Raw genomic sequence first — 129,391 nt, forward strand, 5'->3', positions numbered from 1 at the left:
GAAATTCTTATAATACAAAGCAGGATAGGACGATTTTGCTGAACACCTCATTCTTTTTTTCTTTCCCCTTGCTGTAATTTATATACATTATGTTTTCAGAATGAAAAGGTTCAAACTTCACTATACCGTGCTCTCTTAGTGACAGTTTATCTGTCTTATTCCCAGGTGAAAAGGTTATCACATGGATAATGGCTAAGAAGCCTTGACCTGCAAGGAAGGTCTTTCCTAGGATCCCTGACACTCTTTCTAACTGTGGCATAGAAGACACATTACGCAGTTAAATGACTTCATAGATTGTGCAATTTCTAGGGCTACTAAGTTATTGTTGTTTCCTTCCCCAGATAAGGAAGCTGTAAAATATATACTGAATAGTTATCCACTTGCTTCTAGCAATAACCCATTTTGAAGCTAGTTTTGATTTCTGAATATGAATTTATTAGGTTAGTCAAGTAACCTATGGATATTCAGTAATAACTTGTAGATGGTGATTTTCTATACAAGCAAGATACTTATGATTTCTATGTTAGCTTCCCCAGAGGAAGTGGATGTAGTTCTCTAAATACATACAAGAGGTGTCATCCAAACCAGCTAACAACAATCAGATATGTGGGTTATAGGGTTGTTTAAGGTTAATTCCAATAGCTCACAAAATGGTAAGCATAAGCTTGATGATTCTCCTCAGGATACTGTAGTTGCTCTCCAAGCTCTTGCCAAATATGCCACGACTGCCTATGTGCCATCTGAGGAAGTCAACCTGGCTGTAAAATCCACTGAGAATTTCCAGCGCACCTTCAACGTACAGTCCGCCAACAGACTGGTACTGCAGCAGGAGGCTCTGCCCAGCATCCCTGGAACGTACACCCTGGAGGCCTCAGGCCAGGGCTGTGTCTATGCGCAGGTAAGCAGAGATCCGGGAGAAGATGTGTACACTGGGAAGGAGAGCCTGAGGGCATCTTCCCCTCAAGTGGAGCCTTTTCTCTTTATCTTATTTGTAAGAAAAGTAGTTTGAACTGTACAATCTTTAAAGATTTTTCCAACTCTGATTTGGTTACCTATTCCTTCCTACTAGACGGTGTTGAGGTATAATATCCTCCCTCCTAAAATTACGGAGACCTTTAGTCTTAGTGTGGAAACGGGAAGAGCTAGATGTGAGCAACCTACTCTACCTCGATCCTTGCCGCTCACCATCCACACCAGGTGAGGAATGCCTGAGTGGCGGTGGGGGTGTGTACCTGGGCCACAGGAGTTGAGCTGGGATGTGTGCGCACTTGTGTGTGTGCTGGGGACACAGAGTGCACTGAAATAATAGGCTCACACGGTTGCTTCTTTTTGCCCTCAGTTACGTGGGGAGTCGCAACTCTTCCAATATGGCTATTGTGGAGGTGAAGATGCTATCTGGGTTCAGTCCCGTGGAAGGCACCAATCAGTTAGTAAGTTGCTTCTGTTCTCCACATTTATCTAGCTGAAAAAGACCTACCATTATCATCAAAAACTAGTGAAATGGGCATCATGGCATACACACACACACACACACACACCCACACAGGCACGCGGGCACGCACACACCTCATGATTGGATTATCTAAGTGGGCTACAAAGATGCATGGATATATGAAATGGAACCTGTGATGGTCTCCGTTCCTTTTTCCTACCTTGTTCACAGTATGTACATTGTCGCCTTGGTCGTGACAGAGCTTTGGAAGATTACCGTAGGGGTAGGGAGGCTATGGCTCTTAGTCTCCTTTCGTTTTTTCCTTTTTCTCATTCAGCTTCTCCAGCAACCACTGGTGAAGAAGGTTGAATCTGGAACTGACACGCTTAACATTTACCTGGATGAGGTAGGTATTCAGGAACTAGACCAAAGAGCTTGATTGCTTATATATTTTTGTGACTTCCTTTCGATCTGTATATACTAGTCTCACACACACAGGGATGAGGGACCTGAGAGCGAGTCCACAATTATGACACAAGTTCTACCTCCATGCTGGTATGTCACACAACACCCTGTTGCACCTCTAGAGGAGCACTGTCCAACAGGTCTATAATGTGCCATTTATGCCATTTAAAAATTTCTAGGCCGGGCGCGGTGGCTCATGCCTGTAATCCTAGCACTCTGGGAGGCCGAGGTGGGCGGATCGTTTGAGCTCAGGAGTTCGAGACCAGCCTGAGCAAGAGCGAGACCCCATCTCTACTAAAAAAAATAGAAAGAAATTATATGGACAGCTAAATATATATATAGAAAAAATTAGCCGGGCATGGTGGTACATGCCTGTAGTCCCAACTACTCGGGAGGCTGAGACAGCAGGATCCCTTGAGCTCAGGAGTTTGAGGTTGCTGTGAGCTAGGCTGATGCCACGGCACTCACTCTAGCCTGGGCAACAAAGTGAGACTCTGTATCAAAAAAAAAAAAAAAATTTCTAGTAGCCATTTTTTTTTTTTTTTTTTTTTTTGAGAGACAGTCTCACTCTGTTGCCTGGGCTAGAGTGCCATGGCATCAGCCTAGCTCACAGCAACCTCAAACTCCTGGGCTCAAGCAATCCTTCTGCCTCAGCCTCCCGAGTAGCTGGGTCTACAGGCATGTGTCATCATGCCCGGCTAATTTTTTCTATATATTTTTAGCTGTCCAGATCATTTCTTTCTATTTTTAGTAGAGACTGGGTCTCGCTCTTGCTCAGGCTGGTCTTGAACTCCTGTCCTGGAGCGATCCTCCCGCCTCGGCCTCCCAGAGTGCTAGGATTACAGGCGTGAGCCACTGCGCCTGGCCTAGTAGCCATATTTTTAACAGTAGAGAAACAGAGGAAATTAATTTTGGTAATATATTTTATACAACCTTATATACCCACAGTATTTCCATTTTATCATATAATTAATATACAAAAGTATTAATGAGGTATCTACATTATTTTTTTTCTGTACTACATCCTTGAAATCCAGTATATTTTACATTGTCAGCACATCTCGGTTCTGACTGGCCATATTTTGGGTGCTCAGTAGTTGCAAGCAACATTGCGGCTGTAGAATATAATACAGTGGTTAATGGCAGAAGCTTTGAAGCCAAACTGCCAGGGCTAACATCTTGGTTCTACCCTGGGCTGTGTAACTGGACAAGTGTTGAATGTCAGCTGTAAAATGAATGTGGGAATGGTAAAAATAGTTATCTATCTCATAGAGCTACGGAAAGAACAAAGTGATTTAAGATGCTTAAAAATATTTAGAACTGTGCCTGGTATAAAGTAAGCCTCAATAAACATTAGCTGTTGATGTTATTTTAATGTAATGTTAATGTTCATTAATATTCATTAGACATTGTATATAACCTTTCATTTCAACAAAACAGGTTCTAGAGGACTAGTAATGCTCTGAAATTTGTTACAATGCTTCTTTTCATGATATTCTGTAACACACAAGGAAGGAAATTCTCCTTACCCGCCACATTTGTCAATCAGCTTCTAGATTGAACCATCAATTCTAATGACCTAAAAGCCAAAGTTCATGTGATTATTTTCCCTTTTCTGTGTATCTTCTCCACTTTTTTCTTGGTCACTTTCACCACAGGACGATCTTATTCACATTTCTAGTCTTCCTTATTTTTTAATGAATTTAAACTAAAAGTTTCCCTCTAAGTGCATTCCATCTCTGTCACAATTTTAGACAAGCAGTGTTTTAGCATTTAGTTCTATTTCTTAATTTTATGGGAAACGCATGGAATTTTTCAAAGCCATCCTTTTATCATTAATTTCTAATTTTGTTGTATTATGGTCTGAGAACATAGGCTTCTTGATTATGGTCTTCGGGAATGTACTGAAGTTTCTTTTATGATCTCATCTGTCACCTGTTTTTGTAAATGTTCGGTGTATGAGCCAAAAGCATGTCTATTGCTTTTCTCTTGGGTATGGATTCTGTTCTAGATGAAAATTATGAGATCATTATTTCTATTGTTTATGTGTTTGATAACTCTGCTTATTTTTCTGCTTAAGTTTCTAAAAAGGGTGGTTAAAATATCTAATTATAATATTTGATTTATCCATTTATTTATATATTTCCATCAGTTGTTCCTTTATATGTTTCAAGCATATAGAATTAGATGTACATGTTTTTACGAATATATCTCCTTATTCAGTTTTCCTTTTATTAGTATATACTGTTCTTTCCCCATGATCTGTGTATATACACATTGTATGTTTTTGCCTTAGATTCCAACACACACACACTGTTTTGGACCTTAGATTTCATTTCGTCAGATATTAATTAAGACTGCTATCCCAGCTTTCTTTTGGTTCATATTAGTCTCTTACTTTAAATCCTTATGGGGACCAAATGATGGACAAGAATAGTGGTTCTAAAATTTTTTGGTTTCAGGATCCCTTTATGTTCTTAATGTACTGAGGACCTCAAAGAGTTTTTGGTGATGCTGGTTATAGCTGTTGATATTTATCACATTAGAAATGAAAACTGAGACAACCTTAAAACATTTATTAATTTAACAACAACAATACTGAACTCACTACATTTTAACATAAATAATGTATTTTTATAAAAATAACTATTTCCAAAACAAAAAAATAATGAGAATAGTGGCATTGTTTTAGATATTTTGCTTTACTATCTGGCTTAATCAAAGAGCATGACGTTTTTCCTATCTACATATGTATTCAATTTGTTGTGATATCACACATCAAGTACTCTGATGACTCCCCTGTGTACTTGGAAGAGAATGAGAGTAAAAAAGGAAATAACATCTTAGTAGTATTCTGAAAATAATTCTGATCTCTCAGACTCCCAGAGACAATCTCAGGGATCCCTGGGAGTTCCCTGGACCACACTTTGAGAATCACTGTACCTGAAGAACTTTGGAAATCTCTTCTAATTAGGTGCTTATATAGCTCCATATCTAAATTTATAACATAGTATTTTCTTGTTAAATTAATTTATACAATTATCTTAGATTCTCCATTAATTTATTCAAAAATGTTTATTGATCAACCAATATATGCCAGACACTCTACCGAGTGGTAGAGATATAGCGAAGAAAACAATAGACATGGCCAGGCGCAGTGGCTCACACCTGTAATACTAGTACTTTGGGAAGCTGAGGTGGGAGGATCGCTTGCTGCCAGGAGTTCCAGACTAGCTTGAGAAAGAGCAAGACCCTGTCTCACCAAAAAAATAGAAAAATTGGCTGGGCATGGTGGCATGTACCTGTAGTCCCAGCTACTTGGGAGGCTGAGGCAAGAGGATGGCTTGAGCCCAGGAGTTTGAGGTTGCATTGAGCTATGATGGCACCATGGCACTCTAGCCCAGGCAACAGAGCAAGACCCTGTATTAAAAAAACAACCAACCAAACAAACAAACAAAAAAACCCAACAACAACAAAAACCCCACAAACAACAACAACAAAAAATAATAGACATGATCCCTGCCTTCACAGAGCTGATATTCTAGTAGAGAGACAAACAATGTTCAAGTTTTTAAAAATTGCATGTGTAGGTGTACACATACACACATTTTTTCAGTTGTAATTTCAGTAGTAATAAATACTATACAAAACAAGGGTATAAACAGTGCTTGTGGGGTAGGCCAGGTATGTGACTGTTTCATTTATTTACTTAGTTTTTAGAGACAGGGTCTCACTCTGTTGTCCAGGCACATATGGTATCTGCCTCATATCTTCATGGAGTGCAGTGGCACAATCATAGCTCACTGTAAGCTTGAACTCCTGGCCTCAAGCCATCCTGGGGAGCTGGGACTACAGACCATGCCACCACATCCAGCTAATTTTTTAATTTTTTTGTGTAGATTGGGTCTTGCTGTGTTGCTCAGGCTAGTTTCAAAGAAACTGGCCTCAAGAAATCCTCCTGCCTTGGCCTCCCAAAGCACTGGGCTTACAGGTGTGAGCCATCACACCTGGCCGATGTGACTATTTTATTTTATTTTTATTTATTTATTTTTTTTGAGACAGAGGCTGACTCTGTTGCCCAGGCTAGAGTGCCGTGGCGTCAGCCTAGCTCATAGCAACCTCAAACTCCTGGGCTCAAGCAATCCTTCTGCCTCAGCCTCTCGAATAGCTGGGACTGCAGGCATGTGCCACCATGCCGGCTAATTTTTTTTCTATATATATTTTTAGCTGTCCATATAATTTCTTTCTATTTTTAGTAGAGATGGGGTCTCGCTCTTGCTCAGGCTGGTTTTGAACTCCTGAGCTCAAACAATCCGCCCGCCTCGGCCTCCCAGGTGCTAGGATTATACCAATGTGCCTATTTTTTTTTTTTTATTTCATCTTATTGTTATGGGGGATACAGAATTGCAGGTTACATACGTTGCCCATGTACCGCCTTTTCCCCCAAATCAGAGCTCCAGGCGTGTCTGTTCCCCAGGTAGTGCGCGTTGCACCCATCATGTAGGTATATATCCCTCCCTTCCCCACCCCTCCCTTCCCGAGTCAGCACCTTCAAGCATTACCATTCCCCAAACAGTGCGCAATGCACTCATTGTGTAGGCATACCCCCATCCCCTCCCCCACCCCCCACCTCAGTCTGATATCCAATTGGTGTCATTCCCAGATGTGTATTTAGGTGATGTTCAGGGAAACCAATTTTCTGGTGAGTACATGTGATGCTTGTTTTTCCATTCTTGGCATACTTCACTTAATATAATGGGTTCCAACTCTCTCCAGGAGAACCATAGAGATGTCATATCTTCATTATTCCTTATAGCTGAGTAATATTCCATGGTATACATATACCACAGCTTACTAATCCAATCATGTATTGATGGGCATTTGGGTTGTTTCCACATCTTTGCTATTGTGAATTGTGCTGCTATAAACATTCGGGTACGTGTGTCTTTGTTGCAGAATGACCTTTTTTCCTTTGGGTATATGCCCAATAATGGGATTGCTGGGTCAAATGGCAGGTCTACTTGAATCTGTTTAAGATACCTCCATAATGCTTTCCACAGGGGTTGCACTAGTTTGCAGTCCCACCAGCAGTGTATTAGTGTTCCTGTCTCTCCACACCCACGCCAACATGTGTTGTTTTGGGTTTTTTTGATAAAGGCCATTCTCACTGGGGTTAAGTGATATCTCATTGTGGTTTTGATTTGCATTTCTCTGATGATTAGGGATGTTGAGCATTTTTTCATATGTTTGTTAGCCATTCTTATATCTTCTTTTGAGAAGTTTCTATTCAAGTCATTTCCCCACTTTTTGATAGGGTTGCTTGATTTTTTCTTGCTGACTTTCCTGAGTTCTAAATAGATTCTTGTTATCAGTCCTTTATCTGATGTGTAGTATCCAAAAATTTTTTCCCATTCTGTAGGTGGTCTGTTTATTCTCGTGACTGTTTCTTTGGCTGTGCAGAAGCTTTTTAGTGGGCCAGCTTAAGCAGCTGAGTAGCTGTTTGGCGGTCCAAGGCCTGGGTGAACTGGTTAATGGCAGGAGGCACTTTCAGCCTTTTATAGAGGATAGCCCTTTGCCTCTGCAAACGGATGTAGCAGGGCCATTTAACAAAGTGGGTGAGGTCCCTTTTGGGCTGGATGTCCTGTCCAATGCCAAAGTTCTTCGGCCTCTTCTCGAACAGGGAGTTCACCACCTTCTTGGCCTCCTGCTTCTTCACCACGGCGGGGCCGGAGCCACCTTTTTGCCCTTGGCCTTCTTTCCCTTCGGCATGTTGCACAGCTGGAGCAGCCCAATGTGCCTATTTTAAAATAAGGTGATCAAGAAAGGTCTCTTTGAGGAGGCATCATTTGATTAGAGACCTAATCGAAGAGGAAAAGCCAACGGGGAACATAGAACTTTTGGAGTGAAATGGAAATCTCTGTTTCTTTGACCACTTGGGTTAATTTAGTGGAAGAAACATGGGTCGGGGGGACCCTGAACAGAAGGAACCAATTCACAAGAGGACCAGGGAGCTGCAAGGTCCTGAGAAGAAAGAGACAGGAAGTCAGCAGGAAGCAATATTTTAAAGATGGTCATAGGGGAAAAGGGATAGGTAGAGTGTTTCAGGAAACCTGCATGAAGACAGCAAGGGTCTTTTAACCCCACATTACGTAGAGGGTTATTTTCATTTTAGTTTTAATGTGTTGTTTCGTCTGTCTTCCCCACAGCTCAGGAAGGAGACTCAGACCTATACCTTCACCATCAGCCAAAGTGTGCTGGTCACCAACCTGAAACCAGCAACCATCAGAGTCTATGACTATTACCTACTAGGTAAAGGCTGAGATCTTACCTGCATCTCCCAACTTACTTCTGCCTCATTCTTCATGGTGTCTAATTTTACAAATGCTCCTTCCCAAGCCAAGTAGCACATAATTACATGGCCTGATCTCCTAAAACACTTGATTTCAATTGTATGCCATTTTAAAAGTGTCTTTCACACGAGAGACATTTTATATAATGTGATTCTTAGACCAAGAGAACAATGTGGACCATTGTTCTCAAAGGGCTATTTCTAATATTTTTGCTATGATTAAAAATTTGTCACAACATGTAAATATTAGTGATGAAAACCTTCTTGTAATCCTGGATATGCTCATAACCTGTATGGATCTTCTGAAAAGGGCTAACGCAGTAGATTTTAGGAAGCATTTTGTCTTTCTGAATGTATGAAGCCCTTAAAGTATAATAATAATGATAATAATAATGTGTGTCGTTTTATTTTACAGACGAACAGGCCACAATTCAGTATTCTGATCCCTGTGAAGGAAGTAAGTCCAGCAGAGAAAAGGATGGAGTTTTTGGGTAGGGTGGTAGTATTCAGAAGTTAAGGGGACTCTCCTTTGAGTTACTATTATTATCTTTTGGAAGCTCATTTTTGATACAAAGTGGGTTTTCCTTTTTTGTCCTAAACTCTTGAAGAGAACGTAATAATCTCCATTAGTTCACATCAGAAAAGCCTAGTGGTGGCATTTGTATGAGGGTTTCTATGTAATTTTTAAACACAATGTTTTTTCCCTATCAGATTGAAAATAGATTAATTTTTTAAAAAATTATTTTTACATAATATGCTATATCTTCATTGTATTAAAACACTAAATTAAAGGTCACCTGATTTCACACCTGTGAGATAACAGTATTAATCATCTCATTGTGCATTTGTGAGATTATTTTTTCTATATAAAGATGTCAGGTACTCTGATGTCTGTCATAGAAAAAACTCCTACATAGATGTAAAGACCTTCTGAATATCATGATGTCTTCTATTTTTTGCTTGTTTATTTGCTTTTCAGGATAGATGCTGGAAAGAGACTAATCCTCCATGGCATTGCTGGAGGGGAGAACATTCTTCTGTCTCTAGAAGCAGAACTCATTCAATCAAAAAATTTGATTTCTCTGAGTAGTAGATGGGTAGCAGATGCGCAAGCCTGAACCTGGGCTGCTTTCTACTGTCACAAGGAGATGGAGCAGGAGCAGTCACACAAAGGAGGCATTCGTTATGTATGAACGGTCGGGGGGAAGAGATGTGGGTTAGCCGTTCTGTTCAGAGAAGATGGTGGTAGGGGTGAGCCAGGGAAGACAAGATTGTCTTCTTGGAGTTGAAATCTAAGGGAAGATGTGATTTAGAGCTTTGGGATTAGGCTTAAAAAAATAAAGTTTGAAAAGAAAATCTATGCATTTGGTTCTGTGCATATTTCTTTGGATACCAAAAGTTGTTTTTAAGATGATGATCATTGTTTAACAAAAACTCACAATTTAGACCAGGTGCAGTGGCTCACGCCTGCAATCCTAGCACTCTGGGAGGCCGAGGTGGGAGGACCCCTTGAGGCCAGGAGTTCAAGACCAATGTGAGCAAGAGTGAGACCCTGTCTCAAAGTCAAGATAAATATCAAGCCCTTTGTCCTTTCATGACTGTCTGAGGCCATTTGCCTCTTTACTAACTTAAATCCTGACACCAAAGGAGGACAATCCATCTTAACAGTACACTTCATCTCCCAGTTAGCCCCTGATATTTGGCAAAAACTCCAAAAACTTAAAAAGAGGCTTCAAACTCCACAAACAAAACTTTTAAACCTGGCCTTCAAGGTCTTTAACAACCAAAATTTAAAAAAATAAAAGAAACAAAACAAAACAAAACTGACAACAGGCCCCAAAACAAACAAACAAAAAAGGTTTCCAAATGGTGACTGCCACTATAGGAAAAACTTTTCAGAGACAGAGTTACCCAAGAGACTCAGACAAAGACACCAGGACCACATCCTTCTCTGGAAACTAAGCCCTACTTCAACTACAACCAGCTGGGTCACTGGAATAAAAAATGCTCTAGGAAGCAGGCTCCACTGGGACCATGCCCTCTCTGTAAAAGAAAGGGACACTAAAAGCTAGAGTGCCCTCTCCCTGAGACAGGAGACCACACTCACCTTCCAAAACTGGTGGGCCTCCTTAAACCGGCCCCATCCATACCCACAGATCTTCTGGTATTGCTTCAGTCTGACTGACAAATCCCGACTTCAAAACTGACTCCACTTCAAAACATCAAAGTGACTGAACTTAGGATAATTCTCTCTGTCACAGATAAATATGTCAATTTTCTGATCGACACTGGAGCCACGTACTCTACTGTTCCTAAATTTTCAAAGCTCTACTTCCCTCCTTTATCTCCATGGTCACAGTAAAAGATGAAATACAAAACTCCCTGTATACTCCACAACTCCTCTGCTCCCTGGAAAATCAGGTCTTTACTCAATCTTTTCTAGTACTTCCCAATTCCCTACCCCTTATTAAAAAAAAAAAAATCTTATGATTAAATGAGACACTCAACTCCTTTTAACACCACAGGTTTCTTTCTCAGACTCTTAAAAAAGGTCTAACTGGTCGGGCACGGTGGCTCACACCTGTAATCCTAGCATCCTGGGAGGCCGAGGCGGGTGGATGGTTTGAGCTCAGGAGTTCGAGACCAGCCTGAGCAAGAGCAAAAAATAGAAAGAAATTATATGGACAACTAAAAATATATACAGAAAAAGTTAGCCGGGCATGGTGGCGCATGCCTGTGGTCCCAGCTACTCGGGAGGCTGAGACAGGAGGATCGCTTGAGCCCAGGAGTTTGAGGTTGCTGTGAGCTAGGCTGATGCCACGGTACTCTAGCCTGGGCAACAGAGTGAGACTTTGTCTCAAAAAAAAAAAAATAAATAAATAAATATAAAAATGACTAGTAACCCAGGTAAAAAGTATGTTGACAATTTGAAACATTTTTATTCTTATTTTATTAATACTTTAAAAATAATTTAGTTATTAAAAATTTATTAAATTTACATGAATTTGAAAAACATTTATACTTATTTATTGAATTTATGAGTGTGTCTTTATAAGTCAATTTGGTATTATGTATAAACAACGTATATGTCTATATATAGACATATTTAAACATATGCACACAAGGGTCTTAATAATTTTTATTTTTAAATTCTAGTCATGAGATAATAATAAATTTACTAGTTTGTAAAAGATGATTGGATTTAAATTGTTTTGAGACAGTTGGAGTTTGTTTACATGGCCAAACTTTAGTTGTCCCAATAGGTAATGTAATGAAAATTATGGACCAGAGATTTGGGTAACGTGGTTTTCATGGCAGTTTAAATTTTTTTTTAAAGTCTCTTTTATTTTATTTTTTTAGTGCTAAATGAGTTTTTAATGTGTACATTGTTGTTAGAACTGGCTTTTTTAAGTAACCTTGAATGAGTGATATCATAGACAGTGGGTTTTATCTCAATATTAGTAACTTAGTAACTATGGTTTTAAAAAAGGAAGAAAAGAAAATAGGGAGTTTAATACACTTTATATTTTAATTCCATAGTGGCAGACTGACCATTTGAGTTTGGAACTTTTTTGATGTAATCTGTCCATCAGTTTAACCAGTTTTAAACACATGTACAAGAACAGAATATAATATATGGAGACCAGTTGGAGTCTTAGAAAACTTGGCATGTCATTGACCTTTTTTACAGACAGTATATCTATATGGCATTTTATATATGTATACACACACATACACACATGCATACACACATGTATATAGATACCAAATGGCATTTGAGTTTTCTTTATATTTTGATAAAGTATTTAAGTGTTTTTAAGTCAATTAATTAGAGTTTTTTAGTTTTTATATATTTATACATATAAAATATATAAGATTTTTTATGTCATATAATTTTTTAATTAAAAAATTAATTTTGGTAGTGCAATATTAATATACACATGACATATAGATATACAAATATATAGACATATAGACAGAAGTAGATCTTTTTTAAGTGAAACATAGTGGAAGTTATATTTTGAAAGTGTAGAGTTACGACTTTAGGCCTAAATATTGTATTATTGTTTGTTTATATTACGGGAGGATAAAAAGACTCTATGTAAAGTCTCAGTTAAACCTTTTTTTTTTTTGAGACAGAATCTCACTCTGTTACCCAGGCTAGAGTGCCGTGGTGTCAGCCTAGCTCACAGCAACCTCAAACTCCTGGGCTCAAGCGATCCTCCTGCTGTAGCCTCCCGAGTAGCTGGGACTACAGGCATGCACCACCATGCCCGGCTAATGTTTTTTATATATATATTTTTAGTTGTCCAGCTAATTTCTTTCTATTTTTTTAGTAGAGATGCGGTCTTGCTCTTGCTCAGGCTGGTCTCGAACTCCTGAGCTCAAACGATCCGCCCACCTCGGCCTCCCAGAGAGCTAGGATTATAGGCGTGAGCCACCAGCATTTTTATATTTTACAATGTCAAAGTTTAACACAAACGTTATAAAACTATAAATCAACTAAAAATAAAATAATCTATATTTATATAATTCTTGATAAGTAAAACTAATATTATTGGTTTAATAAAACAGTTAAATCTTCTAAATTACCAAAAATACTCATGTATTTAACTTTAATGTTCTTACTAAGGTAAATATCTAATATTCACAGACTATAACAAAAAATAACAAAATAATCTTAAAATGATATGTATGTAATGATTTAAAATTTCTTTTCAGTAACTTAAAACCTTAAAGTCATGTTATGTTAAGTTAAAGAGAATAATCAGAAAATATCTGAGTCATTTATAAGATAAAATACTAAAACATTGTTAAATATAAGTTTAACTTTATATACATTGACATCTTATTTTTGTATAAAATAAAAACTAAATATATTTTAAATACTAATAAAACTTAGAGACTGACAATAGTTCAAAATTACTTTAACTTCCTAGGTTTTTCTAAAAATTGACATTGTGATTAATATATAATTAAAACTATTAGATAAAAATTAGTTCTATATAAAAATAAAAATTTTTAATAAAAATTATATAAAATGTATTTTTAATAAAAAATTAGACAAAAATATTATATTGCATAAAAATCTTATATGATAAACTTTTGTCCTAAAATAAACTAAACTAGTTATTTTAAAAAAATTTAAGAAAAATCAAAAAGTTACATATGTTGTAGATGGTTTATACAAGTCAAAATCAAATTCATAAAAAATTCATTAAAAATTTTGTATATATCTAGTTGACTATAATTTTTAAGAATTTTAGTTAAAACAAGGTCCTCTTAAAGTATTAATTTACTCTTAATAAAATTACAAAATTTTATTCAGATATAATTCTAATTCCATATCTACTTCTTTTAAAACTTCTCAGATTTATATCCCAAAAGCTCAATTTTTGTTACGTCTTACTACTTTTAGTTTTTTTCTCCCCTTAAAAGACTGGGATAATAACTCTCTCCTTCAACCTTTTTCATCAATCCCTATAACTTCCTCCCACTCCAATTCTAAGTCTGTTTTTATACCCTAATGTTAAAATATTTTACTTTAAAAATTAAAAAAAAATGTTTTCCTTCAGTATAACTTAATTCTATACTCAACTTTTCTTGATATGTCTAAATTATTGAAGGTGGTGAAAAAATTTTCATACTAAGAGTCATTTACTCCCCTACTCAAAAATGCTAATTTTTCCTATCCACATTTCTCTATAACATAGTATATACTCATGACCTTGGACACTCTTCCTTGTGTCTAATTCAAATGTCCTTTTCCTCAAAATTGACTTCCAAGTTGTCTAAACAAATTTCCCATAAAAAATGATACTACAAAAGGTTTTTCTTTACCTTTTTGGTAACTGGCCTCCCCAAAACTAAAAATTTTATACTTTATCCAAATAATCCCTGTGTTGTCTTTATCAGGTTTTTAATTAACTAAAAAACCTAGACTTTAAAAAGATTAATATTTTCTTTTTGTTTAAAACATTACTAATGCTTTTTATGTTTTGTTTTCCAAATGTCAAAAAACCTTTTACCTTCTTTTAAACTATTTATAGCTTACAATAAAATATATATTTATAAACAAATTTAAAATGCTTATTTTTCTCTCTACTTAATTTCTCCAAAATTTAAAAGCTATTTGTACTATAAATACTCTTTTTTTTTTTTGAGACAGAGTCTCACTCTGTCACCCTGGGTAGAGTGCAGTGGTGTCATTGTGGCTCACTGCAACCTTGAGCTCAGACTTGGGCTCAAGCAATCCTCTTGCCCCAGCCTCCTGATTAGCTGGGATTACAGGTACACACCATTATGCTCAGCTAATTTTTCTATTTTTAGTAGAGATGGGGTCTTGCTCTTGCTCAGGGTGGTCTCAAACTTCTGAGCTCAAGTGATCCTCCCTCCTCAGCTTCCTAGAGTGCTAGGATTACAGGCTTGAGCCACTGTGCCCGACCTTATACATATTTTTAATTTATGACAATATTATTATTTATATAAGTTCAATAAAAATCTGTTTTTTCTATGATAAGACACAATAAAAGATACTGGTTATTTTACAAAGTCTTTGACTAAAATGACATATTTTCAAAGGTGCCCAGACTGCATTAAAAAATTAAAATTGACTTTAAAACATTAATTAAAAAAAAGCCCTTAAAAAAACTGGCCAGATACCTCATCAATAACATTTCCTAATCTATAGTAAATAAAAAAAAGTCTCTTCCTAAAAAGTCTAAAAACCCCAAATTACTTTGAGACTTCTAAAAAAATTTTACCTGATTCCTACAGCTATCTAACGACACAGAAAATCCTTGACTTGACTGAAGAGACTTTCAAGTCTAAACTAAAATTCGTTATGAAAAAATTCCAACACAGCCAATTTAACAAATAAAAAAAACCAATTCCCTTTACTAACAAGATAATTCTAATAGATTTAATTAGCAAAATTCCAACCTTCATGTGTGGCCATGGTTCTCTTGGTTAACATCTCTCTTAAAACTCCTGACAGCTCTGTTTTAACACTCATTTTCAGACACTACATTTTCCACTATTTAATAACATTCATACGAAACCAAATTCAAGCCTCTACTGTTTCCCTCCAACAAAATCTCTATCCCATCTCTACTTGAACTTTTAAGATGGTCTGGTTTCATCCTCTCCCTCTTACCAACCCTAAATTGGACTCTCAGACAGGGACAACTCCATAACCCTAAGTCAACAAAAAAGTTACAAAAAAACTGACCATTGTCCAAACACCCCAGTCTCTGAGTCTATTGATAAAAATATCAATTCTAACCAAAGGAAGGGGGAACTGAAAGAACGACATTGCTAGTAAACCATCTAATAGAGAAAAAAAATCACTACACACAACTGTCCTTTTGTTTGCTTAACCACTTGTGGCTTGAGCTTTTTTTTGAGCTTGTTTTAGAGAACTGGAACAATACTGAACAGACTCCTCCACATCAGCCCGGCTACATTCTGAGAAGTCAGATAAAGCCAGTCTAGCAGAGAAGGAAAAAAAAAAACAAAAAAAAAAACACTACCTCCTGTTATCATTCTGCAACAATAAAAGCTCAAGCCACTCATCCTTGGTGCCAGCACTTCTTTCTTTTGTGCCATGACCTTTTTTCTCTTGGAAGGTAAAATAAACTTCTTGCTCCAAACCTATCCCAATCTTTGAGTTGAGAATTCTTTTTCAGCCCATGATGTGAGTTCCCACCTAACACCTCCCACCTCCCCCAACAGAATGTAAGATCCTTGAGAGCTTGTACCCTGCGCTGAGCACTTCTAATGTGCCCCCCACAACCCACCCCCGACTATTATCTATTATTTCTTCATCACAGTGACATGCCCAACTAAAATTGTCACCTTCTCAGAATCACTTGCCGTTAGGGGTGGCCATGTGGCAGAAGTCTAGCCTACAGAAAGTAACTGGAAGTCTCTGGAAAGTATTTCCCTTCCTGAATAAAATAAAATGATAAAGACTCACAAAGGAAAAGCTTTTGGTCCGCCTCCCTTCTTCCTGACTGGAACAAGGACACTATAGCCCGTGTGACCTTGCAGGAAGAGTAGTCATTTTGCAACTATGCAGAGAAAAGCTGTACACTGAAGATGAGGGGCAGAGACATAAACAGAGCCCAGCTGCTCCATGACCTCATGGATCCAGCTGGGATGTGTATCCCTGGGTATCTTAGATAGCCAATGAGAACAATAAATGATTTACTTTTTTATTTTTTAAACTTTTTATTGAAGTATATAAAGAGAAAGTATATATAAATGTATATAGTTCAGTGAATTTTCACAAACTGAAAATACCCATGTAACCAGCACCCAGAACATTATCAGCATTCTTGAAGACCGCTCCCCAATGCTGGTCATAAATCCCCAGGAGCAGCGACTATGCTGACTTCTGAAAGAATAGATTAGATTTGCCTATATCTTTTGCCTATAAAAACAAGAATATATAAGAATATGTACTGTTGTTTCTGGTTTATTTCCCTCAACAACATGTTTGCGTTATTCATCGTTATTATGTGTAATTGTAGATTATTCGTTCTCATTGCTACAAAGTATTTCATTGTATGAATAGACTTCAACTTATTTATCCATTATATAAGTGATGGGAAGTTGAGTAGTTTCAGGGTTTTCCTACTACAATAACACTGCTATGAATATTCTAATACACACCTTTTGGTGAACATATTTTATGCATTTATATTAAGTACATTCCTAGGACTGTAATTGCTGGGTCATAGAACACATATATGTGTTCTGCTTTAGTAGCTACTACAAAACCATTTTCCAAAGTGAACTGAGTTACACTCTCTGTTGTTGAAGTTTTCTGCTGTGTTTTGAAATTCCCTAAATGACACTTTAATTGCTTTAAGTTCTGTTATATCCTTTCTTATGTTGTCTAGCTCTTTGGCAATGTTTTCATTTTTTTCACTGATTTCCTGAAATATTTTTTTGGTTTCTTTTTGTTGATTTTCAACTTTCTCTTCAACTCCATTCATCTTATTTACCATCCATATTTTGAATTCCATTTCTGTCATTTGGACAATCTCCTTTCTGTTGGAGTCCACTACTGTAGCTCCATTGTGATTGGTGGGAGTGTCAAACTGTTTTGTTTTTTCTTGTTGCCAGGGATCTTGTGCTGGTTTCTTCTCATCTGAATCCTTTTCTCTTGGCTGAGGGCTAATAGATATGCAAGACATCTGTTCTCTTCTGGGAACTCTCCTTTTAATTAGAAGAAGAGAAGGTCCCTAGATGGCACTATTGTGTCCTACTCTGGAATGTTGGCCCAGCAGGGGAGGGGAGCACCACAGTGAGAGCCTGTAGTGCAACCCTTCTGTTTTGTCCCATTCCCCTGTGATTGTCACAGTTCAGGTCGGTGCTGGATGATCTTCATGTAAGGTGGTGGGTTGTTCCCCAGATAGTTGTTGGAAGCTTGAGTTGGGGGCTGGGTAGGACCCTCTCCACAGAGGCTGGTGCTGTGGAGGATTGTTCTGCCCAAAGTCTCCCTGCCAAGGTGACAGTGGCAGTTTGGTGAGGCTATCTAGGCAGTAATGGTAGGTATCTGGGCTGTGGGTGTTTGCTCAACCCAGGTTCAGGTGTAATGGCAACTTGAGGCTGGGGAGTGCCTGGTGGAGTGTTGGACCTCAGAGCAGTTTGGCAGGTCCAGTGACAGTGGTGGAGACTCGGGGGTGAGGGGTCTTGGGATCCTGGTGCAAGGATGGAATCCTGGGGCAAAGCTATAGATCCAGCAGAAGCTCTGGAGGCCTGGGCACAGTGAGAGCCTCAGAGTCAGAACTGGGGATCCGGGGACTGCAAGGGCAGAGCTGCATGGGTGGGTGGGGTTGGAGGTGAGAGGGGCACTAGGCTCCCAGTCACAGGGCATGGCATGGGGGGAGCGTCCACTCTGCCCACTCCCTCCCCAGCCCAGCAGGGGTAATGTGAAGGCTGCTGCAACAAAGCCGAGTCCTGTGCAGACCTGGCACTGTCCACCCGAGAGCTCAGATGGCTCCAGCTGCAGAAACCCAGGATTGGCAACCAGAATATCCTGCTGTGTCTGCTCTCTGGTGCAATGTCTCTGCACAGACTCTAAGCAACTTTCCAAATTTGTCCAGAGGTCTGCAGGGCTGGAGGGAGCTGTGTCACAGCTCTGGCCACAGTGCCTGTGGAGCCCCAGGGCTCTGTCCCCCTGTCCTTCCCCACATGTAGGTTCCTCCCCACAGATCCCTTTGATCTTGCTGAATGCATCACCCCATCACCTTCTCCTTCACTCTGAATATCTGCCCTCACTTCTCTGGAGTTTTACAATGTTCTTTGCAGGAAGAGCCACCATAGGTAGGCATGCGCCTACAACTTCAGATTCATTCCTTGAGAGCAGGTGCGGGCTGATTCTAGTCTTCCATCTTTACCTCGTGAATTACACTCTTGACAGGAATGTATGAGGAAATCCCAGTTATTACATATCTTTGCCAACACTTTGGTGTTTCCTGACTTGCTTATTTTAGCAATTATGTTAAGTGTGCACTGGTTAACATAATACTGGTTTTAATTTGTATTTTCCTGGTAGCTAATAAAGATGGGCACTTAAACAAAAGTTTGTTGGTTATTTGGATATCTTCTTTTTTAAAAAAACAGCTCCGTTGAGATACAATTTACATACTACACAATTCATCCACTTAAAGCATACAATTCAATGGTTTTTAGCATACTCACAGATACATGCAACCATCACCATGGTCAATTTTAGAACATTTTTATCCACTCAAAAGGAAACCCCCTACCCCTTAGCTATTGTTCTTTACCCCCCACTACTCTTGCCCAGCCCTAAACAACCACTAACCTACTGTCTGTCTCTAAACATTTTTTCATTCTGAACTTTCACGTGAATGTAGTCATATAATATGTGGACTTTTTCACTTACTTTTTAAGGTTCTTTGGAGTTGTAATATCAGTATTTAATTCTTTTTTGTGGTCAGATAATATTCAATTCTATGGATATGCCACAATTTTTTATCAATTGGTCTGTCGATGGACATTTGGGTTGTTTCTACCTTTTTACTGTCATAATACTACTGCTATAAACATCCATGTAGAAGTTTTTGGGTGGACATATGTTTTCATTTCTTTTAGGTATATATCTAGAGTAGAATTGCTGGGTCATATGGTAACTGTGTTTAATCATTGGAAGAATTAATAGACTGTTTTCCAAAGTGGCTACACCATTTTACATTTTCACCCACAGTGTGTGAGAGTTCTGGTATCTCCACATCCTCGACAACACTTGTTATTATCTGACTTCTTCATTCTAGCCATCCTAGTGGGTGTAAAGTGGTATCTTATGGTGGTTGGATATCTGCTTATAAAAAAAGAGTCTGTTCAAGTCTTTTGTCTATTTTTCTGTTAGGTTGACTTTCTTTTGAAATTATATAGTCTAGGTAAGAGGCCTTTGTCAGATTTTCAGACTTTCAGCAAGTTCAGAGTAAAGTTCAGTATTGCAAATGTCTTCTTTCAGTCTATGGGCTGTCTTCTCACTCTTTTAATAGTGTCTTTTGATGAACAAAAGTTCTTATTTTGACATTGTTCAAGTGAGTGCTTTTTATGTTCTGTTTAAGAGGTCATTGTCTACTCCAGGGTTACAAAACTGTTTTTCTCCTAAAAGCTTTTTTAAATTTTCATATTTATATATACAATGCATCTGAAATTGCTTTTTGCATATGGTGTGAGGTAGGGATCAAGATACGTTGTTTTCCTGTGGAGTTATCCAACTGAGTCAGCACCACCTATTGAAAGACCATCCTTTCTCTGCCACATTCCAGTGTTGCCTTTGTCGTAAATAAGGTAACCATACATGTGAGAGTTTATTATGGATCTTGTTTTGTGACATTGTTTGCCTGTCTTTACAATAATACCACACAAAAAACTATAGTTTTATTATAGTTCTTGACATTGAATAGTGTAGTCCCCTAGTTTTGTGATTGTTCTTCAAGATAACCATGACTATTCCTGACATTTTGAATTTCCATATTAATTTAAATCAGTTTGTTAATTTCATCAAAAAACCTGCTGGGAATATGGGAGGATTGCTTTAAAGCTATAGAGTTGAAGATGACTGACATCTTTATAATATTAAGTCTTCTAATTGATGAACATGCTCTATCCCTCAAGTATTAAGGTCATCCTCAATTTCTGTCAGCAATGTTTTGTAGTTTTCAGTGTAGTGATGTTGCACATCTTACATTAAATTTATTCCTGGGTAGTTGATTCTTTTGTTGTTATTGTAAATGATATCAGTAATTACACTTAATTTTCTATCAGTATTGTATTTGGGCCTCAAATCCAGCAATGTTGCTAAATTTGCTTATTTTCCTGATTTTTTTATTAGATTATTTTAAATTCTCTAGGTACACGATCTTGTAGTCTATGAGTAACGACAGCATCGCGGACTCCATGGCACACAACCCAGTACCACTCCCTTCAAGTCAGAAGCAACTATTCCTTCAGTTGCTGGGAGTCTTTGCAGCTGACAACTGGCAGTTGTGCCCCCTCTGGACCTTTGCCCTCGACTATTGTCCCCCACTTGCCAGGGACAGCCCATAATAAATACCTGGATAATATGGAGGATAAAGGCTCCACCCTGTTCCTCAATTCATGACCACTCTGCATGACCATCTCAGCTCTGAAGCTTCTTACAAGATTTGTTGTGACTAAATTGTAGCCTAACTCCTCCCTCTGCCCAAACCTATTTCCTTCACGTCCCCACAGGTGTTGGTCTCGAGAGCATTCCCTAAGAAATTTGTGCACTCCAATCTATATCTCAAAGGCTTCTTCCTGAGCAACAGTGGTGCCAGAATTGGTCTAGGAAAGCAAACTCTAACCTGTGCTTTTGAAGCTGACACATCAACTGACCAGCTGCTGAAGAGAACCCTGTCACTACAGGCAGGTGGAGCACTGATAGCCCCTGGCATTGTCAAGGTGAAATTACTGAAATTTCCACCCGTATTGGACTGAAATATTAATAGCATATCCGTGGAAGCAAATGCAGAGGGCTGGGCATTGTATCAGGTGTTTGTAATGTAGAGGGGAAATGAAATTTATAAAGATGATGGAATTGGATGGCTTTTGATGAAGGGCAATATATGCTTTGGAGAATGATTACTACCAGTTGAAGGTGATTAATAAGAAATTAAATGCTAAGTACGAAAGTCAGACGCCTCCTGGCAGGATATAAAAATTTTCAACTTCTGCAGCCAGAGGGCAGGAAAAGCTGAAAACTCGATCCATGGTTTCATCATAAGAGGAACAGCTCCAGAGAAGGTTAAATTTTCAGTATTGCGAATCTGGCATGCCAAGGTCAAGACGCCGTTTGGGAACCACTGGGGCTCTGAGATATGGCATGAGACCATCACGACTGATGCACTCCAAATTTTTGAATTTCCAGATCCCCCTGAATCCTTAGCACCTGAAAAAAGTGGACCATTCCTCCCTGTAAAATGCTAGCATTTCGACCTTATTTGATGATGAGTTAAAGGCTTCTTCTACCTTGCAAGACAGCACATGGTCCCCTAAGAATACAGCCTCTATTTCTCTACCAATAACTAGAGCTAAGTCCCATAACAATCTCACTGGGAAAGTGTTGGGCCTGCTAAGAGAGAAAATAGACTATGCCAAGGAGAAGGTGCAGGACACATCCAACATACACCAGCAGGAGCCAAGAGAGTGTGCATAAGTTCTGAGGTGCTGAACCAAGGGATCTAGAACATAAAGTTATGTAATGGGGAGTTTATTGATATGGGATCACTTTCCTAAGATACAGAATTTTATACCCAGGCAAGGATCCCAGGAGATGGCACTATTACTAAAATGCTACCAGGATGTGTCTTAGGAAGCTTGAATAAAGTGATGCTCACAAAAAGAGAAGCAGAAATGATAGAACTGCTATGGTAATAGTTGAAGAAGGAATGAAATGGCTCTGGGAAGTGGTCATACTACAGTGCTCAATAGGAGGACCCAGAGGACAGAATGCTTTGAGGGAAGCACCAGCATCACTGAGCAGCTCAGTGGCGGCTGAACTCTGCAAGAATAGCTCCTTCCTTGGTAGTGTTGAAAGATTCCTCAACTCCATGAACTCCCCTCTCCTCAGCAATACTGAAGGGCTCCTTCTCAGTTCCACTGTGCTGTGACTGTGTAAACCAACAATTTTCTAACCTGATTCAAAACTGAGTTTTAAGGCAGAAAATTCAAGATAATTGTAAAAGGAATTTGTGTTTTGCAAATAGGAAAATGGACCATGAGATTATATGCAAATGTGTGCCTCTTTGCATATTTTTAAATAAATAAATTTAAATTTTTATTAAATTTGTTTTTATTAAAATTTAAATGTAAAAAGTTAAAAAACATGTATTACATATTTTAATAAATAAATATTAGATATAAAAAGTAAAATAAAATTGGAAATACATCTTCTAGTGAGATGACTGTGGTTACGATTTTTTTCAATTACTGCATATATCCATAGATGATTATTACTTATTTGTAGAATGAGACAGAAATCAAAATTAATTGTAATACTACTTTTAATTTCCACTGATGCATCCTTTCAGAAATCTCACTCATGTAAATAAATAGGAATGGAAGGCATTTAGCTTTAGCAATGCCACTGAATTTTCCGAACTCTTTCAAGTTATATGACAAACCATATAATAATCTTTCATGGAAAATTGATCTATCAGCGCTCAAGTTGATCAGGTTCTCCTTCAATTTGGTTGAAAGAACTGTGCATCGAGACTTGAAAAAGAATTTTGCTTTAAAGTACTTTACCTACACAAAATGACAATATTTCAAATTATCTTTGGTAGTCAAGAGGTTTTGTGTGTGTGCGTGTGTTTGTGTGTGCCCGGGACAATGTACGATGGAATAAGTGAGAGTTACAGTACACCTTTTGTAAAGTGACATGGGAGAGAGGGAAGAGGAATAAACATAAAGCGTGGACTCACCCAGCCCATTCTCAATGAAGAGTCGAAATGGAGACTGCACGTGGAAATCGAAGATCTGGAAATTTAAGCTCTTGTGCATTTTGGAAAGTCTTTGTACATCCCCAGAGATACATGTACTCCAGTTTGAAAATTGATAATTTACTGTATATCTGGTGTCAATTTGCCTGTGTTCAAAGAATAGCTGTACAACAGTCTTCTGAATGATTGTGGGCAAGTTATTTAACCAGCTAGACCTCAGTTTCCTCCTTGGTCAAATGCCAGCGATGGTACTTTCCTCAGAGAGTGGTGGTGAGGATACCATGAGATTATCCAAGCACAGTCCTCCCTTGGTATACGCGGGGGATGGGTTCCAGGACCCCGGCGTATGCCCAAATCTGCACATAAGCTTGCGTCCCACGCTCAGCCTTGCAGAACCCGCGTGTCGGAAAAGTCCTGCCTCTGTGTTCGCGGGTTTCTGGTTTCTGGTTTCTGGTTTCACATCCCTGGTTTGGTTGGAGCAGCAAGCCGCGTTAAAAAAAAAAAAAAAAAAGCGGACCCGCGCAGATCGAACTCGTGCTGTTCAAGGGCCAACTGCACATAAAAATTTAGAGGGAAGAGAGGAGGAATTACAAATTAGCAGGAGGAAGCTTTTGAGCATGGTGAATATGTTCATTCTCTCTATTGCGAGGATAGTTTTGTGGTTGCATGCATATCTCAAAATTCATCAAACTGTACACTTTCAGTATGTGTAGTTAGTTGTACACCAATTTTACCTTAAGAAAGCTGTTCAGAAAATCTTATTTGGCATTTAGTATGTATTCAATAAATATTAGCTATTATTGTTAGGTGAGATCCTGGACCCTTCTTGAATTTCCATCTCATTTCACGCCGCCTCCTTGTGTCCCTAAGGCCCTTCTTTCATCTCTGCGGCTCCTCTTTCGCCAGCCCCAGCGAGGCTGCAGGTAGCTTATACCTAGGTAAGAAAGCGACACCTTCTGGCCACAGAGGAGATTACATGATGGTGTCTTCTGCATTAATTTTTGTTTTTTTAGCCAAGCTCTTTGGCACGTGAGCCCAGGAGTTTAAGTTCAGCCTGGCAACCTAGCTACACCCCATCTTTAAAAAAATGCTAAGAAGAATAAGTAAATAAAAGTATGGAGTTTTAACGGAGGTTTTTGTTTTGTTTTGTTTTAGTATTTATTTTGGAATGGATAAGACATGCCCATGTAAAAAGTCAAGGGCCCAAAAAGGCACCTTCCACATCTCCTCTCTCAGTTCCTTTCTCAGAGGTAACCAATACTATTAATTTTGTCAAATGTTTAGCTCCTTGAAAATACCACCCCAGATCCCTCTGATGAGGCAAAGCTGAATTTATTCAGACCATAGTGAGGAATTGCACTACCTTGATCAAACCTTAGCAGCATCTAGGAGGGGAGGGCATACTGAGGACATTTATGAGGTTTTAGGGTGTGGTTTAAGGTGGGTCTCTCAGTGTAGGGCTTTGATTAAGTTTGGGTAAGGATCATGATTTAGGATTGTACATGCAACAAGGTGGGCTTTCAACAAGTCTTAGAGAATAAGTATTCATTTAATAACTGTAGGAAAGCTAAACAGTATAAAATGGGCTGTCTGAATGTTCTTAAAATCAACAATAAAATTATTTGCAACTTTTATTTCTGGGGCAAGATTTTCCTGGGATACTAAAGTCATGTTGATGAAAACAGTAGAATAATAAAGGCAACTTAATGTAGACAGTAAACTGCATGGGTTTGGATGGTTTGCAGTTTCTGGTATACCTTTCCAGAAACAGTCTGTGTTTATTCAATTATATATGTATAAATTTAAGAAATGTGATCTTTTACATTTTTTTTCCTCCCCCCGCCCCCCAGTGATCTTTTACCTTTTAACAGTTGTTACAGAAATCCAGAAACTGAATATAATCACTCCTTGGCCTTTTTCAAATGCAGAAACTGAATATGAGATATTCCTTAAGTAATGGCTATCCAATAGCATTTGCCCTGTGGTTATAGGTGATGTACTTTCCCACAGTATGTATATTTTAATCTTTTGTGTTGAATGGAACTACTCTTTGAAGTTTTCTACTAGTATTTCCCCCCTCAGCAATTTATCTAACAGATTATGGTTTTGACAAAACCTGTGGGGTACATTTTCTCTTATTCCTGGTTTCCTCTTTTCCATCACAAAGCAGGGTTACAGGACTGAGTGGCAGGGGACAGAAATAATCATTCCCTAAGCACTGAAATCTGAAGGCAACTGGAGGGGCCTTCGTTAAATACATATCTGTTGGGCACCTACTGAGTGCTGGTACCGTGCTCAGCACAGGGTGAACGTGATAACCACACTCTGCCCTTACTGGGATTAGCGCTTAGTGACAAAAGGAAACACTGAACGCATAATTATGAGTGGGATGAATATAACAAAAGACAGTTAGAACCTAACCTAATCTTGGGGCTGAAGTAAGAGTTCCCAGAAGTGATGTTTGAGTTTTACGATGAAGAATAAGCAGGAATGATACAGCTAGAGGGGTGACATGAGGGAGGAATGTCCTAGTCAGAGAAAATAGCTTATGATTTTTTCTGGAACTGAGGTTATTTTTTTTCTCCATTTTCCTGGTTTATAGGTCCAGCTATTTCTTCTATACACCTTGTGGTCTCAGGTACACATAGAACTTCTGAGTTAGAAAGTCACCATCCTGAATATATTATATAAAAATCTACCCTGTGATTAAATTCCCTCATCCGTGGAAGTTCCTCATATTGGTGGTCCTAGGGAGAGACATCCCTGTCCTTATTTTAGTTCTCAGAAGATGAAGACCATTTTCTGAGTCCTGGATAAAGTTCCAGAACAGCCCACTATTGGCATAAAACAGAATTATACTTTTTTAGAATTGGAAATGTCTTTAGAAATCATGTAGTCTGGTTTTTTTCAACTGAAAAATGAGGAAACTGAGAACCAAAGTACAGAATTCTTTGTGATATCCAAAACAAGTAGCATAGGAGAACTGAGGGCTACAGAAACTGAACGGGTTGTAATCTCCCAGAAAATCTGATGAGTTTTTTCGGGGTTTCTTACAAGGGCTCTTTCTCCTGGGCTTCTCTCAGTGAGTGAAGCAGAGCTTTGACATTGTATCATTGCTTGCTCGCAGTGAAACACATCGTGCACGCACATACCATCGTCATGTGCCCTCATACAACCCATGTTATGTTATGATGCTACAATTTTCACTATGCAGGGATTTTAGTATTACAGTTAGCTAAAGGGCAGGCACGACAGGACTGTTAAAGCAGTCCTAAAGCAGTCAGGGCAGGTCTGTGTCTGTCGCTTCAAAGCAAAAAAGTGCTGAGTTACCCAAGAAAGTGCTGGGCACTTTTCCTGGGCTCAGTGGTTATCTCGTGTCTTGCTTAATCTACTTTGTAACAATTCTGCTGAGCACTCCAGGCTGGCATTGTGTTTCTGTTATGTGGGGGAGAACCTGCACTTTTCCCTCAGTGAGAGAGAGAGATGATTTAAAATAAAGGGTAAGGCAGCCTAGGATCCTTTTTTTTTTTAAGCCAGAAAAATGGTTACTGTAGAGACAGAACAGTGGGTTCCACATTGTCTGTATTAACAGATATGTCTACCCTTGGAAGTACAAAAAGACTTCCCAAAAGATACCTGGGTGTATTAGTTTCCTATTGCTGCTGTCACACATTAACACAAACTTAGTAGCTTCAAACAACACAAATTTATTATCTTATAGTTCTGGAGGTCAGAAGTCTGAGATGGGTTTCACTGAGCCACAACCCAGGAGTGGGCAGGGCCACGAGCCCTCGGGAGGCTTTAGGGAAGAATCCTGTTCCTGTCTTTTCTGGTTTGGAGAGCTGCATTGCCTGCCCTCCTCAGCTCATGGTCTCTGCTTCCCTCTTCAAAGGCAGCGGCAAACCATCCACAAATTTCTCTCTGTCTCCATCTTCACGTCACATTCTGTCCCTCTGAACTCCTGCTTCCCTCTTATAAAGGCTCTGTGATTACACCGAGCCCACTTGGATAATCCCAGATAATCTCTCCATTTTAAGATCCTTAATTTAATCACCTTTGCAAAGTTTCTTCTGCCACATAAAGAAATATTAACAAGTTCTGGGGATTAGGATGTTGACAGTTTTTGTAGCTGGGTGTGGTGGCTCACGCCTATAATCACAGCACTATGGGAGGCGGAGGTGGGAGGATTGCTTGAGCTCAGGAGATCGAGACCAGCCTGAGCAAGAGCGAGACCCCATCTCTACTAAAAATAGAAATTATTTGGACAACTATATATATAGAAAAAAATATATAGAATATATATAGAAAAAATTAGCCGGGCATGGTGGTGCATGCCTGTAGTCCCAGCTACTCAGGAGGCTGAGACAGGAGGATCGCTTGAGCCCAGGAGTTTGAGGTTGCTGTGAGCTGTGATGAAGCCACTGCACTTTTGCCAGGGTAACAGAGACCCTGTTGTTAAAAAAAAAAAAAAAAAAAAAAGGCCTTCAAGGATGTAGACAGCTTGGGGACCATTATTCATCCTACCATAACATGAATAATCGTAAGGAAAATAATTCATAAGCTCAACTTCCAAACATATGTTTCCAAAACTGCCTATGGGTGAAGAGACTGAAGCAGTAAGGTTGTTCCTTCTTTCTCACCTCCTCTTTCACAATTGCCTCTTCCAGCTTTTCAAAAGTAAGGCTTATCTCTCGTACACCTCCCAATCTTACTATGAGTACATTACCCCAGGGTGTAGACACCTCCTCCATTAAAAAAGGCCCCAAAATAAAAATATTGGTGTCAATATGAGAAAACAAATGACTTTAATGACTAGATAATAAACCTTTAGTAAATCACGTGGTTTCAATTCTTTGCTTTAATTGAAATTTGACCTAATTGAGTTAGATGACAGATCATTACAAATAATCTTTAATGGTAGATGATTACATAACTTTTGGCCTATAACATGGAAGGAGTTTAAAAAAATTCAGTGACATTACTATAACAAGACATTTTCTATTTCTGTCTATTTATGTGAGCCACTTAAATCTATCAAACAAATAATGAGAATATAATTGATGTGAACATCCATTCTAGCAAGAAATACTAACTACTCACTCTTGCATATATGAACTAATTATAAAAAGAAAACAAAAGAAATGACAGCCCCATCCATTTAATTAAGAGATGTATTTTCTTTTTTATTTAAAAGTGATTTATTGGCCGGGCGCGGTGGCTCGCGCCTGTAATCCTAGCACTCTGGGAGGCCGAGGTGGGCGGATCGTTTGAGCTCAGGAGTTCGAGATCAGCCTGAGCAAGAGCGAGACCCCATCTCTACTAAAAATAGAAAGAAATTATATGGACAGCTAAAAATATATATAGAAAAAAAAAAATTAGCCGGGCATGGTGGTGCATGCCTGTAGTCCCAGCTACTCGGGAGGCTGAGACAGGAGGATCGCTTGAGCTCAGGAGTTTGAGGTTGCTGTGAGCTAGGCTGACGCCACGGCACTCACACTAGCCTGGGCAACAGAGTGAGACTCTGTCTCAAAAAAAAAAAAAAAGTGATTTATCAAAATTTGCATTATTGTTGTTTTCATCTATTATGTACCACTAATAATTGTAATAATAACTCAATCTGGAATGTATTGTCAAGACACTTAGACCTTTATGATGGCAAGTAATGTTTTTTTAAAAAAGATTTTACATATAGATTTTTAGTTTAGTTTATAGTTCTGTAAGTCAGAGTCTGAAATGGGTTTCATTGGACTGAAACCAAATCGTTGGCAGGGCCAGCTCCCTCCAGAGGCTCTAGGGAGTGTAGCAGAGGGAATGGCCTGGAAAAATGGCAAAAATATTTTCTGTTCTTTAAAACATTCTCCATTCCTTTTTGAGAACTAAAATCTGCATCCCTACCTCCAGCCAGGGAGGGACAGGGTAATGTCTTTTGTTCTTTGTGCTATAGGAGATGGCTCAGCCTGGACCTGGTGGAGCGAGGTCCTGGGTGGAGGTCACAGGATTGTCTTCAGAGGAGATAGGACAGAGATGGGATGGTCAGGACCATCAACTGTAGTTGAACAGCAATTACCTAAAGCTGAGAACCCACCCTTTAAGAGCTCTGTATTTCTGCCTGTTATTAGGATGATGGCGTTTTTCAGACAGAAGTCTCCATCCTCCTCCTTTGCTGGCAAAGTAATAAACTTCTCTTTCCTTCTCCTCAAATCATTTGTCCTCATTCTTCTGATGCAGCCTCAAGGACAAATGAGCTTTCAGTAACAGGAAAAGTCGATCAATACAAGCATAAAATATATTATGATCAAATTGGTGAGGGAGATAGAATGTAAATACTAGATCAAGGAGGGAAAAATAACATAAAACTCTAATGTTAAAACCATTTTTATGGCCAGGTGCAGTGGCTCATGCCTGTAATCCTAGCACTCTGGGAGGCCGAGGCGGGAGGATCACTTGAGGTTGGGAGTACATGACCTGCCTCAGCAAGAGTGAGACCACATCTCTACTAAAAATAGAAAGAAATTAGCTGGACAACTGAAAATATATATTAAAAAAAATTAGCCGGGCACAGTGGTGCATGCCTGTAGTCCCAGCTAGTAGGGAGGCTGAGGCAGAAGGATCACTTAAGCCCAGGAGTTTGAGGTTGCTGTGAGCTAGGCTGATGCCACAGTACTCTAGCCCAGGCCTCAGAGTGAGACTCTGTCTCAAAAAAAAAAAAAAAAGTTAATTTTGCATATGGTGATCCTCTGAATTCTCAAGTTATCTCTTTAAAATTTTACTTCCTTTAGGGGAAATAATATTACAAACCACGAAACTTCATCTTAAAACACAGAGATGCTACAGAAATGGATGATATTTACTTAGCTCCCTCTTTCCCTTTTCCACTGTGACCACAAAAATGTCACCAGACAAGAAACCTATACCACAAATGCCTATGATAAGCAGCAGACTTATCGCTCACGACCATAGTTTCTAACTCTGACTTTTCTTGCTGGGAAGCTTTTTGTTTTCATTTTTTTAAATTACTCTTAAAAAACCTTTTATTAAAAGAAGAGTACCTAAACATTAAGTTACTATAAAGAGAACATATGCATAACCACTCTATAGCTCTGGAAATAGGTTGCCAACAACCTAGAACCCTTATGTGCCTCTTTGCAGTCAAAATCCCTTCCCGGCCCCCTGAGGTTATCATGATCTTGACATTGCCAGTAATCATTTCCTTTCTTTACTTTCTAGTTGTAATACCCATATATGCATTTCTAAACATTGAAATGTTTTGAACATTTGTCTGGTTGTGAACATTCTACCTGGTTTTGAACTTGAGTATTTCAGACAGTATGTATTCTTTTGTTTGGGCTTCTTTTACTTTTCTAAGATTCATCCATATTGTTGCATGTAGCTATACTTCATTAATTGCCCTTGTATTTATTCAATTGTATGAACAGATCACGACTTATTTCTCCATTTTATTGTTGATGAACTCTTGCTTCTGTGAACATCCCTGTACATGACTCCAGGCGAACATGTGCACATATGCGTAAGAGTGAGATGACAATGCCCGAAATTTTAATTTTACTAGATAATGCCAAACTCTTTTTCAAAATGTTTAACACTTTATACCACCACCATCAGAGGTGGAGAGTCATGTTCCTCTCCACGAGAAGACTTGACACTATCAGATTTTAAAATTTCAGCTAATTTGGAAGATGTGTAATGGTATCTCATTAAGTCTTAACTTGTATTTATAATTTGATTACTAATGAGCTTGAGCAACTTTTTCTATATTTTTGGCTATTTGGATATATTGTTTTGTTATATGCCTATTTGAATCCTTTGTCCATTTTTCTTTTGGGGTCTCTGGTTTGTTTTTTTTTTATTTCTAGGAGTTCATATATTCTGGATATGAGTACCTTTGAGTTATATGTACATATATAAATACCTTTTCCCACTTTGTGGCTTGGCTTTTAAAAAAATTGTTCAATTTTTTTGGGTGTATAATTCAGTGGATTTTAGTATACTCACAAACTTCTGCAATCATCACTACTCTCTGATTCCAGAACATTTCATCCCCACCTCCCCCAAAGAAATCCTGTACAGTCAGCAGTCATTCCCCAAGCTCTCCTTCCCCTGGCAATCACCAATCTACTTTCTGCCTCTGTGGATTTGCCTATTCTGGACATTTCATATCAATGGAATCACAATATGTAGCTTTTTGTGTCTGACTTCTTTTACTTAGCATGTTTCAAGTTTAATCCATGTTGTAGCACGTATCAGTACTTCATTCCATTTTATGGCTGAACAATATTCTACTGTATGGATATGTCACATTTTGTTTATTCATCAGTTGATGGACATTTGGGTTATTTCTACTTTTTGGCTATTATGAATGATGCTGCTATGAACATCCGTGTACAAATTTTCAGGTGGGTATATGTTTTCATTTCTCTCGGGAATATACTTGGAAGTGGAATTGCTGGTTTATAATATGGTAACTCGATTTTCCACAGTGGCTGTACCATTTTACATTTCTACCAGCAGTCTATGAGAGTTCTGATTTCTCCATATCTTGGCCAACACTTGATATTGCCTGTCTTTTTGATTCTAGCCATCTTAGCAGGTGTGAAGTGATATTTTGTTGTGGTTTTGATTTAAATTCGGGCTTGCCTGTTAACAGTGCCTTACTAAACAATGTTCTTAATTTTAACGTCCAACATACCAATCTTTTCCTTCACTGTTAGTATATTTGATAAACTGTTTATGAACTCCTTCCTTACTTCAAGGACACGAAGATAGTTTCCTGTGCTATCTTTCAGAAGTTTTATTGATATATGTCTTACACATTTATATCTACTATCCACTGTGAAATTGATTTGTTTACATATAAATATCCAATTGCCCCAGCACACTTTATAAATACCACACTTTCTTCATTGTTTTACAGTGCTATATTTGTTATAAGCCAAGCACGTGTGTGAGTTTATATGTCTGTTTTTGAGCTCTTTTTCTGTTTATGTAGTATTTTTGTCTGTCCTTGTACAAATACCACATTCATCACTGCTATAACATTCTATTAAGTCTTGATATCTGTTAGAGCAAGGCCTTCCACTTTGTTCACCTTCTTCAAATGTGTGTTGGTTTAAAGATGAAAAAGGTTTGTTTCTTGCTCTATGGCTTAAACCAAGGGTTTGTTGCTCACTCATGTTGCTTTCCTACCAAGTGCTGGCCAGAGACTCTGTTCCACGCGGTCCTCAATCTATGACTCAGGCTGACGGAACAGCCACTCTCTAGAACACTGCTGGCTGGCTGTGACAGAGGAAAAGAAAGTGTGATGAATCTCACACGACCTCTCAAAACCTCTGCTGAGAAATAATACTCTCTGTGGGTCAAAATGAGTCAAACGTCTACACTTAACTTCAAATGGTGGAGAAGTACAATTTCCAGGGAGACATGGCAGAAAGTTTGTGAACAGCCCTAATAAGAACCAAAGTTGACCCTTTTTATCAGTTTTATCTATCTGATGAAATAAACATCTACCTATTTTATCACTTTTATCTATTTATTACTATAAATATTAGTTTCTTTCTCCTTTCTATATGCAAAATATACTCCCCCCAAATCCTACCCAGTTACAGAATTAAGCTCAAAGTTCAGAATCTCGAAGGTGAGGTGTGATAGCCCCTATATCAGGGAGCAATGTGCAATAGTGTTTACATCAGGTCCAGATGTGGCCGCCTGGGATCTGGAGACGTATGAACTAAAAAGACAAGTTATCTGCTCCCCTTCCCACAAACACACAAAGGTGGAATGGTGGCAGGAAAACACTCCCATTAGGAAAGGGATATATAAAGTACTCTGTAGAAATTCTATACAAATGATCAGAGGGTCCTTATCTTGGGGATGAGGAAATTCTTAGTTAATTCGGCCCCAAATTCTTCCCCAGGAAGGGCTCACCAGCTGATATTCTCCAGGACTATCATGCCATCCTCTAGGAGATCTTCCTTGGCCACACCTGAAGAGGGCTGTAAGGGAGGAAAAAATAACTTTTTCCCTCTACTCTCCCAGGTTGTTCAGCTAAGGCCCTGCAAATTAGAGTGACAGAAGCCAGATTAACAGAAGAAAACATCCAAATTTTATTTGATGTCACATGTTTTATGTGGCATAGCATGGGAGCTGGTCCATAGAGAAGAGAAAAACCGCCAAGCAGCAGCTAGGTTTGGAGGCTTTTATACCATTTAGACAAAGGACAATAAATTAGTAGAGAAGTGGTAAGACAAAGGAAAGAGGTTTCTCGACTCTCTAGGAGGTGGTAAGTTGTGGGCAGGGAAATATATGGGGGATACTAATGGTAGATTAGGGCCAGTTAGTAGGTTTGTTTATGTAGACTTCTCATGCTGTCTCCACCATGCCACCTCCATCTCTAGGGATAAGGTTGGTCTTCTCCTTCTGGTATGGGAGAGGACAGGAGGCTCCTTCACAAGGAAAATTTATGCCCTGTTTTCAGGCAGATGGGGAGGGAAGAAAGCTTATACTGTGTTTGCTTTTTCTCAATTGCCTTCAAATCCAAATAATCCTTATGCCAGAGTGGCATATTTTGGGGGTGGCATACTGATTTCCTGCACTGACTACTGGACTACACTGGCACTGGACTACTGAGCAGGCTTTACAACTTGCTCATTGCCTGTAGAAGATTAAGAGCCCAGGAGTCATTGTTCGGTCTCAAATAGTCAGATTTCTTAGTCGAGGTCATGGTTTTGAAATTTAGTCGGCTTGTATTTTTGTCAGCTCCATGTGTTCATAGCTATACCTACAATTCTTTCATTCAAGACTTACATCTTTCTCAATTTAATTGGGGGTACTTTAGGCCTATTAAACGTTGGTGGAAGAGCTAAACCCTCAGCCATTTTATGAACAGATTTGCTGAGTATTTAAAGAGAGCAGCACCTTATTTCTAGTACCAACGAGTCAGGATTCATCAGTGTAATTGTAAAATGAGCAACCTCAAAGCTTAGTGCTTAAAGTAAAAATATTTTATTTCTCATTCTACATTTCCACTGAGGACTGGATAGGGGCTAGGATCCATGTTGTCTTCATTCCAGGACCAAAGGTGTACCAAATAGCTGCTGTATGGAATACTGCTATATGCTGTAGCAGAATAAAAGAGAAAACAAAGTGAAGTGTGCATTGTCTCTTGAGGCGTCTGCCAGAAGTGATGCATGTCATAGCCACCCACATTTCACTGGCCAGAGCAAGTCACACGGCCATACCTAAATTCAAGTGTGTGGGCAAATAAAATTCCACCCTGTGCCCAGAAGGAGAAAGATCTGGAACATTTTTTGAGAAGTCTTAAAGACTGACTCAATATAGTAAAAACAGTAAGAGATTTAGAATTTGATTATGAGAGTTTTTGTTTTTATTTTAATATTTATGTTACCACGGGAAACTCATTTAACATATCTGTTTCAGTAACCTCATCTACAAAAATGGAGAAAACAATCCTTCATTCAATCAATGCTTGAGAGAAGTAAATAAGACATTACATGTGAAACCACTTAGTGCAATATTAGTGTCCTTCTTTTCTTACATTTGCTACCCAGAGATAATGTATCATATGGTTTTAGTATTTTCAGTAAAGAAAAATTTGTACATGCTGTTTGGCTGCTGCAATTTTCTTCTAGCCTATCATATTACAAGTTTTTTGAGAACAGGGACATTATATTCTGTATCTGTTACTTTGTCTAGCATGGTACTGAAAACACAGTATGTGCTAAAAAAAAAAAAAAATTGATTATTTTCTCCTGAAAAGTTTTTTACTCCTAAGAGACTGGGCTAACCGTCAACTGAAGTTTTCAGTAAATTTCTTCTTCTAGAACTTATAATTTTTGTTTTACAGTCTTTCCAATTGATTATTTTATTTTATACTCACAGTATCATGGTGACACAAGAAAATATTACACTTATTTTACAGTTAAAGAACAGAAGTCAGGGGAGGTTTCATGAATTCAACCAACAGTTCACATGGAAGGTGCTGGTCAAGTTTTTGCACAAGCAGTCTTAGGAGCTTGCATCCCAAGAGACCACTGACATGATTTAGGCCATGGATACCAAGGGAGAAGATGGACCAGTAAATTGGAAATGTGCTACTTACTCACAGTGGTTCCTCTCTGGATCTGGCTCCTTTCTAAGGCCTTCCAGGAAGGCAGATCAGATGGTAGACTTAAGCACAGGCTCAGCAACAACCCCCAAATCTAAAGCAGACACTGTAATCATGACCCTTCAGGATCAATGTAAAGATTAAATGAATAACAAGTAAAAATACTCTAGCATAGTTAATTAATGCAAATGACCATTGAGGTTGTCATTTGGCTCATTTAGTGTTAAGAGATAAGATTCTTTTTTTTTTTTTTTTTTTGAGACAGAGTCTGGCTCTGTTGCCTGGGCTAGAGTGCCGTGGCGTCAGCCTAGCTCACAGCAACCTCAAAACTCCTGGGCTCAAGCAGTCCTTCTGCCTCAGCCTCCCAAGTAGCTGGGACTACAGGTATGTGCCACCATGCCCAGCTAATTTTTTCTATATATATTTTTAGCTGTCCAAATAATTTCTTTCTATTTTTAGTAGAGATGAGGTCTCGCTCTTGCTCAGGCTGGTCTCGAACTCCTGACCTTGAGCGATCCTCCCGCCTCGGCCTCCCAGAGTGCTAGGATTACAGGTGTGAGCCACCGTGCCCAGCCAAGAGATAAGATTCTTAAAGATGTTCCCTCTGATCCTTTCCTATATTCCCCAAACCCTACTCCAAATATTATTTTTCTCTTTTTCATTGAGAGGGCGACTCTTTTGGAGACCAGATGGGAACACAGTAACCCATAAGTAGGTATAACTTTCTTATAAAATCCTTATCACAATCTGTCTTACATGCTAGTTGTTTATTAATAATAATAACAATCAATAGTTATTGAAAGCTTACCAGGAAAAATCAACGGGCTAAGTGAATTGTATACATTACTCACTTAATTTTCACAACACTGAAAGATTGGTATCATTGCCCTCATTTTACAGATAAGGAAAATGATACTCACAGAGGTTATGTTACATGCCCAAGATTATGTAAGCAGTTGAAGGAGCTCAGGAAATTTTACCCAAAAATGTGACTCTTTGGTGTAAAAAGTATTTTGAATGAAAGGCCTTTAGAGATCAACAGGCCCTTAGAAGGGGTTTTCTCTCTATCTGCAGGACCAGACTGGACGCATCAAAAGAAAAATTGACTTCCTTCCCCATCCCTGTTATCTAAATATATTGCAGGAAAGAAGATCAAGAATGCAACCAGACCTGGCCCAAATCATTTTAAACATAATCCCTGTAAGGTTAATTTACAAGTCAATGTTTCCCTCATCCATTCATCCTCCCTAGTAACCATTTATTGCCCCTAAACAGAATGATCTATAATCCTCATCTCTCCCTCCCCTCTAAAAGGAGGATAGAAAAATTTCTGGACCTCATTGGGATATTGGGTAATCACTCTGTGATTCTCCCTATGCACACGGTATATAAACCTCTTTCTCTTATTAATCTGCCTTGTGAGTTGATCTTTCAGGGAATTTTTGCGGGGGAAAGAAGTTTCTCCCTCACCCCCACATGGCAGAGCTAGTAAGTAGCAGACTCAGGATCCAAACCCAGATCTCAGAGTTCATACTCTTAACCACAACACCAGACTCAGGCAATACATGTACCTGACTTTGTTTTCCTAATTATATGAAATTCCTTGAGGGGAATGAATATTTTTGTTCATTGTAGTATGTTCATAATGCCTAGCACAATACCTTGGACAAAATAAATAATTAAGTCATGGGAAATATTTATTAACTCTATTGTGTATTATGTTTGTACAAATAATTCTATATTTAGGTATATGAATATTCAGGTTTTATGAGTGATACATTCAAACTTAAAAAACCAGACCACCTTTGAGACACTTAGTACAGTAATTACCCCGAACAGGACTACCAAGCCATTAATTAGGCTACAGAAGCCACACCTTGCATAGGGTGGAGATGAGTCATAAAAAGAAAAACGGCAGCTCTAGATATCCTCATATAGAACAATCTCCAAGGTCTATTCTAAGGCCCAAAACTTTGGAGGCACCTTTGTTTTTTTTTGTTTTTTTTTTTTTTGAGACAAAGTCTCACTCTGTTGTCCAGGCTAGAGTGCTGTGGGATCAGCCTAGCTCACAGCAACCTCAAACTCCTGGGCTCAAACAATCTTCCTGCCTCAGGCTCCCAAGTAGCTGGGACTACAGGCATTTGCCACCATGCCCGGCTAATTTTTTCTATACAGTTTTAGTTGTCCAGCTATTTTCTTTCTATTTTTAGTAGAGATGGGGTTTCGCTCTTGCTCAGGCTGGTCTCGAACTCCTGAACTCAAGGGATCCGCCCACCTTGGCTTCCCAGAGTGTTAGGATTACAGGCATGAGCCACCGCGCCCAGCCGAGGCACCTTTGTTTTCTCTCTTTTTCTTACATCCTCCATCCATTATGTTAGTAAATCCTGCTGGCGCTAGCTTCAGAATATATCCAGTATCTGACTACTTCTCACCACTTCTATTGTTACTGTTCTGGTCTATTGCAATAGCCTCCTAACCGATCTATTTGCTTCAACCATTGTCTCTCATGTCTGTTCTTAACATAGCAGCCAGCGTGATCCTCTTAAAATGTCAGTCAAATCACATTACTCCTCTACTCAAGTCCTTCCAATAGTCCTCAGTCAGAATAAAGGCTGTAGGGGCAGAAAGGTATGATACCTTTCCTCACCCACCACAAAGGTCACAGCTGACACTCCTATCATAAAAGACAAAAAGGCTAACAAGAGAAAAGCATAACAAATTTACTTAAAGTTTTACATGACACAGGAAGTTTCAGAAATGAAGACCAAAAGATTCAACACAAAACGGTCTGTTTTTATGCTTGAGATCAATGAATGGACAGCCATGTAGAAGTGTGATTGGAGAGTGTGATCTAATGGTAACAGACCCGGGAGGAATTCCTGGAGGCCTGTCTGTTCAGATCCTTCTGTCCTCTCTGTGTAGCATTCCTTCTGCCTGGGTATGGGGCAGGGTCCCTCTGGAATGATGGTCTTCAAGGGAGAACCCAGAGAGTGTCCTTTCTAAGTTTTATGGCTTGCTTTGGGGAACAGGAATTCTAGTTTCTATGACCCGCCCTTGGAGAACAGGAATTCTGGTTTTCATGACTCACTTCGGGGTAGAAAGAGAGGCGAGAGACAGGAGGGCAGGAGAAAGTAAGAGAGACTTTGGTTCTGAAGCCTGTATCTCCTTTAGTTCAAAGTACTGAGCATGGCAAAGCACAACATTTTTGGAGTATCATCTTCTGAGCCCCATCCAAGCCAAAGTCAGTTTTTATAATTGTTATTTGCTCTCTGCTTCCTCTGTCCTCCCTTCCCCTGGGATTCCCACACTTTGTTACAACTCTGACCTCATCTCCAACTCCTCTCCTCCCGCCTCACTCTGGCCAGCCACACTGTGCCTGCTGTCCCAACACACTGGGCACATGACCCTCTGCCTGGAGCAGATCTATACATGGATCTTTTGTTCTCTCTGGACCTCTTTGTAAATGCCACTTTCTCTGTGAAGTCTTTTCTGACCACCCTATTTAAATTTTAACCCCATATCTCCCAACACCTTTCCATTAAGAATTTTTTTCCATTGCACTTGTCATCACCTAACATCCTTTAGATCTCACTTGCTTATTTATTTATTTTTTTTTTTATTTTATTTATTTTTTTTTTGTTGAGACAGAGTCTCACTTTGTTGCCCAGGCTAGAGTGAGTGCCGTGGCGTCAGCTTAGCTCACAGCAACCTCAGACTCCTCAGCTTAAGCGATCCTACTGCCTCAGCCTCCCGAGTAGCTGGGACTACAGGCATGCGCCACTATGCCCGGCTAATTTTTTCTATATAGATTTTTAGTTGTTCATATAATGTCTTTCTATTTTTAGTAGAGACGGGGTCTCGCTCTTGCTCAGGCTGGTCTCGAACTCCTGACCTCGAGCGATCCACCCGCCTCGGCTAGATCTCACTTGCTTATTGTTTTCTTTCCTACTACAATGCTAGCTGTGTGAGAGTAAGAATTTTTGTCTGTTTTATCTGAGGGACATCCATGACAGAAAAAAAGTGATGGTATTTTTATTATTTATATTATTATTTTGTAGAGACAGGGTCTTGCTATGTTGCCCAGGCTGGCCTCAAACTCCTGGCCTCATTCCTCTCGCCTCATTCCTCTCACCTCAGCCTCCCAAAGTGCTGGGATTACAGGTGTGAGCACTCACTGCACCCGGCCGCAGAGGGGACTGCCTTATAGTAGCCCCTCAACGCATTTTTGTTGAATATTGAATGAATGGATGAATTAGATGGATGTAGGGTGTGATCTAGAGAGAAGAGTCAAGGATGGCTCCAAAGCTTTTTGCCGAGGCAACTGGGATGCCATTTTCTAAGACAGGGAAGTCTGAGAGAGGAGCAGGTTTGCTGAAGGTGCTGATGCTCTGCCATCTGCAGAGCGTAGTCAAGAAAGAGAACTTAGGCAGCGGACTCTGACGGGGAGATCTATTCTCTGACTGCCAAGTCTAACAGTTTCTATAGTCAGATTTATGGTTGTAAAACAAAATTATCTGAAAGTTAGAAATAGAAGGAAGAGTTTACTCGGTGTTCTTTCAGTTCAGCTTTGCCTTTGATTGATATCCTATTGCTTCACAACTCAGAAGAGGCAGAGATTAATTGACAGATGCAAACAGTTCCTGTCTGGTGGTGGAAAAGACACTCCTGAAGGTTATGGTTCATGGTCTTGCAGGACATCAACCAGTTTTGTATCCAATCCAGCATTCTTACTCTAACATTCTTTTATAAAAGTGCCTGTAAACACGCTTCTCAAATGCACTTTAAACTGATTTTGATATCTGACTGATTCTTTCATTAATTAATAAGTTGTATAAAATCTCTGACATGTATTCACTTTATATTTGCATGAGAGTTATTGTTCTACCTTTTTGAAATTATACTTTAATATTGTTTTGTTTTTACAGAACTATTTTTAGTTCTGCCACTCAAAGTGAGTCCTGAGCACTTACGTATGGATTAGTCCAAGCTTGGGATACGATGAATCCCCCTGGTGCTGGCAAACAAAGGAGTAATGCAGTTGGCAATTGGTAAATGAAGGGGTTCAGAGCTTGCCTCCCTCAAATGTGCTGCTTTGGAATATTATTTTGAATTGAAGGTACTTGAGAAACAACAGACACAGGAAGGGCTTTCTAACTCACTCTTTCTACATAAAAGCAAGTCACAGAATTTCCCATTTAAACAGTGTACCAGTAAGAGAAGAGCATTCTTATCACCAGAGAATGGCAACTGACACCGGTTTGGACCTATACAAACAAACTTACTACAATAGCCCTTAACTTCCATTAGTTTCCCCCGCTATATTTCCTAGTCACTGTCTCACAGTTTACTGCCCACAGATCAAGCCCCTTTGTCTTGTTACATCCCCACCATTTAACATTCTTTGTGTAAAAAAGCATATAGGAGTCCCGTGGTATCTGCAGGGCATTGGTTTTAGCCTCCTCTTTCCCCCACAGACACCCAAATCTGAGGATGCTGAAGTCCCTCATATAAAATGGTGTAGAATTTGCATATAACCTACGTAACCTTAATTCCAGTTACAACTTTAATTTCCCTTTGCCATGTAGCAAAACATATTCACAGGTTCATAGCTGAGGAATCTTTGCGGGCCATTATTCTGCTTACCACAATTTACAAGTAGGCAAGAGAGAAAATAGGGAATTTAAGGAAATAATGTATACATCTCTCTTTATTTTTTGCTGGGACATCTCCCCAGTATCTTTGTGGACTGATAATTAGAGTTATTTCCCTAGTTAACAAAGGCAGAGTGGGCTTTCCACTGCAGGTATTTACAATGGCAAATGCCAAGCTTCTTTGTGCAAACATTTATGTGTGTGCGAAGCATTTTAAATAGATCTTTTGCACTCCTCTATTTTCTGTGAAGGATGTGATGTCGTTATGAGGTTTGAAGTTAGATCTGAATTTAAATTCTGACTCCATTACTTATTACCCCTCTGAACCTTGAGCAATTTACCTAACCTTTCTGAGCTTTAATTTTCTCATCTGTAAATTAAGGATTAAAAATAGCTAGCAGAAAAGGTTACTGAGAGAGTTGAATGCAATAATGTAAGTGAAGCCATGAGCAGAGGCTCTAAGTACATTTTGAATTGGTTTTCCCTTTAGACTTCCTCCCAGGTGCTTGGCTCTCTCTTGCCTAGGGCACATAACCCCAGGGGGTACAAATCTAGTGCTCAGTCTCAATATGGATTGCTCCTTAAATCCTGAAATAGTATAGTACACAAGAAAGGGAATACTCTTTTCATATAAAATAAGAGTAAATTCATTAACTACACTAATTAATGCATAAATTCATTAACTAAATTGTGAGTAAATAAAGTTGCAATGTAAACTGAATAAATCATAGCAAGTGGTTTGAATACATTGGTGATGACAAAAATATATTTGGTTACTAAAGAAACAAATAATAGCTTGTGCTATGTGTCAGGTACTGTATGAAGTACTTTATAAACATCTCATTTACTTCCAACAACTACCAGGTGTTATTCCCATTGTACTGAAAGAAAACCAAAGCTGTGGGAAGGTACACGTCTTGCCCTCATTACAACAGTAACTGTCTAAACTGATGAAGCCTATGTTATTGTCAGTCTTATGCTACTTAAGGATATAGGATTGTATCTGTATCTTCTGAGGGCAATGACGGATGGAATATTGGGCTGAACCAATCAGTATGTTAATTTTAAACTTCTGCTTTAAAGAAAGAAACTATGGTGGGTATTAGTAGTGAGGGATAAGAGGTATCCTTATATCTTTTAATTCCATATTCTTTTCATTTGAGAGAAGGGCAAGAAACCAGTAAATTAATTCAGTTAACTAATATTTATTGGACATCTGCTATTTGTCAGGGATTATGAAATGTCCTTTTTCTACATTATCTTCCAGGCTTCAATTTTCTCCAGTGAAAATTGAGGGGCTTAGATAGTTATAAAGTTCTTTTTTGCTTTAAATATCTAAGGGTCTGTAAATCCTTTTAATCTTCATTTCATTTTCACCCAACTAGCCCTTAAAGTGGCATACAGAATTGTAGCGAGATGGGGGTGGATGAGTATGCTGGTTCACAGCCACAGTTGGTGGTAGTTAGAATAAAGGTTACGATCTCCTCTTTTCCCAACTTCATCCTATCCATATTTGCATAAAAATGTGGTCATACATTCTTACTTGATTACTTGTAGATAGACATGTTCCAATGATACTAACACCTCTAGGATAAGGGCCATCTCTTTTCTTTCAAAATTTATTGTTACAATGCTGGATTTGGAGGAGAAGCTTGAAATATGCTTATTCAGAGTTCAGTTGATGTGAAAAATATTAGCTTACCTTCTATTCCATTTGCTTTAGTTGCTGCCAAATAGTTGGTTTTCTTTCAAAGTCTGATCTTTGCTTATTCAGGTAAGTTTGCAGGAGGGCTTCGATTTTTACACAACAGATTAAATGCACTTCCTTTTCACCAGTTTAGGCTAATGGTCTTCAGTGTTATGCAGAGTACAGATGTTATCTAGCCTTCATTCAGAAGAACTATTTGGTTTGAAAAAGAAAAGACTCATTCCAACAGAATCATTAAATGAAAAAGAGAAAGTTTAGCAAAAATTAAAAAAAAAAAAAGTCAGCCGAGTTTTCCCCAGGGAATGCAAATTGTTTTGTTGTTTAGACTGAGAGCTAAAACTCTTCAGGGCCTCTTCTCCAGCTGATTTAGTCTATGAAAATGATTTTCTTACGTATGGAGGTTTTCCTATAACTTCACGTTGCTGTTGATATATTTCTTTTTTATATTAAATTTTTTTTGGTGCAAATTGCTTAGACCTACGACCCTGGAATACTAGTCTGTCGTGGAAAGAAATGCACTTGAAAGGAGTACTGAGAAATAAAGGTACATACTTCACATATGAAAATTAAACTACTGGCCCATAATCAATATAGCAGCTCTGTGATAGATTATTCCCAGGCTAAATTTATATCAGGCACTCAAAAAAATTATTCATCACTATCTTATCCCTTAACATAATGTAGTAGATGCAGCAGCCAGTGACCCAGTACGTACAAAAAAATCTTTAGCAGTGGAATGTAACTATATGCAGGAACAATGATTTTGTTCTACTTCTAACAGGGCTGAAATGTGAAATGGTTGTGTACCCCCTGGGTACACTAGTTTCATAGGTTGTTGGAAAAAAATGAGCTCATACCCTCGGTATTTGGATTCCTTATTCTTGGAATAGATTATAGGCTTTCTTTAGACACTCAGCAATAATTCTATATATGTTTTTTCATTGGTGCTAGGAAATTCAACTCAATATCCATTTCAGCTCAATATCCACTTCTAAGCCTCTGCAAGAAACCTTTAAACTATAGGCTTTCTTTAGACACTTAGTGATAATTCTCCCATGGAACCCACGGAAGCACATGCATAGTATTTCTTGGCCTGAATGTTGTATAATCTGAAAATTATCTATACGTGCTTTCCATTGGTGCTAGGAAATTCAGCTCAATATCCAAGTGAGCTCAATATCCATTTCTAAGCCTCTGCAAGAAAGCTTTAAACTTCCTGACTGCCAAAAATCTAGGTTTGAATTAAGCAACTATGCTTTACCTGGTTTTTACCGCTAGTTCTCCCTGCCAGAATCTTTTCAATTCAACCTCAGCCAATGCCTGTCATTCGTGGCCTGGCAACATACCCTTTCACCTCCCCACTCCTCATTTATGTCTTTGCTTTTGCAGCCCTTTGGCTGCCCTCCGGTTTCTTCCTCCACATACTTGTCTGACTGGTTTCTAGAAGCCTGGCAGAGATTTTTCTCTAATTTTAATCTGGCTACCATAGATGAAGAGCCTGGGACCCAGACACTCCTCTCTCAATGTAAATCTAAATGGATCTAATTTATAAACAAAGAGAACAAGTCTATTATGCATGGGGCTATTAAAGGAGAGAATGAAGAGCGGATTGACAGACAAAATAACTGGCTAGAACAGAGGTTAGGAAAAGACTATGACAGTAACAGAAAAAACCATCAATCCTGGTTAATCCACAAGGCATCCCCCAGCCCCTTCCGTAAAGGTTAAAGAGGGCAGTTATCTTTGTTTTGTGCATTAATGTAATCCAAGTTTCCGGAAACAGTTGCTGGCACATAGTAGGTGCTCTATAAATATTTATTGAATGTTGAAAGACTGAGAGACTAATTAAAACCGGATAAATGGATATCCTAAATACAGTGACAAAGGCTCCCCCATCAAATGTTTAGTGGTCCCCGATACAGCCCCATTGTTCTGCATCTCTTTATACGCCTGCCTTTTCCCGTGTTTTTGTCATTCTAACTCTTTTACACGCACATTTAAATTTAAAAACACGCAAGTACACAAAACCCCTGGAATTACAGACTTAAATGTTATTTGAAATAAGTTATATTAGGTCGCTACTTTTAAAATGAGTGTCAACTCCTAATGGGCTCACTGTTTCTGCAGCATTCTTTCCCTCCTTCTTGGAGGTGAGGGATTAAACAATCAACATTCTGTCTCCTTTCTTTCAATCTCAAAGTTTTTCTTTCCTTTGCTTTATTTCCTTTTCCAGTCTGTCGTTTCACTAGGGCGGTTGCTTTGCTCTTTCTCCCTCTCTGCCTGTTGGGTCCCCCTTGATCCTTTCTTTCTACCCCTCATTCCCAGAAGCTCCAGAAAATACCTTCTTTTCTCCCTTTTCACGTCACTTCCCTCCCTTCTCCCATCTCCCTCTCCTCTCTGAGAGGTGAGTTCCCCACTAGAGGCCAGCACTTTCTTAGTTTCGTCCCTCCAACCCGCAAGCAAAACTCGGAGAGCAAGAAGGTGAAAAAAAGAGGAGAAAGAGAGAGCGAGAGAGGAAAAAACCCCGGGGCCTGGAGCGCAGAGGCCCGGGAGCAGCGTCGCCATGGCAACGGGCGCCGGCAGGAAACGAGGGCCGCGCGGGCGGGGGAGGAGGGCGCCGAGGGGAGGAGGAGGAACGGGGGAGGGGTCCGGCTGCCCCGGAAGCACCTCCCCACCAGCCCCCTCCTCCAGCCCGGCCCGCAGCCCCCGGCCTGCAGCCCCCACCCTCTCGGCCGGGCAGGAAGTGACAGGCCCAGAGCGAGCCCCGGAGGCCAGGCTGAGCCGCGGCCGGGCCCGCACCCGGAGCGGCGGGAGGGGCGGGGAGCCGCGGCCGCGCCGGGCGCCTCCCACCCCGCTCTCGGCGCCCCCGCCCCTCCAGGAAGGGGAGGAGGCGCGGGGAGCCCGCCGCGGAGGCCGAGCGAGCCCCCTGCCCAGCTTGGCGACTGGGAACCCCAGCACATGAGGTGGACGCCCCCGGGGAGGACTTGGGTGCCGAGCCAGGCGCGAAGGTAACCGGGCGACCGAGGGCTGGGGAGGGGCAGGACCTCTGGGGGCTTGGCTGCGCGGGGATGTTTCTTCAGCCACCTCCGTCTGTGTAACGCCCCAGGTACCTCCCCCAGTTGCTTTCCCTGCCTACCTCCAGCGCTGAGCTCTGCGGTCCTTCGGCTCTGCCTGTCCTAGTCTTCTTTGCTATTCATTTCGCTGTGCTTAGTGCTGTCTGTCCGTCACCCTAGTTGCCTCTAACTGCTCATTTTCTCATTCATTTTTCCTTCTCTGACTTTGGTCCTTCCCTCCGAGCATGCTGTGTAGTTATCCCCCTGCTTTTCATGGTCCGCTGGGTTCCTCAGCCTCCAATTCCTTGACTTCTGCCTGTCTCCCTGCTATCGGTATGCACATTTCCCTGCTCACTTGGGTCAGTTCACTATATCTACCCCTCTTCCCCCGGAGTATTTGATGTCTCTTTGGAACATCATTTTTATCAGGGTTCTATATAGAACAAGAACCCCTGGGCGTCTACAGTCCTTATTGTCCAGATTACTTCCATTTCTTTGGAACAGTCTTCCCTGAACCACCCCCTTCTCCCGCCCCCTTTTCCATGCCCTATCCTGTCTACGAGACAGTTTTATGCTTAGGGATACTGACTTCCTCCAACTCTTGACCCAGTAGGCCCAGTACCAGGTCCACCTCAGTATTCCTTTCTAGCTCCCTTCCGTAGGTCTGTGTGCCAACCCAACCCATTCCAACCCCTACACACCCAGATACTACCTTTCAGGATGACCATGGCTTAGCTGCTCTGGGGACCTCTGTGGATCTGCTTCTCTCTTCCAGTTTAATTCTGAAAATTTCAATTCATTGTGCCTCCCAAACTGTTTGTCTTCATCTTCTGTATTTAATCTTGCAGTCACAACATTGATCATAAATGAATAGATTTATGTACCTCGGATCTAGGAATCCTGGTTTTGGTGACAATTTGCCCTGATTTTATCGAAACATTTTAAGTTAGTCCCTTTGCATCTCTGTCTTTATTTCACAATCTGAAAAAAAGTGTTAATAAGACTTCCATTTTTGGGAAGACGAGGGGTTATATAGTTTGTAAGCATTTTCACATATGAAAGTAGGAATTATTGTCCCCTCTATAGTTAGTAAAGGAGTGTCATGTCTCTGAGTCTAGTGAACTAAGTCCAGTATTCTATACAACTATGCCGTGCTGCCTCTAATCCTTACCCACTTTTTTTCTTCACATGCTGATAATGAGGATTCATGGGTCTGTATCTGTTTAGTGCTTTGATATTTTGGCAAAAGATGTGGGGAGAAGGTAGACTAGAGTTGAAGCTGATATGATTTTTTCTGTGTACTTTTTGGTTTATATCCATGTTTACAGTGACATTTGCTATCCTAAATGAAATCAAAGTTTGGGGGGAGGGTAATGATGTGATCAGATGATACTGGGCATGAAATAGTGAGAAAGCTCCTCAACTTTATTGCCAAGGCCAAGCAGTTTGATTTTATTTACTATGCTTTTTTGATGTGGATGCAATCCCTAAGATGAATCCACTCACCCTAATAAAACTATTGACAGCTCTTAGCAGAAGTTCCGGTTTGATGTTTACATTCCTAAATCAAATAATGTTTTGGTGACCTGATATTTCTAGTGGCCCAGAGCCTTAAAACTAGACAATACAGTATGTAGGTTTAACAAAAGGAAAAAAGGTAAGAATGACTAAAAAAACCTTATTGTCATTTGGTGTTGCTTTGAAAGAATAGTTCTTCTTGCTTGTCATCTCCTGTCTCCTTGCTTGGTTCTTAGCAGTGTTTGCATATTATCTTTTTGCAAATTTTAGTGTAGTCTCCAGAGGGTAAATTCTAACACTTAAGTAAAACGTTGAATCTTACTTTCTTGAAGATTTTCATTGTTGTATATTTAATGTGTGTCAGTACCTGGGAGTCATTTGTTAAAGTGATACATTCCATTCAGTGTGAAGCCTTCTTTGCCAGTGGGGAAACTGAGCTATAAGGAGGGAAAGTGACATGCCTGAGGTGTTATTACTAGTAGCCGGAGTTGGAAGCAGGCAGCTATTTGGGCTGTATGGCTGTAAGGCTAGCTCTTCTGCCTCCTAGTTTTATGACCTTCCATGACCCACTTAACATATCTGTATCTTAGGTGGTCTTCCATAAAATGATGATAATGAGTATTGGTACTGAGTGACACTGCCTTAATCATAGACTTTTTTTGGTTTGAAGAGGAAGCATGTGGTAGTGTAAAGATTTAATACTTATCAGGGCAACTTCTTTAACCTCTGAAAACCGGATTTCCACAGTTGTAAAATGGAATAATATAATAGTATTTACCACATAGCACTGTAAGGGATAGTACAGTAAATGATGACCATTGTTAAGATGACAGTGATGCAGATGGAGACAAAAGTGAGATAACCACAAATTTTAAGTGGGAAGATTTTCAATTGTCATGAAATGTGGTGAGAATGTAAGGTGGTTTAAGGTGCTGTCTTACATTCTGGCTGTTTTATTTAATGATAGCCATGAGGGAATACGTAAAGGTTGTTTATTTTGAGACAATGCATACCTTCAAAAGATAGTAGTGCGGGGAGGATACAGTTGTAAGAGTGTATTACAGATTTGGGAGTTCTAAGATCAGATAAATCATGGCTATGGAAGAAGAAAAAGGTTCTTAAGATAACTTATGGATTTAGTGTGGTCTTGAATGATAACATGAAGTAATAGTTTGGAATCAAGGTATAAATTTTAATTCTTTACTGCTTCCATCTAGGTCTTGAGTCAGAGCACCAGCCTTGGGAACCCTGGACCACTATCATGGAGACTGAGAGTGAGCAGAACTCCAACTCCACTAATGGGAGTTCCAGCTCAGGTGGCAGCTCTCGGCCCCAGATAGCTCAAATGTCACTGTATGAACGACAAGCAGTACAGGTGAGGCTCAACTCTGAGGGGCCATGATCTGCGAGTATTGGCTTGGGACAGGCAAAGACGCTGGAAGATAATTGTCCGTAGTTCGTTTCTAGCAAATTGGGGAGAGTTGGATTAGGTGATGACTAAGGTTCCTTCCAGTTCTGAGACTCTTAAAAAGGTTTGGGCAAGCAAACTGAGAATGAAAGTCTTTCACCTAAGGATTTTTTTAAATAATACACGGTCCTTCTAGCCAGATTCTAACTAACCATTTTTCTTCATGGACTGTCAGGTTCTTAATCTTTGGCATTTCTTGTAAATCATCTTGAGTAATGGAAGTATCATGGACCTCTTTAGAGATTTATTTTTAAACAAATAGCAAGTTCTATGTCTTTTTCATTCTGTTTGAGAAATTATCTTTTACTTAATAAAATATTTTTGTTACTATAATATCTATGCATATGTTAAGAACAGTTCTAATTATTAAAGAATAAGAATATAGTAAAGTCCATTAACACTAAAACTGAACTACCAGTGTCATTTTTATAAACATCTATTAGCATTATGCTGTAGATATTTGAAAATGCCAATTAGTTGAAAATTTTACCTGATAGAATCTTTTAGAAGCCACTGTTTACTCTATTTTTCCATTATTTTCAACTCCTTAGGGCTCTATTACCTAGAATACAGTCTTTCATTTTCTTTACATTTCTCAATATCTCATTTATTTTCATCTTGTCTTGTTCTTTGCTATGTCGTGTATTTCCAGGTCCCACTTTGAGAAATAAGAGTTCACGTGAATTGGGCTGCTTTACTTTTCTTTGTATGCATGAATAGGCCGTTGAATTACAGTCATGCATTGCTCAATGGTGGGGATATGGGCTGGGCATGGTGGCTCACACCTGTAATCCTAGCACTGTGGGAGGCCGAGGCGGGAAGATGGCTTGAGCTCAGGAGTTTGACCCCTGCCTCAGCAAGAGTGAGACCCTATCTCTACTAAAAAAAGAAAGAAATTAGCCAGGCAACTAAAAAAAAAATTAGCTGGACGTGGGGGCACACGCTTCTAGTTGGAGCTACTCGGGAGGCTGAGGCAGGAGGATCCCTTGAGCCCAGGAGTTTGAGGTTGCTGTGAGCTAAGCTAATGCCATGGCACTGTACCCAGGCAACAGAGCAAGATTCTGTCTCAAAAAAAAAGGATGTAGATATGTGAATATGTTCTGAGAAATCTGTCATTAGGTGATTTCATCATTGTGCAAATATCATAGAGTGTGTTTACACAAACCTAGATGGTGTAGCCTGCTACATACCCAGGTTATGTAGTGTAGCCTATTGCTCCAACCACTGTGGAATATGCGGTCTGTTGTTGACTAAAAAGTCATTGTGTGGCCCATGACTGTAATTGCTTCTTCCAATCTTTAGCGGATTATATATACTTACTGGTTCTAATATAAAAATGGACAAATCTGATGTTGATAATTTAGCCCAATCTCCTATCTCCCTTAGTTTCTCTCTTTCTCATGGCTCCCTTGCACAGGAATACAGTGATTTGCATAGTGATCCATTCTAAATGTTTTATTCTCTCTCTGCCTTCCTAGGCTCTGCAGGCACTGCAGCGGCAGCCCAATGCGGCTCAGTATTTCCACCAGTTCATGCTCCAGCAGCAGCTCAGTAATGCCCAGCTGCATAGCCTGGCTGCCGTCCAGCAGGTGAGAGGTCAGCAGTCCGCTGGCCTGAGAGGGAGGGGACGGGCACTACAGGTGGGTAGGAGAGCATACTGCATTCTGCGCTAAGCCCAAGTGGGGACAGTCTTCTCTGCTTCCTATCCTGTGGAAGAATAGATGGATCTTAGTTCCTGGGGTTGCAATAAGAACTGAGAAAATCACCTTTTAGAGGTAGAATGGCCATGTTCTAGATTTATGCTGTCCAATATGGTAGCCACTAGCCACACGTAGCTATTGAGTGCTTGAAATATGGCTAGTCCAATTTGAGATGTGCTGTAAGATTTTAGAGTTTGAAGCCTTAGTACAAAAGAAAGAATATAAAACATCTCAGTAATTTTTTAATATAAATTACATGTTGAAATGATAATATTTTAGATATATTGAGTTAAATAAAATAAATTATGGAAGTTAACATTTCCTGTTTATTTTTAAAAAAGGTACATAGTAGAAAATTATATATGTGGCTCACATTATATTTGTATTGGCTGGCTCCAGTCTAGAATTATCTTTGACTCATGTTGTCACCTACCTGACCAAAGGTTCTTACTCCACCTAAAAGAAAGTGGGAGCAGGAGGACAGGTTGCCTATCTAAGTGGAGGGTTATGTGGGTTAGTGAATATACTTTTCCTTGTTCCAGAGCAGAATTTGTTCTTAACCTGAAATCTCTATATGTTTTTTTGCCTATGATTTATTACCGGAAGACAGAGCTTTTTCCTTCATTGTCTCTGCTGTTTCTTGTTTCCCTTCCCCTTTAACAGGCCACAATTGCAGCCAGTCGGCAGGCCAGCTCCCCAAACACCAGCACCAGCCAGCAGCAGACCACCACCACCCAGGCCTCAGTGAGTACCGCCTCTCCCGCTGAGAGGCTCCTCTGCCTGGGTCTTTGTCCCTAGGGTAAACCACTTTGTGCCACTGATCTGAGAGTGTTTATTGAGCCTTCAGTGGATATTTACTGCTCTTATGTGGAGAATAGTAGTAAAAGGGAAAGTAACCAACATGGATCTATATAGGAATCTTTAAGGAGCAAGCCTAAGAAAGGAGGAAGGAAATCTTGGGGAAAAAGAGGAGATAATAAAGAAAAGGGGCCGGGCGCGGTGGCTCACGCCTGTAATCCTAGCACTCTGGGAGGCCGAGGTGGGCGGATCGTTTGAGCTCAGGAGTTCGAGACCAGCCTGAGCAAGAGCGAGACCCCATCTCTACTAAAAATAGAAAGAAATTATATGGACAGCTAAAAATATATATATAGAAAAAATTAGCCGGGCATGGTGGTGCATGCCTGTAGTCCCAGCTACTCGGGAGGCTGAGACAGGAGGATCGCTTGAGCTCAGGAGTTTGAGGTTGCTGTGAGCTAGGCTAACGCCACGGCACTCACTCTAGCCTGGGCAACAGAGTGAGACTCTGTCTCAAAAAAAAAAAAAAAAAAAAAAAAAAAATAAAGAAAAGGGACTCATCTCTGGACCCTTCAATGAGAAGTAAAATCTGTTCCATTTCATTCTTTTGCCTTCTTAACTGTTAACACTGGTGGTTAGGGACTGTTTTTTTTTTTTTTTTTTTTTTTTACTTTGGTAACACCTCAAAGTAGCCAGGATGGCAGTTTTGGATAGGAAGTTAATATTCATATCCCTCTGACTCCATGAAAGTGAGATACTCTATTCTTGACTGTATTACTCTGAATTTGTCAGTCATATACATTTCCTTTTATCTCTCCTTAGTCCTGGTTCCTTAGTCCTGGTTCCTTTCTATACCACACAGATCAATCTGGCTACCACGTCAGCTGCCCAGCTCATCAGCCGATCCCAGAGTGTGAGCTCTCCCAGTGCTACCACCTTGACCCAATCTGTGCTACTGGGGAACACCACCTCCCCACCCCTCAACCAGTCCCAGGCCCAGATGTATCTACGGGTAAGCCACAGACACAGTCACCATTGTCCCGGGGTCATAATTGTCTGTCCCTGGCAAGCACTGGAGTGAAAGCTGTTTTATTTAACCATGGTTACTCATATGTTTTGAGACAAGCTGATCTACTGTCCATGCCTTACCCTAGAAGTGATGCTCAGTATTAGCCTGCAGATTATGTTGATATTCTAAGCTAGAAAGTATTTGCGTTAACATTTAACTAAATTAGTGTTAGATACAGTCTAACCTTTAAACTTATGGCTCTAGTACACAAATTCTAAGTGTTATCTCTCAGCCTATCTACTTACTATATATAAATACTTGTTCTAAAATCCTCATTTTCTCAACTTCTTTGATGCTTGACTCTTCGTTGTCAGTCTGTAGTTTTCTACACATTCTAGGTTTTCTTCTGGATGATTCATCGCATATGGAGAATGAGAGGCTCCTGGGTTGGTGTGGAAAGGGGCAGGGCTTGGCTGTTTAATATCTTCTGTTTATTTTGTCTTGTGGTCCTTCCCTTCCATTTCTTCTGTCTCTTCTTTTCCTCTTGTCCTCTTTGCTCTTCCTCTTCCTCCTCTCCTTGCCAGCCACAGCTGGGAAACATATTGCAGGTAAACCGAACCCTGGGCCGGAATGTGCCTCTAGCCTCCCAACTCATCCTGATGCCCAATGGGGCAGTGGCTGCAGTCCAGCAGGAGGTACCATCTGCACAGTCTCCTGGAGTTCATGCAGATGCAGATCAGGTCAGTGGCAACCACTTTACCTGTGGATGGGCACTGGGGAGGATGAAGGGAATGACCATGGACCAGGGCGCACCCTTCTGCCCTATTACCACTTTTCAGAATTCTTATTTTTTGTGTGTTTTATTTTTTCCTTCCTTATTCATATAGAATTTGAATCTCTTACAGCTTTTGAGTTAATCTGAGTGAGAAAGGCAAGTAGATTTGCCTGAAAATAGCCCTGTGGATCTGGGAAGTCTTATTATCAATGCAGGGGAAATTTCCTGACATCCTTCTAGTCCTCTGAGGCTATTTTATTTAGGAAGTCTTTTGTCTTTTTCTTTCTTTTTTTTTTTTTTTGAGACAGAGTCTTACTCTGTTGCCTGGAGTAGAGTGCAATGGAGTCAGCCTCACTCACAGCAACCTCAAACTCCTGGGCTCAAGCAATCCTCCTGCCTCAGCCTCCCGAGTAGCTGGGACTACAGGCATGTGTCACTATGCCTTGCTAATTTTTTCTATATATTTTTAGTTGTCTGGCTAATTTCTTTCTATTTTCAGTAGAGACGGGGTCTTGCTCTTGCTTTTGCTCAGGCTGGTCTCAAACCCTTGACCTCGAGCAATCCTCCCACCTTGGCCTTATAGAGTGCTAGGATTACAGCTGTGAGCCACCGCACCTGACCTATTTAGAAAGTCTTAATTCTTTCTCATAGTACTGTCTTCTGAAGATAAGGGTGGTTGAGGAAATTCTTCTGTTAGTTAGATATGAAGCTGACCTGGCTGAATTGCTGGAGGAATATTTGGTTCCTTCTGCTCGTGAGTTACTGTAGTTCTCAACTTTCAGTCTCCTGTTCCTATTCACTGTTTTTCCCAGAAAAAGTCTTCCTCACCTTTACTTCCCATGACACATTCCCAAAATACATATATTTTTGAGCCTGAATATTTAGCTTCTTGTGGATAGGCTGTAACCTAGGATCTTATGATAATTATTTGATCCTCTTAGTTTATCAGTTATCTAGTAAATATTGAGCTCTTCCATTGATGTGCACAGATATACAGAGTTGGCCCTCATATGCTGTGGTTGCTGCCTTTTTGGGTTCAACCAACCACAGATCAAAAATATCTGAAAAAAGAAACCAATAAAAAACTACAACAATAAAGAATAATGCAAGCCGAGCATGGTGATGCATGCCTGTAGTTGCAACTACTCAGGAGGCTGAGGCAGGAGGAATGATTGAGGCCAAGAGTTCAAGACCAGCCTGGGCAACATAGTGAGACCCTGTCTCTACAAAAAATAGAAAAATTAGCCAGGCATGGAGGCTGAGGCAAGGAAGATCACTTGAGCCCAGGAGTTTGAGGTTGCAGTGAGCTGTGATGACACCACTGCACTCTAGCCAGGGCGACAGAGCAAGACCTTGTCTTAAAAAAAACCAAAAAACAAAAAAGCTGTATAACAACTATTTAGTTAGCATCTTACATTGTATTAGGTATTATAAATGCTTTAAAGATGATTTAAAGTATACTGGAGGACGTGCTATATGTGTAGGTTATATGCAAATACTATGCCATTTTATATAAAGGACTTGAACATCTGCAGATTTTGGTATCTGGGAGCCCTGGAACCAGTTCCCCGCAGATACCGAGGAATTTTGAAGTATTAAAAAAGAAATGTGAATCTAGTCTTCAAAGAGCTTAGAGAACAAAAGTGCCAACTAAATGAGTGACACATAAGTTCAGAGAAGAGTTGGTTGCATTACTTTATAATGAGAAGAAAACTAGGGAGAGAATAGCAATGTAAGGGCATAGTTTTTTATTTAAAAATGAGCGTGTGTGGTGGGGGTTGGGGATGAGGGGGTGGATAAAGTGGAGATAACAGGCCTGACGGTAGAAGAGGAAGATGCCAGGGATCCTAAAAGCCAAGTATAGGAGGTTGTAGTTAGCTTCATAGGTAGCAGGGAGCATTGCTGGCTATGGAACAGCAGATTTTTTTTTTTTTTTTTTGAGACAGAGTCTTGCTTTGTTGCCCGGGCTAGAGTGAGTGCCGTGGCGTCAGCCTAGCTCACAACAACCTCAAACTCCTGGGCTTAAGCCATCCTCCTGCCTCAGCCTCCCCAGTAGCTAGGACTACAGGCATGCGCCACCATGCCTGGCTAATTTTTCTATATATATTTTAGTTGGCCAGATAATTTCTTTTTATTTTTAGTAGAGACGGGGTCTCGCTCTTGATCAGGCTGGTCTTGAACTCCTGACCTTGAGCGATCCACCCGCCTCGGCCTCCCAGAGTGCTAGGATTACAGGCGTGAGCCACCGCGCCCGGCCTGGAACAGCAGATTAACAGGGTAGGGAAGGTACTTAAGAAAGAATCATGTAGTAACATGTGCCTGGAGAAGAGAAGTTAGGGAGCTTGCTAAGAGACTCTTGGGGTCATCTCACAGTGGCAAGGTAGGACCTTTGTCTTAGACTGTGGTAAAAGTAATGGGAGCCAAGGATAAGGTTGGTCCTGTTTCCATATTCAGTGCTTTCAATTATCCATCCTCATTCATCAGATATTTGAACAGCAGTATGTAGAGGGACAAAGAGTAGTGGTTAAAAATATGCATCTGATGTTTGGATCAGATTCCAGCTCCACTACTTACTGTATGACCTTGGGCAAATGACCCAACATTTTTCTACTATAGTCTTCATCTATAGCGTAGGTACTATAATATACTTACCTCAAGGTGTGTTGTGAGGACTAAATGAGTTGATATGTGTAACTGATTGAACAGTGCCTGGACATAATGAGTGTTTAAGAGTGTTAACTGTTATTATTAATGTATCAAACATTCATTTGCCTTGTATGCCCAAAAAAGTCATAATCACTATTTATGGAGATCGTAGACCATTGAAACACCAGACATTAAACAAATAGTCACCTGAATGGTGAAATGATTGCTTCATTAGAAAGTACAGAGTGCTCTGAGAATATAGAAAGGGACCTAATTTAGCTTTGGGATGAGGGGTAGAAGTCAAGGAGGTGACATGTAAATTGGGGCCTGTAGAAATTAGCCAGGTGAGGATGTGAAAGGAGAGTGTTGAAGGCAGGAGAACATGTCCAGAGGCGCTGAGGAGGGAAGGAGTGTGATTTGTTTGAGCCTTTAAAAGATTTGTATTCCTGGAGTTTGGTAAAGTGGGCTGGACAGGAGGAATCTCATCTTGCAGGGCCTTGGGGGCTGTGTTTAGGATTTTGGGCTTTATGTGAAGAGCAATGGGAAGCTATAGAAGGATTTTAAACATGGAAGTGGCATGGAGAGATTTGAGTGTTTTTTGTTTTCTTTAAAGACCATATTGACTCTTCTATGGAGACTAAATGAGAATGGTGTGAGTGTGCCTATGGGGGGGAATAACAGTGTTATAACAGTTTATTATAACTTAGGGGAAAGATGGTGTTTGGATTTCTGTCCAGAAATGCATAGATTTGAGGATAACTTAGAAGAATCATTGAAGAAGGTGAACTGATGCAGTGGATGGGGGGATTGAGGGAGATGCCAGATAGGAGATCGGATAGAGCAGTGGTGCTGTTTATGAGATGAAGAACACGGGAGAAGTGGATTTAGAGTGAAGTTCAGTTTTGGACATGCAGACTTAGAAGTGCTTGTGAGCCATTCGTGAGATACTGAGACAGCAGTTCTATACATGTGGTCCTTAAGCTCTGAGGAGAGGTCTGGGTTGGAGATAAACACTTGAGAGTAGTAGGCATATAGATGATAATTGCAGTCACGGGAATGTTTAAAACTGCTTAGGGAGAAGGTATGGATTGAAGGGAAGAGTGTTTGATTCGGGGTTCTGAGGATTAGGATGAGCCCGTGGAAACGCAGTTCATGGTTAGAGAGTGATGGGCTGACAAAGGGGAGTGGGAAAGAGCAACAGAGATGGGAAAATCTGAAGTGTGTAGTGTCATGAAGACAAGGGAGCAGAATGTTAAAAGATGTATATGTGCGGGTGTGGGTGTGGGTGTGGGTGTGTGTGGAGGGAGGAGTACTCATCTCCATCGAACGTAGTAGAGAAGGAAAGGAGAATGGATTTATTAATATGGAGGGAGAGCTGTTTCAGTGGAGTTGGGGGCAGTGAATCTAAAATAGCATGAGTCTGAAGAATGAGTGTATAGTGGGAATGAACGCAGTGACTGTAAACAATTATTAAGAGTTTAGAGGCCTGGCACGGTGGCTCACGCCTGTAATCCTAGCACTCTGGGAGGCTGAGGCGGGAGGATCACTCGAGGTCAGGAGTTCGAGACCAGCCTGAGCAAGAGTGAAACCCCCGTCTCTACTAAAAATAGAAAGAAGTTAGCTGGACAGCTAAAAATATATAGAAAAAATTAGCCGGGCATGGTGGCACATGCCTGTAGTCCCAGCTACTCGGGAGGCTGAGGCAGGAGGATTGCTTGAGCCCAGGAGTTTGAGGTTGCTGTGAGTCAGGCTGACTTCATTGCACTCTAGCCCGGGCAACTGAGCCAGACTCTGTCTCTCTAAAAAAAAAAAAAGAGTTTAGCAGTGACAGGAAAGGAGGGCAGAGTTGGGGGAGGGGAATGTGTGGTTCTACAGAGAGAGAGATTGAAAGACAGGAGACAATTGATACTGTAAGCTTCTTGAGAAGGCAGGAAGAGATGGGATCCAGAGCTTAGAGAAAGATGGGTTGCCCTTTGATAGGAAGGAGGATAAGCGGGAGAGAAGGGGGAAGTGATGGATGCATATGTGGGTAAATATAGATTTGGTGGTGGAACTGATGAAGTAAGGCTCATATAATGGTCTTTATTTTCTCTGCAGACATGAAGAGTGAGAGAAGAAAGAGAAGGTAGTTCTGAGGTATAGGGAGAGTGGGAAAGTTTGAAATAGCCATTATGGAAAGGAAGCTGATTAGAAAAACTATATAATTACCAGATAATATGTGCCCCAGCGTCCAGTCCTGATGATTCTTATAAATATCTTTTAGTGACTGTTACCACTTTCTCTTCTTTACTGCTACTGTCTGAATTCAGGTTTTCATTATTTTCACCTGGATTGCTGTACTGGTTTTCTAAGTGGTCTCTTGACTTCAGTTGTATTTGATCTTATTTCTTCCACATTACTATCAGGATAACCTTTTTTAAAAACAAGGAAATAAATGTTGTTACTAAAATCCTAATTTTTTTTTAACAATAAGGAAATATATGTTACTGCATATATATATGCTGTATGTGTGTGTGTGTGTGCGTGTGTGTGTGTATATATATATATATATATATATATATATATTTTTTTTTTTTCTTTTTGAGAGACAGGATCTTGCTCTGTCACCCAGGCTGGAGGCAGTGGTGCAATCTTAGCCCACTGCAACCTCAGCCTCCTGGGTTCAGGCCTCTCAAGTAGCTGGGACTACAGATGCATGCCACCATACCTGGCTAATTATTTTATTTTTTGTAGAGACAGGGTCTTGCTGTGTTGCCCAGGCTGGTCTTGAACTTCTGGCCTCAAGTAATTCTCCTGCTTCAGCTGTCCAAAGTGCTGGGACCACAGGCATAAGCCACTTTGCCTGGCCACCACTAACATTTTTAATTGTATCTCTGGTACATAGAATTTGATAAAATTATAATCCTTGGCTCATGACACTCTTTCATCATTGGTCTATATGGCCTACTTTTATTTATGTATTCAGTAATTTTTAATAATGTAATAAGAAATCACTAGTTCATCTATTGCCTGCCCTTACCCATGGTAATGATCATTCTGTTTTCTAGGTTCCTGCTTTCCTTGAGTCCCTTTTTATATAGTTTTATTGCATCTCTATATATTTCTAAAAAGTACTTTTTATTATGGAAAATTTAAACATATATAAAAACAGAAAAAAATATGAATTCCTAGGTACCCACCATGCAGCTTCAAAAATTATCAACACATGGCCAGCATAGTCATGCCCTTCCCCTCTGCCCATGGATTATTTTGAAGCAAATTGGAGATACCATGTATATGTTTTATTTGTATTTGAATTTATAAGGTACTCGTGCTATATGTAATCTGAGAATGCCTTTTTAGTAACATATTGTCAAGATTCATTTGTTTTGTTGTAGTCATTGGAATTTATTAATTTTTTTTTTTTTAAGACTAGGTCTCACCCTGTCACCCAGGCTGGAGTACAGTGGTGCGATCATAGTTCACTGCAACCTTGAACCCTTGGGCTCAAGTAATCCTCTTGCCTCAAGTCTCCCTGAGTGGCATACCACCATACCCAGCTAGTTGTTTTCTTTTTTTATTTTTTGTAGAGATGGGTTCTTGCTGTTGCTCAGGCTGGTCTTGAACTCTTGGCCTCAAGTGATCCTCCCACCTCAGCCTCCTGAGAATATAGGATTACAGGCATGAGCCACTGTGCCTGGCTGTAGTTTATTAATTTTAATTTTCTTTAAAATTTTTTTTTTTTTTTTTTTTCTGAAAAAGAGACAGGATTTTGCCCTGTCCTCTAGGCTGGATTGCAGTGGTGTGATCATAGCTCACTATAGCCTCAAACTCCCTGGCTCAAGCCATCCTCTGACCTCCGTCTCCCGAATAGCCAAGATTACAGGCTTGAGCCACTGCGCTCGGCTTAATTTTAATTTCTACATTATGCAGTTTATTCATCTTCTGTTTGTGGCCATTTGGGTTGTTTTTAGGCTTTGATTACTATGAATAGTGCTGCTGTGAATGTTCCTATACGTGCCTCCTGTTGTACATGGCAGGAGTTTCTCTTGTGAAATTCCTGGGTTAGAGGGTATGTGAATGTTCAGCTTCAGGATATTATGGCAAACGTTTATCCAAAGTAGTTGTACTGATTTACACTTCCATCAGAAATGCATAAAAGAAGGGTTTAAACTATAGATTTGACCATAGTTATTCTGATTAATATTCTTCAGTGGCTTTCTACAATCAATTAAGCATTTATCATTCCTTCCTTTTATTCATATTTTGGAGCATTGACTATGTGCTGGACACTGCTAGGTGCTGGTAATATAACAAGATAGACAAACTTGCTGTTCCCAAATGAAAGTTCATACTCTCCTTATTGTAACACACTAGGCCATTAATGGTTGGCACCCCTTTGTCTCCCTAGCCTCAACGTCTACTTTCCTAGCTTCACTTCTTTCCACTCCCTGTAACTCACCCCAAACATAATGAAATATTTATAATTTCTAAAAATGCTGTGTTCTTTCTTGGTTCTGTGGCCTTGCAAATGCTGTCACCAATGTCTTCAACCCCTACCTTCACTAATACCTACTGAGTGTCAGATCACATGTCACCTGTTTTAGGAAGTCTTCCTTGATTTCCCTCGTCTGAGTTGATCTTCCTTGTTTGTATTCCCATAGCACTGTGTGCATGTCTGTGTGTACTATTATATTGTAATTGGTGATTTTCTAGTCTTCTCTAATAGAAAGTACTTGTTAAGAGCAGGGACTATTTCTTTCATCTCTGCATTCCCAGTATCCATTGTAGTACCCGAAGCATGGTAGGTGTTTGGGAGATGTTGAATGATTGAATGGAAAGGAAAGGGGAAATTGAAGAGACATTTTCAAGGAATGAATGACCAAACTTGATGATAGACTTGATAGTGAGTGATGCTGACTGAAAAATCAGATATGATTTCAGAGTTCCTCCCTCAGAGCCTGGAAGGCCTTTATTATTATAAATGTGGGAGTACTAGCTGAGAGGTAGGTTGTGGAAGGAGAGACTGTAGCTCTCTTGGCTGCTTTTGAATCAGACATGGAAATCTTCACCCTTAGTGCCTCCTGTCCTCCTTTTCTCAATCTGTGTTTTCTTATCTTTCAGGTGCAGAACTTGGCAGTGAGGAACCAACAAGCCTCGGCCCAAGGATCCCAAATGCAAGGCTCCACTCAGAAGGCCATTCCTCCTGGAGCCTCTCCTGTGTCTAGCCTCTCTCAGGCCTCTAGCCAGGCCCTAGCTGTGGCACAGGCCTCCTCTGGGGCCTCAGGCCAGTCCCTCAACCTTAGTCAAGCTGGTGGAGGTAGTGGGAATAGCATCCCAGGGTCCATGGGTCCAGGTGGAGGTGGCCAGGCCCCTGGGGGTTTGGGTCAGTTGCCTTCCTCAGGAATGGGCGGTGGGAGCTGTCCCAGGAAGGGCACAGGAGTAGTGCAGCCCCTGCCTGCAGCCCAGACAGTGACTGTGAGCCAGGGCAGCCAGACAGAGGCAGAAAATGCAGCAGCCAAGAAGGCAGAAGCAGATGGGAGTGGTCAGCAGAACGTGGGGATGAACCTGACACGGACAGCCACACCTGCGCCCAGCCAGACGCTTATTAGCTCAGGTAAGTTGTCACCTCTTGTAATGACATTATTTTCTCAGGACTCATTTGAAATCTTCAGAGTACATTTCTTTGCCTTTTTTTTTTCCTGCTTCTCTTGGTCCTGGAGTAGTGGAAGGAAAGACAATCACATCAACTTTGAACATACTAGTTCAGGGACAGGAGGACAGGTAACAGATATAGATTTTATCTGTTTCCACCAGGGAGCCATTGGTATACAAGCTGTCTTATGCACATTCTTAGGCCCTGAGTTCTTCAGTTTATCACTCTCCCCATTCATTCATTCACCCAGTCTTGTTGAATTGCCTACTGTGTTCCAGGAGGTGCTGGGGCTACTTTTCGAAAAACAGATTCCCTGTCCTTGTGTAACTTCAACTTAGTATAAGGGATGAATTGTCTCCTCACTGTTTAAATGGTGGTTAGTTGGTCCAACTTAGAGCAGATACAGTACAAATGCCTTAGAACACTTAAGACTAGCAAACAGAGCCATGGTTTAATGTAGCCAATTTGTGTCATCTGTATCAATGACAAGGATAAAAAAAGAAAAAAAAATAATTATAACCCTAAATAGTTTATACTTGCTTTTAGACTGTAGGTAAGATAGTTACATGTGTGTACCTTACTTGGGAATGGTACATTTTTGCCTTATTTCTAGCACCTTAGTTGTTGATACATTTGGATAATTTACTCATAAAAAATTAAGAGTTAATTAGTACTTAGTTATAATTAGTTATAACTAGTACTAGTTAGTTACCAGCACCTTAGTTGTTGATATAGTTGGATAATTTACTCACAAAAAATTTAGAGTTAATTAGTTATTACTAGTACTAAGCACTGGTACTTAATAATTATTTTTACTCGTACTTGCTAGTTGTTAGAGCACTGTTAAATCCAAAGTGCTTTCATATCACATAGATTGTGTGTGCTGTGGACCATCTGGAAAATACGGAGGGATGGAGATGGTCAAACTCAGTTTACAGTAGAGGAAACTGAGTAAGGTCGGAGCCTACAGCTGCTGACTCTTAAGACTTCTTACATGGTGATGTTACAGCAAGTGTTACAGCGAGTGGTCCCGAGGACAAACCGAGCGGCACACGGAGAGTAGGAGAATCAAGGTTTATTTGCTGGCGGGTCCAGAGAGTTCTCGCTACCAAATTCTGAGCCCCGTCTATCCAATTTTTCCCACTTTTATTAAGTTGGGGTGATCTGAAGGATGAGGTCCCAGGTGACTAAAATGCCTGCCAGGTAATAGGTTAGTATTATGTTGATGCACCAGGTAATAGGGTAGTTGCTGCACCAGGTAATAGGTTTAGTGTTATGCTGATGGCCAGGTAATAGGTTTAGTGTTATGCTGATGGGCCAGGTAATAGATTAGTTGATGGGCCAGGTGTTAGGTTAGTGTTATGCTGATGAGGGGTGGGGGTCTCAGGTGGCTGCTGTGCTAAGTAGTAGATGGGGGGGGGGTTCCTTTTCAGTGACATGAACTGATGAATTTTAAAAACTGAGGCATTTATGAGAAGTTGTTGGTATCTTTAACTGTGGGTATTTATTCTTTCAGTGACTATTAAGTGCTTCTCAAGTGTCAGGCACTGTCTAGGTTCTAGGGATGTGAACATGGATAAAACATGGACTCAGCCTTTGAGAAACTCAAAAGTCCAATCATGTGGAGGAGGGGCCAGCCATTCTCCTTTTACTGCTGAGTGCAGAGTAAAAGGATATGATGTTTAAGTATGGCAAAGATAATAAATACGAGAAATTACTGAGGACTGTTAAATGATTGAGGAAGGGAGTTCTTTCTTTGAGATCTTTAAGACTAGAGGTAGTCGGTAGTATCTGACTTAGTGGAAAGAGTATGGATGAGGTGATGTCCAAGTTTCAGGATAGATTTCCATTCACTGTATGATTCCAAAACTGGGTACACCTTGGAAAGATGACTTTCCTTTGAATTTAGAGTGATTATTATTTTCTGCTCTTTTTTGCCTTTGTTCCATTCTGGGATTATTCCTATAGCCACCTACACACAGATCCAGCCCCATTCCCTGATTCAGCAACAGCAGCAGATCCACCTCCAGCAGAAACAGGTGGTGATCCAGCAGCAGATTGCCATCCACCACCAGCAACAGTTCCAGCACCGCCAGTCCCAGCTCCTTCACACAGCTACGCACCTCCAGTTGGCCCAGCAGCAGCAGCAACAGCAGCAGCAGCAGCAGCAACAGCAGCAGCAGCAGCAGCAGCAGCAGCAGCAGCAGCAGCAAGCCACAACCCTCACTGCCCCTCAGCCACCACAGGTCCCACCTACTCAGCAGGTCCCACCCTCCCAGTCACAGCAGCAAGCCCAAACCCTGGTTGTTCAACCCATGCTTCAGTCTTCATCCCTGTCCCTTCCACCTGACCCAACCCCCAAGCCACCAATTCCTATCCAATCCAAACCACCTGTGGCACCTATTAAGCCTCCTCAGTTAGGGGCTGCTAAGATGTCAGCTACCCAGCAACCACCACCCCATATTCCTGTGCAAGTTGTAGGCACCCGACAGCCAGGTACAGCCCAGGCACAGGCTTTGGGGTTGGCACAGCTGGCAGCTGCTGTACCTACTTCCCGGGGGATGCCGGGTACAGTTCAGCCTAGTCAGGCCCATTTTGCCCCCTCGCCACCTTCATCCCAGGCTCCTGGTGCACTTCAGGAGTGCCCTCCTACGTTGGCCCCTGGGATGACCCTTGCTCCTATACAGGGGACAGCACATGTTGTAAAGGGTGGGGCTACCACCTCCTCACCCGTTGTAGCCCAGGTCCCCGCTTCCTTCTACATGCAGTCTGTACACTTGCCGGTGAGTGATGTCTGATGGTTTCCAGGGCACTGTCATTAATGAGAGTGGATCTGGACTGAGTGGAAATAGTTGAATTTAATAGGGGAATAAAGAGTTGAGAAGGTTAATACTGGTATTTATCTGCTCCTTTTGTAAGCAAGAGGTACATTAATGTATATAATATCTGAACTTTTTACTCTTAAATTTGTTACTGAAATAATTCTTGAGGTTTTGGATACATAGTTAAGTTGGATCAAGATAGTCTTAATCAAATCAATCTTTGGGAAAACGATAGTTCTTGGTCCATAATGAATGCAGGCTCTTGAGACCTAGGTCAGAACTAAGTAATCCATTTTCTTTTGTGTTGATACAGAAGTTGTACTTCTTGGGAATAACCAGAAATTTTAGTGTACCATGGGAAATGTACCAATTGGGGAATCTGGAACTAAGAAAATTTTCTCTAAGGTGTTGGAGTAATTGTAGTTCCTTATTATCCTTCTCTCCCAAATCTTGGTTTTTTTTTTTTTTCCCCCTATTCTTTACTCTATAGGGTAAACCCCAGACTTTGGCTGTCAAACGCAAAGCTGAGTCTGAGGAGGACAGAGATGATGTCTCCACATTGAGTTCAATACTTCCTGCTAAGGTATCTCCAGTGGCAGAGAGCCCAAAGGTCATGGAGGAGAAGAGCAGTCTTGGAGGTGAGTAACTGACTTCTGAAATGCTGTTGGAGTGCACAGGAAATAAAGAGATGTTCTGAGTGAGTGAAAAGATAAATCTGGTTCAGTAGAAAATGGGCCTGAACTTGGTGGACAAAGGGGTAGATCCAAAAACAGGGACTTGAGGGTGAGTGATCAAGGGTGAACATGGATTATTGTGGAAGATCATTCTGGCTTAGCTAACAGATAGATCAATTATGTTATCCCATCTCTGTTCGTTAATGTTATCCCATATCTGTGCTTGTTTTCCAGAGAAAGCTGAACCAGTGGCCGTGAATGCTAATACCCCAAGCAGTGAACTAGTAGCCTTGACCTCTGCCCCATCAGTACCACCTCCTACACTAGCCATGGTTTCCAGACAGATGGGTGACTCAAAACCCCCACAGGCCATTGTGAAGCCCCAGATTCTCACCCACATCATTGAAGGCTTTGTTATCCAGGAAGGAGCAGAACCTTTCCCGGTGAGGACAGGGCCATAAGGTGGGACTTTCAAGTGGGGACTTGGTCTGATTGTTGTCTTTTCAAAGTTCACTAAAAACAAAATGCATAGAAGTATTTAATTAGAGAATGGCCCAGGTGTGCTATTTAGTTAGTTAGTTGTAAAGAAGGAAAGGAAAAGGAAAGAGTGTATGGACCAGAAAATGAAAATGTTGGGAAGAGGAGAAGAAAAGGAAAGGAACCTTTAAAACTGTAATGTTTTATTAGATAAATTAGGTTGTCTTATAATGAAGAAAATTATGATAGAGAAGTTAAGGGACCATTCTAGATACCACAAATTGCAGAACCAGGACTAGAACCCAGGTATCTTGCATTCCCTGCATCATAGGAAGGAAAAGGACAAAATAGGGAGCAGGGTAGCAACCTGTTCTCCAGTGGCTTATCTGAAAAAAGCCAGTTAGAGACTCTTGCTTGCCATATTGAAAGTGATTCTCTCTGAACCAGTCTGACCGTTAACTCAGAGATCGAGGCAAAGACCTGATGGTGGGAAATTTTGGGGAAAGCTATAGAGAGGCAGCAAGGAATTAGGTTTACTTAACCATAAACTTTTTCTGGGACAGGTGGGTTGTTCTCAGTTACTGAAGGAGTCTGAGAAGCCACTCCAGGCTGGCCTTCCAACGGGGCTGAATGAGAATCAGTCCAGTGGCCCCTTGGGAGGGGACAGCCCATCTGCTGGTGAGTATTTATTTCGAGACCCATCTGGGGGAAGGAGGATCATGGGGATGTGTTTGAGGACTCAGTGTAAAATAGTAATTTCCTATTTATTTAAAGTAGGAATAATATGGAGTCCATCTACACAGAGAAACCATATTATATATCAGAGTATGTAGAATCTCACAAAAGAAGTTATATAGGATTAGGGGAATTTTTCTTTTTAAAAAAATTTATTTTTAGAGATAGGCTCTTGTTTCTGTCACCCAGGCTGGAGTATAGTGGCATCATCATAGCTCACTGCAGCCTCCAATTCCTGGGCTCAGGGTGTCCTCCCACCTGAGCCTCCCCAGTAGCTGGGACTACAGGTGCTCACCACCATGTCCGGCAGGATTAGGAGAATTTTATCAAGCTAAAATAATCTGTTGAATTATTCTTTACTATAAGGATATATTATCAAAAGATGATCTAAAATAGGACATTTATATTCTTAATTTTCAGTTCTCTTTATTCTAGATTTTATAATCTATATTAAGGACTTACTTAATGTTTCCCACTTCCTTTTGGAAGTCTTTGTGGGAGAAGGATCTATGTCTCTCTAGACATTAGTAATTAGTTCCTCTATCCTATTCAGAAATGGAATCATATCTGAAATCTGAGAGTATGAATTAGTGTAAATTTAGGGAGGCATCTTAAATGGAAATAGTTCGCCTTAAGGTTAGGAAGACTTTAAATCTTTCAGAATGTTCTTGAGGGACAAGTTTCATGGTTTTGGATTTTTGAAATTTTTTAGGGATTCTCAGTTAGGTCTTTGAGAGCAAATCCTGAGAATAATTAGAACCAGCCCTAATGATGGCCTGAGGAGGCAGCAGAAATCGATGGTGACCGTCCAGTGATACCTTGTTTTTCAGAATTAGATAAGAAGGCGAATCTCCTGAAGTGCGAGTACTGTGGGAAGTACGCCCCTGCAGAGCAGTTCCGTGGCTCCAAGAGGTTCTGCTCCATGACTTGCGCTAAGAGGTACTCTAGGCACCTTCCTCCTTGCCCTTAGCACCGATTTCTCCAGCTAATGATACCTCCCTCCCCCAGGATCATCTCACAGCTGATATTTTATGTTTCTTGCTTTGCTTTTATTCCCTTCCCCAAATCACCTCACAAAATGCCAAATTCACATTTAGGGCAAGGTAACAAGGTAGTCGTCTATAGCAGCGGTCCCCAACATTTTTGGTACCAGGGACCAGGTTCATGGAAGACAATTTTTCCATGGACAGGGGGCAGTGTTGGGGGGGATGGTGTCAGGATGATTCAAGCACATTACATTTATTGTGCACTTTATTTCTATCATTATTACATTGTAATATATAGTGAAATAATTATACAATTCACCATAATGCAGAATGTAATGCCGATGCTGATCTGACAGGATGCGGGTGATGGGGAGCAGCTGTAAATACAGACGAAGCATCGCTCGCCCTCCCACCTCCTGCTGTGCAGCCTGTTTCCTAACAGGCCACGGACCGCTACTGGGGTCCACTACTGGGGTCTGGGGGTTGGGGACTGCAGTTCTATAGTACCTTTGACATCCTTTTTATGTCTTGCCCTGTAGGTACAATGTGAGCTGTAGTCATCAGTTCCGGCTGAAGAGGAAAAAAATGAAAGAGTTTCAAGAAGCCAACTATGCTCGTGTTCGCAGGCGTGGACCCCGCCGCAGCTCCTCTGACATTGCCCGTGCTAAGATTCAGGGCAAGCGCCACCGGGTGAGCTGCTGTTGCAGAGCCCACTACCTTTAAAATGGGCCTTTTTCCTTCCCCTACAAGGCAATTCCTTTGCCCAGCTAAAAGGCTCACGGAGATGTGTTTTACCTCTCCAGAGGCCCAGAACTCTGGTTTTATGTGGATTACATTACTCCAAATTGCAAGAGATCCTGACCTCCTTTGTCTCCTGTCACCTGACTACTGGTTCATGTATCCGTTAATCCTCACACTGTACTTGAGTAGTGAAAATCTAGATCAGTTGTTAGGACAAGGGGATAATCAAGGAATGGATACACTTTACTTTTTTATTTTATTTTATTTGTTTTGAGACAGATTCTCACTCTGTTGCCCAGGCTAGAGTGCCGTGGCGTCAGCCTAGCTCACAGCAACCTCAAACTCCTGGGCTGAAGCAATCCTCCTGCTTCAACCTCCCAAGTAGCTGGGACTATAGGTTGTGCACCACAACCCCCAGCTAATTTTTCTATTTTTAGTAGAGACGGGTTCTCACTCTTGCTCAGGCTGGTCTCGAACTGAGCTCAAGTGATCCTCCCGCCTCGGCCTCCCAGAGTGCTAGGATTAACAGGCGTGAGCCACCACACCTGGCCAAATTGATACAGTTTATACTTGAAAGGTACTTGAGAGTAGATTTTGGGCATTTGCAAATGAAGCACAGATGATTTCACATGCGATGAGCTTTTCCTCTATGCCCAACCCGGGGTGCTTGGGGAGGGTAGATGGGAGCTCATAGCACTGCTATTCTGACCCCACTGGTTTGCTGTTTCCTCTGCAGGGTCAAGAGGACTCTAGCCGGGGTTCAGATAATTCCAGTTATGATGAAGCACTCTCCCCAACATCTCCTGGGCCTTTATCAGTAAGAGCTGGGCATGGAGAACGTGATCTGGGGAACCCCAATATAGCTCCACCTACACCGGAATTGCATGGCATCAACCCTGTGTTCCTGTCCAGTAATCCCAGCCGTTGGAGTGTAGAGGAGGTGTACGAGTTTATCGCTTCTCTCCAAGGTACTGAGGATCTCCAACAGAACCAAGGTTGTTTTCCTTAGGTCATCCAAAAAGGGCCTTTGTAAGAGGGTACATAACTGACTTAATTGACTCCTAAGCAGTAGGTGCTTGAGTGTGGCAGTACAGAGGCTCTGTTCTTGATATTTATTAAAGTTGCTTGCCCACAGCCTGACTTCGTATTTCCTTTCAGGGTTGACATTTTCTTGTACCATGTTAGCAACTTTTAAGTGTGTGATTTTTACTTTTTATTATGATTCAGCTATATTTCCCACCAATTAAGTTTTAGATAAAATATATTTTTATGTGTGATTAACTGTGATACTCACCATGGATAAAAGATTTTTTTCAATGGAAAGGGGATTAAAAGCTAAAAGGCCATTGTTGCCCCGCTCCCTTAAAGGTAGGACTGTTTATAAGCTATTTTTTTTTTTTTTTGAGACAGGGTGTCATTCTGTCACCCAGGCTAGAGTGCAGTGGCCTCATTATAGCTCACAGCAACCTCAAACTCCTGGGCTCAAGTGATCCTCCTGCCTTAGCCTCCTGAGTAGCTGGTACTACTATTATCACGCCTACCTAAATTTTTCATAGAGATAGGGTCTTGCTCTTGTTCAGGTGGTCTCGAACTCCTGACCTCAAGCAATCTTCCCGCCTAGGACTTCCAGAGTGCTAGGGTTATAGGTGTGAGCCACTGCACCCTGCCTTATAAGCTATTGACAGAGACTTCTCTAGGGGGAAAAAAAAAAAAATCCTAACTTTTTTGCTACTTGTCTGAATTCTGGGCCCTTAAACAGAAATTTCACAGAGAATGCTAACTTTGATCTTTGTGCCAATGTAAAACCATGTTTTTATTTTTGTTCTCTCCCCGTCACCAAGCTATTTGAATGAAGTTATTTCTATGGTTGAACAAGTTAGTAGTTTCTTCCTTTCTTGGTCTTGGCTCTTTTTTTTTAATAGCTAGTCATTCTAATTTCATTTTGCTTTCAAAGCTTGCCATCTCACACCTTTATATTACTGAGTTTAGGACAACTACTTTGGGATTAACCATTGTTAGACTTCAGTTTCTTCACCTTTGCTTCCCCCCTTAACTTTTGGTGCTACCATGCAGTTTCTTATACATGTTCTCACCATTTCTTTCTAGGTTGCCAAGAGATTGCAGAGGAGTTTCGCTCCCAGGAGATTGATGGACAGGCCCTTTTATTACTTAAAGAAGAACATCTTATGAGTGCCATGAACATCAAGCTGGGCCCTGCCCTCAAGATCTGCGCTAAGATAAACGTCCTCAAGGAGACCTAAGGTGGCCCTCTTGCATAAACCAGCCTAAGGCAGATACTCTCCACTGCCCAGGTTATAACCTGGTACCACCAGAGACTTTACAGGGAAGAGCTTTTCCAATCATGTAACCTTCGGTAGGGAGATGACTGAGACAGGGAAGAGAAATGCAAGAATTGGTTGCTGGTGCTACATGGTGGCAGCTTTGACATTTTCTCTGGGTTCTACTTTATTTTTAAAAATCTTTACAATTCTCACCATTCCCACCTACCTTAATCCAGTCTTTATAAAAAAAAAAAAAAAAAAAAAGGCAGTCTAGAGAACTAGGACTGCTCAGCCTTATCCTGGAGTGGAACTTAGCCAGGGTCTCAGTTCTCCAAGAGGAGGAATATAGTATGGTAAGGCAAGGAAATGGGTGGAATTTAGGTTTGCCTCCCCAATGGGAGAGGTAGGGTTTTTCTAGCTTGTGTGACACAAGTAGCAAAATCTGGTACTCCCTCTTCCCTCTGGATTGTCCCACTGTAGCTGTGACTCAGAGTTTTCTCTTTGTTGTCACTTACTCCCTTAGTATTAAATATTTTCTCCTGCATCCATGGCAGGATTTCCAGCCAGTGTAGAGACTTGGTTGGTATCTTTCTGATTTGCTGCAGGGACTAAAAGTGTTTGACTGGCACATACCTGTGTGGCTGTTGTCATTCTTTCTGCATCCTTGTTCCTTTCTGATTTATCTGTTGTCTTCTACCCTGCTTTTCTTTTCAGTTCCAACTCTGCTCTGTCCTATAGCTTTATAAACAGGAGTGTGTGGGGCTGAGGTCAGGAGTATAAGTACTTGCCTTAGGCGCTATTCCTGATACAACAGAAATATTAAATATTTTTTCTTCCTCAGTAAAAGGATGAAAATTGGTCTCAGTTGTCTTTTACTCCATACCAATATCATCTTTGCCCTCTTTTTTCACACAAATGACTAGACCAACATGTTTTGTTTCTTTTTTAATCATTAAGTGTTTTTGTACAAAAAGTGGTGTTTTTGTTTTCAGTTTAAAACACCAGGGTGTGGGGTAGGGGGATGCAAGAGATAACAAAAAAGATGCTTTTGTAACATTATTTTCCCTGTTTACAAAGAAAAAAATCATTCCAATAGTATTGAAAAGTCCAAAAATGAAATAATTTTCTTTTCTAAAGGCTTATAAAAGGCCTCCTGCCTATTGATTCCATCCCTCTTTTGTGTCCAGTGGAGCCATGTTACTCTTCAGTGGCCCAGGGGTTCACTATTACAGAAAGATCAGCCCAGGGTTCTGGGCACATGGCCTAAACAGAAAGATGGAAGCATCAGAGGATTAAAAACCTTTCTCCACAGCAATGTGGGCAAGAAGAGACTTCCCTGAGCCAGCAGAAGGGACAGGTGCAGCAGCATTCCACATCCAGAGCAGAGCCCTAGATGTCCCACTTCTGCGTCCATTCCCTTTCCAAAAGATTGAGGAAAACAAAACAAAACAAAAGCCCAAACCATGCCTGCGAAGAAAGTGCAACGTATGTTTAGAAATATTGGTAGAGGGAAATGGGAGTAAGAAAAGCTTTGCCAGCTTTTACTACAAATGGGAGAAAACCATCAAGATCACCACAAGGTAAACAGACTTCCCTTTTCTGGAACTTCTGTAGCAACGGAGATCAGTTTCAGTGTCCCTTTCCGATGGACTGAATTAGGCATTTTGGCTCTATGTGGACTGATAACCACAAGCCCACAATCCAGGACCCAATTCCAGCTATAAAGTCACCCCAGTGCCAACAAGTGACGTGATGGTACTTTATAATCCTGTAGTTGGGATAGTTCACATTTTTCCTTTCCTAATCTCAGAGGTGAGAGAAGCAAGTCTAGAACCTCTCCAGGCTCAGAGCAAATGGGAATACTTGGATTATAACCAAGTAATCACTGCAAAGTAGTTCCAAGCAGCAAGAAATTACCAGATTCTCAAGAGACTACTGTAGGGTACAGAGTAACAACATGAAAGCAATCAAACCTGTATAAATAATGCTTCCTTGCTTTTTTTTAATTAAAGAAATCCAGTGTCTGAAAAACTTGTGAAAATGTGTTTCGGGCTAGAGTGAGTGCTGTGGCGTCAGCCTCGCTCACAGCAACCTCAGACTCCTGGGCTCAAGCGATCCTACCACCTCAACCTCCCGAGTAGCTGGGACTACAGGCATGCACCACCATGCCCGGCTAATTTTTTCTATATATATTTTAGTTGGCCAGATAATTTCTTTCTATTTTTAGTAGAGACGGGGTCTCGCTCTTGCTCAGGCTGGTCTCGAACTCCTGACCTTGAGCGATCCACCTGCCTCGGCCTCCCAGAGTGCTAGGATTAAAGGAGTGAGCCATCGCGCCTGGCCTGAAAATGTGTTTAAAGAACAAAGGGCTAGGGAGCCTGCCACACCCTTCTGCCCATTATACCTATTTTACTTGTACCTTCTGATACCAAGAGTGCAAGATCCTCTGTTTTCATAGGCCCTATTATATTATCTCTGTCTTCCGACTGTACCTTTATGGAGAAAAAACAGTAAATAGGGAACAAAGGGTAGGCAGTTCTATTAGTGAGAAAAGGATGCAAATCAAAAGCAAACTGGAAAGCAAGAGCAGTAGTAATGGTGAGATGAGAGGCCAGAATGCAGGCTGCTTGAGAAATCTGGCTGAGTATGCTTTGGTTTGGGGGACTGAAGAAGAGGCTGGACATTTAAAGTGCAATCACATTGGTAATAAATGGTCATCCCTTTCTTCTGACTCCTCCCCCAGCTGGTCATCCCCCACACCACGATAGGCCGCAGGTACATTTCGGGGTTTAGAACGGCACACAAAGTCACAACCATCCTGTAGGAGAAAAAAGCAAAAGAAAGGAATGATCATCTGGAATATCCAACTTTAGGGTAAGACAAAGTACATTTACGGTCTATAGAAACGTGGCAAGAACTGGTTTTCTCCAGGGATAAAGAAGAGAAAACCTCAAATATCCAAGGATTAGACTAAATTCCATCTTGGGGAAACAGGGCAATCAACTATCTTGGTTTGCTGGGACTTTTGTGGTTTTAGTACCCAACGTCCTGTGTCCGAGGAAACCTCTCAGACTGAGCAAACCAGGATGGTCTGTCACCCCACCTTGCACACAGGCTACAGTCTCAGCTAGTTGTCCGGTTACTTACTGCTACCAGGTTGCCAAGATCCTGCCAGAAGGCTAAGTGGGGAAACTGCTCCATTCCCTTGGCTCCCACCACCAGTCGCTGGTATAAGAACCCCCCAATGATATAGACAGCAACCAGTGATGCAAAGCTGTGGAGGAAGACAGACAGCTATAGTTAAGAACTGAGAAACAGTAAAACTCAGACACTAAGGCTAACTTCTAGATTCATTGTTAGCTGTTTCCTAAGCTATGTTCTGTGTAAAAGAAAAAAAATGTGTAGTGATGTTAAATGAAAAAGGGGGCTGGTAGCATCCTTAGAAAACCAATTAGAGTGCTGTCAGTGTGAGAAAAGCAAAGGCTCAGGAAAAAAAATGTGACTGTGTAATTCTGACTTACAGCCAAGAATAATCACCATTAGGGATATGATTCCATTTCTCTAAAAGTTCTAATAATCTAATGGCATAGTATTAAAAATTGTCCAGTCCTTGGGGGCGGGGGGAGGAGCACCTCCAAATGCAAATATTTATTGTGAACTAAAGATTAAATCTCATTTTTTTTTTAAACTTGCAAAGTCAGATATATTTTACAGTCAGGGTTTTCACACACAGTCATCCTCCCCAATTACAGTATAAACGTGCATACGCACACATACAATTTGTGCCCATGTACCATCAAGTAGTTACTGACTTTCAAAATAACAAAAAAGGAAGGGCTGTACTGATAAGGGGTAAAAAAAAAGAAAGAGTACTCACGTGACAAGCAAGATAGAACCCACACTGAGGTGGGAGATCTCTGGGGAACAGGCCAGGCTGCTATCCATCTCAAAGAGGTAGAAACAATCTTGGACTTTGCCTCGCTCCTCAGACACAGGGTTAAAATTGTCCTGATGATGAGAGGACAGAATACAACATTTATGTGGTCAAGTTTTCTTTTGATTCTTATTCAAAAAACAACAACAACAACAACAAAACACATTTGATATGCTTTCTCCTGGTTCAGTAGCCTCTTTTCCATGGAAGATGGAAGATGCGTGTCTGACACAGGAAAAAACTAAACTCCTGGAGTTCTCATGTCCATCCCAATGTATCTTGTCCCCTCTGGATAGTCTCCCACCGCAGGTCAGTCCTCTCTAGGCTCCTATAGCCCAAGGTGCCTCACCGCTAGGGTGTGTCGATTGCAGGAGATCATCACCACTGCACGACGCTGCTCCTTGCCACAGTGGTTGTCATATTCATCACCCCCTTTATAGATCAGCATGATCCAATTACCTGAGGAGGGACAAGGAAAATGGAGCTGGGGGAAAAGCAGAGGCAGACTGGGGTAGTATGGCACAGGGGAACTGAGGAATTCAGTGAAATTGGTTATAATTAAAATAACTCATAACTATGCACTGTATATACCAGAAACGTCAAGCTAAAACTTGCTTCTTTACAAAGCTTTATGTTCTCTTGTTTAAGACCACTGAGAATCAGATATCCATGTAAAGATAATCTTAATTTTCCACATTAAAGGTAGGCAACTGATGGTGCAAAAACAATTATGATCCATACTTTAACACCAATTCACATTTTCTGAACACCTGCTAAAAGCAAAAGAAAGGTTCCATACAATTGCTGGGCAGCAGAGGGAAGCCTGTCTAAGATTTAAAATTAGACAAAAATAAATTCAAAGTGGATTATTTTTAAGATTGAAATGCATTTCTCTTCTTTGGTATTTACTGTGTTCAAAGTTCTTTTGCAAAATATCATTTGATTCAGTAATTTTGAGGTTAATAAGGTAAGGATTCTGTTTCCAATGTTGCAATATGAGAAAACAAGTCAAAAAAGGCGAAATGATTTTTCAAAGTCATAAGATTAGGAAATAGGATGAGCTGGGTCCAGGACCTAGTCATATGACCCCTAGTCTCAAACTCTTTTATGTTATTTTTAAAATTTCTTTATAGGAGTAAACAGCTGCACTGGATATTTAGTTATTATCTGCTATGGGAAGATGCTCACATAGTCCTTTCAAGCAATATGATGATATGACTTTTGAGAAATATCAAATCAGTGGGGAAATGTTTGTAAAAAATTGTAAAAAAGCTTTCTCTCTTAAAATTTAACTGGCAAATGCTGATTAACTTGATGAGAAATGGTGGTGGTTGGTATTTTTAAGCCTAGTGTGGAACTCATTAAGTATTTGGGTGAATAAAAGGATTCTAGGCCATAGAATTCTAGCTAGATTCTTCTTTTTGAATAAGTTTTTCACTAACTTTAAATGCATAAATGTCCCAAGCTGTGGCACCAGGCATCCTGTGGTCTAGTCTCAGGTGTGCTGAGCCACACATGACATAGTGAAGAAACTGGGAAAGGCCAAGACATACAGGATTGTCAGAGGGATTGACTTGGGATCAATTTATCAACAGAGGAGTCTTACTTCCATTGAAGATGTGAGTCTCGTTGAGTCTCCCAACCACTGTCTCCTTGCCATTACTTTTGTTGATTTGCACCAGGCCAGCCCCAGAGGTATGGTTGCCAGCTTCCCGGCACACCCTGAATATGTATATGTATGTTTCTGAGCCCTGGCCCACAGTGCTCTCAAAGCTGTAAAGAGAAGTGGAAAGAAAGAAGAAAGAGAGTCATCTACTAGCTATCAGCCTCAGGAAGAACAGCCCCACCTCCCTCCCTTAAGCAAAAATAAATAAATAAATAAATAAACTTGTGCTCAATTTACTTCTCTGATGTCATAGTTAAATGTCTAATAATATTTGTTGATTTATTAGATAGTCATGATCCAGACAGACATCCTTATTGTTGACCATGATTGATTAAAATACACTACCCAAGACAACTAGATACTTTTAGAATGCCCATTCTCGGCTAGGCTAAAGTGTTAGCTACAATGTCCCCATGAATAAGGGTCCACGTTCATGGGATACATCCTTGTTTCTTAAGGATCACCTTCAGATTTATATATCTGAAGACTCTTGACACATATGATGACATGTATAGGCTTAAACATGTTTAACTGATACTTCTAATATCCTATTATATGCAGGTATCAAATAATGCTTGAATTTCTACAAGCTGGTCTCTTGGATTCAGTTTTGGAAAAGCGACTCTTCTGTGAAAGACAAGAAAACTGTACACTGCAACTATTACAAAAACTGGGCTGAGAATTTGCTCTGTATTGTAAAAGAGAGCAAAGTATCATGGCCAAATAAGATCAATATTGCTAAAGTTCAGATTAGAACTCTCTCCCAGAGGGGCTTATTATACATGTATTCCTCCATAGTAATACTGAAATGAAATCACTAAGAGGAAAAGACTCCTTAATACAAATATTTTCTCAAGCCCTTTAAGGTTCTTTTCATTTACCTTTTGTTGAACAGCGGTTTTAGCCTCTTCACTAGAGCCAACTCTTTCTCTGATTCTTTACCCTTTTCTCCTACCAGGTCGCAAGTTTTTTCTTCTGTCTGCCAAGATTCTCTCACTGCCACAGCCAGAAGTAGCAGCAGTAGGAGTCCAATCCTCCAGCAGCTGTGGAAGGGGAACATCCTTTTGGGTGTTGGGGAGGGCAGGTAGGATCAAGAGAGAAGGGAAAGAAAGAAAGCATATGAATGTGTAATAAATGAATGGTATTTTGATTAGGCAGAAAATACAAGATTCTTTGTCATACGCAACAAATGGTACATTTTAATGTCACTGTGACATGAGCACCTGTAGCAGAAATCTCATTTATATATTGTTTTTAGTCTAATGTATAGGTGAATCCTTCAGAACGAACTATAGGGGTGAAAAAAGGTAAAGAACAAAAAAAAAAAATTAATTATGATAGCCTAGGTGGAGCCATCCTTGCCTCTTTACTATTTGGTGAAAAGTTAGATTGAGATATCTCAATATGCAAAGTTTAATACAAGTTCACAAATACAGCTTAAACCAGTGGCCTGTCCTAAGAAAACATTCAAATTACAATTTAAGACACCTGATAAGGCCTAGTTGGACGTTATTAAGAAAGAAACTTAAAATAGAGAAAGAAACTTGAATACTTTGAGGTGTAACTTTTCATATCAATATTCAGGACCACCTTTGTTCATATTCACAAGAATGATGAATTCTTTTAGAGGGAAACAGCCACTGCACCTAAAAGCTGACATTTATCTACTTCAATGTTCCATCTTCTCTGAAAAATCATTCAATTGTTTACATTATAGGAAGAAGACATTTCACTAGGCCAAAATGAGTGGTTTGAAGAAGTCTCCCAAAACCCACCTCAGCTTCTACAGCTCACAAATGTCAAGGGTTTCTAGATATTCAGTAAGTACAGTTGTCTGTCCACACACCAAATTGATGACAACCCTTGGGAATCACGAAGCCACTTTACAATTTAGTAAATCCAAGTCACCTGCTGCTTGTACTGCTCTAGGAATGGAAACACTGCTTTGTTTCTCAAACTTTTCTTTTTTTTTAATCCATCTTCATACCCAAGACACACATATTTACTCTTTTGAAAGACTTCATTCTGGTATCCGTCAATAATCCCTCAGGCCATTGCTACTTGTTTATTCCGTAACAGTATCTCTAATTTTCCTGATACAAAGATTTAACTCTTCTAAACTTTTCTCACTTAGATAATAATAAAATACCACAAGTCTGGACTTTGTTTTGAATATTCTCTAAAGTCCTCTATTTCTTTTTCATGCTAGTCCACAGACTCCATTGCATTTTTAGAACATAAAACTTGAAATAAGCAGAATTTTATGGGTACTAATGAATACAAAGATGGGAAAATGGAAGCTCTAACCCTAACCCCTAATGTACTTTCTGTATTCCCCTAAACAAACTTACTTTCGACCTTCTATTTCCCACACTCCACTAGGCCAACAAATGCTTGGGAAATTGTCTGTCTGACTTTGTGTACCCCAAACATCAATTCACTACAGTAATATTAAGGAGTTTCCACAGAATAATCATAGCCAAGAGGTCTAAGGCTCCCATAACACATTGAAAGCACCAAAACCACAACAGTAGGAAATACTTAACATAGTGCTTGCCTTTGGCCAAGCACTATTTGAAGCCCTTAACATGTATTAACTAATTAACGCCACAACCCTACAGAGAAGAAAACTGAGACACAGCTAGTGGAGTGAGAAAGTCTGGCTCCCAGAGCTCATGGCCTACACTTAACCACTACATATATATCTCCTTTCATTATAGTTTTTGGGGGATGAGAGTAGGCAGCCAAAGCTGTTTTTTTTTTTTTTTTTTTTTTTGACAAAGAAGCAAAGAGGAAGTGACTCCTCACACAGTTCACTGAATATGAGGTGAAATAAAGAACTCAGACTTCAAATTCCCACTTTCCCTAAATTACCCCATTGCCCAACACACAAGTTGACCAGCTTAAATAGAAATAGGATGCTCCTTTTGTTAGACTGATTTAGCATGCCACTTTCCTTATATTCTCTCAGGATCTAACTAACTTAAAATGTCAACATTCTGGGCTCTCAAGATGTTCTTTTTCCAGGACTAGTTTTCTGGAGGAATGCTCACAAAGAAGGCTGTGCTCTTTGGTCTCAGCGTTAGTTCTTTATCTGTGAACAGCTGATGATTTCTTTTCCTAAACTAGAACAAAGAATCTCACAAAATTGGGAAGGGATGGATGGTTAAACACCTTGCAGCCAGTTAGCCGAGTCAAACTTTCATTTGCTTATTCAAAAAGTTAGGATGAGAAAAAATTTATACAGTATTCTTCTGTCTTTCCTGCTTAAGGTTTGGCTATAAATTAAGCTGCTTCTCTTTGATTCAGTGGCATATGCTCTGGATGCTTTACCTAGACTATGTTAATCTTCACAACTCAGACAAGTTAGGTATAATTTTTCCCATTTTAAATATAAGGAAACTGACGCTTAAAGAGTTACTTGTGATGTTACTTGCCCTAGATTATAAAAATATTAAACGTGTGAAGTTAGTGGGGCAACTTGGACGATTCATGGCATAAAGATATTTGCTGTAAAACTTCTGATAAACAAACAGATGCAACAATCAGGAAGAGTATGAAATGCAAGTGCTGGACAGTCCCTTTTAATATAGTAGTACAATTAGATTCTCAAGGTACAAGCGTTTGTCTAGATGTTTTGGAAAGGAGGATTTTATGATCTTGAAAAATCCCCTTCAATTTTCTCATTCTATAACGACAGCTCTATTTGCCAGTGCTCAAAAATTCTCATTTACTGGGATGGCCACTGACTAAGCCAGGAATTGGGAAGCAACTTACACCACTGGGCCTCTGTAGCACTCATTTCCCCATCAAGACTCAAGACTAGTCATGGTCATTTTCCATTTTTCAATGGAAACTCCACTTTCTTCCCACTGGCTCATTTCTGATGTAGGAGCCCTTATTTTTTTCCCCCAGCAGCCTACACTTTTAGAAGAGCAGCCCCAACTGGCTAAAAGGCCCAACGTTGAAGAAACTCAAGAGAGAAGTAGCCTCAGAGAAGTAGCTCTATGTCCCAAAGGCGGAAGCTCCCTACAGCAAGGAACACAAGATAATTCCTCTGTTAGCCACTCTTCAAACACAATACTCGCATCCCCCTCAAACCTCTTACAAGGTTCTAGGAAACTTCGCTCTGTGTAGTGTCCTGACTTTCCAACTGCTTATATCCATATCTTCTCCAAATGATGCCACTTTACCTCTCTCCATGATGCAGGCCGAAATTCTTTCTACAGGTAATTCCAGTAACACCTCAAACGGACTCCCTGCCCAGCGATCTTCCTTTCCCTGCCTTCCAAATATCGTAAACTCTCTTTCTGGACTTGGAAGTCCTTTCTCCCTCACTCCTTTCGGGGCTCCATAACTTCTCGCCCTCACGACTCCTGCTTCCATTCTGCCCTAGGGCTTCTTAGCCCGATCTTTGGCTAGAACCAGGTCTAAGCGAGATTTGGTAATTTCGGCAACTGTCACAGATGCCGAGGTGTGACAGCAGCCCAGCCCGCCTCCTCCTCCTCCTCCACGCCCCTCACACTCACGTGGCGCAGGCAAATGGAGTAGCCAAAGCTCAGAATCCCCCGGGGAATATCTGCCTGGGGCTGGGAGACGGGGCCAGCGAGGGGCCAGCCGCAGACCCCGGTCCCAGAGCTCGTGTCAGCGGCCAGCGTTCCCCCTTGCGCCTCGCTGTGCTCCACTCCGGGAACCGGAAACAGGAAGCGCCAACAGGCCGCTGGGCAACTGCTCCTCCCACTAGACCCCTCGGCATGTGACCGCAGAACCATTTCGCCCCTTTCCCTTCCTGGTTTCCCTGACAATCCTAAACGCCGATTGGCCAGTATCCTAGGGAGTTTAGCTCTGCCCCTGTTACAGCAAATCCAATCACTATCGAGACTGTTAAGTTTAGTGTCGCCTTTTCTCGTCGCCTTTCTACCAATGTGGTCCTAGTCCCGCCTCCGGGGCCTCTCGGCTCGCGCACCCCGGCAACGCGGGGTCACGCGCCAGGCCCGCTCCCTGATAGGTCCGCTTACAGAGGGTACAGGGGGGGCGGGCGGCGGAAGCGGAAGTTGCGGAAAGCGGCTCCCTTCCGCCACTTTGCCAGATGGTTCGCTGCCTGCGAGAGGCGCTGTTCTGCCGTGTCCCGGCTCCGAGTCTTGTCTCGATTTGTTGGCATCTAGAGGGTAGTAGCGGAACGGTGGGGTCGTGTGCGTTCCGGCTTTCTAAACTACACTTTTGTTCAGTGTTTCTTGGGGTGAATTATCATTGCTATTGTTACTGTTATCTTTATCATTCCTTCCCATCTGGTGGCATTTTATTTGATAAACATGCTCTGCAACCATCTTTGTTCGCCAGAAGTTTTTTTTTTTTTTTTTTTTTTTTTTTGCATCCCCTGCACCTTCCACCCTGTCAGCTTTTCTGGCGTCCTGGGGAATGAGCAACAATTTTAGTCTTCGTGCCTTTGCTAAGATCGTTTGTGGTTTCCTTCTGTCTTATTAGCACCTGTTGAAGTCCTACTCGTTCTTAGAACTCTGTTCAAATACTATTGCTCATATAAATAACTTCTTGGATTCAGCCTGTTCAGAATTAATCATTCGTTCCTCTGAACGCCTGCTTGTTGCTTGTACCTGGCTTTAGCTTGTTTTCATTCTGCTTTGACTCCTACGTTGCTTTTATGTGTGCCTTTCTCGCTCTGCGCGGGATGGGGACTGAATTTTGATTTATTGCTCTCTCCTCATTAGAGCTAGTACAGTGTTTTGAATCTAATAATAATAAAAACTAACAACTGGATATCTCTGTGGTGCCCGACACTTTTTTAAGTGCTTTAAACGAGTATAAATTCACTTTATCTTTATTCCAACCTTATGAGGAAGTATCCTATCCCAGTTTTACAGATGACTAAATTAAAGCAGAGGTTAAATTACTTTGGGTCCCACGGCTATTGTTACGGAGCCAGTATTCAATTTTAGGTATATAGTCTCCAGAATCTATGCTTTCAAAGCACCACATTATACCTATTGTATGTCATTCTGCGTTTATTAATTGGTATATTCAATTGGGGCTAGGTAGTAGTCATATCTGAGTTGGGTGTTCCATGTTTCCTCCAGAAAAAAAAATTAAAAGATAATTTTCTTCCTAATAATAAAAGTAATCTGTAATAACACAGAACAGCAAAAGTCATGTATAAACTCACCAGGAGATTGTATATTTCCTTCATGAATATGTAGTTTCCTTTTTTCAAAAAATTAATACATCAAATATGTATTACAAATACATGTCATTACCTTTACAAATAAACTATTTAATAGTTGCATAATATTTACCTTTATGGTTTGCTACTTAGCCAGTGCTACTAATGTTGGGCATTGAAGTTATTTTTACTGACTTGCTTTTTTCAATTAATTCAACAAATAGTTACTGAGCAATTACTATGTGTCAGAGTTATAGGTCTTGGGGATACAGCAGAGAACAAAGACAAAAATTCCTGTTACAATGAGCTTCCATTCTAGAATGGAATTCACCAATAAATGAATTCAAATTTAGGTGAATTCAAGTTTTAATTTCAGAAATCTTGCCTCTTGGTCATTGCCTATAGTATTGGGCTTGAGGGAAGGAAGTGTACATATTGGAAGTGAGAAATGGCCAAGACTTGCAATTAAGTAGATTGAATAACTTGTCTTTTGTGAAGGTGGAAGCAGGGATTAGTTCCCTTTACAACCAGATGCAGACATCCTAGGTCATTTCCATACTTCTCAGGCCTCAGTGCCCACTGACTGCTCTCTCTGGTAGAACTCCCAGAGTACTGAGCTCAAGGTTCTTGCCAGGGGCAAAAGTTGAAATTAGCAATTCTTTTTTTGTGACTGGCCTACTTCTTTCTAGCCTCGTTATTAACAAGCACATTCCCCACAATAACCTCTCTGTACCTGTCTTGTGTAGGAGCTTTGGGGTAACAGATTTTGATCTGGTTTCACTATGAAACACATCCTACCTCTTCACAGTTTATGATCTGCTTAGGGATCTTTTGAAATTTATTCGGTAGTTTCTCGGACCTGTTATGCATGTATTCAATTTGTTACCTTGAACCAGATTTCAATTTTGAATTTTTATTGACACCTTTCAAAATGATCGTGTTTAATATGTTTCAAGGACCAAATATATTTTTTGTTTTCGATAACTTGTAATTTTAATAATATAACATTTATAGAAAAAAATGCAAGAATAGTACAAAGAACTCTTTGTACACACTCTACCTAGATTCATCCTCACCCCCAACATTAAGTTTATTTTGAATAATTTGAGAGTAAGTTCCCCATTACCACTAAATACATCAGTGTGTATTTCTTAGGAAAAAGGACATTCTCTTACATTAACACAGTATAATTATTAAAATTAGGAACTGTAATATTGATACAATATTATCTAATCCATAGTCCACATTCAGAATTTAATCAATTGTCCTAAAAAATGCTTTTCTTTCTTTTTTTTTTTATTACACAATATTTGTCAAGTGCCTAATGCATGCCAGGCTCCCTGTTCTCACAACTTGTTACTAAACCAGTTACCCTAGAGCACTCAGCACGGTGATGGAGATATAGTCAGGGTCCAGAGAGGGAAAAAAGGCACTGGTGGCTGAAATGGCCCAGGGAGCCCCACACTGCCATTTACCCACATGCAGTGTCTTCTCTGCCTTGTATTATGCCTGGATTCTATAAACTGCATCCCCACCCCAAATAGTAACAATTTAAAAGCAGAAGAAAACCACCATAGTAAGTCACCCTAATAAATCAACTGATTTTCCATGTTCTCCCAGTTTCTTGTGGAAGAAATTGAGACAAGGCCCAGGAAGGAGAAAGAAGAAATTCAGAGGGAAGCAAGTTTGACTCCTCCTCTCTGGGGAGCCTCCTCCCTGTGTCTAATTTTGCAGTTTGCATTTTCCTCTTCTCCATATCACCCCAGTTTTCACAATGACTGTTGAAATAGCTGTCTAACATCACCCCGAGTATCATACTTATTCGTATTACACTCCAGTATCATATCTCCGTCCTCTGTGGGTGGTTCTGTTTATCATTATGTAAAATGCCATGACACAGGACTTTATACTTGCCCAGGCTGAAGTAGGTGGTACAATCATAGCTCACTGCAGCCTCCAACTCTGGGCTCAAACCATCCTGCCTCAGGCTCCTGAGTAGCTTGGACTACACATGTGTGCCACCATGCCTGGCTAATTTATTTTTTTATATATGTATATATATATTTTGTCCAGCTAATTTCTTTCTATTTTTTTAGTTGAAACAGAGTCTATGCTCTTGCTCAGGCTGGTCTAGAACTCCTGACCTCGAGCGATCCTCCCGCCTCGGCCTCCCAGAGTGCTAGGATTTATAGGCGTGAGCCACCGTGCCTGGACTAGGTATGCATTTTTTTTGGTAGGAATACAAGAGAAATGAAATGTTCTGGTATTGTCAGAAGACTATACAAGTGATTTTTACAGGAAAAATTTAAAGAATTATTTTCTAGTAAGATGTGATCAAATATTAAAAAGGGTAAAAGAGGATTCTCTTATATAGAAGCAGCAACTACAAAAAGCAGCTGTTACCTCTAGGGCTGAAGGAGAGTTACTAAGGAAATGCTTAACTTAAAGGAAATGCTCCCCTTCCCCAACCACAAGGTTAGAGATTCAGACTGAGGAGAGGGTGCGGTTCCGGCCACAGGAACACACAGCCCACCCCAACAATGAGGCAGAGAAATTGCTGGAGAATGTGGGCCGCTGTTGAACAACCAGTTCGAGCCTTTTAAATGGTAGCTCCTTTATCCTTTTGACATTTCTCCATCCTTTTTTGAGGCATTCTTTACTTTTAGACACTTACGATGTTCCATGTTATCTTGTACTTTTCAACATGGATGAAGCTAGAGAACATGATGCTAAGTGAAATAAGCCAGAGGGAAGAAGAATACCGCATGATCTCAGTTGAATGTGGACTCAAAAAAAAATCCGATACATAGAAACAGAAGAGTATTGGGGTGGGGGTTGGGGAAATGGGAAGATGTAGGTTAAAGGGCACAAAATTGCAGTTATGTAGGATGACTAAGTCTAGCATGAACAACATGAGGACTGTAGTTAATAATACTGTATTATATACTGGTAATTTGCCAAGAGAGTAGATTTTAGGTACTCTCTTGGCCACCAAAAAAAGAAAAAAAGAAAAGAAAGATAACTACATAAGGTGATGGATGTATTATTAACAATTTGCTTGACTGTGGTAATCACTTCACTGTGTGTATATATATGTATATGTGTGTGTGTGTGTGTGTGTGTGTATATAAATATATATATCAAAACATGTTTTGTACCTCAAATATATACAATAAAAATTATAAAAAATAGAAATTAAAAAAAAATCTTGTACTTTTCTTACCCTAGAATCAGTCATTTCTCCAAGGGATCCTGGTTCTTTTAGTGGAGAATGATACTGAGAAACCAAGATCTGATTACAAGTTGTGTTTATTGCTACTATGTGTCATTGCTTTAGTCCCTCTCAGCAGATATACATATTTTCAAGAGTGAGCCAGGTTCCCATTATACTCAATATATTTATACATTTGTTCATACATAAGAAAACACAGGAAGTAGTTTTATAACTGATAAACCACACCACTGTATAAAGTAAGTCTACTAATCGGAGTTCAATATTTGTTTAAAGTTCTGTTTTTTCTTGTTGGGGTAAACTTTATAAATCATGAATGTGCAATTCTTAAGTATACAATTCAATGAATTTTGACAAATGCATCATAACTGTTACCACCCTGTAGTCAAGATTTAGAAGATTTTCATCACCCAAGAAAATTTCTCCATGCTCCTTTCCAGTCATTTCTTCTAGCCCTATAGGCAACTATTTCTCTGAATTATTTTTTAGCACAGATTAGTCTTGCCTATTCTAGAACTTCATATAAATTGGATCATACTATGCAGCTTTTGTATATGTTTTTTTTCCACTCAACATGCTCAACGTAAAATCTGTGAAATTGTGTTCTTGCATGTATCAGTAGGTTTTTATTTTTTAATTATTTAATGGTTTTTTTTTTTTTTTTTTTTTTGAGACAGAGTCTCCCTTGTCACTCAGGCTGGAGTGCAATGGCCGGATCATAGCTCACTATAATCTCGACCTCCTTCGCTCAAGGAATCCTCCTACCTCAGCCTCCCAAGGAGCTGGGACTATAGGTGTGGGCCACCATGCCTGGCTAATTTTTCTACTTTTTGTGTAGATGAGAGCTTGCTATGTTGCCCTGGTTGATCTCAGACTCCTGCCTCAAGCAATCCTCCCAGGTTGGTCTCCCAAAATGCTGGGATTACAGGTGTGAGCCAATTCACCTGGCCAGGTTTATTGTTTTTTGGTTGAGTAGTATTAACTTGTCTGAATACCATAGTTTCCCTCTCATGCTTAGAGATACCTTCCAAGACCCCGAGTGGACTCCTGAAACTGGGTAGTACTGAACCCAACTGCTGTCCATTTGAACACCTTTCTGTTCATGTCTTCTATCCACAAATTTAATGCCTTTTTCATCTTAACTGAGCACTTATCACGTGCTGTGGCCATAATTTTTGCAGTTTGAGATGTGACAGCAAAACTAGCATAAATTTCATTTTTTCTTCTTCACAATTTCATGGCTAGAAGATTCGTTCTTACCATCGATCTTAGCAATATAATTTTTTTCTCAGCCTATAGTTTTTTTCTTTCCTTATTAAGTGGAGAACTTTTACCTTTTCCCTTAAAGGAAAACACCTTACAGCTTCCCTTTGGCATATCCAAATTGCCAGCATCACTACTCTTGTGCTTTGGGGCCATTCTTAAGTAAAATAAGGGTTCCTTGAACATAGGCACTGTGATAACTTGACAGTCTATCTGATAACTCAGATGGCTATTAGGTGACTAATGGGCAGGGAGCATAGACGTGTGGATCCGCTGGGCAAAGGGAGGATTCATGTCCCAGGAGGGATGAAGTGGGATGGCACGAGAGTTTGTCAGCTGCTCTGAATGGTGTGCAATTTAAAACTTATGAATTGTTTTTGGAATTCTCAATTTAGTATTTTCAGGCCTTGGTTCACCTTGGGTAACTGAAACTGTGGAAAGAGAAACTGAGATAAGGGAGGACTACTTTATTTCTCAACTTGTTTATCCATTCTTCTTAAGATGGATATTTGGGTTATATCTGTGTTTCCTTCTAAGAAGCTTTATAGTTTTACATTTATGTCTGTAACCTATTTTGAATTTTAGTGTATGGTTTAGGTAGGGTCAAGGTTCATTTTTTCCCATATGGATATATAATTTTTCCAGTAACATTGGTTCACTTTTTTTCCCCCTTAGTTACTTTGGAGCTCTGTTGAAAATCAATTGATGTATAAATGTGGTTCTATTTCTGGACTTAATCTTGTTCAATTGATATCTTTGTTAATTATAATATTATGCTAATGATATGCTTGATTCTTCTAGTTTTATAATAAGTCTTGGAGAAAGGTATTATAAGTCTTTCTTGCCTTTTCAAGGTTGTTTTGGCTATTCTAGGTTCTTTGCATTTCCATATACACTTTAGAAGCAACCTATCAATTTCTATTAAAAACATCCTGCTGGGATTACAATTGGGATTGAGGTGAATCTATAGATAAATTTCGGGAAATTTAACATCTTAACAATGTTGACTCTTATAATCCACAAATAGAGTATGGCTCTCTATTTATTTGGGTCTTATTTAATTTCTTTCAGCAATGTTTTATAGTTCTTAATGTAGGAGTCTTACATGATTTTTGTTATATTTATTCCCAAGTACTTTATTTTTTGATGCTTTTATAAGTGAAATTAATGTGAAAAATTATTTTACAAATGTTTGTATACAACTATAGAAATATAATTATTTTTGTATTTTTTCCTTTTGCTCTGTAACCTTGTTAAATTTACTTATCTTGGCAGTTGCTTTGTAGATTCATTAGCATTTTCTATATAGACAATAATAATATTCTGCAGATTTAATTTCTTTGTTTCAGACTTCTGCTTCTAGTCATGATGGTGTAACTGGGACTGGATTTATTCTTTTATTCTCTGATTTTTTTTTTTTTTTTTTTTTTTTTTTTGAGACAGAGTCTTGCGCTGTTGCCTGGGCTAGAATGCTGTGGCATCAGCTTAGCTCACAGCAACCTCAAACTCCTGGGCTCAAGCAATCCTCCTGCCTCAGCCTTCTGAGTAGGTAGCTAGGACTACAGGTACGCGCCACCACGCCCAGCTAATTTTTTCTATTTTTGGTAGAGATGGGGTCTCGCTCTTGCTTAGGCTGGTCTCCAACTCCTGAGCTCAAGGGGTCCTCTTGCCTCAGCCTCCCAGAGTGCTAGCATTACAGGTGTGCACCATTGCACCTGGCCTTATTCTCTTATCTTATATGGCTAAAAAACGAAAAACATGTGAAACAATGGTTTGCTGATATTGGACAATAGGTAGCACAGGACAATGATTCCTGAGAGAAAGGAAGTAAGTAAGGCAAGCTGTACAATTCCCCCTGCTTACTGCATGGAGAGAATATCCAAGGTGCAGTGCAAGAATGGGGACCCAAACAGATCCTGGAAGTTTCATCAAGCTTAGGAGAGAGAGCTTTGAGAAGACTAAGGCAGCTAAAATTTGTGGGTCAGAGTACTGGAGAAAAGAGAGATGCATGATAGCAAGCAAACTCTAGGTAACTAAGAGGAACCCTCTCAAGTCTTTGGTTGAATCCTGAGCTGAACCACTGCAAAGGAGTAGGTAGAACAATCCCTAGACTTACACAAGGCTGGTGATAGTGTTTTCACCTGCCAAAGTGGAACGATCTCTCAATGTAAGGGAGTTTAAGTAAGGTTATGAGAAGATTTTTGCTTCACTAGTGGGTCCAAATTAGCCCTAGACTTATATAATGCTCTAATAAAGCTTTAAAATGGTGGGAAACATTTCTTCATGGATCTCTCACACTTCTGCATGTCTTGCAAGCAGAGGCACTAACTGACCTTTTGTTCCAGACTATCTTTTCAAGGATATTTGTGTAGCGAACAGCCTTGGAATATAGAGTTTTTCCTTTTGCGACCAGGGGCAAATTTGTTTATTGTCCAGTATAATAATGTCTCCCTCTGGGACAAAGAACAGTACAGTATTGTAGCACATTATAAAAGATTCAGATTCCCTAAGTTCAAGGGTACTGATCTGTGTTGCAGATCCCCTGGTTTGTGTAGCACCTATCTGGCCTTTTCTATGTGGCCCCAGTGGGAGACATGGAGGCAAGAAAAACCAATGCAAACATGAATCTCATGTTGCTTGCTGTGCTATGAATAACGTCCCTTGCTTTTGACCCAAGAATTTTGTGTCTTCATCTAATAATATCTACGAAACTTGGCAGGCTAATGTCTTAGCTTGGAAGTAGCGTAAAATCTCTGACTCTTCACAATTCTAGATAAAAAGCAAGGCTCAAAAGGATCAAAATAACACCAAGTAACTTAACTGTGTCTCAGAACAAAAGCCAAAGATTTTTAAAAGAACAAGACAAAACCTGGCACTCAACAGCCTACAATTGCCAGGCATGCAAAGAAGGAGCTAAATATGACCCGTAACCAGGAGAAACAGACCCAGAAATGACAAAAATGATAGAGTTATCAACAAGGAGGTTAAAATAGCTATTATACATACACTCCATATGCACAGAAGATAGAGTAAAATTGAAAATGGTGAAGAGAGAAATGGAAGATATTTCAAAAATAACCCAAATCACACTTCTAGAAATGAGAAATACAATATCTGAAATGATAAAATGAATATATACTGGCTGGGATCAACAATAGATTAGAAGCTGCAGAAGGCAAGATTGGTTAACTTGAAAACACAGCATTAGAAAATATCTAAAATAAACACATGGAGAAAAAAGACCCCTCCCCTAAAATATCAGAGCTTCAGTGACCTGTGGTGATCTGACATATGTATAATTAGGGTTCAGAAAGAGGACAAATTGGGCCAAAATTTTTCCAACTTTGATGAAAAGTATAAACTCACACATCAAAGATGCTCAGTGGACATCAAGCAGAGGAAAAATGAACAAAAGTATACAAAGCAACATTATTATCTAGCTGCTGAAAAGCAGGGATAAAGAGACCATTTTAAAAGAAGCCAGAGGAAAAATAAACAGGCATACTTCACATCAGAAGATAGACAAGCCAGAAGAAATTAGACATTTTTAAAGCACTAGGGTGCGTGTGGGGAACCTTGTCAGCCTAGGGTTCTATGCATACAAAAATGCCTTTAAAAAATGAAGGCAAACTAATAGTTTTTTCCACATGAACAAAAGCTGGACAAATTCATTGCAAACAGACCGCTAAAAGACATATTAAAGGAAATTCTGCCCAAAGGAAAATGATACCAAGTGGACATTTAGATTTATATAAGGGAATGAAAAACATAAAAACTATAAATATGTGTATAAGTATAAAAGACATTTGTTCTAAGTTTAAAATATAGCTCTAAAAGATTAATGACTGAGTAAAGAAAAAATAATGACAACCTTTTGTGGAAATTATAACACGTAGAAGTGAAATGTATGACAATGGCCAGGGAAAGGGAGAGAAAATACGCTATTGAAAAGCTCACTCAATATACATGAAGTGATATAGTATTATTTGAAGGCAGAGTATGACTAAAGATGTATAATGTAGAAGGAAGAGAGGGAAGGAGGGAGATGGAAGGAAGGAAAGAAGGCAGGGACGGAGAGTAATATTATGAACAATTTTATGCCAATAAATATGATGGGTTAGATCAGTGGTCTGTAAAGTATAGCCATGGGCCAAATCTGACTTACCACCTGTTTTGTGAATAAAGTTTTACTGGAACAGAGATGAACCTATTTGTGTACATTTTATCTATGACTGCTTTTATACTACAATGGCAGAGTTGAGTAGTCATGAGAGACCAGCCTGAAATATTTACCATGTAGCCTTTTACAGAAGAAGTTTACTGACCTCTGATTTAGATGAAAAGAACAAATTCATTGAAAGACACAAACTATCAAAGTTCACTCAAGAAAAAGTAGATAACTTGGATATCCCACTATCCACTAAAGAAATTGAATTTGTAGTCAAAACCTTCCACGAAGAAAACTTTGGGCCCAGATAGCATCACTGGTAAATTCTACTTCTTTTTTTTTTATATTTTATTTTTTCTTCTCTAAAATTTCAGTACAATGTTGCATAGAGTTGGTGAAATCAGACATCTTTGCCTTGTTCCTAATCTTATTTGGATTACAGTCAATATTTCACCGTAAGTATGTTATTAGTTGCAGGTTTTAGGTAGAAGTCAATATCAGTTTGACAAAATTTCTTTGTATTCTTTTGTAGATCTTATTTATCTTGAATGGGTGTTGAATTTTTTGTAGTGCATTTTTTTTTTTTGCTTCAGGTGGTGTGATTTATATATTTTTTCTCCTTTATTCTGTTAAAATGGTAAATTACATTGCTTTTAGAAAGTCAAATCAACATTGTACATTTCTGGGATAAACCACACTTTGTCATAATGACTTACCTCTTTTATATTTTTATGGATTTTATTTGCTAATATTTTGTCAAAGATTTTGATGTCTTTGATATTCATGTAATTTTTTTTGTTGAGTTGACTCTTTTATCATTGTAAAATGACCTTCTTTTTCTCTAGAGAGAGTTTTTGACATAAAGTCCATATTGTCTGATGTAAGTATAGCCACTTCTGCTCTCTCTCTCTCTTTTTTTTTTTTTTTAACTTTTCCATGGACGATTTTTTCCATCCCTTCATATTTAACCTATGTATGTCATTTTCTTTTCTTTCAATTCTGTGTCAGGTTTGGTATCAGAGTCATAATGGCCTCCTAAACAAGTGTACTTAGATTTTTTATTTTTTGAAGGAGCTATGTTATTTATTCCTTAAAGCTTGATAAAATATGCTGTTGAAGTCATCTGAGCATGAAGTTTTCTTTATGGGAAGATTTGTATTAACCAATTTGATTTCTTTAGTGGAAACAGAGCTATTCAAAAATTTTTACTTCTTCTTGTGTCAGTTTGTTAAATTATGTTTTTAAAGGAATTTGTCCACTTAATCCAACTTGTTAAATTTGTTGGCATGAAGATATAATATTTCCTTATTATCTTTTTAATGTTTTTAAAATCTATAGCAATGTATCCTCTCCATTCTTGATATTGGTAATTTGTGTTTTCTTTGTTTCTTGATCAGTCTTTTAAAAAATTATTATTATTATTATTTCCATTTTTGTCTTGTCCTTGCCAAATAGTTGTTTAGGAGAGACTTTTCCCCAGCTTTATTAAGATATAATTAACAAACAAAATTATTTACATTTAAGATATACAACTTGATGTTTTGATATATGTATACATTGTAAAATAATCACAGTCAAGCTAGTTAATTGCATACCCATCACCACACATTATCTTTTCTTTTTTTCTTGTTTTTGGTGGTAAGAACACTTAAAACCTACCCTCATATTTATTTAGGAATTTATCCATTTCTTCTAGGTTATCCAATTTGTTGGTGTATAATTATTCATATTTGTCTCTTATGATCCTTTCTATTTCTGAAACATCCAAGGTAATGCCTCCTCATTCATTTTTGGTTTTATTTATTTGGATCTTCTCTCTTTTTTTCTTGACTAGGTTCGTTCCTTTTGTTTATCTTTTCAGAAAAACCAACTCTTAGTTTTGTTAATTTTTTCTATTGTTTTTCTATTCTATAATTGGTTTATTTTTGCCCTCATCTTTATTATTTCCTTTCTTCTACTAACATTGGGCTTAATTTGTTCTTCCTTTTCTAGTTCCTTGAGGTATAAAGTTAAATTATTTGTTTGAGATCCTCCTTCTTTTTGAATGTAGATCTTTTATTGCTGTGAAGTTTCCTCTTAGTACTGCTCTTACTGCACCCTATGTTTTGACATTTTGTGTGTTATCATTTTTGTTTTTTGTAGATACATTATTTTTAGAGACAAGGTCATGCTATGTTGCCCAGGCTGGAGCACAGTAGTGTGACCATGGCTTACAGTAGCCTTGAACCCCTGGGCTCAAGCAATCCTCCTGTTTCAGCCTCTTGAGTAGCTGGGACTATAGGCATACACTACTATGCCTGGCTAAGTTTTAAAATTTTTCATAGAGAGAGGGTCTCACTATTTTGCCCAAGATGCTCTTGAATTCCTGGTCTCAAGGTATCTTCCTACCTTGGCCTCCCAAAGTGCTAGGCCTGAAGATATTTATTTTTTTTTTAAACCATCTGAACCATTTTTAAGCATACATATCAGTAGTGTTACATATGTTAAATTATGGATCAAATGTTTGTGTCCTCCCTGAATTCATATGTTGAAGCCTTAACCCCCAGTGTGACTATATCTGGAGATGAGGTCTCTGAGGAAGTAATTAAGGTTAAATGAGGTCACAAGAGGGGGTCCTGATCTGATAGGATTAGTGTCCTAAGAAGGGAATCAGAGAGCTCACTGTTGCCCTCTCCTCTTGGGCACACTGAGGAAAGGCCATTGGAGGACACAGTGAGAGGTCTATAACTCAAGGGGGCAGCCCTCACTGCACACCAACCCTGCTGGCACCTTGACCTTGGACTTCCCATCTCCAGAACTGTGAGAAAATAAAGCAATTTCTGTTGTTTAAGTCACCCAGTCTATGACATTTTGTTACGGCAGCTCAAGCAAACTAATAATACAATTATATTCACATGCTTGTGCAACAGACCACCAGAACTTTTTCATCTTGCAAAACTAAAATGTTATACCCATTCAACAACTTCCCTTGCCCCAGACTCCAGCATTTTGCTTTCTATTTCTGTGAATTTGACTATTTTAGCTGCTTCATGTAAGTGGAATCATGCAGCATTTATCTTTTTGTGACTGGCTCATTTCATATAGCATAATGTCCCCAAGGTTCATCCATGTTGTAACATATGACAGGATTTACTTCCTTTTTAAGGCTGAATATTACTCCATTGTATGTGTGGACCACATTGTTTATGTTGCATTCCTTTTAAGGGCAACAAAGTTTGTTCTCATGGGCACCTAAATTACTGGTGGATCTTTTTGGTGACGTCAAGTGTTGTTTTGTTGTTTGTGAGTGCTGCTAAGCAGTGCATCACCTCTGTTCACACCTTTCAGCCCTTGGCCCAGCAGAAGGCTATGTCAGCCAGGACTTGGAGAGTTTTGTCATGTCTGCGCAGCCCAGCTCTTAGTCACAGACATGTGGTGAATCCCCACGCAGTCTCCTGGGCACCTCACTCTGTGCAGTTGTCTCTTGTCAGTTACCCTGCCCTGAAAATTCCACCCATTCAAGCAGCTCAAAACTCCAGTCTCTGTCTCCGCAGCTGAGTGAGACTGTTCTGTTTAGGATTCATTTTTCTGCTCTGTGCCAGTGAGTGGCACTAGGTAGGAAGCCAGGGTGATCGTAGCGCTCACCTTTGTGTGTTTGTTGTCTCAAGGATCACAGTGCTGCCTGTGTGTCCCTGGAAATATTATAGTTGCCTCATGTATTTTCTCATGCATAATTTTTGGCTGAAGGACAAGTCCAATACCTCTCTGTCGTAGCTGGAAGCAGAAATATATTAGCTTTTAATTAATTTGCACTCTTGGTTTCTCTTCTCTTTCCTCGCTTCTATTTTTATAGACTCTATCTTGGAGACCTAATCTGTTCTTAAGAGGTTCAATTCTCTTTCTGCTTTCCTTACTTTTACTTTTCATTAACTTTTCATCTGCTAGAAATAAATCACTATGTATTTGTTTAATTCGTTCCCCCGTTTTAGTTGTTTGTCTTTGCATATGAAAATAAGACAATGAGGAGAGAAAATTTAATGGAATTTCTGACACCATGAAGATAAAGATTAGAGCACAACTGGGACAATGTTTTGGGGAAGACATGGGTATGTCATACTCACAAAACGTATCTGGGCAAGAATCCCTTCCCCCTGGGATTCCAGGCACGTGTAGCCTGCAGTCTGTTTCTTTCTTGCCTGTCACTACCCAGTGGGTCAAAGAAATGATGAAATCAGTCCCATTTGGCACACATGCATTTTTTCAGAAGGAAACAAAGCAGAGACAAAACTCTGAGATGAATTCATAGCTAGGAACCACTCTCAGTTTTACTCTAGTTTACATAATCAAAATTGTTGGGCCTAAGAGCAATTTTTCCTTGCTCAACAGAATTAGGTGAGATGGAGATTCAGTTTAATATATATTTAATGAATATCCGGAGAATGTAGTGGGGCAAAAAAATTAACAATTTGAATATTAATTTCTATAGGCAGCCCCAGAATTTGAATCATTTCCTGGAAAATTGCTTCTGCTTTTGTCAAGTTTCCTGCTAGCAGTTTAGAGATTGGGCTGTTTACTCACTGGTACATGTCTCTCCACACTTCTGTGATTTAACTCTCTCAACTGAATGTGACAGATATTAGACAGAGATGACTGACAGTGTTATTTATTCCATGTTAGAGTTTCCTACTGCAAGCCAAGCCCAGAATGACTACAGACCGCAGCAAGAAGGTGAGTTAACCAACTTAGTATGGAGACTATACACATGGTGACTGTAGGCTAAGGATAGATGGGGAGGAGAATGACTTTGGAGTAGAGGGTGCAGAAAAATCAAGGACAGTTGGATTATCCTTGGTTCAGTTTGAAGTCTGGAGTTGGAACATGAAAATTTGGTATATGGTACAGAAACTGATCTTAGGTCTCAGGTAAATTCTTTTCTAACCATTCACTTCTATGATCCCATCTAAGAAAACCCAAGCTAGGGCAATGCTGTTATTTTTGATTGCTTCTGAACTAAAGCAAGAATATTGTTGGGAGAATTTTATCTCTTTAGTTATGTTTGGAATAACTTTGGACCAGCCGTTTAAATCTAGGTTATCGCTATTTTTCTGACTATGAAATGAGGAGGACACCAATAATTTTGCTACTGGGTAATAGTAAGATTTTGTCAGGAAAAAAACTGACTCACATAACTGGGGTTTTTACCTCTCAATGTTGCACCAGAATGGGGACGGGTGGAAGAAAAGGTGTGAAGAACACTACAGATAAGTAGTCCCTGAGAAACTTTGGGGATTTGATGGTACACAAACCATTTTTACATAACGCCTTGAGAGAATATTATCTGAGACAGACAGATAATAGTATAAATGCCAAAATTAATATTTGATTTTATATCTTAGGTAGTAAACTCTTAGAACGTATATTCTTTATTGTAGCTCCGCAAGCTTTCTCTCGTTTTGCTACATTATATTGCTACAATAATTGCTATTATTATAGTTTTTAATGTTGTCCTTTGAAAGCATGGCCATAATATGCTAAAACATTCCAGTATACTTGGGCATTTAGATTTATTTTTATTACTATAAGTTATACAGAATGGCACATCTTTATTTGTGTAGTTTTTCCTTCCTTTGGATTAAATCTGTGCTAATTTCTAAAGAATAGAATATTAAATCAAAAGGAATAAATATTTTAAAGTATAATTTCAAGGTCACACAACTGATGATAAGTTGGAATGTAATAGTTGGGACTATTGAGAGGCTTCTTTTTTTTTTTTTTTTTTTTTGAGACAGAGTCTCACTCTGTTGCCCAGGCTAGAGTGAGTGCCGTGGCGTCAGCCGAGCTCACAGCAACCTCAAACTCCTGAGCTCAAGCGATCCTCCTGTCTCAGCCTCCCGGGTAGCTGGGACTACAGGCATGCACCACCATGCCCGGCTAATTTTTTCTATATATATTTTTAGCTGTCCATATAATTTCTTTCTATTTTTAGTAGAGATGGGGTCTCGCTCTTGCTCAGGCTGGTCTCGAACTCCTGAGCTCAAACGATCCACCCACCTCGGCCTCCCAGAGTGCTAGGATTACAGGCGTGAGCCACCACACCCGGCCGAGAGGCTTCTAATATGTATATATTTAAAGGAAATTTGAAAAATTTATTTTACTCACTTTCTTGAATTAGATGGTGGTTTCACAAATACAATTATGTTTTGATATTTTTTTCATTTAGCATAACATCTAAAATGAAAACGTGTCTGTTTTGTTTAATGTTCTTCTGTAGTAAAAATGTCTTTTTTTCTGATCACTAGAAATCTAGTGTTTTTAGATTCATCAGTCCAAATATTTATCACACAGTTTTCTTTCTTTATAAAGGCATCTCTCACTATAGTGTTCTTTCTTTTACAAAGTTCAGAATATTTTATAGATACAAACACGTACATACAGAATAATTTATCTAAAATTTAAGTAGGAAAATGAGGCCCAAATAGGTAAAATTAATTTCCTTATTAAAAATTGCCAAAGGAGTCAGAATTAGAACTTAAATATATTGCTTTACAGATTTTTGTTCATTACATATAATTTCTACACTATCAGACTATGAGATACCTGTGATTTTAACACATTGACTGCCATGTGAGTAGTATTTAACTCAGGCTAATTTTGAGCCCGGGGTTGTGTGAAGCAAAACCCTGCAATTGGTTCGTGAAAATCTTACGTGTTGATATTCTTATTGTTACAATTAATATTGACAATTTAATTCTAAAAACATGGATTGCATTGAATATAACTCACACATAGAAAGCAATAAAAAATAATTTCGAAAGGTTCATTTTGTTTTAATAAAACACTGTGGCCCCAGGGAATTTTTTTTTTTTTTTTCTGGTGTGGCAGTCAATGTATTAAAATAAAGGTTTGGGGAAAATACTTCCATGTTTCAAATTTGAAAAATAGAATTCTTAGATGTAGATTGTATGAACATAGTTAATATGAAGTGTCTCATCCTTAAATATGACATCAACCTAGACTCATTGCTCTTCCAATTAACAACAGTTCACAAAGCACTTCTGAGATGTAGGTTTTTTTAATTTTCATTTAAATTTTTGTATTTAAATTTTAAATAGATAATACATTCCCGTGGTTCAAAATTCAAAAGGTACAAAAGAAAGTGTGGTAAAAAGGCTTCCTCCTATCTTGTCCCCCGTGACCTCTTTCCTCTCCTCTGTTCTGCAGAATGTTTCTTTCCCTTAACTATATATCTTGAAAATTATTTCCTACCAGTAAAAGAAATAGTATCTCTTTATCCCTTTGTTAGAAGCTGCATATTCACTTTATAAATATATCAAAATGTATTTGTTCTTTTTTTATTTTTATTTTTTGAGACAGGGTCTTGCTATGTCACCCAGGTTAGAGTGCAGTGGTGTCATCATAGCTCATAGCAACCTCAAACTTGTGGGTTCAAGCGATCCTCCTACCTCAGCCTCCCCAGTAGCTGGGACTACAGGTGCAGTGTGCGACCATGCTTGCCTTTTTTTTTTTTTTTCTATTTTTTGTGGAGCCAGGGTCTTACTCTTGCTCAGGCTGGTCTCGAATTCCTGGCCTCAAGCTATATTCCCACCTTGCCTTGGCCTCCCAGAGTGCTAGGATTACAGGCATACACCACTGCGCCCACCCTGACTGTTCTTTTATTGATAGACATTTCGGTTGTATTCAATCTTTTCTTCTTACAAATATTGCTGCCATGAATAGCCTTATAAACATGGCATTTTGCACATATGTAGGTATCTGTAGGAAAAAAATTCTCAAAGAGATATTTCTGGTTCAAAGTGTAAAATGCTTTTGTGATTTTGGTAGATATTGCCAAATTGTCCTCCAAAGACGTTGTACCAATTTATATTCTTACCAGCAAAGTATGAGACCATATAAGCCAAATTTCAAAGGGAAAAAAGTATTCTTGGACTTGATAAATACGGTATGTATAGTATGTGCCTCGATGTAGGTGTCAGTGGTTACCTTAGACTTTAAGCAAGTCCCTGACTGACTAGGAAAGGAATGTTTATGGCCTGGGTCTTGCCCCAGGCCAAATTGCTTTAAGACCCTAGATATGCTTTCCTGACCTTCTCTTTTCTTTTAACCTTGTTTTTTTTTTCCTTTTTAAAAAATTTCAGCATATTATGGGAGTACAAATGTTTAGGTAACATATATAGCCCTTGCCCGCGGCCCCCCCACCCGCCAAGTCAGAGCTTCAAGTGTGTCCATCCCCCAGACGGTACACATTGCACTCGTTATGTATGTGTATACCCATCCCCTTCTCCCCACTCCCATCTCCCCGATGCCCGATGAATATTATTCCTATATGTGCACTTAGGTGTTGATCAGTGAAACCAATTTGATGGTAAGTACATGTGGTGCTTATTTTTCCATTCTTGGGATACTTCACTTAATAGAATGGGTTCCAGCTCTACCCAGGAAAACACAAGAGGTGCTATATCACCATTGTTTCTTATAGCTGAATAGTACTCCACGGTATACATATGTCACATTATATTAATCCACTCATGAATTGATGGGCACTTGGGTTGTTTCCATATCTTTGCAATTGTGAATTGTGCTGCTATAAACATTCGAGTGCAGATGCCTTTTTTATAGAATGTCTTTTGTTCTTTTGGGTAGATGCCCAGTAATGGAATTGCTGGATCAAATGGTAGATCTACTTGTATCTCTTTGAGGTATCTTCATATTGCTTTCCACAGAGGTTGTACTAGTTTGCAGTCCCACCAGCAGTGTATGAGTGTTCATATCTCTCCACATCCACACCAACATTTATTGTTTTGGGACTTTTTGATAAAGGCCATTCTCACTGGAGTTAAGTGATATCTCATTGTGGTTTTGATTTGCATTTCCCTGATGATTAGAGATGTTGAGCATTTTTTCATGTTTTTTGGCCAGACCTACAAAGAAGAACTGGTGCCTAACTTTTCTTCTGACTCCAGATTTTGCTTTGGATTCTGTTGTTTCAGCTTCTTCTTCCAGGCTCTCTCTTTCTTGCCGTGTGGCAATAGCTTTGGGGCTACTGACTGCAATTCTTACAAGTTTGCTGCTATACCAATGGATTCGGGGCCAGGGTAAGTGCTAACTTAAACCAAAATTAGTCTTTCATTTTATTCATTTTATTTATAAAAGCAATATAACATAATAGGACATTTGAAATATTAAAAATAATCCAGACAAAATAAATCACCACCTGTTTATAGCTATTTCCTAGGTACAGCCTCCTAATCTTTGACTGCTTGCAGTTGTCCAAGTATTTATTTCTTAACAGGACTGCAAAGTCCTCTTAAAACCTCTCCAACCTTTTGTTTTCAAAGCAAGGCTGTGAATAGTTCTGATCATAGAATGCTTATAAATTTGTATATTGCTTTTTCATTTTATATTGTCATAAACATTTCTACTTACTACCATATTTATTGTGATAACTAAATTATAATATTAATGTTGTTTAGCATGTCACAAAATAGATACATCATAATTTAATTAAACTTATTCTGATTTTTTTTTTTTTGGCCATTTGAGTGCTTTCACATTTTCTAAAACTACCTTTTCTATGTTTAGTTCTTCTAGGTCCTTAAATCTGGGGACCCAGGGAGCTGTCAGTTTATAGTTTCACAATCTAGAGTCCTAATTTAGGTTTGTGTTATGGGGGATGATGAAGACAGATTATATGGAATTGATTCCTCAGGATTCTAAAAATTCACCCCGGCATCTCTACCTCAGACCCACGTTTCGCCTTTGACAGGAAGACTCCTAGGGAAGTTGAGAATTTCCAAGGTGCCAACTTATCAGCTTGATCTCCAGAATCCTATATTGGTCCCAGGCCAGGCCTTCCCACAGAAAAGTTATCTAATCTTTAGATGAAAAGGACTACTTTTTTTTTTTTTTTTTTGGAGACAGTCTCACTCAGTTGCCTGGGCTAGAGTGCCGTGGTGTCATCATAGCTCACAGCAACCTCAAACCACGGGGCTCAAGCAATCCTCCTGCCTCAGCCTCTCGAGTAGCTGGGACTATAGGCACATGCCATTATGCCCAGCTAATTTTTTCTATTTTTAGTAGAGACGAGGTCTTGCTCTTGCTTAGCCTGGTCTCGAACTCCCTGAGCTCAAGGAGTCCTCCTGACTCGGCTTCCCAGAGTGTTAGGATTATAGGCGTGAGCCACCGCGCCCAGCCCAGTTCTGGTGTTAATTTTGACAGAACTGTAAGCCAGCCATTTGAAAGGAATGAGGATTTCCTGTATTTGAAAGAGCTCAGTTAGGAGAATTCTATCACTTTTCACTTCAGCATTTGATATGCTTTTCTGCTGGAAAATCTTTTTTTTTTTTTTTTAAATTGAGGTAAATTCTTCTTGCTGAAGTGTATTTTATCCAGTTTCCAATGGTGCTAGACAATCACATCTGTGATAATAAAATGACAAAAATCTTTCATTCTAGTTAAGTTTGCTTTTTCTAGTATTTTTTCCTTTTATTATGCACCATTATGGAGTATCAGGTTGAGGTTGGGCATTCTGAATAATTCTGCCTGATTTAAGCGTGTACAGGCAGTACACAGACACCCATCACACACATGCACAGCTACTTTGTCTGGTATGTGTACGTCACATGTGTATAGAGATGTCTAGCATGAGCACTGTGCTCTCTCCACAGTCCTCAGCAGACTGTTCCACATTTTCTTCCCTGCTCCTTTAGTCCTAGTCACATCCTTGCTTAGTGGAATGCACACTAGCAGCGACGGAGTTGGACACTGGGAGGCATTCAGTTTGAGACTGTGCATTGTTAGGCATTTCTGTAACACTTCATCTGAAAGGTGGTGTGGCAGGGAATGCCTGGGACTGCCATGTTCCACTTTATCCCCCATTTCATTTCTAAGACTGAGTGGTCCATAAAGATGTGATGCAGATCCTCTTCCTTTCTAGGCTCCACCCACTCCACTTGTGCCAGCTGCCCTAGCTGCCCAGACCTCTGGATGAGGTATGGTAGCCACTGTTATTATTTCTCAGTGGAGAAAAAGGACTGGATGTCTAGTCGGGAATTCTGCTTGGCCAAAGATGCACATCTCCTTATGTTTACGGACACCCAGGAAATGGTAAAGACAAACATTTAAAAAATGTAGGGTTTTTTTTTTTTTGGTGAATGCTGTTCACATGTATTATGTATCCTATTTTGAGGCACAAAAGGAATCTGTGGTTTTGGGGGACACTGTATTCTTCCCTTTCCCTCTGCTTCTCTCTCTGCCTTCTTCCCTCTCCTTCCCCTCACCTTGCCCTTGTGCTGCCTGACCTAACACACCTCAGTCACAGCAACCCAGATGCTTGCATAGGCAGGTATGTGTGTGTTGAAGGTGGGAGGATGAGGAGTATTACAGAGAGAAATTAGACCTGACATACAGGTCTAATTAAAAGAAGTATTAGGTCCAGCAACATCCAGATCCAACAAGAGGCAGCAGATTCCTATACAGTGGAACTTGAGAGGGAGGGGAAGACAGAGATCTCAGGGACAAAGTGATCATGGCAAGGACTGAAATGCCTACTTTTAAAGTGTTTTCCCTTAATTCACTGAAATCCAATAAGTTCTTGGGTGGAAGACAATTTCCAGAAAGTTGAGATACAAGGAAGGAAAAACAGTGTTCATGTGCGTGTGTGCATGCGTGCGTAGGTATGATCTTCAACACCTTGCAGGGCTCAGCTGATGGGGCTCCACTTCTTGCAGGCCTCTCACATCCTTCCTGTCCACCCGGAAGTCTCTTTTAGGAGAACTCTGTTAGAGCATCTCAAGGCAATAGAAGGAATTGACATTCTGAGTTAACCTAGTACAAACATTAATCAAATTCTAATTTGTCAACATAAATAAGATGTATGAAGAAAATAAGAAATCCCAGTTTGTTTTTTAATACTAATTTAATGCCTATTTTTATGTTTTGATATTGTTTTCTATTTTCTTTTTTGAGTAGAATCAAGTCACAGAGAACAATTATTAAGAATTCAAGGCCGGGTGCAGTGGCTCATGCTTATAATTCCAGCACTTCGGCAGGCTGAGATGGGAGGATTGCTTGAGGCCAGGGGTTCAAGACCAACCTAGGCAATATAGCAAATCCCATCTTTAAAAAAAATAAAATTAGCCGGACATGGTGGTGAACACCAGTAGTCCCAGCTACTCGGGAGGCCAAGGTGGGAGGATCACTCGAGCCCAGGCGGTAGAGGTTGCAGTGAACTATGATCAAGCCACTGCATGGTCGACGGAGTAAAAAAAAAAAAAAAACAACAAAGTTCAAGTATATTAACATCCCTTTGAGAAATCCAAAGAGTTGATTACTCCAAAGCAGTTGGGTAAAATGTATAGTCCCTAAATTTTATAACTATATATAGAAAAGATTAAAGTATATAGATTCTTGTTTCCTGTTAAAGGAATACTTACTCCTTTGAAATTCTAGATAGCATCTAAACTCTAAATCGTTCTACATCTACGACTGACTTTTCTTTTATGCCTTCCTTAAGCTGGGTGGTAGAATGCATTAAGGTCTACTCTTTAGACATGAGATCTTGGTTTTACAGCCCTTGGTAATAATAGCCTTGCTTTCTGGACTTTGTTGTTGCAACTTGTATTCTCATTCTGACACAGCTGCTCTGAGGACTTGGGCTGACTAAAGTCAATAGCAGAAGTGAGCAACGAGCTCAAAACATTGCTGGGCAAAACGGATAGGAGCAGTGAGTCATAACGCAAGGCACTGCCACGGAAAACGGTGGTGTAGCAGCTACCATACGTTACACGGCATGATGGTGAGAGATGAAGATGGAAAGGACTAAGGCACAGAATATCTGGGATTTGGGGATATTTCTGTTTCTCTGAGGCACCCAGAGGAAGGGAGGGGTGTCATGGGGATTTTGTCCTTCCTTTCGTTCCTTACATTCCCTGGATCCTGCATGGAGTGTTCAGTAAACTGAATAGAGTTACAATAGCTACATTTCCAAAATGAGTTTATTTTCTCCTAAGGCCCCTTGTTCAAGCCAGTACTGGAGAAGGTAAAATATCCTTGCTATATTTAATAGCAACCACAGGTAAGTTTTGCTTCTGACATTCTTATGGAATATTGTTTGGTTCTTTGGCTTAATTCTTTTTCTTGCTCCAGTTTTTGTCAGATTCTATAGAACCAAATTAACTTACATATGATCTGCGGAGTCTCTTGTACTAATATTATTTTTATTCTTTTTAAAGCAAGATTTACATACTATTTTGAGGCATGTGTGATGTTACTAATTTTTATACTGGGGTCTGAGCGGCTACCAAATGAGCATATGAAAAAAAAAAAAAGAGCTCTATGGATTTATTAAAACTGAAGTTTTTCAAACTGGCATTTCATTAGTAGAGAATACTGCTAGAGAATTAGGTTACTCTACAAAGAGTCTACAAGCCTGTAAAAATATCCCTCTCATGCTGTTAAATAGTTATCTTTCAGCAGTATACACAAATATAGTCCACCTCCTATCTTAGGTCAGTTATAGTAAAGTGTACAGTAAGTTACCATGTATTGAGCACCTACTATGTGCCAGGTTTTTTATTTATATGACTCTTAAAATCTTCACAGCAATCCTCAAAAGTGAATTCAATGCCTCCATTTTATTGATGAATAAATAAAATTAATGAACAAATCCAAGGCTACAAATCTGGCAGAGCCAAATTTTAAATGTCACATCAATTCACCTTCAAAGCCATGTATAGCAATATTGTATTTGACAGCTTCTAGAATCCATCGTGTGCATGTTGGGAAACAAGATAAGTCTTTCTATTAATTGTCTTCTGGTGCCTTTTCTTTTCTGTACATGTTTAAAAAATTCTTTGAATTTGAAATATGGAATGTACATTATATGGCCCCTGAGATTTAAATATATTTAAAATAGCAAGACACTTACTTATGATCACTTTTTCTGTCTTGGACGTCAAGATTATTTTTGATAGAGAAAATAAAAACAATTAAAATTGAATCGCTCTGTTATTTTCTCAGTTTTGTATTTCTGTATGGCATCTGCCCTTTGTTTTTTTTTTTTTTTTTTTTTTTTTTTTTTGAGACAGAGTGTCGCTTTGTTGCCCAGGCTAGAGTGAGTGCCGTGGCGTCAGCCTAGCTCACAGCAACCTCAAACGCCTGGGCTTAAGCAATCCTACTGCCTCAGCCTCCCGAGTAGCTGGGACTACAGGCATGTGCCACCATGCCCGGCTAATTTTTTTTTTTTTTCTATATATATTTTAGTTGGCCAGATAATTTCTTTCTATTTTTAGTAGAGACGAGGTCTCGCTCATTGCTCAGGCTGGTCTTGAACTCCTGACCTTGAGCGATCCACCCGCCTCGGCCTCCCAGAGTGCTAGGATTACAGGCGTGAGCCACCGCGCCCGGCCGGCATCTGCCCTTTGTTTCTCTTGCTCTTTGACTATATCTTTAGATATATTCAAATTCTTGATTTTTCTTGCCCAGTTCCCCATGCTCTCTTTCTGATCCCTGCAAGCTTGAACCCAACCTGGGGCCTTGACTATTCCCGGGCACTGATAAAGGTATCTGGGTCCTTGCCCAAAACATTGAAAGAAACTGGCCTCAGCTCTGAGCCAAACTCCATACCCTGAGCCCCTCGCTGGGGACACACCTAGGTAGAACATCCCTTTTCTCTTACTGCTCCTCACCAGGATTGCTGCAGCCCTATGTAAGTTCCCCAAATAAATGCTTTGGCCTCATTACCCTGGCGTTTAGTGCTTCTTTCTTTGGAATCCCAACTGGCCCCATCGCAGGACGGTTCGGGGCACTCCCCTGTGGGAACTTCTTGGCGACTCCAGGCTCTGGTTTGGCAGGAGTAAACAGAGGCATACTGTTTACAAATAATTTATCCTGTGTTTCCAGGCTTTCTGGAAACCCTGTATTTTATGTTCTGCTTTTATCATATAGCACTATTTCCTTCCTGTTTTTTCTAAGTGTTAAATTATTCCAGATAATTTTTTAAAATTGTAAAAATTTGTATTTTATTATTTTAAAAATTCTGTATTATTCAATTGTTTAGATCTTTTCATATTCTTAGATAAAATTTTACTATTTCCAATTGTCACGAGCCATGAGCATATTCATATGAATCATTTTTCAGGGGTCATGTTTTTAGGTTATATGCTCTAAAATGAAGTTAGCTAATCAAAAGTTATGATTTAGTAGTTTTGATATATTATTAGTTTTTCTTGATAGGGGTTGAAATGACTTAGAGACATTCTATAAACTGTATTAATTTTGGAAGTTTAAGGAGTATGCTTTGTGCCTTAATAACATTTTAATTTCAATTTAAAAATATCACCTACAAAAGTATGTGTGTGTAAGGTATAACTATTGACGTAAAAAAACAAAAAAGGGAAAGGGAAGAAAAAAACATACCTGATTTCATATTTTTGGGGTCTGTCTTCACTTTGCTTTTAGGTTTTGTATTTTTTCTCACTAAAATACAAGCAAACATGACAAACTCTAAAGTGACCTAATACCTAAAGGCTCTAGTTCCCACCCTCTCTGGGTGACAAGAGTTCTGAGTTAATGCCCTTATTTATACATTCATTCGGCTTCTACAGTCGTACACACATGCGCGCACACACACACATTATCCATGAGTACATAGAATGCTAATTGCACTCTGGTTCTGAAAGCCTCTTCCAAGCGGGAAGGTTTTCTTATTTATTTATTTATAACCACTAGTAAGTGGTTTTCAGGTGAAGATGCTATAATAAACATTTTCAACATCCAGCTTCACCAGTGAGAAGATGTAGCAAAAAGGACTGATTGATCAAGTGACAGAATTGTGTGGGTCTTGAGAGTGGTCAGTGAGCACAGGATTGGGGCTTGTGAGCGGGCACCACCTAATCCCAGCTCTTCTGACTGTAATTGAAGCTTTTGAGCAAATCTTCATCCATTTTTGTGCTTCATTAGCTGCCATTCTTCCTCTTGAGGGAAAAAGAAATGAATCATTTTTCTTATAATTCCAGTGGAGAAATGAGGAAACACTCATTTCTTTCTTTTTTAAATTTATTAATAAATTTTAATTTATATGTATTTTACGTTTACCCTTATTTACAAATTTTGGTTGAAATATACTCAAATTCTGTATACTTTGAATGCAGTAGCATTTTATTTTTGAATCTTTTAGATCATGATGAACTATCATTAGCACACAAATTTTGTGAAATTTTTTTTTAAACATTCACTTTTTTCTAATTTAAATAATCCTTTAAGATGGTTAAGAAATGCATGAGAGGTTTCAAGCTATCATGAAAATCACAATGCCTTTCCTCTGTCTTACCCTTCCTTTACTCCTCGCTCTACCTCCCTATCCCCCAGCGTGCAGTTAAGTGCTCCACGGGGAGAAAGTAAAAAAGACAGACAGTTTGCGTTTAGAAGATGTTAGCCTCTTCTAGAATAATACCTGAATCTATATTCTTTATTTCTATAAATATTTATTGAATGTAATTTATGTATATATATTTAAATTTCAAAATATTACGGGGATACAAACGTTGAGGTTACGTATATTGCCTTTGCACTGCCCGAGTCAGAGCTACAAGCGTGCCCACCCTCAGATAGTGTGTATCGCACCCATTAGGTGTGAATTTACCCATCTCCTTCTCCCCCTCCCTCCTGACCAACATATATAGTTTTTAATTTATTTCAAAATATTAAGGAGGTACAAATATTTTTGTTATATGGATCACTTATGTACTGCTTGAGTCATGGCTGTGAGAGTGCCCAACACCCGAATAGTGTTCATTGTACCTGTTAAGTAGGCTTTTGCCCTTTCCCTCCTCCCCCCTCCTTCTGCTTGATTTCCAATGAGTTTTACTTCCCCCATGCAAATGTGTGCTCGTCCAATTTAATAGCGAGTACACGTGGTGTTTGTTTTTCCATGCTTGAGATACTTCACTTGGGACAATCGTCTCCAGTTCCATCTGAACTGCTGCAAAAGGCACTAATTCATCTTTTCTTATGGCTGAGTAGTATTCCATGGTATGCATATACCACATTTGTTAGTCCACTCAGGAATTGATGGGCACTGGGGTTGATTCCACATCTTTGCAATTGTGAATTGTGCTGCAATAAACATTCATGTGCAGGTGTTTTTTGATAAAATGACTTCTTTTCCTTTGGGTAGATACCCAGTAGAACAAAATTTTATGTAGTTTTTTAGGTGCTAGGGATACAATAGTAAGCAAGAGTTCTTGCTATTATGGTGCTTACATTAAATTATTTTTATAATTAAATTAAATAATACATTTAGATTCATTAATTTATTTAAGAATATTTTTGGTTTAATTTTATTAATATTTTTAAAATTGACAAATAATAATTGTACATATACAGACATATCTCTAAAGGAAAGGAATCAGTAGTATGTCAAAGAGACATCTGCACTCCCATGTTTATTGCAGCACCATTCACAATAGCCAAGATATGGAATCAACCTAAGTGTCCATCAGTGGATGAATGGATAAAGAAAATGTGATACATGTATGCAATGGAATACTATTCAGCCATATAAAAGAATGCAATCTTGTCATTTCAACCTGGAGGACATTGTGTTGAATGAAATAAGCCAGGCACAGAAAGATAAATACAGCATGCTCTCAATTATATGTGGAAGCTAGAAAAGTTGATCTCATAGATGTAGAGAGTAGAACAGTGGTTACCAGAGCGGGGGAAAGGGGAGGTGGGAGGGGGATACAGAGAGGTTGGTTAAGGGTTACAAAATTACAGCTAGATAGGAGGAATAAGTTCTAGTGTTCTGTAGCACTGTAGGGTGACTACAGTTAATGATGATTTATTGTATAGTTTCAAATAGCTAGAAGAGAGGATTTTGAATGTTTTCAACACAAAGAAATAGTAAATGTTTGAGGTGATGGATGTGCTAATTATTCTGATTTGATTATTGCACATTGTACAAGTGTTACATGTGCTTGCATTTTAGTCAGAAGAGATAGACAACAAGAAAGTAAACAAATTATTAATAACATGGTGATATGTGCTTGAAGAAAATGAAGCAGTATAATAGTGAATGCAGGTGCTACTTTAAATTGATCGATTAAGGCAGGCCTCTCTGGGGAGGCAGCATTTGAGTCGAGCCCTCGACCTGAATGACAGCCATGTAAAAGTCTAGGGGAAGGGTGTTCAAGGTAGAGGGAAAAGCTGCGCAAACACCCCAAACAAGAATAACCTTGGCATCTTAAAGGAACAGAGGAAGGCTCATGTGACTGGAACCTAGTGAGTAAATAATTTTAGATTTTTTCTATGCAAAAAGTGAAACTATTTGAGGCATTAATCAGGGGGCACAGACTGACTTGTTTATTATTAGAAGGGGAGAGCCTGTAATGCAAAAACTTAGCACTGGGAAAGAAAACTAGGATGATTATTTGATAGGGAGTAAGTCTTGGGTAAGTCTTGCCTACCTTCCAAGGTTGTCAAGAATTTTACAACTGGAAAGAATACTAGACAATAACTAAGCTAAATCCTCATGTTTCCAAACCCAGAAAAGGGTCCAGGCTAGGTCCTGTCACCGCACAAAGAGCCAATTATTGAGACAACAAGGATTGCTAAAGAAGAAAGGAATTTTGATGCAAAAGACGTCTGTCAGGAGAATGGGAGTCTTAAATCTGTCTCCCCAACTGACTAAGGACAAGGGCTTTTATACTGGATTGTGGAAGGTAGGTCAGACCGCTTGGGATTTGAAGCCATATGTCTTCAGGTGGTCTGATTTATGAATCAGCTCGTGGTGACGGATGGTGAGTCCTGCAGAAGGGCTAGTTAAGTCTGGTTGTTAGGCTTGACCGGTAAAGTCTGAGGGAACAAAAAATAACTTAGGGAGGGGGTCATTTTGCAAGGCTGATTACACTCGTAAAGAAACTAAAGCTCAGCTAGATTAAGCAACTTTGTCATCAGACAGCAGGAACAGAGTGGTAGACTCCAGTACTTTGCTTTTTTCCCCTAAACAAACTTTTAATCTGGTATTTTATTTTTGTTTTGTCTTCCTAAATGCTGTACTGAATATCTGGTATTTCCAATGAAATTAGGAATGAATACAAAGGGACTTTGTAAACCTTAAGGTATAATATAATAGTTGTTTTCAGAACACTCTGCCTTGAGAGAACAAAGTTATCATAGGAGACAGAACACTTGGGAAGGAAACACTGATAAACAAGTTGTACTGATTTTTCAAATGTGTCACCTAGAAGCTACCACAACCATGTGTCCTGAATGGAAACTGGTACTGAAACCCAAATGAAGAGAAAATAGAGGTTATTCTGACCATTGAAAATAGCACAAAAGACTCATTCTACCTTCTCTAGCATCTTTACTGGGAGTACAAGGAGGCTTTATGCCTCTCTTGACTTTAGAAGAGAAACTCTTTATTCATGCTGGTGAAGGGTTCAAGTAGGTAAAGGGAAAGTTCTAAGAGCAGGGCCCTTGAAATTCTTACTCTTTAGTAACCATCTTCCAGGAGTGGAATAAAAATGACATCAAAATGGGACAGCTGGTGGTATCATAATAACCACAGAGAGTTGAAATTTTACTACTTTCTATTTTCTGGATAAAAAAACAGATTTTCTTCCAAAGGTATTCAACTAACCCAGCTGTCATTAGAAAATATTGAAAGTGTAATTATTAGTTACCCTGATGTGAAATCTTACAACAAAATTAATCTTTTTTGGATTTATCCTTATTTTATTTCATTCATAGAAGCAATTCCTTTAGGATATAAACTTCTTCATTTGAATGGCAGATGGTACAGATCAAAGCATCTTTTATCTGTGTTCTATTGGGTAGCATGGCACACGTAAGTGGTATAGCCGATTTAACTTTACCTTAAGCTTGTTCCCTTAAGAAACGTTTTTTTGTTTTTCTTATCATATACAAGATTGATGAGCACTTGGAAAATGAGAGTTTAGTGGGAAAAAGCCAAGTCTATTGCTACAGGCTTAATAATATTTGATGTACTCAACGATGATGAGAAAGACAGCAGCATTTAGCTTCTTTCTTTTGAAATTATCTGAATACCTGTCAGATGCTCCCTCTAAACAAGGAGGAAGGTGCAATGGAAGGTAGAGATGTAATATCCTATTTGTCACACGCCAAAGATGTTCATGTCCTAATCCTTAGAACCTATAAATATGTTACCGTATGTGACAAAAGAAATTTTGTAGATATGATTAAGTTGGAGATGGAGAGACTATGCTGGGTTGTCCAGGTGGGTCCAGTGTGATCATGAGTGGGGAGGCAGCAGAGTCGAAGGAGATGTGACAAGCAGAGGTTGGAATGATACACTGTAAAGGTGGAGGAAGAAGCCACAGACCAAGGGATGCAGGCGGTCTCTGGAAGCTGGAAAAGTCAAGCAAATGGATTCTCCTTTGAAGCCTCCAGAAGGAAAATAGACCCACCAACAGCTTGATTCTAGGCTTCTGACCTCCATAACTTTAAGAAAATACAGATATGTCATTTTAAGTCACTAAGTTTGTGGTAGGTAATTTCCTATAGCAGTGACAGGAGACCGATATACCACTCTGTTTTTTTTTTCTTGCTTACTGTTTGCATAGTATATGTTTTTTTGAATTCAGTTGTAGACAGAAAAGTTAATTCTAAGAAGCTGCTCCTCTCCGCGATCAACAACTCTCTAGAACTAGAAATTAAAAGAGATATTAGTTATTTGGAGTGGGTGATTGTCTTAGTCAGTTTGGCTTGTCCTGACAAAATACCATAGAGTGGGTGGCTTAAACACATTTATTGCTCACAATTCTGGAGGCTGGGAAGTCCAAGATTAAGGTGCCGGCAGATTCGGTTCCTGGCAAGGGCCCCCTTCCGGCCTGCAGACGGTTGCCTTCTTGTTGTGTCCTCACCTGTGGGGTGGGTGGGCGGGGGGAGAGAGAGAGAGAGAGAAAATTCTCTGGTCTCTTCTCCTTCTTATAAGGACACTAATCCTGTCATGGGGGCTTAGCCCTCATGACCTCATCTTTGCCTAATTACCTCTTAAATGCTCCTCCTTCAGATACCATAGCATTGGGGGTTAGGGCTTCAACATATGAATTTTTGGGGGGAACACAAATATTTAGTTCTTAACAGTGGTGATGAGGGAGTTGTTTGACCATGACACTGGGTCTCTCTTTTGGTTTTCTGCATCTTTATGACCTTTCATCATTTTCAATCTCTCCCTTAGAGCCTGCTCAAAGATTTCATCAATAAGGACTTTTACTGGATTGGCCTGAGGAACAGTTCTGGCTGGAGGTGGGAAGATGGATCAGCTCTAAACTTCTCAAGGTAAGGGGCTTCAAAGGAGTGCAGGGGCGGGGTTGGTGGGGAGAGGGGGAGGGAGAGAGAGAAGGAAAGAAAAATTATGTCACTTGTGGTATAGATCAAGAATAGCAGATGGAGAGGAGAGAAAGAGTGAAAAAGAGAGGAAATAGGGGAAAAGGAAGGAAATTAAAAGTGTGCAAGGGAAAAAAAAAAGGATGACACTTTGTATTCTTCTGCTGTTTTGGGAGACTGTTCCTCAGAGCCTGAACAGAGAGAAAGCATTTGCTTAGGTTTTAGCCCTTCATGCATTTCAACATTTCAACTGCTTTACTGTGCATGCCACCTTATAGTGATTGGCTTTTCTGATTTCTTACAGGATTGTTTCTAATAGCTTTGTACAGAAGTGTGGTACCATCAACCAAGATGGTCTCCAAGCCTCTAGCTGTGAAGTTCCTTTACTGTGGATCTGTAAGAAGGTCAGACTTTGATGGACAGACACTGCGTTCTGGCCCTCAGACCTGTCATGTGTCCCTAAAAAGAGGGACCTGGCCACTGAGTGTTGAGATAGCCATGAGTGTGTATTTAGCAAATGCTGAACTTTCTCAGATATGGCATTAGAGGTAAGATTAATGCAGCTTCCTAGGGATTGATGCTTTGCTAATAGATTCTCTTTGAGAATATTTGGATATTATGTTAACAATTGAAAGCCCAGATCTAGGCATATTTGTGAAATGAAGTTTGTTTTTAGTATTTCTGTCTAGTAACTAATGCTGCCTCCCTGATCCCTACTCCCACCATTCCTGTCAAAAATATGCCTTTTCCATGTTATATTCTGAGTTAATCTGATGAAATCTGTGCAAATATATACTATTGTTGATGTACTTAGATGGGTTTCATGTGTACTGATGGTTAACATGTTACTTCTGCTGATGATATATTTTTGTCCTAACAGTGACCCTTTGCAGATCAATCTTTATTTTAAAGAAATTATGTTAGGCCAGGCCTGGTGGCTCATGCCTGTAATCCTAGTACTCTGGGAGGCCAAGGCGGGAGGATTGCTTGAGCTCAGGAGTTTGAGACCAGCCTGAGCAAGAGTGAGACCCAAGAGTGAGACCCAACCCCTAAAATAGAAAAATTAGCCAGGTATTGTTCTCATTCCTGTAGTCCCAGCTACTTGGGGGGCTGAGGCAAGAGGATGCGCTTGAGCCCAGGAGTTTGAGGTTGCAGTGAGCTATGATGACACCCTTGCACTCTACCCAGGGTGACAGAGCAAGACTCTGTCTCAAAAAAAAAAAAAAATGCTAATGGTGAGAATATGAATTGTGAGAAGTGGGTGAGGGCAGGGTAGTACTTCCTTCTTGTCAGCCCTTCACACTTATATGAACACCTGGACTTGATTGTGTTTGTTTTTTTCTGAGTATGTGTAGGTGCGAATAAACCAATGTGTGACTAGGTATTTTCCCTGCTGTGAATGTGTGATCTGCCTAGTAATTTCATAATAGTGGGCAATCTGATAAGGCATTTTCATAGAGGAAAGTTTAAAGAGGCAGTGTATGTGGCTGGATATTGTAAACACTAATGCCTCAAAAATAAGAAAAGCTTTGTTATTTCTCCTTGGTAGAGTTTGGACATAGATGAGGAGAGAAGTACAAAGACATAAGAGGCAGTAATGAAGGATACTGTAATTCTGCAGTGTTGATGACTTTCGATCGTAATCTGTCTTTAACTTTCATAGTTTTGTAGAACATGAATTGTGTCTTATTTACCACTGTATCCCATATACCTCAGACAGTGCTTGCCTCCAGTGAATATTAAATAAATGAATACAAAATAATAAGAACATTTTTTATTCCAGTTGTTTCTGTTAGCCCATAAATTAGAGGGATTAAAGACAAGAAAAACTACGTCCTAACCCTCCCTAACCCTCCCAGATGAGCATTCAATAGCTGAATCTAAAAAGGAAAAGGGGCAGTTAATCTGGATATAATGCTCATAGAAGAAATTACAGTTGGCTCTTGAACAACATAGGGGTTCGGGGTACTGACCCCCTGCGCAATGTGAAATCCAAGTATAACTTCTGACTACACAAGAACTTAACTACTAATTGCCTATTGTTGACTGGAAGCATTATCAATAACATAAATAGTCAATTAACACATATTTTATATGTTATATATATTCTATACTATATTCTTACAATAAAATAACCTAGATAAAAGAAAATGTTATTAAGAAATCATAAGGTAGCAAAGCCCTTCACACAGGCTTTTGCATCCCAGATACAATATATCTTGCTTCTCTCCCCATCTCAGGGGGAGTAGGGACCAAGCAACCCCCTGGGAGTTACAGGGTCCCTCCTAAAGTTTGGGGCATTCATGTACCCCACCTGGGGGACCAGAGCCTATGATAGGCACAAAAGATTACCTTGGCAGCTGGCTCCTCCATGCAAACTACAACCAATGACAGAGGGAACAACTTCATAGCTAAACATAGTGCCTTCCAATTCAAGCAATTAGGGAGTAGCAGGTTCATACCCACAAGTACTATCCACCAGCTTGGACATTAAGCTGGGGGACCAAACTTATTACACTCCATTGGGAAGCGATGAAGACAACAGGTCAGAGGTAACCCAAGAGGTTCATCAGACCTGCTGAAACACCCCAAAGGCAACTCAGGACCAGCATTCCTCTCCCTGGAATGATCAGGGATTGATCTCTGGGGACTCAGAGACAGGGCCATAAGCCAGCCCAAGCATCCCCAGTGCTTGATTAAGAGACAAGATGAGAAGGAATCAGTGAAAGAACTTCAGAAATGTGAAAAATCAGGGTAAAAGGATGCCCCCAAAAGAAATCAATAACTCCTTGCCTATGGATACCAACCTAAGTGAAATGCTTAAAATGGCAGATGAAGAATTTTGAATATGGATTATAAGAAAGCTCGATGAAATACAAGGGAAAATTGAAACCCAACACAAAGAAGCCACAAAAACAATGTAGGAAATGAATGAAAAATTCTCTAAAGAAATCAAAGTATTAAAGAAAAACCAAACAGAAATTCTGGAAATGAAAAATTCATTCAAGGAACTACAAAACATGATGGAAAGCCTAATAATAGGCTTGATCAGGCAGAAGAAAGCATCTCAGAGCTTGAAGATAACACCTATGAGCTAAGCAAATCAGTTGAAGAGAAAGAACAGAGAAATAAGAGGAAAGAACAAAGTCTACAAGAAATGTGGGGTTATGTAAAGTGGCCAAGATAAGAATCATAGGCATCCCTGAGGGCAAAGAAGAAAATACACAAGGGTTAGATAATTTATTTGAGGGAATAATTGAGAAAAATTTCCCTGGCCTACCTAGAAATCTAAATACCCAAGTACAAGAAGCACACAGGACTCCTGGTAGATTCATCATGAAAAAGCAATCACCATGTCACATGGTCATTAAGCTGGCCAAAGTAAGCACAAAACAAGCACTGCTATGAGCAGCAAGGCTAAAACAGCAGGTAACCTACAAAGGAAAACCTATGAGACTAACTGCAGACTTCTCAACTGAAACCTTACAAGCCAGAGGGAGTGGGGACCCATCCTCTGTTTTCCAAAACAGAATAATGGCCAGCCTAGAATTTTATGTCATGCAAAACTAAATTTCTTATATGAGGAAGAAATAAAGACTTTCACAGGCAAGCAATTGCTGAGGGAATTTGTGAAGACCAGACCTGCCCTGCAGGAAGTACTCAGACCTGTGCTATACACTGATCAGCACAGCAGACCCTCACCAATGTAAAACTGTCCAAAAGCTAAAATTCAGAACACAGATACCACAATGACTCAAGAGGTAAAATAAAGCAATAACGGTGTACACAACAGGATGAAAAGAAATCCACCCCTCTTATCAATTCAATGTGAATGGCTTGAACTCCCCACTGAAGACACATAGGCTGGCTAAAAAAATACAAGCCAAGTATCTGCTGTCTCCAGGAAACACATCTAACCCACAAGGACTCATTCAGACTCAAGGTAAAGGGATGGAAAATAATATTCCATGCAAATGAAACCGAAAGAAAACTGGTGTACCTATCCCCATATCAGAAAACATAGACTTCAAATCAACAAAAGTAAAGAAAGACAAAGACAGTCATTATATAATGGTTAAGGGAAGAAGTCAACAAGAAGACATAACAATCCTAAATATCTATGCACCTAACACAAGAGCGCCCAGATATATAAAGGCCATCTTACTTGATCTAAACAAAAGGATAAACAGCAGCATAATAATAGCTGGGGACTTCAACACCCCACTGACAGGACAGGACAGACCCTCTAAACAGAAAATAAACAAAGAAACAATAGACTTAAACAGAACTCTAGAACAAATGGGCCTAACAGACATTTACATAACATTCTACCTGAAAACTACTGAATATATGTTCTTCTCATCAGCTCCCGGAGCATTCTCTGAGACTGATCACCTCTTAGGCCACAAAAAATGTCTCAATAAATTTTAAAATGTAGGAATTATACCATTTATTTTCTCAGACCACAGTGGAATAAAATTAGAAATTAACTCCAACAGAAACATTCAACTATACACAAAGTCATGGAAATTAAACAATCCATTGCTAAATGATTATTGGGTCAATGAGGAAATTAAGATGGATATCAAAACCTTCCTCAAACTAAATGACAAAGGGGACACAAGTTATCAAAATCTGTGATATTCAGCAAAAGCAATCCTAAGAGGAAGATTCATAGCCTTAAATGCCTATGTCCAAAAGACAGAAAGATCATAAATCAATGATTTAGTGAATCGTGTCAAGAAATTGGAAAAGGAAGAGCAAACCAATCCCAAACCCAGCAGAAGAAAATAAATAACTAAGATCAGATCAGAACTAAATTAAATCAATTCCAAAAGAATTATATAGAATATTAATAAAACAAAAAGTTGGTTCTTTGAACAGATAAACAAAATTGACAGATGTCTTTCTAGATTAACCAGAGAAAGAAAAGAAACGACCCTAATTAGCTCAACCACAAATAAAAAAGGAGATACTGCAATGGAAACCATGGAAATACAAAATATTTTCTTTGAATATTATAAAAATCTCTATGCACATAAACTTGAAAAAATTGGGGAAATGGACAAATTCCTGGAAACACACAGCCTCCTAGGCTCAATCAGGAAGAAATAGAACTCCTGAACAGATCAATATCAAGTAATGAAATTGAAGCAACAATAAAAAATCTTCAAACAAGAAAAGTCCTGTACCAGATGATTTCACAGCTGCATTTTATGAGACCTACAAAGAAGAACTCATATCTATACTGCAGAAATGATTTCATAACATCAGGAAGGAAGGAATCCTCCCCAACTCATTCTATGAAGCCAATATCACCTTGATACCAAAGTCGGGAAAGGACACAACAAAAAAAGAAAACTACAGACCAAAATCCCTTATGAATATAGATGTAAAAATTCTCAACAGAATCCTAGCAAACAGAATTCAGCTGCATATCAAAACAATAATACACCATAACCAGGTGGGCTTCATCCTAGAGATGTAAGGATGGTTCAACATATGCAAATCTATAAATGTGACTCACCACACAAATAGAAGCAAAAACAAAGACCATATGATCTTCTCAATAGATGCAGAAAAAGCATTTGACAATATTCAGCACCCTTTTATGATAAGAACTCTTAACAAAATAGGCATAGATGGAGCATACCTCAAAATTATCAAAGCCATGTTTGACAAACATATTTGACCCACAGCCAACATTATACTGAATGGCGAAAAACTGAGAGCATTCCTGCTTAGAACTGGAACCCGAGAAGGTTGCCCACTGTCACCACTTCTATTCAACATAGTGCTGGAAGTCCTAGCCAGAGTAATTAGACAAGAGAAGGAAATCAAGAGTATCAAAGTGAGGAAAGAAGTCAAACTATCACTCTTTGCTGACAATATGATCTTATATTTAGAAAACACCAATGATTCTGCCAAGACACTCCTGGAATTGATAAATAAATTCAGCAAAGTCTCAGGTTACAAAATCAATGTACATAAATCAGTAGCATTCTTATACATCAACAACAGTCAAGCTAAGAATCAAATCAAAGACTCAGTACCTTTCACAATAGCAGCAAAGAGAATAAAATACCTAGGAATATATTTAACCAAGGAGGTGAAAGACTCCTATAGGAAGAACTACAAAACACTGAGGAAGGAAATCACAGAGGATGTAAACAAATGGAAAAACATATCATGCTCATGGATTGGCAGAATCAACATTGTTAAAATACCTATACTACCCAAAGTGATTTACAGGTTAAATGTAATCCCCATTAAAATACCACGGTCATTTTTCACAGATCTAGAAAAAATAATTCTGTGTTTTCTATGGAACTAGAAAAGAGCCTGAATAGCCAAAGCAGCCTTTAGCAAAAATAACAAATTGGGCGGCATTACTTTAAGAGACTTTAAACTATACTACAAAGCTATAGTAACCAAACAGCATGGTACTGGCACAACAACAGAGGCATAGATCAATGGATAAGAACAGAGAACCCAGACAGAAAACCATCCTCATATAGTCATCTGATCTTTGACAAAGCAGACAAAAACATAAACTGGGGAAAAGAATCCCTATTCAATAAATGGTGCTGGGAAAATTGGATAGCTACATGTAGAAGACTGAAACAGGATCTGCACCTCTCACCACTCACAAAAATTAATTCATGATGGATAACAGACTTAAACCTAAGGAATGAAAGTATAAGAATTCTAGAAGAAAATGTTAGAAAAACTCTTATAGACATCAGCCTAGGTAAAGAATTTATGAAGAATACCCCCAAAGCAATTACAGCAACAATGAAAATAAATAAATCTAACCTAATCAAATTAAAAAGCTTCTGCACAGCCAAGGAAACAATCAACAGAGCAAATAGACAACCTACAGAATGGGAGAAAATATTTACATGCCATATATCCAATAAAGGGCCGATAACTAGAATCTACAAAGAACTCAAGCAAATAAGCAAGAAAAAAATCAAACAAACCCATTAAAAATGGGCAAAAGACATGAACAGAAACTTTTCAAAAGAAGATAGATTAATGACCAACAAACATGTGAAAAAATGCTCAACATCATCAGTGAAATGCAAATGGCTTTTATAAAAAAAATTCCCCAAACAACAAAATGCTGGTGTAGATGTGGAGAGATAGGACGACTCATACACTGCTGCTGGGACTGCAAACTAGTACAACCTCTAAGTAAGTAACATGGGGATACCTCAAAGAACTAAAAGTAGACCTACTGTTTGATCCAGAAATCTCACTACTGGGGATTTACCCAAAGAAAAAAAGACATTTTAAAAAATGACGTGAATGCTTACAGTAGCACAATTCACAATTGCAAAGATGTGGAAACAACCCAAGTGCCTGTCAATACATGTGTGGATTAATAAAACATGTATACTCCATGTCTGACATGGAGTACTACTCAGCCATAAGAAATGGTGAACCTCTTGTATTAACCTGGATGGAGCTGGAGACCATTCTTCTAAGTGAAGTATCAGAAGAATGGGAAACAAACACCACGTGTACTCACCATTAAATTTGAACTAATCAAAGAACACTTATGTGCACATATGGAAATAACATTAATCAGAAATCAAGCAGGTGGGACGAAGGAGAAGGGGATGAGTAAATTCACATCTAATGGGTACAATGCATGCTATCTGGGTGATGGGCACACTTACAACTTTGACTCAAACTGTACAAAAGCAATTTAAGTAATCAAAACTTTTGTACTTCAAAGTATTTCATAATATGTTGAAATAAAATATTTTTTAAAAACAAAATTTTAAAAACAATTGCTAATATAAGATTGATTGTATTCCTAGGGATATTTCAGGAGGGCTTATTATTTTTATTAACTTTTGAGAAGATTTATACTTCTCCAGGATAATTTCTGCTCCTGTTTCTTGCTAGACTCCTTTGGAAGGTTGGCTCCATTTTTCATATTCTGTTTGTTATTTTGCTCCAGTTTGTTTCTCTCAAGGCTATAGAATGCATTCTGGGAGAATTATTTAAGGCCAAGAGGAGAGTAAAAAGTGTTACTCAGGGAAAAGCTACCTGTGTCTGACTGTATTCTTTTCTTCTGAGAATGAATGGGCTGAAAACTTGAAAACTTACTTATTCATGCAGCAACTATTTAATGAGCATCAACTAGGTGCCAAGCACTGTGCTAGGTGCTGGGGATATATTAGTAAGGAAGATAGGTATAGACCCTGAATTTCTACAACTTATGACTTAGTTAAGGGAGAGAATAAGACAATTGGTCTCTAGTGAAAGGCACAATTATAGAAACATCAAAAGTAACTAGAATTGGTATTATAGCAAGAAGGATGGAAAATTGGGGCATCTGCCAGTGAAACATTGAAATTAGTGTGATAATTAGATTTTTAAAGACTCCTGGCGACTTTAAGCACTATAGATATTCATTAACAGCCTCGTAGACTCATCAAATATCCTTAGACTCAGAAACAGCCAGAAGCAGAAAGTATTATTGAGAGACTACAATAGCTTCTTTGCTTCTTAAAGATACAAAATTCTAGGTAGAATCTGTATAAGTCAGGGTTCTCCAGAGGAACAGAACCAATTAGATCTATCTATCAATCTGTGTACCTATCAATCAATCAATCAAGAGCATTAGTATAAGTAGTAGGCTGTTCCATCAAGGTTTGTGTAAGTGCACTCTCTGATATTCACTCAATGATGCATTTCTCAGAATGTATCCCCATCATTAAGTGATATATCACTGTATTAAATGATGTGCTGCAAAGAATTGGCTCATGCAATTGTGGGCTAGGTAAACCCAAAATTCACAGGGCAGCCAGGGACTCTCTAGCAGGGGCTGAAGCTACTGTCCATAGGTAGAAATTCTTCTTCATCGGGAAAGCCTTAACTCTGCGCTTAAGGCCTTTCAGCTGATTGAATCAGTTCCACTTAGATTATCTGGGATAATCTCCCTTACTTAAAATCAACTGGTGATGGACTTTAATTACATCTATAAAATGCCTTCAAAGAAATATCTAGGTCAGTGTTTGATTGAATAACTGGGGACTATTGCCTAGCCAAGCTGACATGTCCAGAGACCCTCACAAGTGTCTTGCACACAAAATGAGGGCCAGATAATGACAGTACCAGTCAACCAAGACTTCACCCTTTTCTTCCAATCCTCTATCTGTTGGGGCTGGAGGGTCACCTCTCTTCCCCACTGCTGGTTTGTGAGGCCAGTATGGAGAGGGAAGCTTGAATTGGTTGTAAGACTGACATTTTGATTTAGATTGGATTAAAATTTTTCAAGTAGTCAAATGAGACTATGCTAGTGGCCTGGATTTATTAGGAAAGCTGAACGAAATGATTTGTCAGATAGGTCATCCAGGAGTAGGAAGGGAGGTGTGCTAGTGTGTTTTAAGGCCCCGGTTGGAGAAGAAAGGTCTTTCCTGGTTATAATATGAGTTCCACTCATTCAATAAGTTGGTCACACATATAAAGTATGTGATTGCTGAATGCAATATTAGTTATCACATTCAAAGCTTATTTCTCACTTCCATGTCTTTTCTTTTTGTCCTTTCTTTTAGTGGCTTCTCTTTGCTTTTACTGAGAATAAAACAAAAGAAAAAAAAACAGCTTAAATTGCATATGTGAAATACTAGAAAATGAGATACAATGTATTTTCCTTCTCTGGTGACTTTAAAAGTAGAATGATTAAAAAATATTTTCTGCAATAATATTTGTACTCAGAATCTGAGGATTGACAAAATGGACTTATTTGGTCTCTGCATGTTCATAATTTTATGTTTTTTAAAGAAACACTTAAAAAATTCTCCTATCCATTACCGCTTCCTCTATTTCTTCTCCTTCTCTGTGTCACAACTTTAAAAACTGATGTTATTATACATTACACTCATTATCTCATTACTGGATTTAACTGCCCTCTTTTGGTCAAAGCCAATGATTGCAGTGTCAATGACAGTTGATAAAGCAGTCAGTCTAAGGCCATTTCGGAGGGTGCTGAGATTACAGACACTCTTACAGGTTTTTGTTTTGTTTGTTTAATATCCAATCAAGAGTAAAGTCTGTTCTTTTCAATTACTAGAGGAAAGAACATTTTCTTATGACCTTGATTCTAGAAAAATTTATACATTATTTTTGCTCTACTCAGATACAAATAGTTCAGTAGTGGCCATTAAATCATTCCTTTTGTTACCATATATTTTCAATATAGAAAATTTGATTAGCAAGATTGCCTGTGCAATATATTCAGGTCATTGCCAGGTATGGACACTACTCCCAGAATGATAGTGAGAAAAAAATATATAACTTTCAGTAGAAAGGAAAATGGAAATATCAATAACAGGAGAGCAATTAGTGAAGAAAAGAACAAAAGAAGACAAGGCTGAGAAACACTTCATATTCTTAACGAAAAGGAGACATTAAATTATAGGAAAGCAAAATTTCTGAAAAGTGAGAGAGAAAGGAGAAGTTGGGTGGTGGTAATATTGCTATAATATTACTTTGAAATGGTCCATAATCATATATACATAATTTCAATATATGGTGCAGAATCATCACAGAATCACACAGACAGTGCTAAGCTCCTAGGCCTTTCTGTCCTTAAACAATAGCATGTAATTTGATTTCCTCCACCTCGTCTTGGTTGGTGAATACCATGCTCTCCATTTTTCTGTTTAAGTGCCTTCTGTGTTGGGTTCTCCAAGTCAGGAAATCTTTCCTCAGTGTTTTGTGGGACAGATCAGGCTGGAAATCAGGAGGTTTTCACTTTTTGACTGTTTTACATCTACAAGAATGATAATTTCATATTGCTCAACCCAAATATTTATTGTTATGTCATGAAATAACAATGATATATTTGAAATATCAGCCAGCTTTTCTGTTCTGTGCCTCCCTCTTGCCTTCATCTCTGGTGTTAAACATTCCTAAAACTTATTTTTATTTAGGGTGCAATTCTTCTGAATCACTTTCAGATGCCATGCTTTTATACGTAATATTATGGTCTGTGACATCACCAGGCATTTGCTAAAAGAGTGCTCTGTTATCACCAAGATTGTTTTCCATGCTGCTGACAACCATTCTGCTGGTCTTCATGCTGACAATTTTTTGATCTTACCAGAAATTGTTAATCAAGGGCTTCAGACAACAACCAGAATTCCAATTCCTTTTTCAACCTGTTCTTAAATGGCTCATTGGCTGAAACGTTGAGAAACTGTAGTTGTTCAGTGGAAATGTCAATGGGAAAACAACCAAGTTTATGCATAAAGAGGGAATGATAAATAATTCATGACCACTGCCCACCCGACAGTTATATAAAATTCTGTGGCAGACTGTTTCTAAAGATGCATATCTTTGTATATCCACCATCAAACCTGTCCTTTAAAAAGAAACAATTTTGTTGAGGTATAATTGATGTGCCGTAAACTGCACGTATTTGAAATGCATATTTTGATGAGCCACAGGATCTTCTGTAATGTGTCCTTGACACTCTGCCCACCAAGAATTGGAGTTTATTTTCCTTCTTGAATCCAGTCTGGCCCTGTAACTCACTTGACCAATGGAGTGCCGTGGAACTGTATTGTGTGTCTTGTGGAGCTAGGTTATAGGAAGCCTTGCAGTGTCCACTGTCATATCTTGGAGTACTTGTTCTTGGGATCCCTGACCTGTCATGTAACAAGTTCAGCTACTTGCTGGAGAGACCAGGTAGAGAGGATCTGAGTTTAGCTGGAGAGTGAGAGGGGCCAAGCTGTCCCAGCATCCTAGTCAAGCCTTCAGATGATTCCAGCTCTAGTTACCATCTAATTGCTTGAGGTACCCCATGGGAGACCACTTGCCTTAGCCCAGTCAACCCACAGAACCATGAGAAATAATATAATGGCAATTGTTTTGGAGTGTTTCGTATGCAGCAGTTTATTAGCCAAAACAAAGATTGGTACTATGAACGGGATGATGATTTAACAAAATCCTAAAACATGTGGCATTGGCTTTGGGACTAGGTGGTGAGAAGAATCTGGAGGAGCCGCCAAGAGATTCTTAGTAAAGGCTGGAAGGGCAAAGAATACATTTTTATTGGGAGCTGGAAAGAAGGTAACTTATGTAATGTAGTGGCAGAAAGTTTGGCAATGCTTTAGCTTGTGATGAAGCGACTAAGAAGGTATCCAGATAGCATGTTGAATGTACCAGCTAGTTTCTTTTAGCTGCATATGACATGGTAAAGATAGAGACGGACTAAAGAAGTAACTGTTCAGTTTTCAAGTAGAATCTAGAGGAAACATTTCTGAGCCAGATTTTTAGCTTTGAAAGTAAAACTGTTTCTCATCCCCATTCTCTTTCAGTAAAGACTATAGAAGTAATAAGTGACCTCGAGGCAAAGATCAAATCCAGGGCACTTTCACGAAAAGCATGTCCTCAGGATCAAGATTTTAAAGGTACAGCTGTAGACCTTTGTTAAGACCTTGGAAAGATTTAAGATGATGCCTCCTAAACCCTCCCAGCTAGGCAAAAAGTCTTCTAAAAATATCAATGACACGTCTCTTAGATCTTTTCTGTTATATTAGAGGGCTTCTAAAAAACTTATGGGCATTGTCACCCAGTGCCATTATTCTCATTCTAAGGTAGAGAGAGGCCTATCTTGAAGGGATTGTCAGTGTGGCTACAATTTCATAAGAGATCCTTGCCAAGAACATGAGAAGAATCATCCAGCTAAGGCCAGTCAACTCATGAAACTGAAATATAATTACATTGTTGTTTTACATGATTAGATTTTGGGATGGTATATTATGCAGAAATTGATAAATGAAACAGATATTATCCATTGTAAGATGTGTTCCAATTTCAAGGATGTTAAAGTGTGAAAAAATGTGCAATTTAGAATTGATGAGATACAAAAAAAGAAACACACACAAATTATATGAATAGGTAATTTGCAGCAGAAGAAATTCTAATGGCTAATATGAAGAGATGCTTCACCCCTCTAGTAATCAGAGAAGCAAAAATTAAAATAATCAAGAAATAAGACTTTTTTCTCAAAAAGTACAAAAAATTAGAAAGTTAGATAATGACAAATATTGGCAAGGATATAGGGGAAATGGGACCTGTTTGTGTATTACTGAAGGGAGTATAGAGTGGTGCAGACATTCTGGAAAACATTCTTGTTGAATACTGAAATTAAGTTTGTATATATCCTTTCATCTAACAATTCCAATCCTAGCTCTATAATCCAGAGAAATTATCACACAAGTCAATAAATGGACATGTATTAGGATATTTAGGGCATCGTCTACGGTAGTCAAAATTAGAGGCAACATAGATATCCATCACTAAAGGAATGAATCAAATTTTGGTACAGGCATATTATTTTAGTGGAATCCTACACAGAAGTTGGAAGCACTACACAAAATGTACAAAGAGCAACACAGAAAGATGTTTAAAATATTAAGGGGCTTCCAGTTTCTGGTATGACACATAAAGAGCTTGGAAGTCACCACGCCTATCCTCACAAGGAAAAACCTGAAATACTGAAAATCAACAGCTTTTCTTAGATTCATTCAAGAATTGAGGTAATGGGGCAAACCACCACCCAGAAAACTGAAGAGACAGGCAGAAACAGAGAATCACAGCGTAGTAAGAACTGATGCCACCACAGTAGCCAGCATCTGGGTAGGAGAACTTGAGGGGCAATTGACTAATTGGTGGAGACTGAACATGGACTAACTTGAGAGAGAACATATCCTGGAGGCCCAGCCTTAAGAAGGCCCTCACACATTTGTAAGTTTGACTTCTGGAAGTCCCACCAGGTTCTCACCGTGAAGATTGGAGAAAAATTCTCCTCATGCTTCTGGCAGGGGGAGGAAAACAGTGGCCATTTTGAAATACATTCAGAACCTTCTGTTCTATTTAATGAAAGCCTAGCCTCAAGGGTAATTATTTTATTAGAGCCTAATCTTTGTTGGCGAAGGGAAGTACCCACCTTCAGCCCTTTCTAGCCTTTCACACAAGGAACAGGAGCACAGGTTCACTAAAGGACTGATACCTAATACTAAACATAGGATTTTAGATCCTCCTCCCCACTAGCTTATCACCACATCCAAAGGGCTCCTGTACAGCAACCAGGCAATTACATGTGAACTGCAAGGCTTAGACCCTATTTAAGAAGTCTCTGGGGAAACCCAAAGACAGAAACAAGGGCAACAGAGGACATTTTAGCCTCTGATACCTATAGCTATAACAGAGTAAACACAGCCGAACTCCTAGCTCGATAAACATAAAACCTCACACTAAAGACCAATTTACCTCAGTTTCCTTTACCCAATATATCATGACCAGATTTCAGCAAAAAGCTACAGGATATACTAAAAGACAAAAGCCACATTTTGAAGAGACAAAGCAAGTAGCAGAACCAGACTAAGATACGACAGAGATTTTGGAATTATCAGATTGGCCATTTAAAATAACTGTGATTACTATGCTAAGAGATCTAATGGAAAAAGTGGACAACATGCAAGAAGAAATGGGTAATGTAAACAAAGAGATTAAAACTCTAAGAAAGAATAAGAAAGAAATGCTAGAAATAAAAGTACAATAACAGAAATGAAGAGTGCCTTTGATGAGGCTAATCTGTAGGCTGGACATGGCTGAGGAAAGAATTGGTGAGCTTGAAGGTATGTCAATAGAGCTGAAAATTTCCCAAACTAAAAGTAAAAGAGAAAAAAGCCTGAAAAAAAAAAAAAAGGAACAGAATATCGAAGAACCATGGAACAATTATAAATGGTATAACATACATGCAATGGGAATACCAGAGGAGAAAAAAGGGGAAGGAACAAAAGGAGTACTTGAAGTAATAATGATAGAGAATTTTCCAAAATTATTGACAGACACCAAACCACAGATTCAGAAAGTTCAGAGAATGCCAAGCAGGATAAATACCAAAAAACCTACACCTAGGCATATCAAATTCAAACTGCAAAAAATCAAAGACAATTAGAAAATCTTAAAAGAAGCTAGGAAAGGGGGAAAGGGAAACCTTGTCTCTGGAGGAAGAAGGAGAAGCATTATAGCAGACTCCTCTTCAAAAACCACGCAAGAGGAGAGTGGAGTAAAACATTTAAAGTATTGAAAGAAAAAAAAACTCTTCAACTTATTATAGAATTCTGTATCCAGGTAAATTATCCATTAAAAGTGAAGGAAAGTAAAGACTTCTCAGAAGAACAAAAATTGAGAGAAATTATTGCCATACAAGAAATGTTAAAAGAAGTTCTTCAGAGAAAAGGAAAATGATAGACCAGAAACTTGGATCTATGTAAAGAAAGGAAGAGCATTTCAGAATTAATAGATGAAGGTAGAATAAAGTCTTTTATTTTTCTTATTCTTTACTAACAGAACAGTTTATTTAAAATATTAGTAGCAACCAAATATTGGATGATTATAACTTATGGATAAGTGAAATATATTACAGGAATGTTATAAGGGATGCAATTGAGGTATTGGGAATACTGTTACGAGGTACACATACTATCTGTGAAGCAGCATAGTGATTTTTGAAAGTGGACTTAGATTAATTGTAGATGTATATTGCAAACTCTAGGCAAGCACTAAATTTTTTATGTGAAAAAAGTATAATTGATATGCTAAGAGATGAGACAAAATGGAATCAAGAAATATTCAATTAAAACCTGAGAAGACAGAAAAGAGTTCTTTTTGGTTAAATAAAAAGAAGAAAAAAAGAATAAGGACAATGAATAGAAAACAGTTAAAACAACGTGGCGATTAATCAAAATATATGAATAATCAATTTAAATGTGAATGGTCTAAATACATCAATTAAAAGACAGAGACAATCAGAATGGATTAAAATTATCCAAATGTTGTCTACAACAAACCCACTATAAATATAAAGACATAGGTTAAAAGTAAAGGATGGAAAAAATATGCCATGCTAGCACTAATAATAACAATAACAATAATAATAAAGGCTGACGTGGTTATATCAGTTTCAGACAAAGCATATTTCAGAGCAAGGAAAATTGTCAAGGATATGGAGGGGTATTACATATTGATAAAAGGGTCATTTCTTCAAGAAGACATAGCAATGCTGCATTTTTATATACCTAATAACAGAGTGTCAAAATACATGGAGGCCAAAACTGATAGAACTACAAGGAAAAATATACAAATCCGCTATTATAGTTGGAGACTTCAACATCAATTTACAAGTAAATGACAGATTCAGCAGGAAGAAAATCAGCAAGAATATAGTTGAATTGAGCAGCCTCGTCAATCGACTAGAGCTAATTGACCTTTATACTGATTCAACAACAGCACTCATTCTCAAGCTCATGTGGAACATCCACAAAGATAGACCACAGCCTGGTAAACAAAACACACCTAAACAAACCTAAAAGAATAGAAGCCATCCAAAGTATGTGCTAAGATAGCAGTAGCAATAAATTAGAAGTCAATAACAGAAAGATAGCTAGAAAATCTTAAATATTTGGAGATTGAATAACAGACTTCTAAATAACACATGTGTGCAAGCAGTCTTGAGAGAAATTTAAAAACATGCTGAGCTAAATAAAAATGAAAAGATAAGTTACTAAAATTTGTGGGATGTAGCAAAAGCACTGCTTAGAGGGAACTTTATAGCATTGAATGAATATATTAGAAAGAAAGAAGGATCTATAATCAATAATCTAAGTTTCCACATTAGGAAACTTGAAAAAGAAGTAAATCTAAAGTAAGCAGAAGAATAATTTCTTAAAGAAATAATTAAAAAAAGCAGAAATCAATGAAATTGAAAACAGAAAATCAACTAAACCAAAAGGTGGTTCTGAGAAAAGATCAATAAAATTGATAAGACTCTAGCTAGGCTAACCAAGAAAAAAAGAGAAAGGACACAAATTACTAATATGAAAGAGGGGACATTAAAACTGATTCCATGATTCTATGGAAATGAGAGAAGAATAAAGGAATAACTAACTCTATGCAAATTTGATAACTTAGATGAAATGAACCAATTGCTTGAAAGACACAATCTGCTAAAATACCTACATAAAGAAACTGATAATATGAATAGATTTGTATCTATTAAATAAATTGGATAAATAATTAATAACTTTCTAAAATAGAAAGCATCAGGTCCAAATGTGTTCGTTCAGTGGTGAATTCTACCAAACATTTAAAGAAATGATACCAATTCTCTACAATCTCATCCAAGAAAGAGAAACAGAAGGCACACTTTCTAATCCATTCTATGAGACAAGAATTACCCTAATAGTAAAACTAGAGAAATATCTTACAAGAAAGGAAAAGTACAGACCAATATCGCTTATGAACAAAAAATGCAAAAATCCTCAATAAAACGTTAGCAAATCAAACCCAAAAATGTGTAAAAATAATCATACACAATGCAAAGTGGGATTTCTTCCAGTTATACAAGGCTAAATCAACATTCAAAAATTAATTAATGTAATACAGCATATTAACAGGCTAAAGAAAAAAAATCA

General features: G+C 39.3%; 3 protein-coding genes across 17 annotated transcripts; 2 read left to right on the plus strand and 1 right to left on the minus strand.

Annotated features, from left to right (window-relative positions):
* The first annotated feature begins 45,447 nt into the window (after nt 1-45,447).
* PHC1 (polyhomeotic homolog 1) lies at nt 45,448-71,045 on the plus strand. Of its 14 annotated transcripts, none has more exons than XM_069491152.1 (16): nt 45,448-45,766; nt 48,547-48,704; nt 50,276-50,386; nt 51,161-51,241; nt 52,155-52,304; nt 52,886-53,041; nt 60,826-61,318; nt 63,326-63,621; nt 63,997-64,140; nt 64,670-64,817; nt 65,088-65,296; nt 65,894-66,008; nt 66,896-67,004; nt 67,591-67,741; nt 68,529-68,760; nt 69,899-71,045. In XM_069491152.1, the coding sequence occupies exons 2-16, from the start codon at nt 48,591-48,593 to the stop codon at nt 70,051-70,053; spliced, it is 2,664 nt and encodes an 887-aa protein (XP_069347253.1). In that variant the 5' UTR covers nt 45,448-45,766; nt 48,547-48,590; the 3' UTR covers nt 70,054-71,045. The 14 variants fall into 14 exon arrangements, with proteins under 14 accessions (XP_069347253.1, XP_069347254.1, XP_069347255.1 ...); XM_069491153.1 differs by having other exon boundaries at nt 64,045-64,140; XM_069491154.1 differs by having other exon boundaries at nt 63,326-63,603; nt 64,045-64,140.
* A 19-nt stretch (nt 71,046-71,064) lies between these two features.
* Nucleotides 71,065-80,380, minus strand: M6PR (mannose-6-phosphate receptor, cation dependent). Its single transcript, XM_069491161.1, has 7 exons — nt 80,204-80,380; nt 76,556-76,735; nt 75,615-75,781; nt 74,358-74,467; nt 73,952-74,082; nt 73,222-73,348; nt 71,065-72,892 (listed from the first exon to the last, which is right to left on the minus strand). The coding sequence occupies exons 2-7, from the start codon at nt 76,732-76,734 to the stop codon at nt 72,770-72,772; spliced, it is 837 nt and encodes a 278-aa protein (XP_069347262.1). The 5' UTR covers nt 76,735; nt 80,204-80,380; the 3' UTR covers nt 71,065-72,769.
* A 14,757-nt stretch (nt 80,381-95,137) lies between these two features.
* Nucleotides 95,138-112,767, plus strand: KLRG1 (killer cell lectin like receptor G1). 2 transcript variants are annotated; one of them, XM_069491190.1, is made up of 6 exons: nt 95,138-95,219; nt 99,500-99,604; nt 101,446-101,615; nt 111,736-111,836; nt 112,189-112,288; nt 112,765-112,767. In XM_069491190.1, exons 1-6 carry the CDS (start codon nt 95,138-95,140, stop codon nt 112,765-112,767), a joined length of 561 nt encoding a protein of 186 aa, XP_069347291.1. The 2 variants fall into 2 exon arrangements, with proteins under 2 accessions (XP_069347291.1, XP_069347290.1); XM_069491189.1 differs by lacking the exon at nt 112,765-112,767 and having other exon boundaries at nt 112,189-112,300.
* The last annotated feature ends 16,624 nt before the right edge of the window (nt 112,768-129,391 follow it).

The sequence above is a fragment of the Eulemur rufifrons genome, chromosome 16 (genome assembly GCF_041146395.1).
Source record: "Eulemur rufifrons isolate Redbay chromosome 16, OSU_ERuf_1, whole genome shotgun sequence".
NCBI lineage: Eukaryota > Metazoa > Chordata > Mammalia > Primates > Lemuridae > Eulemur > Eulemur rufifrons.

Excerpts from the sequence above, each read along its gene's own strand:
- PHC1 (XM_069491147.1), top strand. The coding sequence starts at position 48,591 with ATGGAGACTGAGAGTGAGCAGAACTCCAACTCCACTAATGGGAGTTCC. Across the intron at positions 53,042-60,825 it reads TTCATGCAGATGCAGATCAG|GTGCAGAACTTGGCAGTGAG; the intron begins GTCAGTGGCAAC and ends CTTATCTTTCAG. Across the intron at positions 61,319-63,325 it reads CCAGACGCTTATTAGCTCAG|CCACCTACACACAGATCCAG; the intron begins GTAAGTTGTCAC and ends TTATTCCTATAG.
- M6PR (XM_069491161.1), bottom strand. The coding sequence starts at position 76,734 with ATGTTCCCCTTCCACAGCTGCTGGAGGATTGGACTCCTACTGCTGCTA. Across the intron at positions 74,468-75,614 it reads GACTCACATCTTCAATGGAA|GTAATTGGATCATGCTGATC; the intron begins GTAAGACTCCTC and ends GTCCCTCCTCAG. Across the intron at positions 73,349-73,951 it reads GGTTCTATCTTGCTTGTCAC|CTTTGCATCACTGGTTGCTG; the intron begins GTGAGTACTCTT and ends CTTCCTCCACAG.
- KLRG1 (XM_069491189.1), top strand. The coding sequence starts at position 95,138 with ATGACTGACAGTGTTATTTATTCCATGTTAGAGTTTCCTACTGCAAGC. Across the intron at positions 95,220-99,499 it reads CTACAGACCGCAGCAAGAAG|CTTCTTCTTCCAGGCTCTCT; the intron begins GTGAGTTAACCA and ends CTGTTGTTTCAG. Across the intron at positions 111,837-112,188 it reads TCAGCTCTAAACTTCTCAAG|GATTGTTTCTAATAGCTTTG; the intron begins GTAAGGGGCTTC and ends GATTTCTTACAG.